The following is a 129,320-nucleotide window of genomic DNA, read 5'->3' as shown; positions in this document are numbered from 1 at the left end:
CGCCCTGGGACTCTGTCCGAGGGCGATCCGCGACTGGTGCGCGCGCACAGACGGAAGGGCCCGCAACCACCGTAATGGTCCTGCCGCAGCCTGGAAGGCTCACCCGGCCTTAGGCGAAGCCCTACCAGGGTGTCTCCGCGGCAGTTTCCCGCTGCTTGCTGATGTCGCGAAGGCCTCGCCCACGGCGCAGGGGACGTGCGTCCCCATGTGCCCTGGGGCGCTCTCCACCACCTCCCCAAACTGAATTGTTAAGGGGCACAGAGGCCGCATTCCCTGGGCTGAGCAGAGGCGGACCCTTCCCCCGACCAAAATGCCCACGTCTTCTCCGCAGACTCCCTTGAGCTTCTTTCCACCTCTAGAGCCGGACGGATAGGACGAAGGCCAGGGTCACTATCGGGCCTTGGGCAGTCCTACCTATCCATCTTCCCCGGGGTGGTCTCGGTTTTTGCCCCCTCCTCCCAGTGCCCCTCATCTGGCCCCAAGCAAGTCAAGTCCAGGCTGGGCCAGTCCTCCAGGTTGGGCTAAAATCAGGACCTCTGCAACGAGAGTACTCATCTTTATACTTTATTGAATCATTTTTAATCTTTCTTGATTCTTTCCGTGCCTCAGAGATGTCTCTCTGCATTGCTTTCATTTCTGTGTTTCTGCAAATCATGACTATATCATACTTTTAAATATCTGGGAGTATCCTTAATACTGTGGGTTTGTTTTTTTTTTTCCCCCAGTAATTTCCCGATTATTTCTTGCCATGTTTATATTTTCCTGAGAACTTTTTTCTTTTTTTTTTTTTTTTTAGGTTTTATTTATTTGACAGAGAGAGACACAGCCAGAGAGCAAACACAAGCAGGGGGAGTGGGAGAGGGAGAAGCAGGCTCCCCACTGAGCAGGGAGCTGGATGCAGGGCTGGATCCCAGGACCCTGGGGTTATGACTGAACTACCCAGACGCCCCTCCTGAGAACTTTAGAATAAGCACGTGTATTCTAGTAACCTCCCCCCAGATCTTTGGTGTTTTCATTGATACTGCATGTGTAATTTCATGCAGTACGTGATACTGCATACATGAGACTGCATGTAACGTCATGAACATTTGACAGGAAACAGAAAGATAACAGAAACAGGCCCCAGGTTTCATGGCCCTCAGTTCCTGGGTCCTATCTTAGATATCAGAGGGCTCACAGTGCTGTCACTTCCGTTTCCACAAAGTGGATTGGCATAGTGTCCGTGATGGGAATAAAACAGGCAAAGGCAGCTGAGATCCTGGCAGAGTAAAGAGCGGCATGGAACTAACGTATATAAAATAACGTGATTTATGGCTCCCACTTACTGGTGAACCAGTCACTTTTTGATCCATTCTCTTGGCCCATATTCACAATCTCGATGAGGCAGGCCCTATATTTTTACTATACCATCTGAGCAATAAAACTAAACGTCCTGAAGATAAACTTGCACTCAGTTAACCGCCAGTGGAATGGGAATTTGAACCCAGGCACCCCAGGTCTTGATTGTGCATTCTCAACCTTGACGCTGAGCTGAGCCGCTCAGGCAAGGTGGAGGGCTTCTGGGAGGCTGGGCAGAAAAAATAAAGACAAGAATGCGTGCTGAATCAAATCCTACAGACCCAGGACACAGCTGTTGCTCCTGGTCAAGACCACAGCATCTGCATTTATCTTTCCAGGCCCAATGTGTCTGCTGTGTGAGCCACAGAAGGCCTGGTACAGAGATTTACCACCTCAGGGTCTCCCACGTCTTTTTCAGGGCTGACCTTGACCGGAAAGACTGACCTCTTTTCAGATGAAGGGAAGAGCCTTGTTGCTGTCACAGTACTTAATTCTGAGGTTAAGGAGTTAAGGCGGTAGTTCCCGTGAGTTTCTGGTAACATCCGTTCCAAAAATCCCACCTATGATTTTCAGGGAAGATCCTGGCAGGGTGAGCTCAAGGTTTTGCTGGGCTCAGTGCAACAGAGAGCTCCCCCACTCACTTGGCCTCTGATGAGCCACCAGCTTATTGCTGTACTGCACAGCACTGGAATTAGGGTCTGCTCAGATCCCCAAGAATCCCCTAAAGTTTGAGTGCGTCCTTCTCCCCAGGCTGTGGTCTCCAGGTTAGGAGCTCCAGGTCCTGCTGGGAAGGGCTCAGGATACCAGCTGCACTCAAGCTTTCCAATCCCATTCTGCAAGAGCTCTGGGTTGCTAAACTGATTAAAATGTATCAATTCCGGGGCACCTGGGTGACTCAAAGGTGACTCTACCTTTGGCTCAGGTCATGATCCCAGGGTGCTGGGATCCAGCCCTACCTCCTTCTCTCTGCTCACTGGGGAGCCTGCTCCTGCCCCCTGCCTGCCTCTCTGCCTGAGATTTCTGTCTGTCAAATAAATAAATAAAAATCTTTAAAAAAATGTTTCAATTCCCTGAGTGGTTGAGATTCTAGAGTACTTGTTCTCAATACAGCAGTGGGGAGGACTTTGCCCCCATTTCAAAAAGGCTAGAGACATAGATGGTTGTCAACCAGAAGCTGGGAACAGGGGTCTTCTGGAATCTGGTGGGTAGAGGTCTGGGGTACTGCTAAACATCCTCAACTCAGGGTAGTAGCCCTTGCCCCAACAAACAGTTATCCAGCCCGAACTATGGAGAGGGCCGAGGTCAGGAAACCCTGTCCTAGAGGGTTTCAGCTAGCACAAGAACCCTTGGGAGGCTTGTTTAAAACGCAAAATCCCGTCTCCTCTGTGACATTCTAATCCAGCAGGCTTTGGGATGGGACCCAGGAATCTGCATTTTCCAGCATATCAGATAATGCTCTTATGTGGATCGTCTTCCAACCTGATTCAAAAACTCTGGCCCCCAGACCTCTGTAGGCCTGCCTAAGAAGCACCCGGAGTGCATATGTCAAGTCTGGGACCCTCACTGCATCCCCAGAGACTCTGCAGTACGCTGCCTGGCTGGATCCTAGCATTCGATGGTAGGTTCATGAATAGAACGTGGTCGGAGTTAGGCTGGACTTTGGCCATCTGCCCTCACTTTTCTGCTATTACATGTGAAGCAAAACTCTGGTGGCTGCCAGATGACTTTGTTCTGGGAAACCCCAAGGTTTATAAACAAAGGTCATTTCCCAGCACACAGATATGGAACTTATAAGCCCTCCCACTGGCTTTCACTTCTGCTCCTCACACTCCCATTGCTACCAACTATCCTGATTCCATTCCAAGCAACTAAAACTCACCAAGGGGATCATGTGAGGGTCTTCATCAAGGAGGTGTGACTCTGTGGCCTGTGGTAAAGGTACACTTCCGTCTGTACCTCCTCTTCCCTGTTCTGAATCTGGGCTGAGAGGCATCCCTTCTACAGCCTGGAATATGCCTGATCTCTCAGGGATGCTGAGCTGGGAGATGGCTTGGCAGGCTGGCATCAGAGCAGCATCAAGCTGACAAGTGTCCTTAGCGCCTTGCCCTTTGGTTTTCCCAAGCAGTGCCTGGCACGAAGCAACTGCTCAGTAAACATGGGCTGTGGTCACGCTCACATACTCTTGAAGGACATTTCACCCAGGCTGTGATCTCCTCTGGGGAATTGTCCCTGCCCATCCACTAACAGCCCCGTTCTAAGGCCACAACCTCTGGAGGCACTGCCCGTGGTGGTACGAACGTCTCTGGAAGTGTCGATCCCTCGCTGGAGCACTGCCCCCTGGCGGCCACCCTCTGTGCGTGCAGCTTCGCTTACCCTGGCCACCTTGGGTCTTCTCTCCTGGCTTGTCCCGTCCCAGCGCTGAAGCTGCTTCCCAACCCACTCTGCCACGAAGTATGGTGCCGGGTTATCCTACTCTCTGCCCCCACCCATCCGTAGGGTTCTTATGCTTCGACTGAGTTCTCCAAGCGTCTCTGTCTGAGGCTGACACTAATCGACGTGCCGTTTAGGTGGCAGGTGGTGGGTGCTTGAAACTGACCGTGAAAGACGGGATCTCGGCACACATGCTTCAGTCCAGACCCCATGCCCAGACTCAGCCAGCCTGGCATGGCTCTAGGCAGCCCAAGGCTGGATTCCCTGGCACAGCCGAGCCTCTCTGGGCTCTTGTTTGAAAAAGCTCTGGGCTGTCAGAAGAATTTACTGTCCGTTCTAGCCAGTACCCGACCTCAGATATCTGACCTACTGCCCTTTCTTAGAGCATTTACTTAAAAAAACACTTTCAATTCTGAATCCTTCCTCTGTCCCCATGAGGCATGGCTGTATGGATCTCCTGCAATCCAGGGATGTCCTTTCCTCCAAAATGAAATCAGGAAGGATCGGGCCTCAGTCCAGTGGCTATGGGAGACACAGCTGACCTTGTGGCCCTTCCACTGACCAACCCTTTGTGATTTCCCACTTTCCGGACTCTACCTGAGCCCCCGCTTTACCCCCCCCCTCCCCCGTTCTCCCTTTAACTGCCCCTCACCTCAGCACAGATGGAACTGAGCTCGGATCTCCCTGCTGTCAGCAGTTACAGAATAAAACCTGCCTTCACGGCTTTAACTGATGTCTGGCTGTGTTTATGTTGGACAATTCCTGCTCACCTTGCAGTTTCTGCCGTGGGTGTGGGGCTGGAGGCATTGAAAGGCATGCAGTCCTCACCAAGCAGTGGGGGGAGCCCCAGATCCCAGGAGGGAGTCACACACCCACGGTCTGGGCTGCTCTCCTCTGCCCCCGAACAGCTGTGCAGGCAGAAAGGAAGGAATCAGTGGGAAAGTCACTGAGTTGGGGAAGGAGCTGCCAGACTCGAGCTGCTCAGAGGTGGCCTAGAGAGCAGGGGATGCTCCCCAGGACTCCACCTGAACAGGGGGACAGATGCACCTCCCAGGAGGGTCTGGGAGGAGCTGCAGCATTCCATCCCAGCAACACTGGGAAGCCAGGGAAGGGCAAGCGAGTGGGGAAAGCAACCACATGTCGCCACCCCCAACCCCCAACCCGGGGCCTTGGGGCCAGTGATCTTCAGCATCCCAGACCTGAGGCCCTAAAGGGGGAGTTGCAGGGACAGCAGGGGTCCCAGGGGTCCCTAGCTTCAGTTACAGCAGCAGGGGGGAGATGCCACGCAGCCTCACAAGTTGTCCCCAGGGCCAGGGCCTGACCCGCAGGGACCCAGGAAAGGCGACCCAAGAAGGTCCCCTCCTTGTATCATTCCCTTTATGTCCCTATGTCTTTCCAAGGGTCCCACTGTCTGTTGTCTTTCTCCCCACTCCCTTGACTTCTTGGGAGGGGCCCTTCTGATGCCTGGGACGTTCCCTCCTCTTGAATCACTTCTGGGAACTCTGTGACAATTACAGGCACCCAGGTCCGCTCCTGCCTCCCCGAGGACCTCTTGTATCTTTACCTGCCTGTCCCCTATCACTGGTGTCCCTGAAGGCTCCTTCCCGGCCTTGTCTCACACTTCACTCCACCCTGTGGCCTCAGGGACCACATTATTTTATGCTGAAGACCGGCACCTCCTCCCACGCGACTGGACCTCACTGGACATCTCCGTGTGGATGCCCGGGGCGCACCTGACTTGCCCGGAGACAAAGGGAACCATAGGCCACCATTTCCCCTCGGAAACCTGCTCCTCTGTGGCCCCTCACGGAGCCTGGCCAGCTACCAGGACCAGAGACCCCCTGCTCCATCGCTCCCCACAGGGCCCCCAGCCCGGAGCCATCCACAGCCCACGGGCCGGTTACCTTCAGCTCTAACCAGACCTTCCACCAGCCCTTTGCCTCCGTCCTCCCACAGGCACCCTATTAAGAGGCTCCTGTCCATGGAACACCCTACAGAGATCATCCTAGAAATCAAATAGGGTCATGTCACTCCCCTGCCTTAAAACCCTTTCGTGGTTTTGCACTGCCTTTTGGATCAATGCAAGCTCCTCAGAGAGTGTCCAGGCCCTTGATGGTCTAGTCCCTCATTTGTCCCCAAGCCTCCCCACCCCCAAACCTCTTACACTGCCCCCCACCCCCTGCCTGTGAACTGCACTCCCCAGCCCTGGAGGGCCAGTCCTTCCTGCTCATTGGGTTCCAGCCCCCTGCAGGTGGCTGGTCACTGCCCGGGAGCAGGCAGGTGGGTGCATTCAGGTATTCAGGAATGAGGCAGGCCACACTCTGGAGATCTGGAGACCTGCTTTATTGCCCAGGCTCAGTGGCTGCGTGCTCTGTATCTGGGGTACAGATGAGTCGGGGTCAGAGATCTGCTGGAACATTGCTGTGTCTTCCTTCTGCCAGGACAGATTCTGGGCAGAAGCCGGGATGGCCGTACCTTCTCCTCCAGGTCGCAGGAGAATGTCATTTTCAGTGTCCACGATCCAGACCTGCAGCTCCAAGCCTCCATCCCCATGTCCCCCGATCTACCCACTGAGCACGTGGGAACTGGGCGGACAGGGGCACGGCAGCCAGCAAACTCGGCCTCAGCCAGGACCTGGCCACCTTCACGAGCCACTGGACGCAATCAGATTCAACATCCCCCACTCCAGGAGGCCCGCAGAGGTCAGGACAGGAAGGGAGTCTGAAAGGGGGCGTGGCGGGATCTCAAAGGGAGGCCCGAGCCAGAGTTCTGAGCAACAGGCCAAGCCCAGAACCAAGAAATTTATGTGAGACGCATCGCAACTGACCACTGTTCCAAAGATAATGCCCACTAAACGGAACGCGCATCACATAAATACAGTCAATAAATATTCAAGATTGGCGTCTTCCTCCGGGGGGCAATGCGGCAGGGCTGGGGGGTGCGGGGTGCCTGAGTTCTCAGCTGCAAATTTCCTGGGAGGAGGGCACAGGTGGGGGTCCTGGGTTCCCTCTGGTCTGGTGCCTGCACGTTCTGCCTTCCAGACCTCGTCCGCTGGCGCTCCGCCACCCTCCCCTTCCCAGCGCAGAGCCCAGGCCACTCTGGGGCAGACAGGTCTGGTGCAGGCCTCGGGGCCAGGACGGGCCCAGAGGGCCACAGGGGCACCCAAAGCTCACCCACGCCTGTTTCTCTTCAGCCTCTCTGACTCCAGGCGACCTAGTTGCTGCCACTGGCGGGAGGGGGCTCTGAGACCCACTCCCCTGCCATCCAGTGAGGGACTCCAGGCCTGGGGCCGGGCTCAGACAGCTCCAGACAGCACGGAGCTTCCCCGCAGAGGAGGGACGGAGACAGGGGGGAGAGGATATTCTAAGGAGATAGAACTTTTGTAGCAAGCCCATTTTAGTGACTTTAGGACGATAAAGAATCCTAAACATACTGGTTTCAATTCTGATCCAAATCACTATGCTGCTTTTTGCGTGTGAGTGTTTTTTCCGTTACTTCAACTTTTTAAGAAATTTCACATCTATCTGTGTCTGAAAATTAAAGAATTCCAGGAAAGGACTTTGTGACACCCCGATCGGGTCTCTCCGTGTCACAGACAAGGAGGCCCCCGGAGGCAGAGATGCTACCCGGGGTCGCACAACAGGACCATGGCAGAGCTGATGGGAACCAGCAGACTCCCCGTCCGGGGCTTTCTCCCTGGTCCAGCCCGACCTGGGCTTGGCGCATCCCGGGCTGGACACCGCTTCTCCACAGGACAGGCTGTCTCGCTGGTAAAAGGCAAGTCCCACCCCCATCAGCTCCTGCCCAAGGTCTCCTCGGGAGGAGCAGGGGGAGTCTGAGGGCTGGTATCTTCTGTTCCAGCCTGACTCAGCTCCGGGCTTCCCGAGGCCCAGACCGGATGGAGAAGGCAGGAACTGCTAGAACCAGGCAGGTCCTGGGGGAGGAAGCCAGGGAGGGACCCAGATACAGCTGTGAGGGTGGGGACAAAGGGGTCGTCGGGGACAGGACAGCCAAAGTCATCCAGGGAGCTGGGGCACCTGAAAAGCACATCACATGAAGAGGTCACCTCCTGGCTGCGGAGACCCCCCCCCCCAACATCCTCCCTGGAGAACTTCCTTGTTCCTGCCTCCGCCTCGGCCACTCGGCCCACTTCAACTGTCCCTCTCTCCGGTCAGCGTCTCATGGCCCTGTGCCCCAACGCTCCCTCACCCAGAAGAGATGCTGCACCCCGCCCCCCCGTCTGCAGCGCCCGAAACCACCACCATGGCTCAGCCTCAACTGTTGCCCGAGGACCCTGGTCTTCCCTCGGTCCCTGACGCCCTGTATGGCACCCCGCGGGGACAGTACCAGGTGCTCTGCGTCTTTGTCTTTTCTCGCCCAGTAAATGAGTGCCTGAGTCTAAGTACGAACTCTTAGGGCACCTGGGGGCTCAGGTCATGATTCCAGAGTCCTGGGGTCGAGTCCCGCATCAGGCTCCCTGCTACTCCTCCCTCGGCCTCCCCCACCCCCTGGTCTGTGATCTCGCTCTCAAATAAAAAAACAGAATAAAAGAACGTGAACAGAAACTCTAATGACTGCCCTGCCAGCTCTTCTCCCACACCTCAGTCCCCTTTCCCACCCGCACGGCCTGGGCCCCCGGTACCTGCGGCCGAAGCGGCAGTGGTCACTCCCACAGGAAGCGGACGTACCAGATGGTCTCATTCTTCAGCTGCGGCCCGAAAAGGGGGTTCAGCTGGGCCAGGATAGTGATGAGCCAGCTGCCAGGGACAGCACAGCGAGGGTGAGCCAGGACGCGGCGGGACCCTGGCTCTGCCTCTGGTCACATGCCAACCCGGCCACGGGTTTTGTCATCAGCATCATCCCCGAGCTGACATGTTGCCAACATAATTTCTAGGCCCAGCATTCTCTTAAGCTGCCCCCTCCTCCACCTCTATGTCCCGCTCAGAAGCCAGCCTCCTTTCCCTAGATGTCCATTCGGTGTTTGTGATCGCGCACAGCCAGAGCACGGCCCGGTTCCCAGCCACCGCCCGCTCCGTCCCGGTCTCCGAGCCAGCGAACGGCAGCCCCTCCGAGGCCTTCCTTGGGACGGATGAGGACGTTCTGCCAATCCCCGAAGGACCGAGGAACAGCACAACAGGTCTAGAGATGCTCTGTCTGGGGAGAACTGTGAAAACCGTACACTCCTGTGTATGTAAGGGCACATCTAACAGTCATCGTTATTTTTAACAAGTTTAATTTTTTTGTTGTTAATAGGAGGTCGAAAATCGTTAACATTAGATAAAGTGAAAGGAGAGAACCAGCTAATAGCAATAAATAGTTCGTGATCCAATTAGATAAAATAGGTTTGGTTTGGGGTTTTTTTTTTTAAGATTTTATTTATTTATTTGACAGAGAGAGATCACAAGTAGGCGGAGAGGTAGGCAGAGAGAGGAGGAAGCAGGCTCCCTGCTGAGCAGAGAGCTTGATGTGGGGCTCGATCCCAGGACCCTGGGATCATGACCTGAGCTGAAGGCAGAGGCTTTAACCCACTGAGCCACCCAGGTGCCCCTATAAAACAGGTTTTAACTAAAAAACATAACCCAAATCTGAAAGCAGTCATGTACTTTTTTTTAAGGGTGGGCCTTATACTATGCATTTTGATGAATTTGGTAGTCTTGAGAAATTTTCTAGGCACTTTCGTTTATCGGTTTGTTATTCCATTTAATTTAAAACAGTCTGTCACCTTTCGAAGAATCAGTAGCCCATTGCTCTTATCTGTCCTATTTTGACTGTTCGGAATTCAGAACAGTCCAGCTATGTCAAGCCTGACCCACAAAAAGAGTGGCTGAGACCCAGGATGATGGGAAGCCACACAGGCTTCATGTGGCTTGAGTGCTCACGGGAGGGGCTTCCCTCAAAACCAGAACTTGGCCTTATTCCCTGGGTTGGCAGGTAGGATGATTTAAACATGCAGCAAGGTGACGTGAGAGGCCTGGGTGGAAGGAGAGGTGTCCTTTCTTCTAAAGGGGGAGGGGCTATGGTGAATGGCAGTTTTAGGAAGAGAACATCTGGACATTCAGGACCTGAACGCTGACTCCCTCACTCTGTCCAGGTCCTTGGATCCCCTGGAACTCTTCTTCGACATCCCCAGGGCCCCCCTGTCCCAAGTTAGAAGACTACCGCCCCATCTGGTGGTTCAAAACCGGCTGTGTCACAGACACCCAGGAGCAAGTATTAAAAATACGGACTCCAAAGTGCAGACCTTTGCAAACTGTGATTGAGTGGGTCTAGGGCGTGGGCCTAAAAGCTGCATTTTACACTCTCTCCAGGAGATTCTGATGCCTGGACCCAGCTGGCCCACTGCAGCCTACGGACCAGACAAAGCCTATTCAGGTGACACATTTGGAAGTGGACCCCGGGGCCCACGATTTCCAGCCCATCGCTCTCTCTGCTGTCTCCAACCGCCTTCTCTCCCAGGCTTTATGGACTCAGCCTTTAAGAAGTGGAATCTGGGGACGCCTGGGTGGCTCAGTTGGTTAAGCAGCTGCCTTCAGCTCAGGTCATGATCCCAGCATCCTGGGATCGAGTCCCACACTGGGCTCCTTGTTCAGCAGGGAGCCTGCCTCTCCCTCTGCCTCTGCCTGCCTTTCTGTCTGCCTGTGCTCGCTTTCTCTCCCTCTCTCTCTGATAAATAAATAAAATCTTAAAAAAAAAAAAAAAAAAAGAAGTGGAATCTGTCACCACCAGGACAGAGGGGAGACGGGGACTAGGGGGAGGAGGGACGACTGTGAGCCGGGGAGTAGTACTCACAAGAGGTAACAGCAGACCGCGGTGGCCACCAGCATGGTGATGATCACTCTGCAATGGAAGAGACAGGCAGGTCAGGATGGGTGGAACCAGCACCCTTCAAAGGCCTGGCCGGGGCCAGAGAAAGAGCTCCTGGGGTTGGCCCCTTTCCTGCCCCTTCCCGATGCTGCTGAACACAGGAGGCTGAGTTCTATTCAGGGTGAGAATTGTTAAGACAGAAGATAAAAACTCCAAGGGTCACCTCAGGGGAAACACGTCTTGCCCCCATCCAAGTTGTGTTATGAACTCCCTTCATCTCCTTCTCCACACCCACTCTTTCTCCATCTTCGTGTAACACCCCCAGCCCGTCCCCCCCCCCCCCCAGCTGCATTGGTAGCATCCCACCATGCAGCCAGACTTCATGGGGCACGGGCATGGAAAACAGAAGCTGGCAGGAGGCAAGGAGCTCGCGAGTCATTTCTGAGGCAGCGTTAGTGGTTATAAAGGGAGCAGGGACTAGCTACCTGTGTCCACACAAAGAGGACTGGAGACAGAAGCTTAAGATGCAGCAGGAGAGACTTCGGTTGGACAGAACTCACCAGGGTTTGCAGGAGAGGTGAGAGACTAAAGTGGTTCACAAAGTGATGTGGTGGGACCCTGGGCCCTGCAGATCTTGAAGACCAGAGACCGCGCCCATATGTCCAAGCAGCCTCCAGCCAAAGCTTAACCTAATCCAGACCAGACCCCAGGACCCCTGGTCTAAAGCACCTGAAAGTGCCAGAAAATTACATTTGATCCATTCCTTCCACATTACTAAGCCTCGTGGATCTACAGTGACGAAGGAGACAATTCATCCAGAGGAACTTGTAATCAAGAGGAGACAGCACTTCCTAACCAAGGGTAAAATGATGTAGACGCTGATAAACGGTGCAACCGATACAGAAATCTGCTAGGGGCCCTTCAAAAAACAATAATACCGGCTAAAAATTATTCAATACATAACACGTGCGACGCGCTGGTAAGGGTTTTGCAAGCATTATCTCGGGTAACCCTCACCGCAGCCTTAGAAGGCAGGTATCAGCATCATTTTACCTATGAAGGAAGCGAGGCTTGAAGGGGTAACACTCGCTCAAGGTCACTGCCGGCGAGGGGTGGGCAAACCGTATCAGACGCCAGCCTCGGCCTCTAGCATCACTGGCTGGGAGGGGGCCGCCGCCGCCCGGGGAGGGGTCCGCAGGGAGGCCGGGCCCGCGCGCCATCCTTACCCGCGGTTGGGTCCTTTGGGCACGAACCAGGGCCCGGCGATGCCGATGAGACCCCAGAACGTGGTGAAGATGATGACCGGGAGGGCGAAGGAATGAGCCGTCATGGCCGGGCGCGGGTTGCCCAAGCTGGGGTGCAGCGTCGAACTGCAGACGCTCGGGTGCGCGGGGTCCCAGACGGGCGGTGGGCGCCGAGCATGCGCAGCAGGACCCGGCGGCCCACGGGAGCGCGCGCAGTCGGCCCCGCGCAGGCGCGAGCGCGTCTCTCCGGCGGGGGCGGGCCTTCCGCGCCGCGGGGTTTAGGCAGCTTGGATCAGCTTCTGATCAGCTCTGACCCGCGGGATTTACAGGGCAGAGACGTGTGTCCAAATAAACTCAGCTTTATTCAGGTAGCAAAATGCTGAGAATTAAACATGGATTTTTAAACCTCATTTGCACCTCATTGAAACCAAAAGAGGAGAGGACCTCCCCTTGCCAATCGCCCTGAGCATCCCTTGCTGACGGACACCTGCACCAGGCAATTGGCCCATCTTCACACTGTCTTGCCGAATACTTAGCACCCTAGGAACTCCACATGTGCTTGAGAGAGAAGCAGAGGTCGGGAGTAGATTACACTAAGGTGTCTGGCAAGGACGGGGGGGGGTGGGTGGGGGGTGGGTGGGGGCTGAGGTCCCTCCCTCCCGCCCCGTCTCTATGGCTACTGGAATCAACCATCGGTTATACTGCGGGTTAATTCAGAACGTCAGACGCTGTGGGCAGCAGCTATGGGGTGGGGGTAGGGATGGGGGGAATGCCAGGATCAGAGGGGATGCTATGAAGATTACAGGAGGGGAAGGAGGGTGGGGGCGTAGCTAGGACTCCGGCAGCGCCTCACCCCTTCTATTCCCCATGCCCTTCAGTTTGCTCTCTTGCAAGGCAAAAATTGGATGGCTCTCCAACAAGGGCATCTCCAGGCCCTGGGTTTGAAATGCAGGGAGTGTCTTGAAACAAAACAGAGCTCAGGCTGGTGCTCACCGTGTGTCCGTCCTGGGTCCTGCACAAAAAGGTGGGTAGTCGTCTTCGCCATTAGCTAGCACGCCTGCACCCCACGAGAAATGTGGATAGTGCAAATCTCTATGACAAACAGTGTTTTTAGTCGCCTCCTCCAAGGGGCCCAACCTTCTCAAAAGCTGACAGTGCGGTCTTCCTTAGTACATGGATGTGGAGGCCAGATGCTTCCCTACCTGGCCTCCACCTCCGTGCCTAGAGCGGCATAGGGCATTGTGTGTGTGGAACTCACAACACTGCTGGAGGGACTGGCCTCGTGCTCTGAGGATTCTTAAAGAATGGAAGAGGCTATGGGGAGGAGGCTTGCCAGAAAGTCACCTCAATTTGGAATCTAGGAATAGGGTGTAGGGTGACAACCCCCACTTTGAAGGGTCTTTCTCTCTTCCATCCCACCAACTCAACACCCACAACACCTAGCCTCGGGCAGATCCCTGAACTCCCCATAGAACCTTACGTGGATGGGGGAGGGAGGGCCGGGCTTCTACCTCAATGGGGTGGCCACAGCTGCAGCTGCAGGGGCCCGTGGTATACCTCAGACCACGGGACTGGGAGAGAGACATTTCCACAGGCTAAATCAAAGGCAGAGAGTGAGGGCGAATTCTAGCCCACGGCTGAAAACAGGAAGGCGAGGGCACTAAGGCTAAGTGCTAAGGCTGGGGGGCAGGAAGGGGGAGCCGGAAACATCAGGTGCTGGGGGACACTGGATCCCAGCACCAGCCGAGGACGGGGGGGAGGACAGACTGCTGGCTGAGGGCCAGACACCTTGTACTTGGAGCACAGGACAGGGACGCCAGGTGCGAGGCTGGGACGCAGCACCACTTCTGGCCTGTCTGAAACTCGAAAAGTGGGGGGTGTGTGTGAAGAAGCTTTTCCCTCTAACCAACCCATTTCCCACCCATGGTTGGGAAGGCAGGACCTAGGCCCCACATCTTCCCCACCAGGTGAGCAGCCTCAGATCCTGCCCCTAAAATGAAGCTGCCCTGGAGGGGAAAGTGCTTTACTTCTGGGAGACAGGGGAGATGGGGTGGGGGTCCTCAAGTTTGAGTGGGCCCACAAGGTTCCTGGAGGATCCTGCGGACAATGGACCATCCCTGAGCCTCAGTTCCACGGATCTGATCAGGCAGGTATGGGGGGCCATATTTAACAAGCACCCCTAGTGATTCCTAGGCTGGGACCCAGAGCAACTTTGGGAAGAGTGGCACACTTAGGGAGCTCATCTTCCCACAGTAAGGACGTTGGTACCAAGGGACAAGGTCAAGGGCTGAAGGCAGCTAAGTCAGTTCTGTGCCACCTGATGTCTGTCTTTATGGGAGCTGGAGGCACCGCCTGCAGACCAGGAGCCAGCAGGCACTTGGATTCTCTGCTGCCATGTCACGGAGAGGGAAATCGAGGCACAGAAAAGAGGAAGGGATTAACTATGATTGAACCTCTGCCTGCAGCAGAGCTGGGGCTGGACCGTAAGCCTCCCCGGGGCAAGCGTGGACGTGTCCGCCCCTCTAGAGCCCGGGCTCACGTCCAGCACTGGTGCAGGTCACACAGAAGGGCTGCCACCGCTGAGAGGAAGCAGCTCACCCCCAGAAAGACTTTCCTCCGTGGTCCTGGGGCTACAGGAAGGCGGCCTCTCTTGAGGGCATTGTGTAGAGGGTTTTGCTTGGCTCATCCTAAGGGAGGCCCTGGAGGAGGGGGAGGAATTCTCTGCTGTGTCTCCCGTCTGCAGTGGAGGCTTCCTTGTGTCTGCCATGAAGCCGGGGTGATAGATCCCAGAGCCAGGCCAGTTGTCCCCAGAGCCTGGTCACCCTCCGCCGGTCCCCAGGCACCTCCTCTGTGCCACCACCTCCCTGTAATGCTCCTGCCCCATCCTGGGGGGTTGGGGGGCTCCTTTTAGCCCTTACCCCCAACAGTCTCTCCCATTTCAGAGAAGTCCTCTTGCCCCCAGAACATGGGGTGACGTCTTTCCTGATAGGATCATTTCCTGAAGCACCTTGAAGATGAATCTGAGATGGGAACCTTTCTGCCTGATTCAGTGCTGTGGGGTCACCGCTGCTTCAAGAGGGGCCTTAGTGAACAGGCTTCTGCTCCTGATTACCCTGCGTCTCTGGGAGGTGGGCTTAACTGGCTTGTCACTGCCCACTTCCTGGGACTTACAGGACTTACAGGACTTCCTCGCAAAGGAAGATTCTAGGGCAGCCTAAATTCTGCAGAGAGCCTGTCACCACAATCCCAAGGGGCAGGGCAGCAGGGGGGTCTCCAAGGCAATCCCAAGGAGTCCTATGGGAGCTCTCTGTCAGGACAGCTCAGGAGCCTCTTGGCTGGTGTGGGGGTACAGGAATCTGTCAGGAGGGTCCACAGTGCAGTCCTTCGGGATCTCCGCTGGCTCCCTGTAGGCTGGAATGGGTGGCTTCTGGGTCACAGCCTCCTCCATAAAGAGTGGCCCCGTCCTCTCCTTCCTGAGCCCCGCTCCTTGTGCGAGAGGAAAGAGAACCCATAGTTACACCGAGGGGAGAACAGACTGGATGACGATTCCCTTCCCATGTCAGCTGTACCCCAAGGTATGCTCAGTGAGGACGGCACGCAGAGCAGGCTAGAGAGGGGACGGCGGCTGCCCTCGGCGGGCCGGCTCTAGTCCTGCTCTGGTCTTCTCTCACCCTGGGGCGTCGGTCTCACCCGGGGTGACTCTGCCCTCCCGGGGACACATGGCAATGCCTGGAGACACTTCTGATCACTACAGCTGGGTGAGTGCTCTGGGGACCCAGTGGGTGTATGGGGTGCAGGTCAGGGAAGCTGAAGATCCCACCAGGCACAGGCCAGGTACCACGGCAAGGAGTGATCCGGCCCTCAGTGCCGACAGGGCAGAGGTTGAGAACCCAGCCTAGGAAGGAGGGCCTTATCCTATCCAACTGGGTGGTGTCCTCTATTTGCTTCAGGGGTACCAAGCCCTCTACGCCAGTGAGAACACACCCGAGAAGGTCTTTCTCCTTCACCCCCTCAGGACTGGACGCGGGGAGCAGCTCACGCAGCAAATGCGTGCATGGAGGACGCGCCGCCTGCCTCCCCACCCCGGTCCCCCCGTCTCTTCTCTCCACTTCGAGCCCGGGCCCCTCGCCTTGCCCAGCAATGGGGCCGGGGCACCCTGCTTCCTGAGGAGCCTCTGTCAATCCTGAGACCCGGTCCCCTGCTGACCACAGACCCGGCAGCAGCCCACGAGAGCACAAGCGCTGGAAGGTTTCCAGAAATAAGAAAGTGTCAAGGAAGAAACTTCACTGCTGTCGCTGGGAAATAAAACATGAACAGCCTGGAGAGCCTCTTTGGTTTTCCAGGACTACTTGGACAGAGGAAAACGTCTTGCCTCAGATCCAGTAACTCCCTTGCCACAGAAAGTAGTTTCCCCTCCAGCCAGGTCCGACGCCAGCCCTCCAGCCTAGTGCTCCCGGGGGACTGTGAGGTCCCGCTCGTCCAGGACGCCTCCCCACCCGGCAAGCCCCAGGCCTCTCCGCAACCTGGCCACCGCACTGACTTCTTCCTTCCCGAAAGAGTCTACCCAGCCCCGTGGAGAACGTGCTCTTGCTGCCCTTGCCTGTCCCCTGCTCTGTGCTCCGGTTACTTGGGGCAGTGGGCTGGACCTCCACAGGGTGCCACTGGCATCCCCTGCCAGATGCTATGTCCTCGGCCAGAGAAACACCAAAGCACAAGGTGAGCTGGCCCGAGGTCACCAGCAGTGAGCAGAGCCAGAATCTGAGCCTGGGGCAGACGGGCTAGGAAGATACACACTCCAAGCTGGACACCCTGCCGGTTGGGGTGTGTGTGTGTGTGTGTGTGTGTGTGTGTGTGCGCGCGCGCATGCCCCAACTCCCTCTCTGGATCAGAAGCTGAGGGCACGGGTCACCTCTGGAGCGCCCACTGGGGATGCCCGAGACCAAGCCTCAGGTGATGGCTGCCATTGCCAGACTGTCCCAGACTTCAAGGTCAGCGTGGGATCATGAAGCTCAGACTGGCTTCCCTGCTCTTCTGCGCCAGGAGACCCTGTCACCGGTGCTTACAGGGCGGCACTCGGGTGCACGCGTAGACGTGGCTGAACCGCCGGCCCGAGGAGGTCAGGTACCAGTGCTGGATGGCAGGCTGTGGGTCGTACTCCGTGACAGCCACCCCGTTCACCGCTGTCATCATGAGCATGTTGATCACCTCGTTGGAGAGCTTGGTCCTCTCATCGGTCCTGATCCGGGTCATGGCACTGAAGCCCCGCTCGCAGCAGGCAGTGGACATGGGCACGCAGACCACGATGGCCAAGAGCCTGCTCAGCAGCGGGAAGCAGCAGCCCTGTGCCAGGGCGTTCTTACAGAGGATGGAGAACGGGAGGTTCCTGCCCAGGGCTTTCAGGCCCAGGCACTCCTCCAGGAGCGCCTCCTTGCTGTATCCCGCGGGGAGCGAGAGCTCGAAGGACCTGGCAAGGGCCAGAATATCCTCGGTCCCGAAACTGGCCAGTTCCAGCCCACTTGGCCAGGCCACGGTGTCAAACACCTCCATGTTCTTGAGCTGCGGGGCCTGGGCTGTGTCAAACCTTCGCTGGAGGTACTCGATCCCCGTGACCATCACCTTCTCCTGGTCCGACCCGGAAGTGTTGCCCCGCCCCCTCCTGTCTGTCCAGGCAGATGCCGTGCAGCCGCCCCTCTCGGGAGACGGCGTTGAACTCGTCCTCCTTGGGACCCGCCTGGTGTCGCAGGGCCTCCAGGGCTGCGTAGGCCCGTCCCAGCGCCGAGTTCACCTCTGTGATCGGCACCATCTCCTTCTGGCACACCTCCGACAGGGGCCTGTAGATACTCAGGAAGTCCAAAAGGAAGTGGCAGAACTTGACGAAGTGGAAGCTCTTCATCAGCTTCAGCAGGCCCTTGGCCCTGGGCCCAGTCTGGCCACCGGCTTCCGCCACAGCCTGGAGGTGCCGAGCCAGGGCCGGCCAGCTCATGACGAGCGCGTTAAGCGTGCGCCTCCTGCTGGCCACCCAGCGCACGGCGTTCAGGTCCTTGAGACAGAGGATCTCCTGCTCCAGGGGCCCCGCGCCTTCCTGCAGCTCGCTCAGCCTCTTGCTCAAGGACTGATAGAACTTGAAGATCGTACGAATGTGCTGGTCACACTTCTTCACCAGATCGATGCCCCCACACGCGTCCACCACAGCCAGGTGCAGCTGGTGGGCGACACAGTGGACGGGCAGCAGCTGGGGGATGACCTCTTGGAACTTTTCCACCAGGCCCCCTCTGCTGCTCAGCACGGCGGAGCCGTCAGTTCCCAGGCCCACCACCTAGCCGGGCTTCCGGAAGGGGATGTCCAGCTCATCCAGGGCAGAGACCACGGTCTCGAAGTAGCCGTCCACCGTCTCACTGTAGAGAGGGGCTAAGGCGATGTACGACTCTTTCACCTCCGTCCCCTTAAAGTAGCGGAGATAAATCCCCAGACAGGCCTGGTCCGAGGCGTCCGTGCAGCGGTCCAGCAGCACGCTCATGCACGGCGAGTTTCAGACATCCTCGAGGATCTCCTTCCTTAGGGTCTCGGAGATGTACTTGATGAGCTGCGTGCAGGCTGTGCGATTCCGGTACTTGCCCAAAATCATGGTCCTGGTGCTCTGGAGGAGTTGCGGATCTTCTCAAAGTCGTTCAGGGGCCGCGAGTGGTACGCGATGGAGTAGGCAGCGTTGAAGAGGTAGCCCATGCTCGCCATCAGGTCGCCGGACATCTCCGGGACCAGTGCGGCGGGAGGCGCGTCCTCCGTGATTTCGACAGTGTTGACACAGAGCTTGTGTGCTTTGCTGACCTCGTGGTATTTTAAAGTCTCCACTTTAAAAGGCCCCGTGTAACCTTGGACTAACCGGGACGACTTGTCGTGGAGACTCGGTCTTCCTTTGCAAGCTGAGCAGAAGAGCTTGGTCTCCTTTGGGTAGATTACTAACCATGGGAACTGCCCAAACCATGACCTCTGAATGGAACGGGGTCTGTACGTTCTCTTGATCATTCCAGGGCCATCTGCTCCGACTGCACAAAGGCTGGAATTGCAGTAGGAGCTACATGTCTCCAGAGGAGCTGCTGGAGGCACGGGAGAGTCTATGGGCAAGGCTTGTGTGTCTGCCTCTCTTCCGGCCCCCATCTTCTTCTTCCCTTTGCAACAAATAAAAATGAGTTTGGTTTTGCTGCCCAGAACTCTGCAGCCTCCCCTCAGTGAAGACATCCCAATTTACTGAGTGTCCCTCATGCAGAGTTGAGTGTGATTTATCTACCTTTCTAGAGATCATCTGTGGCTTCTCTTTAAACCCTTCCACACTATCATCTGTGCAAGTCAGCCTGCTCCCGAGGACATGTGTGCTATCCTTGTGGGCTCTCCGTCTCTACCCACGCAGCCCCCCTGTGATCATGTGACATCAGCAGCTCATAAGCTTAATCAGCCACCTTGGCCATAGCTGCTACTGGATAAACAGGTGACTTTAATCCTCTTTTGAGGCAGCAAAGAAATGAGGTTAAATATCTGTAAGTCTCATGAGCCTTAGAAAGGATTCTATGCAGCAGCAGCGAGCCAATAAAACCCAACTAAGAGACGCAGAACAGTGAGCTTGCACAGACCAGTGGTACTACCCCTGGAAACCAGAGGAGGAGGGAAGAAGGGTGGCTTCCAGGCCCAAGGGTCACACAGTTCCTTGCAACCAGGCCTCCCGCATGAGCCCCCATGAGCTCCACCATGGGTCCTGTGAGCACATCTGCTCATCAAAGGGCCCCCTTTGTCCCGCACTGTCCCTGTTCCCCTACTTGACACTCGGAGGACAGAGGTAGTCTCTTGCTTGTCTTTGCCCAGCAGAGCCTGACACAAGGCCCGGTGTGCTGCAGGAGCAGGACAGGGACAACTGAATGGACAGGGGTTACTTGCCGTGGCCACACAGGCCTCAGGATGTGCCCTTCAGAAGTCGGTAGGTCAAGACTCACCTGGAGGACAACCTTTCCCCCACTTCGGCCCGATTGGGTCCTTGATCCAGGGTGCAGCTCGGCGTTCCAGTTTTGAGATCAAGTTCGGTTTGTCAGTGGTGGGCCCTGTCGCGGGGATGGAGAGTCACACTGACGTCACTGCTCTGAACCATCAAGTCAGGTAGCCCGCCCGGAGCTACTCGTGGAAACTGAAATGTTCAGCTCAGCCTCTAAGTCTATCTCGTAATAAAGTCTACTCAGCCAGGGCCACAATGAAAACATTCCCATCTGGTGTGCCAGTCTAGCCCTGAAACCCAGCAGGCGGTCAGATTCAGGTGCAGCCCTCGGCCAGGATAAATCACAGCCTCAGCTCCGTGGGCCAGCCGTGGGGGCCAGGAGTCAGCTGAGCGCGTCTGGAGAGGACACGGGGTGCAACAGCAGGAGAGGGCAGGGATGGGAGAGCCACACGAGACTCGAAAGACCCCTTAAAAATGGCCACACCTGCCACGGAATCTTAAATCTGACTAGAAGAGATTCATGCCTTGGGGTTAAGCACTGCCCTTTACTGAAGATACAAATATTCTCAGGGGTATGAAAAGAAATTGCTTTCTTGATTTAAAATAAAATCCACCAGTATCTACTTACGTGCTTTGGTATGTGCGTGAATGTGTGCATAAACTTTCTACAGAAGGACATGGCAGCGACTGCAAACTGTGGCTTCTGGGGCCAGAGTCATCACTGTCACCCCGCAGGTTTCAGATCACGGGAATGCATGTATATATTTATATCTGTTACATGTGCATGTGTGTATCCGTATATTCACTTATAAAAATGTAATTACATACATTGTTAAAGTGCCGTAGACTGAACACGTATCCTTCTTAAAACATCTCTAAGATGAGGGCCAAGGAGTAGTACTACTACTACTACTACTACTACTACAAAGAAATGGGGGCGCCTGGGTGGCTCAGTGGGTTAAAGCCTCTGCCTTCGGCTCAGGTCATGATCCCAGGGTCCTGGGATCAAGCCCCACATCGGGCTCTCTGCTCCGCAGGGAGCCTGCTTCCTCCCCTCTCTCTCTCTGCTTGCCTCTCTGCCTACTATTTCTCTCTCAATAAAATCTTTTTAAAAAATAAAGTAAAATAAAATAAAATAATACAAAGAAATGTTAATGCATTTTTGGAAGAAGGGAAGGAGAAGAAGGAACAGAGCTGAACACCAAAAGCTGGCAAAGGTGGCAGCATGGAGAAAGAAGCGAGTCTGACTGCAGGGTATCTGAAAGACTCAGGGCCTGGAGGCGCCAGGAGCGGTGGCAGGTGGCAGGTAAGGAACAGGTGGGAAGGGCGGGCGCGCCGTCTGCAGACGCCACTCCAGCCCGGGGCTTCCCACCTACTCCACGGAACCGAGAATGCCACCACCTTTGCCCACCCTCACCCGAGGAGGAGAATGGAGGTTTAGCTCCCGGAAACACTGAACCAGAAAGGCTCTAGACCCGTGAGAGTGGGGGTGGCGGGAGAGGAGGGAAAAGGCTGTAGTGATGGAGACAGTCTGCGTTCTGACGCGTGCACTACTCAGCGCCGAGGTTACACCCAGGCTCGGCGGCCCACCCCAAGCAGGGGACTTGGGCAAGTCATCTTTGGAGAAACAGAAATGCCCCTCCGCACTCCCCGCTGCCCCAGGGGCGCACAGGGCACTGACTCCTGCCGCTCTCCAGTGAGACCTGCAGGGAAATCTGCGTCTTCACGAGCCCCAGCCTCCACGCAGAGCCGCTAGACAGGTTTCTCAAGGCTTCACTCTGAAACCTGGGTGAGCCCCAGGACAGTTATTTAAGACAAGCCTCTAACATGAAATCAGTAGGAAAAGGGATCAGAGGACCTAAGAAACTGCTGGGAACAAAGCGGAACTAAAAAAAAAAAAAAGAATTAAAAAGCAGAATTCATGTTCCCAGATATAAAAGTGTTGAGAGTCAATTGCAAAAGGAGCAACAGGGGCTTTGAGGTTCAAAGTAAGATAGAAGAGGGGTGCCTGGGTAGCTCAGTCAGTTAGGCTGCCGACTCTTGGTTTTGGCTCAGGTTGTGATTGCTGGGTCATGGGATCGAGCCCTGTGTGGGGCTCTGTGCTCAGCGGGAGTCTGCTGGCAGTTCTCTCCCTCCCCTCTGGTCCTCCCCCAGCACACACTCTCTCTCAAATAAATAAATTAAATTAAATTAAAATATGACAGAAGAAATTAAAACATTCAACAGAATTGTTAGAGAATAAACTTGAGAAATCTCCAAGAAAGTAGAACAAAAAAGACAGAAGCAGAAAATAGAAGGAGAAAAAAATAAACTAAAACCGGAGGCTCAATTTAGGAAGTCTGATATCTAACTAACAGGACTTTCTGGAAGAAAGAAAGAGAAAATCGATAAGAAGTCCTACAAGAACATTTCCCCAAATTGGAAAACGCGAGTTTTTGCTTCGAAGGGAAGCACCAGATGCCCAGGACGAGAAGTGAAACGTCGCCGATATTATTAAACCCTTCAGAACACTGGACTAAATCTTAGAGCCTTTCAGAGTAGAAAAAATCAGCTGTGTTCAAAGATTTAGTTATAAAAAGGCATTTAAATTCCTCAACGCCAGTAAAACCTGAAGGTAATGTTTTCGAAATACTGAGGAAAACTCCTTCCAACCTAGAATTCTATGCCCAACCTTCCAACTCTAAGGGCAGAGTAAGGCATGCCTCCCGCGTGCCCTTTCTTGGGAAGTTCCTGGAGGCTGAGCTCCAGTGAAATGAAGATATAAACCTGGAAGAAGCCGGGGGACGGGAGTGGGACAAAGGGAAGTGTGAGGCCACAGCTGTGTAGACCTAAGGAAAAACCAGTGTAGACGGAGTGGGAGGACTGGACTCCATAACGGACGTCCCCAGGGAAAGGGAAGTTGATCCATCGCAGGATGCCTGATCAAGGCACAAAGACTCTTCAGAGGAATTTTATAACTCCCTGGGAGAGCCGGAGAAGAATCGTTGAGAAGAATGGGCTACGGTGTGTGCTGTGAAGTGTGTAAGCCTGATGACTCACAGACCTGTACCCCTGGGGCACATAATACATTATATGTTAATTAAAAATAATACTAAAAAATTTGTGGAGAAGACAGAAAACTAGCAAAATAAAAAATAAGAAAATATTTCAATTCGGGGGGATAACATCCTCCAACAAAGGAAAATCATCCTAATATGTCACTTTGATCAGAAATAAGTAATCATAATCATAACCAGGCAAACAATTTACATTGAACTCATCAAGAAAGTGCGATGTTCTTGTTCTGAGAGGGTAGAGGGACAGAGTGGGGGCCCAGGGTAACAGAAGATGGCTGGATCTTCACCTTCCATGGTAGGAATCAAGAGGGAGTATCTATGTAAAATCAACAAATCAGGAGCAGCGATAAACACATGCAACAGGAAATTGAAGTGTGAGTCAGTCTGTCTGCCTGTTTTGCTCAAGGTCTAAAAAGATAGGAGCCAACTGTCCCCCATCCGAAAGCTAGATCACCGAGGCCTGACTTGGATAAGAGGGTGGCCGAAACACAGGGCTGTGACCCTAGCCCTCGACGGAAAGAAGTAGTCGGAGCACTGGAAGTGAAGAGGTCAGGAAGCTGGATATTAGAGATGTTTCTGGAAAGAGACGTCTGTTGTACCGTGAGCCCCCCTCACCACCATGGGGAGCGGTGGTGTGGGCTGCTTTCCCCTGACTTTAAGCCTAAGGAATGACATCCTGTCCTGTCCCCTGGGCTATGGGGCTCCTCGTGAATCCAGGCTTGCAGAAGACTGAAGGCAGAATCTGACAGATGGGCTCCTTCGTGGTGGCCATGTTGGGAACAGCCTACATTCCCAGGGTCTGTCGAAGGAAAGGATATGTCTTCCGTGGTCCGGATGTGGCCCCAGGGGGAAAGAGAAGCCTGGAGCCACTTCACACTTCAAAGGACTCTGCCCCCCGACTGTCTGTTGGGAGCCCAAGAATGAGCCCCCGTGGGGCTGACTGCCAAAGGAGACGCTCGCTGGTGTAGAGGGGACCACGGCGAGTGATGGCGGGGACGCGGAGAACCCACACTCACCCAGAGAATCAGCTTTCCACAGTCCCAACCTCCTGTGTGCCTCTGCCCCCCACTCACCCACCACTGTTCCCAGCCAGGACACAGCAGAACTCATGGAACCAGCCCAGGGGGGACTAGGAGGACGAGGCGGACCTCCTCCTTCCTGCCAGAACATTCCAGATTCCACACCTGGGCCAGGAGGAGGGAGAGAAGAGAAACTTTAGCTTTAGCTGAAGGCCAGATTTTTAACTACTGCACAAAGACTACACTTTTGTTTCCTAATTTGGGGGGAGGGTGTACATTTCTGTAGCGTTTAAAACCCATTAAAAAAGTTTCAATAGGGGACCCGGGTGGCTCAGTCGGCAAAGCATCTGCCTTCGGCTCAGGTCATGATCCCGGGGTGCTTGGATGGGCTCCACGAGGGGTTCCCTGCCCCACGAGGAGCCTATTGTTCCCTCCTCTACCCTCCTGGGTTTTTTCCCTCCTCTACCCCTCTACCCCTCCCCCTGATCGTGCTTTCTTTCTCTCTGTCAACTAATAAGTAGAAATCTTTTTAAAAAGTTTCAATAATAAAAAAAATTTAGAATTTTAAAAAGCTGCAATAGTAATACGAAGAACTCCAATCATTAACATTTTGTCTCATTTGCCCTATCATGCTCTTGCGTTCTTGTGCCTTCCCCCCCTTTTGCCCCCTCTGTGTATGTGTATGAATAATATATAAATAATATAGAGGCAATATTTTTCTAAACCATTGAGAGGAAATTGTTTCATGCCCACTTTACCCTGAAATGTTTCGGCACGCATCACTCAAGAAAAAGGACATTCTCCCCTGGGGTGGGCAGAATTCTAACACGAGCTCCCAGACCCCAGCCTTTCCTCACCCCCGCTCCTTACGGTCGGACTGGAACGTGTGCCCTGACACCACACCCGTGATTATGTGACGTTACGTGGCCAAAGAGAGGCTATCTGGGTGACTTCCGCCAACCACATCAGCCCTCGAAAAGCAGAGCCAGGTGGATCTTCAGAGCACTAGCAGTGATTGACACACGGCTGCCGGCCCATGTGGAGGGGACGAGAGAGCGGCCTGTAGGAGCTGAGAATGCTGCCTGGGGAAAGCCAGCCAGCAAACGGGGACCTCAGTCCTACAACTGAAAGGAACTGAATTCTGCCAATGACCCGAATGCGGCTGGCAGTGATTCTTCCCAGAGCCTCCTGGCCAGTCTGATGGACACCCTGACTTTGGCCATGTGAGACCCTAAGCAGAGAACCCAGCTGAACCCATCTGGACTTCTGACCTCCAGAATGGTAAGGTTCTAAATGAGTCAGATATCTAGCCACTGGATTTGTGATCATTTACTGTATGGCAACTGAAGTCACCTGCTCAAGAGAAACCAGAATGGAGGCCACAGTTTGAATAGAGCCCCAGACGGAACACTCATCATCAAATCTTAAACCACCCTCATTTCGCCTATACAGGGACACTGGTTTTAAAGGAAACTGAAGCTTTCTTCATGACAGTGTGACTTACTACAACTTCCAAGCCAGTCACTATGCACAAGAAAACTTCCACAGTGCTACTACCCCAGAAAGAATGTAAATTTCTAGTACCCAATTACAATAAAAAAACAAAAACAAAAACAAAACAACTCCCCCGGACATAGTTTAAAACCTGAGCTTTAAAGGCTCACAGCCACGCTCTTAACCACCTTGGGCTTGAAGTCTCCCTGTTCGTGAACAGCTCCTTTCTTGCTCCCTGTGATATTCATATCAAGTAAAGCTCCTGGAATTTTCTTCTGACAACCCAAAGGGTGAGGAAAAAAAAGCCGCACAGAGCTGACCCAGGCAAGTAGTGATCGGGAAGAATAGAGCGGTCTTCTGAGTGCGTTCTCTGAGGTTCACTCTTTTGAAAATAACGTCTGTGTGTATTTCTTAGAAATCATGAGGCATGTTACTGAGGAAGCAGCTAAGAGCCTCTGGGGAGGAGGACCCAGCAACACAGAAAGGTGGGACTTGGGTTAAGTCTTGTTAGAACTATGCAGATTTAAAAAAAAAGTAATTATGAAGAAATACTTGTAAGTAACTGGAAACATACAGGACACTGACTATCCCCGAATCTGTGCACTTCATTTATATTTTCCTTCGGGACTGGTCCCCTCTGCCTGCCCCCCCATCACCGCGCTGGCCCTGGGGAATAGTGGGCCCCAACTGGACTTCTTAGAAGCTGTGGCTAAAATGTTGCCCAAAACCTTTCCTTTCTGCTCCCTTCAGAACGAGTGAGACAGAGGGAAATTTCAAACAATTTTTTTTAAATCTTAGTAGTGGAAAAATGGCAAAGGGGACCTGACTATAGCAAGGGCGCATATACGTACACACACACACACACACACACACACCTATTCCATAAAAGTCCATAAAAATACACGCAGACTTCTAACCCTTCCAGGCTCATGCCATCCCAAGGTTGGCAGGCCACACCCATGAAGCACTGGGAGACAGTTGCCCGGGCACCCTGCCTTGGTTCTCTCCTAGTTCCTGCAGCGCCCCCATGTGGGGGCCATCGCATGGCCCACCACGCAGCAGGGGCCTCCGACACATCATATGAGCCATTTGAACCCCAGCTCATCTCTCACTGAGGGCCTGCTCACTTGGTTTTGGTTTCTCCCTAGAGGTGTGACTTCTGGTCCCTGCTCCGTGAGGTCTAGCTGTAGCTGATGACCTCACCTATAGAAAAGGCCTGGTCCGGCCCACCTGAAGTGTATGACCTGCCACATAGCAGATGATGACACCTTTACTAATAAAAACAAGGGATCCCACAAAGTCCCCATATTGGCATGTCTACTTTGCCAATGTGTTACCGACCAATATTCGTTTCTTTTTTTTTTTTTTTAAAGATTTTATTTATTTATTTGACAGAGATCACAAGTAGGCAGAGAGGCAGGCAGAGAGAGAGGAAGGGAAGCAGGCTCCTTGCTGAGCAGAGAGCCCGAGGTGGGGCTCGATCCCAGGACCTTGAGATCATGACCTGAGCCGAAGGCAGAGGCTTTAACCCACTGAGCCACCCAGGTGCCCCCCCCCAATATTAATTTCTTAACAACGGAATCTCATTGAGTTCTCTTTCTGGAGGAAAGCGAGAGACGTCATCAAATATGACCAAAGTCTGAAACCAGAATTTAAAGTACAGAAATAAAAGAACAATTGGAAACTCTGTAGCATGATAAATTAAATAGCTCCAATAAGCAAGTCTACTTTAGAAAAGGCTGAACTAGGAAAGCATTAAAAACAAAACACACACCTCTTCTTTTCTCCATAAACAAAGTGACTGTCCTCTACATGTTCAGTCCTATTGGAAAGACAGCTGTTGAGGCCGAGGACGGGGTGACAGGTGAGCGGATTCGCCCTGCAAACACTCCATCTGTTGAAAAGCTTCTGTCTACGCAACTTAACTGCCAAACATCTGTCAGAAAGTAATACTAAGTCTGACTATATCAAGTTGAGACTGTCTTTTTAAGAACAGGTAAAATAATTATAAAATCTAAAAGAACGAATCTACTAGTTGTCAACCCTAACCAGAACAATGGACACATTAGCTGGGTTTCCTCAGCAGAGACGAGCAACAGGAAATCAACAGCGCGATGACCGGTGACCGCCACCACCGGAGCCCCACCTGCTAAGCTGTAGCAGCACGAGCTGATCACCTGATCACCAGGCGCAGCCAGTCCCCTTGCTCCAGCCAGTTCTGGCAGAGGGAGGAAGCTGACGGTGAGTCCCGAAGGTGTGAGAGGGCAGAGCAAACGAGCAGCCTCCTGCAGGGGGATCTGGGGATGGGAGCCGAGACTAGAAAACTCTGATACTCTTTGAAGTCTTAATCTCATCTTATACCTGGAGTATTATTATTATTATTATTATTATATTAACAACATGATTTGTGCAAATCTTGAAACAGAAAGAGATGGGAGTCCAGCCGGCAATAAACACCCACGAGCGGGAGCGTAAGGCACATGCAACACACAGACTAGGAAGAAATTCAGTCTCTCCGTTTTCCGGCTACATGGCTGGGATTCCCAGGTCTGTTTTCTCACCTGTAAAGACGACTACCACCCGCCTGGGAGGACTGGTTTAAGGATTAGAGAGGATATAGACAGGAGACACAACACAGGACCCACACGAGGCATGTACTCAGGAACCAGCACAAGGCGCTGTTACGATCTCCAGACATAAGACTAAAAGAAAGACACAGAAGCCTCCCAAACACCCAGTATAAGCAGACCATAGTATTTCAAGACAAAATATAAGAAATGTTAAAAATGGACAGAAGATTTGGTTCAAAGGCCAACAGAACTTTTCTTGGCTCTGAAAATCATGATGGGGCTTCCTTTTTCAAAATTTAAGTTCCCTCCAAGGAGAAGTTCTATTCATAAAATAATAATAATAATAATAATTAAAAGTACCAAATACTATTTGATTCTCAACTCTTGAAGTGGTTGTCACGGGAGGATGAAGCATGGGAGAAAAAACACTCGCCAACGCAAAAGAGCACCTGCACTGTATTTCAACTCTGTTTTGCCTCCCAGTGATCAGCTCAACGCCCTTCAAAAGGTCATTTTTAAACATGAAAATCATTTTTGTTTGTCCCCAGTTATATTCTTGCATTTTCAAAAAGATTTTATTTATTTATTTGACAGAGATCACAAGTGGGCAGAGAGGCAGGCAGAGAGAGAGGAGGAAACTGGCTCCCTGCTGAGCAGAGAGCCCGAGGGGGACTCGATCCCAGGATCCTGGGATCATGACCTGAGCCAAAGGTAGAGGCTTAACCCACTGAGCCACCCAAGTGCCCTGTCCCCAGTTATATTCTGAAGGCTCCTTAAAGTTTTCTACCTCACACATGAAAAGTGTCCAAATCAGACAGCAATTAAAGGATAGTTGCTAGAGACCTAATTAAAGTCACAAAAAGGGGTCGCACACACAGCTCTGTTTCTAGACTTCTGCACCTGTTTCAGTCCCCCAGGTAACTGACTAGGACAGCCCCCTTTCTCTACAAAGCCTTCCTGACTCCTGCTGCAACCCTCACGCAAAGTTCATTGCCCTTCTTCTGATGATACTTATCGTTCATCCAAACAGAACCTAACCCAGACCGAACCATCCCTGATCTCCCCCAGGGAGCAAAGTTTTCCCCATTCCTCACTCATGTCAGTTAAAGAGAAACTGACCAGTGCTTACATGGAGCACGGCCAGCCCAGCGTCCAGAGATGCCCCGTGCTCCACACCAGTCACCCGCCACGTTCCACGGGTCCCGAGGGCAAGGCGCATCACTACTGCACATTCCTTTCAAGGAAAAGCCAACTTACTTTAAGTGAGTGTGCACTTCTCAAAAATGAATTTCCCTTCATTGCCACCGATTTTATTTATTTATTTGTCAGAGAGAGAGAGAGAGAGAGTACACACAAGCAGGCAGAGTGGCAGGCAGAGGCAGCGAGAGAAGCAGGCTCCCCGTCAAGCAAGGAGCCCAATGCAGGACTCGATCCCAGGACCCCGGGATCATGACCCGAGCTGAAGGCAGCAGCCTAACCAACTGAGCCACTCAGGCATCCCCATTCTCACTGCTTTTAAACAGGGATAGTGATGCTTTTTGAAGATGTACTTCGTACGAGTGCCCTGGACTGAGGGCATGATGACAATACCTCTATCATCATAAAAGAAACCAGTTACATCATTTCTGAATGTTTGGGGAGCCATTTAAAAATGATGAACAATGATAAAAACAAGCATACGGGTCAGGAATGTGCAGAACATAATCCATATCTTAGCTGCGCATGAAAGGGCAGTAGAGACCGAGGGCTAGGACATCAATGAAATCACAAATATTCTTAGGTCCTTTCCTGTAGAAGCCACAGTGCGGATGGCTGCTGTATTCCTGGGTCACGTACAGCAGCCTCTTCCGGAAGGTTGCTGTCATCAGACATGCTAGTACGTAAATGAGAGCTTTCTAAGATGAAAAGCTGTCTTTCCCTCCTGATGCCCCCGAGAACCCTGAACCCTGAACCCCGTATACAGGAGGCAAAGAGACCGGAGGCAGATTCGAGAGAGAGCACTCTTCTGAGAAGGTAACCAGCACGATCATGTTCCTCTTTCTGCAGAGCCCCCTCTAGTGACCCCTCGGCTGAGCTCACTGACCCTTGCTGACCCCCAGGCACGAGGCAGCAGGCCTGGTGCAGAAGGAGAGGTGCCTCCACGCCTCTGGTCATGCTGTCCCTTCCTCTGTCATGTCCGGATGGCCTTCCTTCTCCTGTCACCTGTCCTGTCCTTTGACTCCGTTCAAACATGTTGTGCGCTGTAAAGACTTTCCTGACACCTCCCCCCCATGCCCAGCAAAATGGAATCACCCTTCCCAGCAGCCCCAGGGCACTTTTCTGAACTCCCGTTACCGAGCTCGTGTTATTCAGAGTTTCTTACTCAAGTGTCTGTCCCTCCTGAAAACCTGCTAGCCCCCCGCCCCCCCCCCCCGAAAGTGAGCCCTTGCTGTGCTTGTGTTCATCTGGGCGGAGGAGGTAAGTGAACACGGGTTCGGTGGAGCATGGATGATGGCCGGCGAGATGGATGCAGGGGCTGAAAACCGCAGCCCCGCACCCCGCCGTGACCACCGCGGTGACCCTGCGCCTCTAGCCCCGGCCGCGACCCCCCGCTGGGAGAGGGCGGAAGAAGAAGAAATGCCGAAGGACGGAAGGCGCTTATATTCGGTGACCGGCGGACGCACGCCTTGTTCCTCAAGGAGTTCAAATCACAAACGGTCAGACCTACTCAGCAGGTTCTAACACTGAAAAGTAGAAGGAACATGAACGGGAAGAGAAATGAGCTTCTTCACTTTTCTAGATTCCGGAAAAATCCAAGCTTCCTAACCTGAGCTGGGCCCTTATGATGTACGAACAGCTAGGCTTTTCTCACGGGGATACCGGAGAGGCACTCAGAATGGTTTCTAGTAAAATCCCGCTTGCATGAAATAGTTCAGAAACGGTGAAGTTTCGTTACACAAAACTGCAGTTCACAGAGGTTCCTCACAGCCAACTTTGCAAAGAATGAGGTACCCGCGAGGTGAGCGCTAGAGCTTCCGGTCAGCTGTGCGCATGCGCAGGGTGGGGGCGGTGCCGTCTGTGGCCACGCCCAGGCTCAGGCGCCCCTGAGCCCTCGGGCTCTGGCCACATCCGTCCCTTGGATGCTCTGTGACCTCCCGACAAGCCCAGTTCAATCGGACTTGCTCCATGGGCCTCAGAGCAGCATCGGAATCATCACATAAAACAGCTTGTGTGAGGGAACTGCAGTGTTTAACAGCGCTGCGTGATTCTTAAGTTAAAGTCGAAAACATTTTAGAAATTATTTAAGAGCTCTGGGGTTTTGTGCCCGTGTATTATTTACTGAGTTCTGTGACTGTTTGGGATTCTGGATAAAGATTATTATCTTGAACTTAGAGGTTTCCTTTTTATCAGAAGCTGGAATGTTTTGTCCCACTAATTATGTTTTGTTATCTGCAAAAGGAGATGAAAATAATAGGGCTGTGGTCTTAAATAAATGAGATAACATGGAGCACCTGGGTGGCTCGGTTGTTAAGTGCAGGTTTCGGCTCAGGTCCTGATCTCAGACTGGTGAGATCCAGCCCCGCATCGGCCTCCACGCTCAGTGTGGAGTCTGCTTGAGATTCTCTCTCTCCTTCTCCCTCTGCTTCTCCCCCCATGCGTACTCTCTCACTCTCTAAAATAAACAAGAAAACCTTTAAATAAATGAGATAACACTAGTTAAGCACCCAAAACCACACCTAGTGCCTCCTAAGTATGTTAGTGTATGGAATGTTATAATGTTCACAGCAGATATGACTATTAATTTTCCGTCATTGTCTTGTGATACCTGTTGCTGCTAGCATGGAATCTTTCCCCCTTGAGACACAGCAATCGTTACAAACACATTACCTGGCCACAGGGTTCAGCAGTGTCATCGTGCAAAATGTTGACCTTTGAGGAGCTGTGGGCATCATCAGCAATTTCTTTTTGCCTCAACTCGGGAATGCAGTCTAGATACAGTGTAGGAACTGCTCCATTCCCCCCGGGGTCCTCCAGTTCAGCCCCTGTGCTGGCAGGAGCTGGGCCATGTTATCAGAGGCTTCCAGAGCCCCCGGGGAGTACAGTATGGGGTACTTTGCCGTGAAGAGGTGCTCTGGGCTGGCCAGGACATCTCCACATTCCTCTCGGACACTCTGGAAACGGACTGCGCAGATGGGGTCCCGTGCTGCAAAGGCATTGACACAGAACAGGTGAACTTTGCTCTTGGCGTGGTATTTGAGAGTCTCCACCTTGAATGGTCCTGTATAACCTTCTATCAATCTTGACCGTTTGTCCCTGACAGATGGATATTCTCGGCAAGCAGAGCAAAAGAGAGCCGTCTGCTCCTCATTCATGACCAACCATGGGAACTGCGTAAACCAAGACTTCTGGATAGAGTGGGGTTTCAAGGGTTTTTTGCTTCTTTCTGCACAGTCTACCTCAGTGGTGCCATGCTCAGTGATGAAGTGGGAAAGGCAGGCTTTCTTCTGTGGGGGCAGGTCCCGTCTGGCTTCTCCTGCTGGACTTCGTGAGTCCCTTTCTTCCATGCGGCCCATCTTGTTTTTCCCTTTAGAGAAAAGAGACCAATGGAATTTGCTCGGAAATCCTATAGTTAGGGTCACTGTACCTCACAGGCCTCTCGGTGTAGCAATACAAGAGCTGGAAATCACGCAAGAGTGGCCCAGGCTCTACTTGGAATTCTCTTCTCTCAGACCCCCGGCTCCCCAGGCCCACTGGACCTGACACAGAAGACAATCAAATGAGCTTTAAGCATCTCCCCCCGTTTGAAGTTTAAAGGGCAGATAACCTGGCCAGAAAGAGATCCCTGTAGTTTCATCTCAGCAACCTAAGACAGTGGCACCGTCTTCAGGAGTTCCAACTTATTTATGGATAGGAACACTGAATTTAATAAAATGTTGGCTAAAGAAGATAATTAAAGCCAAATCCTGGAATTCTGTCCTCAGCAGGAATGCCCTTCTCTAGGAACCCTACCAGACAGGCATTTGCACTTGGCCTGTGTCTTTTGGGTAAGGGGATGACCTACCTCCTGGGTAGATGCGCTTGGTCCCAAGTTTGCCTTAAGCTGTGATCTACTTTTTTTTTTTTTAAAGATTTTATTTATTTATCAGATAGAGATCACAAGTAGGCAGAGAAGCAGGCAGAGAGAGGTGGGGGGAAGCAGGCTCCCTGCTGAACAGAGAGCCCGATGCGGAGCTCGATCCCAGGACGCTGGGATCATGACCTGAGCTGAAGGCAGAGGCTTTAACCCACTGAGCCACCCAGGCGCCCCTGTGATCCACTTCTGAGTTACTTCCACTCAGGGTCGCTACCTCAGTCCCCTAGAGAGACTCAAGTCCTCTCTCACACCACAGCCCTTCCAAAGAGGAAACAACATTCATGAACTCACTAAGATTTTTCTTTCAAGCTAAACTAGAAGTTTCTTTATTCACTCCTTATATGAAACACAGCTTAGGCAGCTTTAAACCCCTCCACAGCCATTTCTTATGCAGCAACTTCTTATGCATCAAGTGCAGATGCCCAGTGGCCAAGGACTCAAGGCTTTTCAGTCCAGGCCAACAGACCAATCTATACAATTGTAGCCAACCCAGGAGCACAAAGTGGCTAATAAAGAGAAAGCAGAGTCAAAATTAAGAGCCAAGCATTGGGGACACCTGCGTGGCACAGTCAGTTAAGCATCTGCCTTCGGCTCAGGTCATGAACCCTGGATCCTGGGAGGGAGCCCCACATAAGGCTCCCTGCTTGGCAGAAAGCCTACTTCTCCCTCTCCCTCTGCCTGCTATTCCCCCTGCTTGTGCTCTCCTTCTCCACCCTCTTTGTCAAATAAATAAATAAAATGTTTTTTTATAAAGCCATGCCTTGGAAAACAAAGTCAGTTAGTGTCTCTGAAGTCCTGGGCTCCCTGTGATCCCCTGAGACAGATCCCAGGGGAGAGCAGGTGCCTGTGAGCCAGCTCCTCTAAGAGCTTGTTGGCCTCCCTTCTCTCCTGTAGTGGGGGCTGCTGCACCCAACTATCCCATCCAGTGACCAGATGTCATCTGGCCTGTCCATCAAGAGGACAGGCTTCTCAGAGAAAAGCCAAGGTAAATCCCTAAAACTTGGCAGACATCTGTTCATTCATCCAGTGGTTATTTATTGTGTAACTGCTCTGTGACAGGCATTGGTCTCAGCACTGGGACTACAGGGGTCAACACGACAAAGTCATGCCTTCGTGGAACTAGCATAGAGAGTTATAAATCAACATATACTCTCAGGAGGAATAAAATGAAGTGAGATGGAAAATTCGGAGAATGATATTGGGGGTGGTATGCATATTTCCAATAAGGGGGCAGCATTGCTGGGGAAGGACAGCATTCATGTATAAGTTGGCAGAGAACAGGGAGAAGCCAAGTGTGAGCCAAGACAGGGGTCCTGGTGCCCATCTTTCTGCTCCTCCCCAGCTAGCAGCCCTCCTCCCATGCGGATCCACACTCACCTGGGTGCTGGCTCGGGACACTCCTCTGGTCCCTTACACTGCCTGGCCATGGCTCTGGCCTTTGCTCAAACTTATAGAACAGCTCTGGGTTGGCAACAGTTGGTTCTGAGTTGGGAACAGAGAAGCCCCTTATGAAGTCTTGGATCCACGTCATCTCAATATGAAGGAAAGGTCCACCTGGGACATCCTCTCCACACTTGAGATAATTGGTCAGGGACATGGATGGGAATCTCAATGCCTTAGCATAGTGGTTTGGAAACTCAGACAGAAACTCGAATACCCATGAGGGCCCTAAAAGCATGGGGGTCTGAATGCAATGGAGAGCACAAGCAAGGACCTGTGCCCCTTTTGAGGATGAAAAGGTATGAAAACTACTGATTTCATACTGATTTTCACTGAGGCTCATAAACCGAAATGCTGAGAGGGGTCAGATTGATAACATAGCTGATGAAACAGGCCAGATGAGGAGGCTGCGGTGACCTGTGTTAGGGGGCGGCTGCTGCTCCCTCACCAGGGGGAGGCCACCATGGGCAACACAGTGTCAGCACTGCCAGACTGTCCCACTTTTCAAGAAAAACCAGAAATCATAATTCCATGTGAAAGCTCCCACTGGTGAAATATTGACAACTTATTAAATATTATAGAGACCAGGCTCCTGGCTGGCTTAGTTGGTAGAGAGTGTGGCTTTTGATCTAGGGGTTGTGAGTTCAAGTCCCACGTTAGGTGTAGAGATTACTTAAATAGACTTAAAAAAAATTTTTTAAGATTTTATTTATTTATTCATGAGAGACAGAGAAAGAGAAGTAGAGGCACAGGGAAAAGCAGGCTCCCCGCTGAGCAGAGAGCCTGATGCAGGGCTCTGTCCCAGGACCCTGGGATCATGACCTGAGACAAAGGCAGACACTTAACCGACTGAGCCGCCCAGGTGCCCCATCCCCCCCCCAAATTTTTAAATATTGTAAAGAAACCAACAAAGTGATAAAAGCCAAAAAAGGCCCATGAGCTGCTACTCTGCAACTTCTGGTTTAAAAGAATCAGAAGTTTCCAAACTGGTGTTGGCAGGCATGGGAGAAGACCCAAGCCAGTTGCAATCCCTCGACCCACAGAGAGCTGAGACTGTTGCTCCCACTAGCCTTGGACAGGAACGGCAGGTGGCCATCGAGGTGAATTAAGACAGTACATATGTTGTACCCACAGGCTGAACAACGATCGCCTCTGTCCATGGTACCGAAAGTCTATCCACAGAGAAACGACATTCAGAATACAGAAAAGATGAAAAATCTCTATATGGGCACCAAGTTTGAAGTTGTTTTCATCTCAGTGAGCCTCTATGACAGTTCTCTGAAGGAAACCAAGGCTTATAACGTGAGAGGGTTTGGGGAGCCCAGATGGTTCAGTTGGTTAAGCATCTGACTCTGTTTCGGCTCAGCTCATGATCTCGGGGTTGTGGGATCAAGCCTAGCATCAGATTCTGTGTTCAGCACAGAGTCGGCTGGAGGTTCTCTCTCTCCCTCTCCTTCTGGGCTCTCTCTAAATAAATAAATAAAATCTTAAAAAAAAAAAAAGAAAAGAAAAGTGAAAGGGTTTGGTGGAAGGCACACCAGTGTCACGTGGTGGAGGCTGGGACTGAGAGCACATTCCCACAGGCCAGATGATGCTCTTTTGACCACCACTCACGACCTCCAGGGCCCTATGGGTGCCTGACACAAAATCCACCCTGTGGCTGCACGGACCACAGGTGGGGCTTCCCATCTGCACACTGTGATATGCTGAGGTCCAGCCTGGACAGGCATGACTTCCCCCACTTCTCTTGCCCAATCGAAGGGGAGAAGAGAAAGGGTAGGACATGACTCCGCACGCAGTTAAGTTACATATGGGACTGAGCAGATGAATAATGTAAACAGATCTGAAAAAAATGGTAGGAGTCCAGAAAATTCTCAAGTGTATCATAGTTGGATACAGTCTGGAATGCTGATCTAGACTCAGGTGGTAGGGAAGCAAACAGAAGCCCATACCTAGTGGAGCCACCAGCTTTTCCGAACCACAGATATCCTTCTGTTGCTGACTCAGCAGCATCCACTACTCCTGAAGCAAGTATACAGTGATGTCATCAAATGTCACAGGAGCCTGGAGGGGAAAATGACACCAACTAAGCACCAACTTCCTGCTTAAATTTGCCTTTCACACCTGAGTTCATGACCACCTGAGGGCACCTGTACTCTGGAAACCTATCAGATCGGGAGAGGGGCATTGTCCATCTCCATGTAAGAGCTACACCCCACTACTCTCACCTCCTGGGTCCAAATCACAGCAGGAATGAGACTCTCTTCTAGGAAGGGCTACACACTGAAACAGGAGTCATTAAGAGAGCCAACTCCAGAGTTCCATTATCTTTTCCCTACATGCTCTTTGCCCGCCCCAGTACCCAGCAGTTCTCAGCCAGGGCCTCAGCAACAACTTATGGCACATTCTTGTGCAAAATCTTGAACCTGGTAAGGAGGATGTATCTGATTCCTAGAAAGAGCTGAAAGCCATTCAGAGCTGTCTGTCAATAAAATCAGTGATTAAGACAGGGAAAGGGTTGGAGTGGATAACTATATCCCATGGGGCTTGTAAAGTGGTTCCATTCTGCCAAAAAAGAGTATGGGGGTCAGAAAATATTTCGGGAAGTACTAGAGTAAGATGGCAGATCAAATAATTACACTGAATTTTACATCCTCCTTGTGAATTTAACGGACACCCTTCCCACCAAAACAATCCAAAGCAAAACCCCCAATAGGATGGGAAAGAAAATAAGGGGACAAAAGTAATACAATTTTGGAAACTGAAAAAGTAATAACTGAGCAGATCCAAGAAAATCAAATCCTCACCCAGCAGAACACTAATTGAGAAACCCCCCAATTTATACCAGAAAACACAAAAAAGGCTCAGAATCTACAGCACCAAGAACCTCCAGTCTAGGAGTAAAGGCAGTAAGTAAGGCTCAGACAATGAGAAGGGAGTGAGGGGATGCTATTCTTCAACAGATGCCTGTCCAGATTCCCCTGCACAGCTCTGCACTGACAAGCCCCCTTCTGTGCACTCAGAGCTTTGGTTAGAATTTGGGATTCCGACTATTAGTGTTAGCTAACAGCAGGACTACCCGACATGCAAGGAAAGGATCTCACAGGGCTAAAGAGACCAAAAACAGACAGTTGCAGGGGTAGGAGGCTGGTAGGAACTGAGGAAATGAGCATGAGGCTTGGAGAAGAAAACTTTACAAAAATAAAACTATTATCATAGCCTCAGAGAGGTAAGCCACTGCAGCCATGCAACAAACCATTATAAAAGAAAGAACCAGAAAAGGAAATAGTCAGAGCACATTGCTTGTTTATCCTTTTAATTTCATATCATGAACATTTATCACCTAGAGTAATACATAAAATTACTAACAAAAAATAAATTTTGCCAAAGCAAAACAACATCTTGGGAAACAGTATTTTGGGGTAAACAGAAGTCCTTCCAGAGTGACAACTGTGAAAGGGACACATGCATTTCCATCTATGACAAGCTCTAGCATATTTGTTCTAAAACTGTCCTGTAACTTTACAGTGAGATTTCAAGCACATGAAATATCTATTTTAAATTTAACAATAGAAGCTTCTTGAGAAAAACAATACAGATAATTCCTAACGCTCACTGTTGAGTTGCATGCTTACAAAAATAAGGAGTACTTTTCTTATAAGTCAATACAAGTTCACTGCAGAAAACTTAGACAGTGAGCAGAAAAAATGTTTTAAGATCACCCACAATCCCCTTACTAAAAAAAAAAAAGAATTACTATTGACATTTGGTGTATAACCTTCCCATCTTCTGTCTATGAATATGTCTGAATGAATAGTAAAAACAAAAGTGGTTTGGAAACACAATGATCCAAAATTTTGGGGACACAGCAAAATTAGTCTAAGGAGGAAATTTATAGCAATACAGGGCTACCTAAAGAAACAAGAAAAATCTCAAACAATCTAACGTTACACCTAAAGGAATTAGAAAAAGAAGAACAAACAAGGCCCAAAGAAACAAAATTATTAAGACCAGAGTGGAAATAAATGAAAGAGGCAAAAAAAAAAAAAAAAAAAAAAAGGAAGAATCAATGAAACCAAGAGTTGATTCTTTGAAAAAATAAACAAAACTGATAAACCTTCAGCCAAACTCAAAAAAAAAAAAAAAATAGACAGGACTCAAATAAATAAAATCAGAAGTGAAAGAGGAGAAGTAACAATGGATACCACAGAAATAGAAAGGATTATAAGGGAATATTTTCTCTTACTTATTCATTTTATGAAAAAATAAATGTCAACAATTGAACAACCTAGAAGAAATGGATAAATTCCTAGAAATATGCAATCTTCCAAAACTGAATCAGGAAGAACTAGAAAATCTGAACAGACTCAGTACTAGCAATGAAATTTGTTTGGTAATCAAAAAACTCCCCAAAAACAAAAATCTAGGACCAGAATGGCTTCACAGGTGAATTCTACCAATCACCTAAAGAAGAGTTAATATCTATTCTTCTCAAAATTCTAAAAAAAAAATAGAAAAGGGAGGAAAACCTCTCAATTCATTCTGTGAAACCAGCATAATCAAAATCAAACAAAGACACCACAAACAAAGAGAACTACAGGCCAATATCCCTGATCAACACAGGCAAAAATCCCCAGTATTAGCAAACCGAATTCAACAATACATTAAAAGCATCATTCAGCACAATCAAGTGGGATTTACTCCAGAAATACAAGGATGGTTAAATATTCACAAATCAATCAATGTGATACATCACATTAACAAAAGGAAGGATAAAAGTCATATCCCCTGAATAGATGTATTAAAAGCATTTGACAGGATAAACATACATTCATGATAAAAACTCTCAACAAAGTAGGTTTAAGGAAACACACCTCAACATAACAAAGGCCATATATGAAAAAGCCAGTTGACATCACACTCAGTGATGAAAAACTGAAAGCTTTTCCTGTAAGATCAGAAACAAGACAAGGATCTCCACATTCACCACTGTTTTTCACCGTAGCAGTGGAAGTCCTAGCTGCAGCAATCAGACAAGAAAAGAAATAAAAGGCACCCAAATTGGCAAGGAAGAAATAAAGCTGTCAATATTTGCAGATGATGTGACACTACACACAGAAAACCCTAAAGACTCCACCAAAAAGCTATTAGAACTAATAAATGACTTCTGTGAAGTTGCAGGATACAAAATTAATATACAGAAATCTGTTGCATTTCTCTACACTAACAAAGTAGCAGAAAGAGAAATTATAAAAACTCCATTTAAAATCAAAACAAAAAGAATAAAATATATAGGAATAGAAAACTATATGACATTGATGAAAGAAATAAAGAACACACACACACACAAATGGAAAGACATACCATGCTCATGGATTGAAAGAATATCATTAAAATGTCCATATTACCCAAAGCAATCTACAGATTCAGTGTAATCCATATGAAAAAACCAACAGCACTTTTCACAGAACTAAAACAAATAATGCTAAAATTTGTATGGAACCACAAAGACCTGGAATAGCCAAAGCAATCTTGAGAAAAAAGACTAAAGTTAGAGGTAACACAATCCCAGATTTCAAGATATACTACAAAACTACAGTAATCTAAACAGTATGCTACTGGCACAAAAACAGACACATAGATCAATAGAACAGGATAGACAGCCCAGCAATGAATCTTCTCATATATGGTCAATTAACTTACGACAAAGAAGGCAATTATATGCAGGGGGTAAAAGACAGACTTTTGAATAAATGGTGCTGGGAAAACTGGAAAACTACACGCAAAAGATTGATATTGGGCCACTTTCTTTCATCATACACAAAAAACTTCAAAATGGATGAAAGACCTCAATGTGAGAACTGAAATCATATAAAACTCCCAAGACGAAGCATTGGTAATTGGGCATCAACCTTAGCAACATATTTACAGACATCTCCTCAGGAAAGGGAATTAAAAGCAAAAATAACTATTGGGACCATACCAAAATTAAAGTGGTGAAGGAAACCATAAGCAAACAAAAAATTATACATACACACACACACACACACACATACACACACACACACATTTCTCAGGCATGAAAAAGAATGAGACCTTGTCATTTGTGACAACACGGATGGACCCAGAGGGTATTATGCTAAGTGAAAAAAGACAGAGAATATGACTTAGCTTATAGGTGGAATCTAAGAAACAATACAAATTAAAAAACTGAAACAGACTCATAAACACAGAGAACAAACTGATGGTTGCCAGAGGGATGGAGAGATGGTGGTGGGAGAAATAAGTGAGAGTGATTAAGAGTACAAACTTCCAGTAATACAACAAATAAGACATGGGAATGAACAATACAGAATGGCGAATACAGGCAAAAATATTTAATGATGTTATGTGGTGGGAGATGGTGACATTTGCAATGAGCACTGAATAATGTAGAGAATTTTCCAATCACTACATTGTACACCTGCCACAAATACAATATTGTGTGGCAACTACATCCCAATAATAACATTTTTTAAGAATAGAACGGTCCTGGGGCGCCTGGCTGGCTCAGTGGTTTAGAGCTCTGTCTTCGGCTCAGGTCATGGTCCCACGGTCCTGGGTGCTCAGCAGGGAGACTGCTTCCTCCTCTCTCTGCCTGTCTCTCTGCTTACTTGTGATCTCTGTCAAATAAATAAATTAAAATCTTAAAAAAAAAAAAAAGAATAGAACTGTCCTGCCAAATGTATATGGTTTTTTAAAAAAAGATTTTATTTATTTATTTGACAGAGAGAGATCACAAGTAGGCAGAGAGGCAGGCAGAGAGAGAGGGGGGCGGGAAGCAGGCTCCCCGCAGAGCAGAGAGCCCGATGGAGGGCTCAATCCCAGACCCTGAGATCATGACCTGAGCTGAAGGCAGAGGCTTAACCCACTGAGCCACCCAGGTGCCCCAGATGTATGTGTTTTAAATAACTATTTGCTCTCAGAGAGTCTTCCAAGGCAAAATATGATTATATTTCCAAAATTCTGCTGGAAGATGGGCTCCACTAAACAAGGCAGTCGGACAGGAAAGGGGTAGACATACGAAATGCGCTAAGGAGAGCCAGCATGGGGAAGGTGGGGAGAGAACATTTGAAATTATGCTGAAGGCAGATCCTGGGATGATTACTGTACCCCAGGACTAGCAAGCAAGCTGTTCCGACTGGGACAGGTTAAACTTGTGACCAAGGACAAGCAGGCTCCCTATTCCTGCTCACCTCCCCCTCTCTTCCTGAGGTAACAGGTGGGCTTATCATGAAAGCCAAGGGACCCATCACTTTAGCGGTAGCTTCCACAAGGACAAAGAGTACGGCTAGGACTGAATGCTTAGACAATAAAGAAGTGTCTTCCCAACAAGAGTGACTGCCCTAACTCCGGGATTTCTCTTTTAACCAATATTGTGGCAAGAGCCTTCTGATTCCAAGTGACCTCAATGTAAAGGAAACACAAATCTTGAATAAGAGCAATTTCTTATCTTACATATAAAGCAAAGAGTGTCCCTGACTGTTCTATTTTAGTGGTTCCCACTGTCTATAGGGCAGAATTCCGGCTCAGCCCAGCACCAGGTTCCCTCCATCTGAGCCTAACTCACCTTCCTAACTTCAGCCAGACCTGGAATCTCCACTGCAGACAGATTAGTGTAACTGCAATCACTGAACATATCTTGCACCTTTCTTCCCTCTACAAACCCAACCTTTAGATTCCCCGACTCTGCCTATTTCTTCCTACCTACTTAGTCTACCCGCCCATCAGGTTCCTATTCACATTCTGTCTCTTTCGGGAGGAATTTCCTAACCACCTACTCTTAGCATTTCTCCTTCCCCTGAGCAAGGAAGACTTTGCATCCCTCATGGAGCTAGAGGTACTCAGGAAGCCTATGCTGATTGGCTTATTTTATAAAATTCCTTCACCATCACCCACTCCCCCAACACACACACACACACACACACACACACACACACACACACACATTATGCAGTAAGTTTTTCACAGGCACTTAATTACTTCATTCAATATACATTTATTGTTTGTTTTGTATGTGCTTGGTGCACAGTGATCCTAAGACATAGAAAACAAAACCACTATTTTAAAGGAGATTAAAATCTAGCAGGAGGTGACAGGCATCAGTGACACAGTGCAATGATAGAACTGGGTCCAGAGAAAAATGAGATCCGAATGAGCACTTCGATGGAAAAGACAGAGGGAGTAGGAACCAGAAATGCTGAGGTAGTAAATATATACACAATAAATACTCCCATTTGGCAGCCCCAAAATCAAATGTCTCCCAGAGGGTACAGGAGGTGTCAGATTGTGGTGTTCTTCAGAGCATCACACCCTGTAAGCAGAAGGGCTCCCGGAATGATGCTACTTTATGAGTCATTCATTCCAAAAATACCGAGAACTTATGAAATGCCAGATGCAGCTCCACTGTCCTAGCTGGGCATACAGCAAACAGTAAAGTCAGCATAATGTGAATACATAAATGTGAGAATTTTATATAGTACTAAGGGTTGGCAAGAAAATAAAGCAGGATGATGGGATAGAGTAATTGGAGCAAATCTTTGGACTTCTAACCACTATTCTGCCAATGGCAAGCAATATACTCCACACCCAGTCCTAGGTCAAGACTGCTTTTAGTTAATAAATACCACAAAACAGCAACAAAGGAAGATACTAATAATAGACCAAGCTACTACCTCCAGTGGAGCCCCAGTCTTCCAGGCTGGAGCCAAACATGGACATACATCCTCACAAGGGGACTTAGAATAAGTCTTATTATTCTTAGAATAAGAATGTCTTAGAATAAGACATTCCATCCAGCCTAGTTGTTGCCACTCATTTGCAAGATATCTAACCTGCCACTTTGTTTTTCAATCACTTTATTTCATCTTTGGATAACCTTCTAGTTTCCCAGGTTAGAAAACTGATGCACTTGGGAAGGGTGAGCATTTTTTGAGACACCTTGCAAACAAGATTAGAATCAAGAGTGAAAAGTTCCAGTCCCCAGTGTTTTCAATTAGCAGTTGGGGCTAAACAGACATCAAATCTCTTCCCTACCTTCCAAATGTTTGCATTTCTCTCTTCTCCCATTAAAAGCCAAGAAAGCCTAGGGGAGCCTGGGTAGCTCAGTCAATTAAGCGACCGACTCTTGATTTCAGCTCAGGTCATGATCTCAGGGTCCTGAGGTTGAGCCCTGCATCAGGCTCTGCCCATGAAGCCTGTTTAAGATTCTCTCTCTCCCTCTGCCTTTGCCCCTTTCCCGCTTGCTCTCTCTCAAAAACAAAAAATAAAATAAAATGTGGTAACAAAAGCTAAGAAAGCCTACAACTAAATGGAACAGCTTGACATCAACCTCAAGTTACTAATTCCAATCTTCAATGCCAATTGAAATTACATTTTGCTCCCCAAACTAGGATTAACTGGAACTCATCAGGGGATATTACCTGAGAGTAAGAGCCATTTCCTTTAGTTCTTTGATATCCCCTATAGTGCTTAACACGAGGCTGGCACAGAGTTCACCTTCGATCTTTCTTTACTTAGTTTCCATTGAGCTTTATTTGTCTTAGACTGTTTACTTTGTTTCAACTGTTAAATGCATCACTGCCGCTTGTAAGGGGAGGGAGTCTGGAAGAGAGGCTTAAGCAAAGAGCAACTTCTTTTGTTAACTCAGTCCTTCCCAGCCTTTTCAGGAGAAGCTACAGCGTGAAAATAACCTTATTATCCTTTCTCTCTTTTGTCTATGGGACGATCCTTCCAGGCTTGTCCTAGTTCCTGAAGTCAAATCTGGGGGAGAACTCCTTGGGAAATGTGGTCACTTCATGTTCATCCTGTATCCTGCCACCTTCCTCACGGTAAACCACTGATAACGTATTTATCAACCTTTTTTTTTTTTTTCTTTTTAAAAGAGAGACTCAATACACACTTGAAAATAATGTGGAAGGAATTCCCTCCCTGCCAAAGAAGCAATCCTCAAGAACTGGCAAGAGGCAGCAAAGGACATCCAGAAAGATCTTAGTCCCAAAAGGCTGCCACTGTCTCCCAGTCAAATGCCTACAACCAAGGGGTCTTTTGACACTGCCTCTGAGCTCTAGCAGTCCTGTCAAACCCCCTTAACTCTACCGTCAAGCACTTTCTCCCACCTTTTGTTCCAACTCACAGCCTCCTGCCCCAAGCCTGAAGGACGTTTATGGAAGATGCTTCCGGGCGATGCTACAAGGAGGAGGTAGGCTAGCAACTTTAAGTGGGCCGGAAATATGCCAGATGCCTTCTCTTTTTCTTCTTGGGCATTTCCTGGTTAGGGGGATCCATGTAGTCAGGGCTAATCCCTGCGCCTTGGCTTCCGCTACGTCTTAACCAGCCTTAAAACACGCAGGGCCTCTTCCAAAGTCCCGACGGAGGAGTGGGAAAACAGGAAGCACCTTTACACTGCGCGGGTCACCCACCCCCGCATCAGCCGAGCGGGCCCTGGGCAGAGGGCAGCTCGGCCAGCGGGAGGGGGAGGGGGCCAAGGAGGCCGCTCGGGGCTCGGAGCCAGCGCGGTCGGTCCTCCGTGCGGCACCCGTGGGGAAAAGGCCGTCCGGGTGCGGAGGAAGAGGCGGCGGGCGAGCGGGCGAGTGCTTCCCTGCAGGGCTGGCTCATCTGCGGGGGACTCCGCCCGCACCGCCCGTCTCGCGGGAGCCCAGGTCAGGCATCTACCGGAGGGGAGAGGGCGGCCCCAGGGCCCTTCCAGGCCTCCCTTCCCCGACTCCCTGGGCTCCAGGGCCCCGCTTGCGCTGGCCGGTGCTGACCCCGCCACTGCCTCCAGTCCGCCCCCTCCCCCCGCGTCCAGGCCTGTGAATGCCGCCGTCGCGACCACCTTGGGGACCGGGGCCCCCGGACGGAGAGCGCGCACGGCCGGGCAAGGGATCTTCCACGTCGGGGGAGCGGTAAAGCTCCCGGGGCCCAGAGAGGCGAGCGGCGGGGACTAGCGCCGTACGGAGCGAACCGCTTTACGGCAGCCGCCGGGCGCAGGCGGCGGGGCATCACGGGAAGCGTAGTCCGGCCTGGTTAAGCGGCTCTCAAACCGCTATTGGCTCCCGAAACGCGAGGCCCTGATTGGACGCCGAGCAGCTCGCTCGCTGCTCTTCCCACCTGGCTGGAGCGCAGTTCTCAGGTAGCTCCCGCGCCACGCTCTCCCAGACCCGGCCCGGAGGGCCCACCGTCCTCCCTGGGCAATGACAGTGCCTGTCCTTGCGTCTGTTTTCCTCGCACTTTTAGGGCCAGTGTCAGCCTTGAAGGTTTCAGATTTTATTTAACATAGGAGTGAGATGCTTTATTTTTTTTTTCCTTAAATATTCATTCAAAAAACATCATTGCTTGCCTACCACATGCCAGGCACTGTGCAAGGTTTGGGAATGCAAAGGGGAATGAAACAAAACTTTGCCTTCGAGGAGCTTATAGTCTATTGGGGAAACAGACCAGAAACACATAACTAAAATAAAGACACAAGCGCTGTGGTGGTGGGAGTATACGGGATAGTTAGTCAAGCATCTCCTGAGGAAGTGGCTCCTGAAATGAATTAAGGGGTAGGCGTTAGAGAGGTGAAGCGCTATGGATGGAATTGTGGACCCCCAAATTTGTATGTAGCCCCTATGTGAAGGTATTTAGATGGGGGGGGCCTTTGGGAGGTAATTAGGTTTAGATGAGATCATGAGGATGGAGATGGGATTAGTGTCCTTGTGAGAAGAGAAAACCAGAGAGCTTGCTGTCGCTCTGCCGTGGGAGGAAATAGTGAGACGACAGCTGTCCGTATGGCAGGAAGAGAGTCCTGACCAGAACTCAGCCATGCTGGCATCTTGGTCTTGAACTCCCATTGTCCAGAACAGTGAGAAAATAAATGTTATTTAAATCACCTGGTCTGTGGTATTTTGTTATGGAAGCCGAGCTAACTAAGACAGAATGGGGAGAAAGATGTTGCAAAGAGGTCCACTGGCCATAAGAAATAGCATAAGCAAAGCCAGACAGCCACGCAAATGGCATGTGCAGGGATCGTGTAAGACAGGAAATTATGCAGACGTCACTGGAGACATACTTGGGGGCTGGATGTGGAAGGCAGTGTATGCTCCCTCAATCTGAAATGAGCTTTAAGCCGTGAATAATGTGGGCAAATTTGCACTTTAGTTGGATCAGTCCTACTGCAGAGCAGAGGGTGAATTTAAGGAGGGAAGAAAGAAGACCAAACTACAAAAATACACTTGCTTTCCTTTCTTCTCTCATCTTCTTTTAAAGACATGAAAGAAGACTTCACCTGTCACCATTTTGACTTCAGTCTATCCTTTCTAACCGATTCAGTTCTTTCCAGCCCATGTCTTAACTCAGGCAAAGAATTCTGTGATGGGAACCACAATTATTCCCTCGACCAGTAATGACTACCCTGAGCCAGCAAGACCCCACATGACTGACCTCAACACGCCGATCGACCAGACCTTTCCCATCCCACTTGCTTGTACCCACCAACGTTTGTCCCACTTTCGCTTTCTATAAACTTAGAAGTGTTTCCAGCATTTTGGAGACAGTCTTTGAGCCATTAGTTTGCTGTCTTCCCGGTGTTGGCCTCACTGAAATAAATTGCTTTCTCTTTTCACTTCTGCTCATCTCTTTGTTTTTGGATTTTGTCTGCGGTGAGTGGCTAACCTGGCCTGCTGGGGACCCCCAGAGCGAGATGCCTCTTGCACCCCTGTGCCCTGGTTACAGACATACAATTACATGACATGATTATAACAACATATTGTTTAGTTTCTAAACAATATGGGTGTAATATATATAATAATCATAGTACAAATAATAAAGTGCAGAAACCTTAACTGTTTAACTGGATGTGTTTTTACATGGGTAACAGGTAGTCACCACTGAGATCAGATACAGAAAATTCCTAGCACTCCAGAAAACCCCCTCTTGGCCCTCCCTTTATATATACGCAGAGAGAAAGTAACAGAAAGTAAGGAAGTGATTATGATAACAGTGTTGGTTAAATTAAATATAAAAATGTTTTGTGTAATTTTTACATGTGTGTGTTTTAAGTCACAGCTCAGTTTTAAATAAAAAATCAAGCAAATATAGTTTATATTTTAATTTTTTATTAATACTTTATTGCCTCACTGATTGTTGCATATTTGGATTGCCAACCCTGAGCAGGTCTGAGTAACCATTTTCCATTACACTATGGAATTCTGCTTTTCCAGCCAGGGTTGAATAGTGCTAAACTCGGCAGGGGTGAAGGAGAATACCTTTTCTAGAAAGGTGAGATCTCTAGCTCCCAGAGCAGCCATAGCTATCCATCTGTGTACATACCTTGGAGAGCTGTGCTTCTGCCCTGAGTTATCCCGGTCTCCTTATAATAAATTCTTGCTTTGGGATTTAAACATTGGAGGTGAGGTGGTTGAGACAGCTCGGGCTGGAAAATGAGTTTCTGCATGAAAGGTACAGAAAGATGGGGCAGTCTGGAGGGAAATGGGTCGAAAGAGGAGACTAAGATGTGAGACATGAGAGCCTCTTTCTGCTGTTGATGGGAAGGGAACTGATGGTTAAGCCCGGTGGTTGGCGGGGTGGGGTTGGCAATGCAAGGACCCAAGACCAAGAGGATCCAGGACCACAGTACCAAGGGCCTTTCCAGGAGTAGGGATACTTCTAGATGACATCACAAGGGAAGAAAGAGAAGACAGAGTGGTTGTCAGTTTGGTTCGTAGATTTGCTATAGATTTTCCCACCTGATGACATCTCTGTGGGACAAGGTCATCTCATGAAAACGGAGGGGAGGTGGGAAAGAGAAGGCATGCATTGTCATTGCAGAGAACAGGAAACAGAGTTTATGGGGCAACAGAAGAGGTAGGATGGCCAAGTTGAATTAAAGGCCTGTTTGAGGTTTGTGATCACAAATACAAGGTAAGAACAGTCTATCTGCAAAATTCTGTCTAGAAGCAGAAACTTGGGCAGATATCTGGGTTGGAATGTTGCCAGGGGAGTATGAATGGGGTTAGAAAACAGGGATTTAATGGGACTTTCCCTGGAGTGATTCGTAATGATAGAAAAGTGGTTCTCACATGTCCCAGTTAGGGGCATGTGGAATTACCCACGAGGTTTCCAAAGAATCTGATTTAATGGGTTCAGGATGGGGTCTGGGCCTTGGCAGGGTTTCAAAAGCCACTCTGGTGGTTCCAATGAGCAGTGGATGCTGAGAATCACCACGCAGACCATGACTCCTAAGGGGAGACAGGAGGGAGCTACTCAAAAGTGAGGCCCTGGTGGGCTCAGTGAATTTGGAATAAAGGACAGTGTGGGGTGCCCGAGCAAACAGGCTGGAAGGACAGGAAGTCCCAATCCGTAAGTAAATATGTGGAAGCATTTGAAAAGGGCAGAGTTGTGGAGTGAAGGGGAAGGTCACTGGACGTAAGGGGGTGAGAACTGAATGCATCATCCACACGGACACAGTGTCTGCAACAAAAACTATGGCGCCACGAGCTGAACTCCTCTCTGGATGAGGGGAATGGCAGTTGGACACAGGAGAGAGTGGGGCAGAACTGGTCCCATGAAGCCATGCACCAGAGAACTTCAGACTTTGTGTGCAACCTGCTGATGTGCGAACAGAGGATATGCATGGGAAGTGACTCACCCAAGTTCACCAGCAGGCAGACTAACAAGCCTCCTGGAGACAGTCCTCAGGCTGGTGGAGAACAGGGCTCAGACGCACCCTGCCCCCCTACCCCCTACTCCGCCCCTCCTACCCCCCCCCCCCCGTCCCCAGAAGCAGACTCTACACACAGACTTGCTGCCAATGTCACTTTATTTGGAAAATGCTGGTACCAGGGCAAGGAGTGGGAGGGTCGGTACAAGAGGAGGAGGGGTTCAGTGCCTCTGAGCCCTGTGATGGCATGAAGGGTGGAGGCGGCCTTGAACAGCGGAATCCTCAGTGCTTTGAGAAATCCCCTCCTGGAGGACAGATGAGGGGGACAGGCACTAGCAAGGAGACAGTGGTTAGGAGGCCCTGAAGGGATGCGGCAAGAGGGAGGGCAGGGCGCAAACTGGCAAGAGAGGAAGACCCGCAGGGACGAAGGCCGGAGAAAGGCCAGCTCTTGCTCTGCCCTCCCCCGCGGCCGTATCACTGGCCCTGCACCTGTTTCTCGCACCGGGCCCTGTGCGGCCTCGGGCACCTAACAAGAACCAGGCACCTCTCACACCTGCGCTCTCACCAAACCCTCCCAACAAGCCTGCGCACGATGTCAGCCAGGCGGTGAGACCGAGGTCACCGACGCTCGGCATGGAAGGAAGAGACGGGCTGCTAAGAGGCCGCCCCGACGGACTCCAAACCCCCAAGCGTGCGTACGATTGCAGAAGAACCCAGCGAGAGAGCCGAGAAGGGGAAGGAAGCGCGTCAGAAGGGTCAAGAAGGAGGAATCCCGCCGGGGCCTGCAAGCTGGGAAACGGGCCGCCCTTCGGAAGCCCCGCCCCGGCCCCGCCCCCAGGAGCACCCCCGGCCCCGCCTCAGCCGGGCCCCGCCCAGACCCACCGAGGCAGGCGCTGCACTGGCAGCTGCGGATGGCGGGCAGCACCACGGGCTCCGTGCGGCCGCCGGGACAGCGCAGGGTCAGGACCCGCACGGGGCTCTCCGGGTCCAGGCTGTAGCTGCAGCATCCGCACTGGCTCAGCAGGTACGGCTCCTGCGGGGGCGCGGGGGGGGCTGAGCTAGGTGGGGGCCAAACTCGTTTGTCCAAAACACCTGCCTTCCCTCTTGCGGCCTTTCCCAGCGGGCGGGCGAGATCCCAGCACTCCGCGCCCAGCAGGGCAGCCAAGTCGGGGAGGTGCAGGGGTGGGCCTTTTGGGTCCGAGGAGAGCAAGTGCAGGGCAAAGCTCTGTCTTCTGGGACGTGCTCATAACGCCTTGCCAGGAATGTCTGGGACGAGGCTGTGTGTCCCGGGTCTGGCTGGGCTGTGATTTCAGAGCCTAACTTAGCTCCTAATGTATGCCTTTCCTGTTCGTGTCCTGGTGGGCCCACAGCAGGAGAAGAGGCCCCTGGCAGGGATGGAGCCCTGCAGTGGGGGAGGGGGGGAGCCCAACCCTAGGGGAGGGTCACAGGGCCAAGCAGCAGGTGGAGGCCACCATGGTGGTGAACTCAGCCCTGGCTCTGACCGCATCCTCTTGAGATTGACCGGGTCCCTGCTGTCCCCCGGATTTGCCCAGGCCAAGGCCCACTTTGGGAGGCCCTCAGGGGCGCACCTCAGGCATGACGTTGGTGCTGGACGGGCAGTGCCCACTGCAGTAGCTCACTTCTACCTGGTCCAGGTGGCAGGGGCCCTTGGTGAGGTTGCGCAGCTCGGTGAGATGCCTGCAGGAGGCTGACTGCTCCTCTGTGGGGGCAGGGAGGGAGTGCAGGAGGTGGGGGCAGGGCACAGAGTGAAGGCCAACAGAGGGGACTGTATGTGAAGGGGACAGAGCATGTGGCCTGAGGGCCATCTGTGGCTGTTGGGGCAGGGGTGGCCAGGGACCATGAGGCAGCCCTGGGGGTCTCTGCTCCGCAGATCCCCATGGCAGGCAGCACTGAGGAAGGCAGGCCTCCTAGGGTGGGCATGGGGGAAGTTTGGGAGAAGGGCCCAGAGCAGGGAGAGGCACTGCGGGAAGTACCCCAGGTCCCCCGCATACCCAGAGTCTCTTGGCGGCAAGTGGGACAGCAGCTCCCTGGTTCCTGCACGGTCACCTCACCCTGCAGAGGGAGTGGTCCCCAGCCCCCTCAGGAGGATGGCCCCAGGACCCCCTAAGACCCGCCTCTGGGGAGCGACCCAGGAAGGAACCCAAGGAGCCGCTCTGCGAAGGCAGCGGGCTGCTGGTGGGTACCTGGGCACAGGTGAGGGGGGGGCAGTGCTGGGTGCAGACACTCCTCCCGTGGAGGCAGCGGCAGCTCTCACAGGTTTCCTGCCATTCGGATCCAGGCTGCGGAGACGGAGGAGAGCCTCCTCTCCATCTTCAGCTCCATCTCTCTGCTGGTGAGACTTTTCTACACTACTCCCCCCTCCCTGAAGCCAGCTGCCAGAGACGGGAGTCAGCAACAGGAGTTTCAGGACGGAGGTGGGCCGATGGAGCCCAGAGACTGCCCCAGCGGGATGGTCCGTGGCCAATGGCCCAGCAGCCGGCTGCTGCAGGGTCTGATGTAGGGGGCGGAGCCCTCGGACAGGAGGGAGGCCTGGGTGGGGGAGGGCTGGATGGCACAAGGGGGCTGTGGTGTCTCACCGGGTGGGGATGCCCATGGCGCCAGCACTCGCAGTGGTCCGGGGGCACGCAGTGGCCCGCGTGGCTACGCAAGTGCCCATGCCGGCACACGCACCCCGGGGCCTGCCCCATGCGGCAGGTGCCCCAAGTCTCTGTGGCGTTGGGCTCCTGGCACGTCCGTTCACATGGCCCCAGCTCCCCAGGAGGCACCTGCTGCCACATTTCTCCAGAAGGGCACTCTGCCAGGGAAGACCCCACCCACCCCACCACTCAGGTCAGCCCTGGGTCCAGGCTTGATTCTCCCCCCCACACACCAGGCACCCCTAGAGTCCCTCCTCCTTCCTCTAGTGCTGCCCACTCGGTTCCAGCAGCCTCTGCACTTCCAGGCCTCCACACACTGCCCTTATCTGCCTTTTCAAATACCAGCAGGGCCTAACCCGCATCCTGCCTTCTCCAGGAAGCCATCCCTGACTAGTCCTGCCCACCTTGACCTCTCTTCTTTGGGCACCGAGTCCCCATCCTGTGGGTGCAGCCTGCTTGTCAGTGGGCCAGAAACAGTCTCCTGTCTCTGTTCTGGTGGGTGAGTCTGCCCTCAGCAGCCAGGCTTGAGTGCTCAAGGCTCACCTTTCCTGTGTGTCTCTGAAACCACACAGAGCGCACTGGCACAAGGCTGGGCTCAGATGAGCCCTTAGCAAAGCCTGTTGATTGTGACCAGATGGGGGCAAAGCAGCACAGGGCAGACCCCAAGGGGACTGGCGCAATGGGGACTGCCAGGCAAGAGTCCTATTTTAGCTCACCGTCTCAACCTTTGCTACCTCTGCAGGAAAGGAAGCCTCCGCCTCCTGCATTGCTCATAGCCCTGCTCTGGGCTCGCACAGGAATGCCGCCCACATTGTGTGGACAGAACAGGGAAGGGGCTTCTTGAAAGAGCCAGCATTGCCTCTGCCCTCAGCAGGGCAACCACCCACCCCTGGCTTTGGAAGGACGGCAGGGGCCTGGACAGCCACATCTCACCGCGACAGTCAGCTGGAGAGCAGTTGAAGGCTCCATCTCGGCAGATACTGGGAAGACGGAAGCTTGGGTTTGGATACCTCCCAGGTCCTGCTTCCCACCCCCGTTCTCAGCAGCCCTGCCCTCCACCCCTCCCCACCCTCGTCCCCCCTTGCCCTCACCAGCGGGTGCAGTTCCAGGCCAGCACAGTCCCTGGGGGAAGCTCCCGGGCCTGCTCCTCAAGGGGCAAGGTCTGGCCCCACGGCAGAGACATCTGGGCGCAGGGGCACGTGGCGGGCGGCACACATGTGCCGTTGTGCAACAGCTGGGACAGCGCGGGCTGCAGTTAGACTCAGACCCACTTCTCCTCCTCCCCCACCTGCTGGCTCCGCACGACAGGACTGGGGACATGGCACCCAGACGTACCTGCTGTCCAGGGCAGCCGCAGCCCAGGTGGCAGGGTTCCTGCACGCAGGGGGCACCAGGTTGCAGATGCGAGCAGAGGCGCGGGCACGTGGTGGCACAGGCTCTGAGCACCTGGCCAGGTGGGCAGTCTGGGGGGGGAGCACAGACAGTGGGATGGAGTCCTGGGGAAGGGACTGCCTCACCACTGGCCCCCTGCCCTGGCTAGCGCCAGACGGGACCAGGGGGCCTAGCTCAGCCACCCCAGAGGGAAGGGCAGGTACCCACCATCCAGGCGCTCACCAGGGCAGGGCTGCAGGTTACATCCCCGCCTTTGCTCTGTGTCCTGGGCCTCGCATGGCCCCCCCGCAGGTCCCTCCTCGCAGCTCCTATGCCGCTCCATGGTGCCCCCACCGCAGGGAGCAGAGCAGCTGCTCCAGGATGACCATGGCCCAAGGACTGGGCACTCGCGATGTGGGCACATCAGGGACCCATTGAGACAGGTGCTGTGGACAGGAGTCAAGGGCATGAGTCAAGGCAAACAGAGTCTTTGTTTCCCAGGAATGCCCATAACCCTGACCTGCCCCAAGCCTCCCACCCGCAGCTCCCTAGCACGCCCCCCCAGCCACCAGCAGGCAACCATACCAGTTATTGCAACCCAGCTGTGCCACCTCGCCGGGGGCCACCACCCATGAGGCATTGGGGCTGGGAAGGCCACAGCGGCAGGAGGAGATGGGCACGCAGAGCCCATCCTGGATCAGCTGGCCAGGAGGGCAGCGGCAGCCTGGGGTGGGGGTGGGGAAGACAAGCACAACCCGGCTCCAGCAGGCACACGAAGGATCCCTGGTTCCCTCCGGCAGCCAGTTGGGAGTCCAAAGCGTCAGACTGATGCTGGAGCACCCTCTCCCACGCCCCAGTCCCCACTTGACCTGTTCTCCACACTGTTTCCACTGCGGGAGCACAGGAAGGGGTTGCTCTAGCCCGCCCTGTGTGGGCACTACCCCAGGAAGCCCTGAGGCTGTCTGAGAGTGTCCTCACGGACACAGCCCGGCTTGGCTGAGGCTCGCTCCATGCGAGAGCCTGACTCACTTGCTGAAAGCAACCCAAGGATCCACTCTCCTGCCCTATAACCCACGATCCGGTATATGAGCACACCCGCCCACAGGTCTCCTGCTCTCTGGCCGCAGGAAGGCAGTGAAGCGGGCTGCCCTGGTCAGGGGCCCTAGGGGCCCCAGGCTGGGTTGCTAGCACGGCCTGGCTACCTGGGCGGCACGGTCCCTGCAGACACTGCACGCGGTCCCAGAGGTCAGCACAGCTTCTGGGACACTGGTTGGCACAGTCAAGGGTGGGCACGGTGTCCCGGGCTTCACAGCTCTCCCCTGAGGGCCAGAAGGTAAATGTCTGTGTTGGGGGCCAATGCTCAGGCCCCAGGACAGCCCCTTGCCCTCCCCCGCATGCCTCCAGGAGCAGAGGCAGCACTGCCCCGGCCCTCGAGAAGCTATCTTATACTGCACAGCCCCCAGCCCCTCCCCCAGATGCCGTCACGGGGGTTACCGGGGCAGGGCCCCACGTTGCAGCTCTCAGTCTGAGCCCATGGCCCCCGGCAGCCCCCTCCAGGGGGGCCCCCTGCCTCTCTCCAGCGCAGTCGGAATCCCCCACTGCAGGGCACCTGGCAGGCGCTCCAGGGCCCCCAAGGACTCCACTGGCATAAGTCTGGGGAGATAAAATGGAAGTCAGAACCCAGTGCCCACCTGCCCTCTGCCTCTTGCTTCCAGCCCAATAAACAGCATGGCCCAGCCCTACTCTCATTTCAGGCTCCCTCCTGCCCTGTTGGTCTTTGCCGCTCCTCATTACCATGGCAGGCCCTAGGGTCCGGGCAGAGGCGTTGCTGGCTGAGTGGTGCGGTGCAGAGCTCTGGGTCCCCAGCCCATGGCCTCCCTGTCTCAGGGTCCAGACACAGGCGATGGCGGTGCTGCTCCGAAGCCAGCCAGGGGGCCAAGGTCGGGGAGGGGCCAGCTGGGTGCTGAGACCAGCGCTCCTCTAGGGCAGTCCTGGAGGCAGGGGCCAGCAGGCCAGCAGGCAGGCAGGGCCCACAGGGTGACCACTCGGACCACCCACTCAGAGGCAGAAGGCCTAGGAAGGGCAGCGAGTGGGCACGGTTCCCAGGGACCCGACCCCAGACCACAGACCCCAGACCCCAGTGGATGGGAATGGAGGAGCCCGAGTTATGAACAGGGAGGGCTGGAAATGGGAAAGGCTGTAGCAGGTTGCAGAGCTAGGGTGGGGGGCCCACAGTCCTGGTTTGCCTGGGACTGTCCGGGTCCTAGTACTTAGATTTCCAGACTCGGGAACCCCCTGCCAGTCCCAGCAACTGGGGACAGCTGGTCTCCCAAGTGCAGCGAGCGTTACCGTGACAGCCCTGGCTGGTGCACTGCAGCTCCCCGCGCTGGCACTCACTGTGGGAGGGGAGCTCAGGGTAAGACTGGCGATGCAAGACCCAGCCCAGAGCAGGGGGTGGGGGCTGGTGGGAGGTGACCCGAGCCCGATGAGATTAGGGTTGGACCTGGGCCCTGGGGGATTTCCCTGTGGGGCCTCCTGCTCGCCTCCATTCCCTGGCCCCAGCCCTCTGAAGCCGCCTCCCTGCCCGCCTCGCTCACCACTCCTTGCAGCCCAGGCGCAGGCGGTCCCCAGGGGCCAGGGTCAGCCTGGCTCCTTCCCCTGTGAGGTGCAGGCAGCTACACTGCTCTGGGGGAATGCAGCCCCCGTCCTGCTCCAGCAGCCCCTGACAGCAGAAGGGGACACTGCGATGGGGCTGCGTGGCAGCCATCTCTACCTCCCCTAGCGCCATACCGTGTCTGCTCACGGCTGGTGCACGCGATGATTTGCCGGCAAATGGGTGGGCACGTGGCCACGAGGCAGAAGGGAAGGACTCCTCAGAGGCATCGTGCAGAGGGGATGGAGTGCGGCAGGCTCCCCCTTCTCCTGGGGTGCCCCCCAGCTCCACCCCTCACCTCAGGGCAGTAGCAGCCAGGCTGGCAGGGCGGTAGGTCCTGGCAGAGCCGATGGCTCAGATGTGTGGTGCAGAGCCCGGTGCAGGGGGAGCCACAGGCCTGGAACTCAAAGGGAGGGGTGCAGCTGTCTCCTGTCGGGGAACAGAGCTGATGGGGGGCCGTCTGGAGACACCATCCACCGCCCAAGCCCGGAGCACAGAGTACACGATCCCCTCGGGGCCCCCTGGGGGTCTACCTGTAGGAGTGCAAGCCTGCCCCCGTACTGCCCTAAGGACTGTCTGGTGTCACCCCATCAAGCGCCCACTCGGCCCCCAGGGTGGCCTCTAGGGAGGGTCATGATGGTTGGGGCTCTGAGAGCCAGGTGGCTGCGTGGAGGATGGGGCCTTCGGGGAGCAAGGGGCCGGCCAGACGCTCCCGGGGTGGGCGGATGGGAGGCAGGAGGGTGGCTACCACAGGACGTGGGCAGGTCTGTGCCCCGGGGTGCAGGTCCAAGGGGACAAAGCCTGCAGCTCCCAAGTGGGGGAAATCACAGCAGAGCCAGGCGGGGAGAGGAGCAGGGGGACGCGAGAGGAGCGGAGTGTGAGGCGGACGAGTAACTGGGCTGCGGAGGGCAGGGGTCTGGGGGAGCAAGGACACCTGCTCTGAGGGCCTGGGGGCATGGAGAGGAGCCAGGAGGCCCTGCCAGGGCTCAGCTGTCTGGCTTCTCACTCCCGGGGAGCCTCACCTGAGCAGTTGGCAGTGGGGCAGGGCCGAAAGTGGCCGTCCAGTCGTGTGCAGGCAGAGCCCGCCCCGGCCTGGCCCGCTCCAGGTGCCGGGCCCTGGTGCCGGTAGCGCTGCTGGACCAGCACCTGGCAAGAGCACCGCGTCCAGCTGCTCCAGCTGCTCCAGACGCATTCCTCTAGGGACCAAGGTGGGGGGGTGCTGGCCAGGCTCCTCCAGCCTCTCCCCTCCCTCCCCTCCCCTCCACTCCACTCTCATCCCCAGCCAACACCCTGCACAGGAAAAGGGCAAAAGGGAGCCAGGAATTCAGACAAGTCCTAGTCCGCTGTGTGCCCTGTCACCCAGGGGCACATCCCAGTGAGCTCAGAGGGAGAGATGGTGAGAAGAGGAAAGAGCTAGACAAAGCACTGGGGAGATAGCTCCGTGTTTGCGGGGGGAAATCTGGGCTTTGGGGAGCCACGTTACTCCCTGAATTTTCTCGAGGCAGGAAATCAGGGCAGGGGGCTTTTGCTGCCCAGTGCACACTCACCCAGGCAGGGCCCTGGGTAGCAGGCCTGGGTGTCCAGGTGCAGGAATGTGCCGTTGCAAGTGTGATCAGCTTCGGCCAGTGGGCAGGGGCAGGACCCAGAGCGGGAGGCCAGGCCTGAGCCGCAGCTGCGGGAACAGGGTCCCCACGGGCCCCAGGAGCAAGCCTCCAGCAGCCCCAGGCAAGGCTGCCAACCACAGCGCTGCGTCTGGGTGTCAGGGCCCACACAGGGGGTCCCCCTGTGGCTGGGGGCCAAGCCCGTGCAGACCCGGGTACGAACCTGGTTTCCACCTCCACAGGAGACAGGACATTCAGACCAGGGGGACCAGAGCGTCCAGGCCCCAGGTACTGTGGGAGGGCACAGGTGAGGTTAGAGAAGCCAGAAGGAGCAGAGGTCCCCAGGGACGGTTGGGCCCTTCATGGCAGAGGGAGTGGCAGCACCTCCCTTCCTTCCCTCCTGGGAGGGACATGTGATAGGGAGCAAGCAAATGGCTGCCTGAGGCTGGGGGAGGGGGGGACTGGGATGAAACCCCAAACCTGCACACTCCACGTCTTCACATATGATGCCCTCTGGGGTGCAGGAGCTGAGGGGAGGGAGCTGGACTCAGGTCTGCTGTCCCCCAGCAGGACCTGACAGACCCCCCCCCCCCCGGGCTCCCGCCCCAGGCTTACCACTGTCGGCATTCGCCCTGCAGCCAGCTGTCCCCCAGGGTGTGGAGGCGGGCACCGTGCTGGCACAGGGGCGGGCACGGGGGCTGAGGGCAGGGCTGGCTCTGGGACTGCTCCTCCCGACACTCCGGGGCCCATGAGCCCGATGTGGAGGACCTGGGTGGGGCCCAGGGCAGAGAAGCTGAGAGGTGGCCCCGGGGCCTTCACCACTCCTCCATCTCCTGGTGACACATGTGACACACAAACCTGGGGTGGCTAAAGAAAGCAAGGATAACCAGGGACAAAAGCTGGGGCCAGGGCACAGAGGATGTGCCACCGGGGAGGGGGGGGGGCGGGATCCAGGAGCTCTGTATCAGAGAGGGAGACTGAGTCCAGGCCGTGGGAGACTGGGGCTGGGGGAGGTGACGCTAGCCTAGCCCAGCCCCATACCGGAAGCGGCTCTGCTGTCCCTCAGGCCCGCACGAGCGGCTGCAGGGACTCCAGGATGACCAGCGGCTCCAGGAGCAGTGCGCAGGTGGCGGGCAGGGCTGAGCCGTGCAGGAGAGCCACCCCGCATGGCAGGTGCAGGTGCCGCAGGCCTCCTGGTGCCGGCTGCCCGGGGCCCAGCTCTGGCCCTGGGCATCTGTGCACTCACAGTGCCCAATCGGCACACAGCCACCGTCCTGCTCCAGGAAGCCTGTGGGGGAGGCAGCCCTCCAGAGCTGTGCCGGCACCCGGGTCCCACCTGCCTTCCTACCGCACCGTGGGGCCGCCCCCACCCTACCGTCAGAGCAGCGGCAGCCCGGCTGGCAGGCCTGGCCGTCCTGACACGCGAGCCCCTCCTGGAGATCTGAGCAGCGGCGGGGGCAGCGGTTGGCACAGCTGACCATCTTCATGCCTGCTGGGCAGCCCTCCTCTAAGCAGAGGGGAAGGACCAGAGTCAAAAGGGCTCATTTGCGCCGGGGCTCAGAAGCCCTCCACCTGCCTGCCGGGGAACCACTCTTAACCTCCACGAAGCTATACTCTCATCCTTCTCCCCATGTTGGTGACCATGGAAACATGGGGCCTTGGGGAGACCCCTGGGATTGGGATGTTCTGTAAGACAGGGAGCCCTTCTTACCTACCTGGGGGTCCTAGCACCCAGCCTAGAACCCAGTAAGTGTCTGAGCTGGACTGAATTTGTGCATCTAAGAACATGTTCACCTACACGTGTCCGGCTGGAGGGGACAGGAGAGCAGAAGGTCTTAGAGTAACCAAGGTCCATGGGGTCAGGGAGCTCAGAAAGACCAATAAGGGGGCACCTGGGTGGCTCAGTGGGTTAAAGCCTCTGCCTTCAGCTCAGGTCATGATCTCAGGGTTCCTGGGATGGAGCCCGGAATCAGAATCTGGCTCTCTGCTCAGCGGGGAGCCTGCTTCCTTCCCTCTCTCTCTGCCTGCCTCCCTGCCTACTTGTGATCTCTCTCTGTCAAATAAATAAATAAAATCTTAAAAAAAAAAAAAAAAAAAGATCTCTCTTAAAAAAAAAAAAGAAGCAAAGAAAGAAAGACCAATAAGGAGCCAAAGCTGGGCGGGCCGTGTCTGGCTCCGCCCACATGCCAGGAGCAGGCGCGTCATTCCTCACTATAACCCTCAAATCCTTTGGAAATCTCCACCGGCTGGGGCTGGGTGTGGGGCTGGGCGATCCTTCAGGAGCTGGAGGGTGGGCAAAACTGGGAGAACGAGTTCTAGTGCAGGGCGGAGGCAGGCAGGGGCATGGATCCTAGCAGCTCTGCCTCCGCCACAGCGAGCTCCCGCCTAGCGCTGCCTCCTGCCATCTACCCCTGCAGGGCCCTGGTTTTCCCAGCTGGTCACTGAGTGTCTCCATCACGAGGTGTTGTGGGAGTTGAATTAGGGTTGGGAGGGAAGAGCTGTGTAGAGCGCAAAGGCCACCAGGGATGCCATGTCCCCACTGCCGTACCACAGGGCAAGGGATTGCAGAGCCGAGCGTGGTGCCTCTCCCCAACACAGGGGGCACCCCCATTCTTGGGTGGGGGGCTGGAGCAGCTGCGGCTCCTCAGGGATCGGCCCCCTCCACAGCTCCGGTCACACCAGGACCAGGGACTCCAGCGTGACCAGCCTCCAGGCACTGCATGGCAGAGAGAAAGGCCACATGAGGGGTCTGGCTCAGGCACAGGTGCCCCCACCACCACCATGTACCAGGAGACCAGGACAGGGTCCTGCGCTAACACAGAAGCACCACAGGGAGGGGCCCGGGAAGGGCACACACTGGTCCCCAGCAGCCCTCCTCACCCGGGCAAGCCCGCAGGTTGCAGAAGCGGCGTTCCTGGTAAGCGGTGAGAATGTCGGGGCACCAGTGCCCGCCGGGCCCCGGGGGACGGTAGGCCCGCAGGCGGCGCTGCTGGCCCACCCCGCAGCTTCGGGAGCAAGGTTCCCATGGGGCCCAGGCGGTCCAGGAACAGTTTCCAGCCACACAGCCAGGGCTGGAGCATGGCGGCAGCTCTGCGGGCGGGGACAGGACAGGACGGAAGGGAGAGCTGGAGCCAGCCTTGACTCCCCCGCCTTAGCCCGAGTGCAGACCCCCGCATCACCTAGGCCACCGGGCCCTCCTCCAGACCTTCAGGGTCTTGTTTCGGATCTGATACTGGCTGCTGTGGGTGTTTGGCAACTAGGATTCAGGGGGCCTTGGTCCCAGACTCACCAGGATGCTGAGGGGCGGGGGAGGACTGGCCTGTGTGGGCAGGGCTCCCCATCAGCTGCATGGGCTGGTTCAGAGCACCCCGGGTCCAGAGTCACACATGGACTCCTGACTCGACCTCAGGCTGAGAAATCGGTATTTGCTCCAAGGGTATGAGATGTTGGGGTTGGAAGGTTGGACATGGCTTGGGGGTCAGAATGAGCTGCTGGAGGGAGGATGCTGGGCTTAGAGGGGACGGCTGGGGATCCGACATGGGTCAGGGTCAGAGCTCAAGGCTGGAAGGCACACCTGTGCAGGAGGGCAGGTTGCAAGGGCGCTCCTGGGAAGGGTCCCCGCTGGTGCAGTTTGCCAGGCAGAGGCGAGTGCGGCTGCGCCAAGCAGGGTGGGTGGGGTCTGTGCAGGTGTGAGAGCAAGGGGACCATGGGGACCACGGGCCCCAGCCGCCTACAGGGAGAGGAGGGAGAGGCATCTCCTGTTGAGTCAGCCCTGGGCTCCTGGCCTCCCAGAAAGCAGGGCTGGGGAGGGAGGGGGCTCTGGGCTTGTTTTCCCAAAAGGTGGCCGTGTGTGAGTGGTAAGGGAAGCCTGGTGGGGGGGGAACCCATGGAGTCTGGGCTACCTGGAAGACTTGTCACTGGCTCCACTGTGGACCCTCCAGCCCCTGTGCCAAAGAAAAGCCGAGTTCTAAACCCACCACTACCTGATTCAGTCCTTCCCTCCGCTGGGTCTCCCATGAACTGTCCAGGCCCCGAGCACAGCCAGACTAGCCCTTCCTGCTTCCCTCACCTGGGCAGTCCGGGCTGGGGCAGTACTTGAGGTCCTGGAGGGGTCCTCCGCAGCCCTGGCTGCCTGGAGCGGGGGAGGGCTGCGCACACTGGCGGCTGCGGGTTTGGGTGCCCAGCCCACCACAAGAGCGGGAGCATGGGCCCCATGGCCCCCAAGGACCGAAGTGATCACTAGCCTTGGAGCAGTCCGCCATGGAGCAAGACAGCCTCCCATGCACACAGGAGCTGCGGAAAGACATGGGGGTGAGGGGCCGGGCAGGATAGACCCTGGGAGAGAGGGGTGGGCAAGGGTCTCCACCCCGAAGAGTGAAGAGACAGCCATGGTCGGTCTGGCTGGGCAGGGGCAGGGCAGCCAGTGCCTCCCCCTCCCTGGGCTCCAAATGTCCCCCACTCTCACCACCCCCTTACCAGTTCCTGCAGCCCATACGAAGGCTCTGGCCTGAGCCCAGCTCATCCCCAGGCCCAAGGGTCTGACCGCCCTCTCCCAGAATGGGGGGCCGAGCCGCAGGGTCAGCGCCAGCCGTTCCCAGCTCCTGTAGCAGCGCCGCGGTGAGCACGCAGGGGCACTCCTGGCAGGGTGGGAGCAGAGGGGAAGTGGCCATTGCACAGGCCCAGGGTGGCTCCCTGCACCTGGGCACTGCTGCGAAGGGGGGCGGGGAGGAGGTGCATGGGAGGCTGGGGGGTTCCCAGAAGAGCAAGTGGGGCTCTGTGAGTTGGGGGCATGAACGTGAGAGACTAGTGGCCGTAAGCTTGACCCGAGACAGCCAGCGGCTTTCCTGCATACAGCACTTAGCTAGGACCCAGGCAGGGTCAGCAGAGGCCCTTACGGGGTGGGACTTGGAGGGGTCAGGGAAGTGGAAAGAGCCTCAGCCAGGAATCGGACACCTCGTTCCTAGCTTTACGGTAACTGGGTCCCTTTCCTTCCCTGTGGCTCTCGCGGCAGCATCAGCTCTATGTCAAGCAGGTGGCTGCTCAGACCCTTCCGGGCATGGCATTCTGGAACTCTGGGTGGGGGCAGCCACTGGACACTGGCTTCAGGATTAGGATTAAAGACCGGGAACGATGGGCGCCTGGGTGGCTCAGTGGGTTAAAGCCTCTGCCTTTGGCTCAGGTTGTGATCCCAGGGTCCTGGGATCGAGCCCCACGTCGGGCTCTCTGCTCCGCGGGGAGCCTGCTTCCTCTCCTCTCTCTCTCTGCCTGCCTCTCTGCCTACTTGTGATCTCTCTCTGTCAAATAAATAAAATCTTTAAAAAAAAAAAAAAAAAAAAAGGACTGGGAACGAAATCCCCACGCCCCTGGAGAGCTCAGCAGAGCGCAGCGGGCACCTGCCTGCTGTCTGGACCCCATGGCAGGAGACCAGGAATCTGGGGCCAGGCAGAGTCCAGCTGAGGGTATGCTTCCCCAGTGGGGTGGCGCAGGGGGCAGTCAGGACCCACAATTCCCGGCTGCGGCCTCGATGGCGCAGGACACATGGGGCGTGGCAGGAAATTGGCCTGGGGAGCAGGGGGAGCACCTGGCCACACGCCAGTCACGGGTGGCTCCTCGCTGGATGCCATGCGGGAGCCGGGCGCCAGGGAGAGCCACTGCGGAAGAGCAGGAGCCCAGACCAGGCCCCGTTCCGGAAGCCAGCGACATCCTGCGGCAGTGTCACCCCAGCTGTCCACTGCCTGACCCACCAGGCAGCTGAGGCTACAGAGAGCCTCGCAGGCCAAACACTCGCCTGGGGTCACGTGAGGGAGAGGGGTGCTGTCCAGAGGACAGGTTCTGCAGGGGTGAGCGGCTGCAGGTGAGAGGGAGGAAAGGCAGTGGAGGGGAGGGGAGGGAGGGGGGCCTTGGGCTCCGCGCTGCACGGGTTCTGACCTGGACACAGGACAAGCGGTGCTGGAAGGTGCCCATGGGGCAGTGGCAGCCCTCCTCGCAGCCAGCAGAGAAGCAGCCAACCTGCTGAGTGACGTGGGCACAGGAGAAGGGGCACCCCTCGCCGGGCGGGCACTCCCGGTACAGACGTCCGGCCGGGCAGCCTGCCTCTGGGGCAACACTTGGGTCAGGGCCCAGCTCTGGCCTGTGCTGCCCAGAGCGGTTACTTCTATACCCACCCCATGCCCCCATGACCTGCTTCCTCACCCCAGCACCCACCCTCCCATGGCTCCCCAGTTGTGCCCACGACAGCCTCCCTGGGGTGTGCCCCTCAGGACCAGTGTCACACCCTCCTACAGGTTCCCCTCCCTGAATCTGGCTACTTCCTCCTGCACTTGCCCCAGGGAGAGGGCAGCCCACAGGGATGGGGTGAAGAGGTCAAAGACACCCCTGAATCCATGTCAAAGACCGACATGGGAATCCGAGTTAAGTCAGAGCGTGAAGAGCAGAACCGGGTTGGGGCTCACCTCGGCAGACCTGGGTGTGGCAGGTGCGGCTCTGGCGAGCAGGCCCAGGGCAGGGGGGCCGGGCACATCTCCGGGAGCGGAGTTGCTCCCCCCCTCCGCAGGAGACACTGCAGTCTTCCCAGGGCCCCCAGGAACCCCACATCCCAGGACCAGGGCAGCCAGGCACCTCCCGGCACTGCAGGGTGCCCTCCATACAGGTGCTGGGGACAGGGAGGGGGACCTCAGAAGACAGGACCCCGGCCACCTCCCCCCTAGGGCCCTACTGCCCAGCTTGGCAGCCTACTCCCCACCCTGCTTCCCTGGGCTCACCAGTTGTCACAGGGCCCAGTCACCACCTCTCCGGGTTCCAGCCTCTCCCAGGAGCTGAGCCCAGGCCCTGCGGACCGGCTCTGGTTCTCAGGGATCCCTGAAGGCATGAGTGGGGGGTAGGACTCCAGATAGCTCAGGGTGCCCCCCACCCTGAGTCCCTCCACCTAGCCCACTGCCTTCTACCTCCCTCCCTATCATTCTTCAGCCCCTGGTGCTCCTGGGCCTGGGAGATGGAAGCCCGAACCCGGGGCAGGCCCGGGACGCCGTGGGAGGTCCGGGAGATGAACGCCCGGAGCATCGCAGGGGACAGGCGGCCCGTCCCCATCCTGCCGCTCCAGGCTGGGCCCCATGGGCAGAGGCCAGGCAGGCAGGCACTGCAGTGCCTCGGGGGGGGAGGGTCCCTGGGAGAGGACAAGGGGAAGCACTGACCCATGGCTCCAGGCTGGTAGTGGCAGCGGCAGCGGGCGGGAGGCACACAAAGGCCATCCTGCGACAGCTGGCCGGGGGGGCACCCACAGCTGGGCCGGCAGCCCGCCGGACCTGGCTGACATATGCTCCCAGGAGACAGGTCCTGGCAGGCGCGGGGACAGGCCCACCCGCATGGGAGAAGACTCTGGCCACCCTCACAGTCTGTGGCAGGAAGGAAGCAAAGACAGTGAATGCTGAGCGGGGCCCAGCCGGAAGGATCCCCGCACGCAGGTGGCCAGCCCTCTGGCCACACCTCCCTACCTGCTCTGGCCTTCCACCTGGCCCCAGGATTACAGGGTGAGTGATCTAAGGGCAACCCCAAGAAGGAAAGGACGTGCAGGTATATACTGGGGCCAACGGTCAGAGGCAGTGTCTCCCTAGCCTTCTAAGGGACCCTCCCAGACCTCCGCAGAAGCCCTCACCTGGGCATTGTGTGGAATTATCCTGGCAGGGGCGACTCTGCCTGTAGCCCCCAGGGCAGGGCCTGCCTCCCTCAGGGGTGGGGGGCCAGATACACTCCCGACTTCGCTGGGACTGCCCCACGCACGGGTCACAGGGAGACCACGGTCCCCATGGGCTCCAGACTCCATCCGCTGTGCCAGGAAGACAGAACCAGCTGTGCCAGGAGGACTAGGAGGCGCCCAGCCCACTGAGGTTTGAGCAGACTAGTGGGGGCATCTCACCTGGGCAGTCAGGGGAGGTGGGGCAGCTCTCCTTCTGATGCTGGGCCCCTGCCCCCCCTGCTTCACCAGGGCATGGGGTGCCCCCGTGCTGAGGAGCGGGGCAGGCGCAAGCCCTGGAGCGAGTCCTCGTCTGACCCCTGCAGGGCTGGGAGCACGCTGTCCACTCCGACCACGAACACCAGCCACCCGGCACTGCAGGGGACATGGAAGGGCACTGGGGCACAGGCATGCCTTCCCCAATTCCAGCCCTCTCAGTGGCCCTGGCCACTTTTCCTCGCCTCCCTCCGAGCTGGGACATACCTACCTGGGCAAGGCAGGTCTGTGCAGTTCAGCCTCCCCTCTGAGCAGGTGCTGGGCAGGGCACACAGGCACGGGAAGGAGAGCAGCAGCTCAGCCCCGCCCCTGCCTCCACGCGCACCCCTCCTAAGCTGCCTCTTCTCTTCCCCTTCCCCCCATGCTCCCCTTTCCCTTCAGGGTCTCAGATGCCCCCGCCAGCCACTCTCCAGAGCATCTAGACCCTACTGTCTGTCCTATTCAGGGACCCCTCAGCTGTCCCGTGGGCTCCCTGCTGGTCACTGGCCGGTGTGTCCTACTGAGGAATGACCAGAGGCCATCTGCTGCTGATAGGGGCCAGACAGTGAGGAGGAACACCGTGCCTGCCGCCCTTCCGTCCCCTCTGAGCACACACGCAGCTTGCCATGTCTCCCAGAGGGCAGACACAGCAATCTGGCTGCCTCGGTTTCCCCACCCATCGGTGCCTGCCTGCATCTCCTCGGGGATCATGGGAGTCTAACCTGCAGCAGCTGAGACCCAGGAGAGCTCAGGTGCAGCCTGCCCTCCTCCCAGGCCCCCGCAGCTGCCCACGAGTCCGCCTCACCAGTAGTTGCAGCTGTCGGGCCCGGGAAGCCGAGCCCCCGGCCGGTGCCGCTCCCCGCTCAGCAGGTCCAGGCAGCCGCAGTGGCTGGGCGGCACGCAGAGGGCCCCGTCGGCACTCAGCACCTGGCCCGGTGGGCAGTAGCAGCCGGGCTGGCAGTGCCACACACAGTGCTGGGGAGGCCACAAGGGAAGGCCTGGGTGAGCAGGAGACAGGGCCGAGGGGGCCAGGAGGGGTGCTCTGCGGAGTGGGCGCGGAGCCACAGGGAAAGATGAAGGGAAGGAGGCACGAGATGAAGGAGGCAGAGTGGGGCAGGCGGGGAAGCTGTCGAGCTCTGGCTCACAGGCACTACCTTCAAACACAGTTTCTCCCTCCTCCCCACCCCAGCGCAGAAGTGGGGAGGGGGGACGAGAGCCTTCAGGAAGGCCCTGGTGGCTGGGGGGAGGGTGTCCTCCAAATGTGAACCCTGTGGAGGATTCCATGGGGGACCTGGCCAGTACCTGAGAACCAAGGCATCTCCCAGACCTCCCCAGAACGTAGGACAGCACCACAGAAAGCTGGCTGAGGGCACGGGGTCACCTGGGAAGGAGCTGGGGTCCCCTGGGGAAGCCAGGAGTCAGGCCCAGGCCCTCTTCCCCTCCCTGCTCAGCCCCTGTAGCGCCTCCCTGACCGCTCTTAGACGCCTGCGCAGGGCCTCATGGCACCATCCCTCGGACATCCCTGATTTGGGTCTGTTCCTCTCCACACTGCAGGCTCCCTGGTGCCGTCGGACCCTGTGCGCCTGCGTGCCTCTGTCCCTCTCCATGGTGCTGGCCAGGCGTTGAGGGACGTCGCCCCAACCAGCACACTAATGCATACACGCGTGCACATGTACTCTCACACTCAGGGTCCACACACTGAAATGCTCGTGGTGTTTAGGATGATCTAGTGGGATGATTCCTTCATAGGTGTTTATGTTCTTTTTGTAATAAAATTCAGGAAGGCCTGACATAGTGAATGCAAGGTTGCTAGATGAGACTCAGACAGCCTCTGGAACAAACAGGAGCCAGCCCGGTGGGCACAGATCCCACTCCTCTCCACCAGTGTGAGGCGGCCCCAGGTCCAAAGGGGTCATGACCCAAAGCTGTAACCTCCCCTCCTGCAAAAGGAACCCTTGGGGCCGGAGGTCAGGTGGAGGTTCGTTCCGAGGGAGCTGGACTCACCAAGAGGTCGTCACAGGAGCGAGGACAGGCAGGGCCACAAGGGCTGTACTCCGCCCCCTGAATGGCGGTGCAGTTGGTCACTGGGGAAGGGACAGGAGGGGCTGAGAGCTGTGTGGGTGGTCCACTCCAGCCCATCTCTCCAGAATGCTCCTTGCCCCTTGTCCCCCCATCCTGGCCGGTACCTGGGCACGGCAGAGCCTGGCAGACCTCTCCTTGGGCCCGAGGCCCCTCGCAGTAATCCCCCAGGCCCTGGGGTGGAGGCTGATCACAGGCTCGCAGCCGGCTCCGCAGGCCTCCCCCACAGCTCCGGCTACAGCTGGACCAGGGCCCCCAGGGCCCCCAGCCCCCAGCTCCTGGGAAGACAACAAAGGAAGCCGTTCTTGGGGTGGGGGTGGGGGCTGGCGGGGGGCCAGCCGGTACAAGACAGCGGGTATCCCCAGAGCACGGAGGGCACCATCCTGGGCACCAGGGGACTCACGGTCACACCCTGGCAGGAGGCAAGGTTCTTCCTCAGCATCAGGGCCTGGGCAAAGTGGGGTAGGCCAGGTTGGTGGGGATGGCAGGGCCAGGGCGGACGGGTCCATGGTGGGAGGCCCAGAGCAGAAGCGGTGCCGGTGGCGTCGGGCAGGGCCACAGGAGGCTGAGCACTCGCTCCATGGGGTCCAGGGTGACCACGTGGGCTGACCTGGGGTGCACAGGAGGGAAAGGCAGAGCGGGGACGGAGTGAGCGTGGGCTGGAGGCACTGGCCTAGGCAGAGCGTCCCCCCCCCCCCCCACACTCCAACCAAGCTTTCCTCCCCTGATAGGGAGCTGGCAGGGGGGCACCGTAGGGCGTGGGGGCCCCCTTCTCACCCTCCTCACAGGGCCAGGAGGTGCAGTGGGTGATAAGCCCAGAAACACAGGAGCTGGAAGAAAACAGCAAAACGTCACAGGGCTGTCACAGGCGGATGCGTGTTCCCGCAAATTCCTTCATTGACGCCCGAACACCCAGGATTCAGAATGTGACCTTATTTGGTGAAAAGGTCTTCACAGAGGTGCTCAAGTTACAGGGAGAGCACTAGGGTGGCCCTGGTCGAACATGACTTGTGTCCTACAAAGGGGACATCTGGACTCAGCGCAGATGTGCATAGAGGGACTGAGGTGAGGAGGGGGCCACGAGGAGGAGGTGGCCCCGGGAAGGCGGCATGCAGGGGTGTGGCCCAGGCCAAGCAAGAGCCAAGGATCACCAGCAGCCACAGAACAGCAGGGCCTGGAGCAGATTCTGCCCCACAGCCCACAGCAGGACCCACGCTGCTGACTCCTTGATCTGGGATTTCTGGTCCCCTGGAGTGTGAGGGGTCCCACCCCGGGTCTGCGGCGCACAGTGGACCAAGACAGGTGGGAGGAGAAAGGATGGGCTAGAAGGGCATGGGCAAGGGTCTCCGGGAAGGGGACAGCTCTGCCTGGGGGGCAGGGACAGCTCCACTGGAGCATCCCCGGGCGCTGAGGGGGGAAGCAAGGTGCTCACGGGTCACGGCCACGGGTGGGGGGTCCTCACCAGTTCTCGCAGAGACGAAGCACCACACTGCCCGGGGGATAAAGGCGCCCCCCATGGGCGCAGGGGCAGTCCTGGGAGGGCACGCACACGTTGTTCTGGAACCAAAAACCTTCCATCATCTTCCGGATTCCAGGTGGGTCTGGTCCGGCCTGTTCCCCACAGTCAGAACCCAGCACCCCTTCCCAGGCTCCCACCCTCCAACACTACCCACACTCCTTCCACAATCAGCCCTCCTGCTCCCACCGCCACCAGCGGTTATGGGAACCATGGCAAGGGGCGTGGACCCCCAGTCTCTGGAGCGAAAGGCCATCTCCGACTGCAGGACGGGGACTGAACTGTCAAACGCCCCTGGAACCAGCTAACAGAACACGCACCTTGCGATGTGTAGGACAACAGTGTTTAAAAAACAATTGCACATTTCATCAAGAAAAGAGAAACTGATGAAGTTACACATACATGGAATTTGGACAAAAGTTGCTACTGTCTTAAAGTTTAAGAAACTGCCACCCAATAGCACATGATTCAAAGTCAAACGTACTGAGGTGGGTGCCAGGTCCTGGGAGGTACCACAGCCTTTTACGTACCCCAATGGTGAGGCCCGTTATCACCTCAATTTGACAGATGAAGAGACAGAGGCACAAGACTACACAGCCCGAGGTCACAGAGCTCCTAGTAGAACAGTCTGATCTGAACTCAGACCCCACTGGAGTCCGGCCCCTTGCCCACAGCCCCGGCTTCAGCGGCACCTCTCTAAGCCCTCCCCACTGCCGCACAAGCTTCTGTCCAGATTCCATGGCCCCCGCCTCACTTCCAGCCTGGTTCCCACTGCCTTCCAACAGTAGTGCCACCTCTAGCTCTCCACACCCTGCAATCTCCAATAGTCCAGTCAGGAACACCTCCTCCAGGAAGCCCGCTGCCACTGACCCAGCCCCTGCCAGGCTGCCTCCCGAGCTCCACACTATGCAAAGCTCAGTTCCTGTGTGGGGATGGTCCCATCTTCATTCTAGGTGCTCTGGTCTGGTTTCCCCAGACTAGAGGCTCCTGGAGGGCAGAGTCTACTTCCTCCCCACGGTGTAGCCCCCCTATGACTAAGCAGGCCAGGCGCTCGATAAAAAGCCAATAACGTAAGAGAACAGAGCGCTCAGGTAGGCATGAACTGTAAAGATCTTCTCGACCATCATCATTTCACAAATAGGAAAAGAGAGGCTCATGGAAGCATGAATGTGACTCATGCAGGGTCACCTGCTGGCTGCTGGCAGAGTGGAGCCGTGACCCCTGAATTCAGTGCTTTTCCCTTGACTCTGAAGCCCCATGACCTTGGTTCTGCCCCTGCCCAGGTCCTGTGGTCAGGTCAGGGAAGACACTCACCAGCAGGAGAGTCCCAGATGGGCAATAACAGCCAGGAAGGCAGGTCTGGTTTGTCCCTTGAGGGGCGCTGAGCTCCGCACAGGAGGCAGGGCCCTGGGCACAGTCCAGCCACCGCTTGCCCCTCGGACACATGCCAGGCACGGGCCCTGGGGACACAGGAATTGACAGCCCAGCTCAGGCACAGTCAACTCTGCCCCAGGCTCCCCACCAAGGAGAGGCATTGGTTCTAAGTGTGGCCGGAGTGGCGGGGGAGGGGGTCGCAGGAACCCATAGGAGCTCTGAGAGAGGGGTCTCTGGGGTGACAGGGAGGGGTTGACAGGACCCTGGGTTGGGCGGGATGATTATGGAGGTTCGGGGAACAGTGTGGCAGGTGGGCACGGTCCTCACCAGCGCAGGGTTGCAGCCCACAGGCAGAGAAGTCCACACGGCCATTCAGGCCACCGCCCCGGGTGCGGTTCCGGTAGCCGCCACCACAGGGCACAGAGCAGGGGGACCAGGGGCCCCACTCCCCACTGGGACCTGGGGTGGCAGTCAGGTCACTGCGAGCCCTACCTCCCATGCCCACCACACCCCCGCCTCCACCCAGACACCCTAGGGCCCCCTCTTCTCACACCCGCGGCATCATGGCCCACCGCGCGAGGCCTCACTCCCTCTCAGCCCAGAGCGGGGAATGACTCTTGGCGCTCTCTGGGGACCTTCCTGGCGTCTTTAAGGGTAAATCCTTGCACCTCTCTTGGGGTGACTGGGGGTGTTACTGGCTCCTGTCCAGAGGATTCTGGGGGCCTTGGTCCCAGCTCTCACCCCGACACGGCCGCAGGCTGCAGAATTCGGCCTCCATGTTAGGGCCCTGGCACGCAGCACCCCCGAAGGCAGCGGGGGGCGCAGTGCCTGCCCGGAAGCGCCGCCGAAGGCCCACATCACAGCTGCGGCTGCAAACACTCCACGGGGTCCAGGGGCTCCAGCCACAGGCGACTGCCGGGGTGGGGAGGGGCACAGGGGCTGTGAAGCCAGGCCAAGCTGTGCCCGGGCCCCAGCTTCCCCAGAGCACCATCCTTTACAGCCAGCATCCTCTACACCCCTGAGGACCCACTGTAGATTCCTGGGCATCGGGGGTACCTGGGCAGGGCTCTGAGGTGCACGCCATCTCACCAGAGACACAGGTGCTGCAGAAAGAGAACCCGTCGGGGGCCACAGTCAGGCCCTGCCCTGTGGGGCTCTGTGCATCTGTCCCCAAGGGGACACGGCCAGCACCACCATGCCCCCCGCACAGAAGAGAAACCTGAGGGACGATCTAGAAAGTAAAGCAAGTTGGTCCGTGTCCCCCTCGAACTTCAGGAGGTGACCGAGGCTTTTCCTCCGGTCCCTCCCACCCAGTCCCGCCCTCCATGGGCTCCCCGCTGCCGGGCACTGTGCTGTGCTTCCTCACTCACTCTGATCAAAGACTCACCTTTACGTATTTCATTCTGTTGCTAGTTACTACAGTTTGGAAAGGACTTTGAACAGCTCCTTAGGGCCAGGTAGGAGCGATTTAGAAAGAGAAGACCCTAGCCTGAGCCTCTTGGGAAGAACTGTGCACTTTCCTTCCCTTTTACTTCTCTCCAGTGGTTTGAAGCCCACCGCTCAAATACATGGAAATTCCAGAAAAAGAATCTAAGAAAGAAAAAGAAGAAGAGAAAAGGGGCAGAGGACAGGAAGCGTGTAGGGGAGAGTGGGGGGGGGGCACGGGATTGGGAAGAGGAACATGAAGAATGGAGAAAATGAATTGGAAGTGTTTAAAAAAAAAAAAGAAAAAGAAAAAAAGAAACAAAAGTGTGGGGAGAAAGGGGGGAGGGCGCCCCCTGCTGGAAGAGCCCAGTGTCAGCTTCAAGGTTTTTGAGCAGAAATCAAGGGGATCCCAGGTAGAGAAGAACATCCAGGAAAGGGAAGCCCAGGTGACTGGAAGGGGAGGCTAGAAGACCCTCTCCAGCCCCTGCTTCCTTCACAAATCTCCGCACTGATCTGAGCCTCAGTCTCCCAACAGATGCCCAGCCTGGAGAGCAGGCTTTGGTATTCCTGGGGCCCAGGCCTGGCACCATGGAGGTGAACCGACCCCCAGGGTGGGTGTCCATGCCTGTCCATCCCTGGGCCACCAAGTCCCGTCCCCCATGCCCGCCGGATGCTGGTAGCCTACCAGTTGTTGCAGGAATCCAGCCGAGCCTGTGCTCCCGGGGCGTAGAGCTGCCCACGCAGCTGGCAGGGGCACTGACTGCGGGGCAAGCAGCTGGCGTTGTGCAGGAAAAGGCCAGGCGGGCAGGTGCAGCCAGGGGTGCAGAAGCTGGTGCACTCAACCTCAGGGTCCTGAGCCAGGCACAGCTGAGGGCAGGGGCCCCCGTCCCGCTGGCACTGCTCTGCGGAGCGGAACACCATGTCCCCCGGGCACTGAGCTAGACGGGAAGACAGAGTGGGTCTCAGCATGGGCAGGAGGAAAGGGTTAGGAGAGGGAGGGGCAAGAGGAAGCTGCAGGCAGGGGACCAAGAAGCCAGAGGAAGCCCCCCCCCCACCTCCCTCCTGTGCAGGCTCACTCCTGCACCAGGAAAGATTCACAGCTTTGCCTAACTCTGACACAAACATCCTTTTATTTTTTTTATTTGTTAGATTTATTTTTATTTGCAGGGGGTGGGGAACAGAGAGGGAGGAAGAGAGAGTCTTAAGTAGACTCCGTGCTAAGCTAAGAGCCTGACACAGGGCTCGATTCCAGGGCCCGAAACCAAGAGTGGGACGCTCAACTCACGACGCCACCCAGGCTCCCCCAACACAAATGTCTTTGAAAGCAGAGCAGTCCCTGGGCCAGGATGGGGCTCAATGGAGAAAGGTGAGGGAGACGGGGCCAGGGGCTTCTAAAGACAGGCAGGCTCTGCTTCTCGCAATTCCTGCAGTGAGTGGTTCTGTGTTTCTGAGCCGCAGGCCTTCGAAGGAGACCTTAGGCGGGGAGGGGCAAAGAGCCTGAGCCCTGGGCCACAGCCCATGCCTGGTGCCCAGGGTACAGGAGCCAGAGGAGAAAGACGAGGAAATTCGGCAGCCCGTTAGCTCAGGGTATGGCCTATCCTTGGAGCTGGAGGGCAGGGTTGTGGGAAGGTCGGGTAAAGAGAGGTCTGCATCCCCCAGGGCTTGACTGGGCATGGCTGATAGAGAAGGGGGAGGTGTGGGTAGAGGCTGGCACCTGCGCAGGGCTGTGTGTTGCAATCCCTGGTCTGGCTGTGAGGTCCCTGGCACTCGGGGTCGCCGGGAGTGGAACCAGAGCAGCTGCGCCCACGTATCTGGACGCCTCCGTCACAGGGGGCCGAGCAGGCGGACCACGGAGCCCACGGACCCCAGGCGCTTAGCACTGTCAGAAAGAGACGGTGGGCGCCGGCGAAGGTGTGGGCAGGGGGTGGGGCGCAGGCGGCTGGGCTGTGCCCTGTGCAGGATCTTAACTGCAGCTTCCGCTGCGTCCCCACCCTGGGCTGGCCCAAACACCCCTTCAGGCGACACCCACCCTGTCGGTCACAGGCCGGGGGCAGAGGAGACGCTTCGGGACAACAGGTCTGCTCTAGTCCCTGTGCCCCCCACGCCCCAGGTGTTTAGAACCTGTGCAAGGGTCATTCTTCCCTTTTGCTCCTCATCCTATCCTGGTGCCCCAGCCACTCCCGGGACAGCGGGGGACATACCTGGGCACACAGGGGGGCTGCAGGCCTCCTCCTGGGTGGCCTCTCCTGGGCAGGACGTGTTCCCGGAACTGGGGCAGAACCGGGAACGACTGCGCCAACCAGGGCCTCCTCCCACGGCGAGGCAGCTCTGGGAGCAGGAGGACCAGGGTGCCCAGGAGGTCCAGCCCAGCCGCTCTGGAGGGGGAAAGGGCAGGCCTTCCACACAGGGGTCCTGGCAAGGCTAGGAGGCTCGGGAGGCTGGGTCGGGGCTGAGAAGCTGTGGGGGCCAGGGAAGGACTCGTGGAGACGGGGAGTGACTCTCTGGGCTCAGGCGCGGTCTCGGCCCCTCTGGGACCCCAGCCCGGGGCCAGGTCTCACTCGCAAAGCACAACCTCCTGCTGAGTCAAGCTCCAGCCCAGGCCACCTCCGTCTGTGGGCACAGCTGCACCTCATGTCCCCTACCCACCCACACATCTTCCCCCAGATCAAGACTTCCAGAGTCTTCTGAACACCGGTCCTTCACTCAGCTTCAACGCTGGGAGCCCAAGACCCCGCAGACACCTGTCAGTCGGACAACGTGCTCCGCTGCCCCCTTCTTCCCACCCCTGCTGCAAGAGCCTGGCCCAGACCCACGGACCCCTGACCGCGCCCCGACTCCTCTTCTCACCCTCCCCGGGCCCCGCCTGCTCGGCAGTGTCTGCCTCACCTGCTCTGCTGGAGGGGACCCCGGGAAACAGTCTGGGCTCCTTCGTCTGGTGTCTGTGTTCTGATTGCCACCCTGCCCTGCCCCAGCCTCATAGGCTTGGCCAGAGGAGCAGCTTCACCCGCTTTCAGACACCCTGCTCCCCCAAGACCTGCCTGCTGATGGCACCCGGGCTGTCTGAGTAGGAGGAGGATGCTGCCTGGGCCCCACCCTCTGTCTGGTCCCCGACAAGGCCCCTGGCACCAAGGCTCCTTCCAGGGCTGCCTCTGAGACCAGAAGGCCACACTGACCACCACGCAGGTGACCAGTGGCCCCGGAGATCGTGCTGTGTTCCTAGGGCAGCAATTGAGAGGAGGGAGGCAAGCCCGGGGGGGGGGGGCGGCGGGGGGGGCAGAGCCCGTGGTCCTTTGGAGGGGAGGGGGAAGCAGGCTCCTGCATCCTGGCTCCTGTCCCAGCTCCTGGCCGTACCTGTCCTGCACTCCACGTGGCAGGCCTGCAGCTCCTGTCTGTCGCCGTCACACGGGGCACCCCCGGAAGCAGCCGGAGGGTTGGAAGGGGATCTGGGGGGAGAGGCATCCCCTGAACAGCCCCGCTCCTCTCCTGCCCGCACCCCTGTCCTCCAATGACCGGGCTCCCTGTGCTGCCTCCTTCCCTTCCTCCTCCCCCACTCCCCCACCCCTCCCCACAATAGCTCCACCCTGCGCACCTGAACCTGACCCTCACTCCAGAGCCACAGGAGCGGTCACAGGGACCCCAGGAGGACCAGGCCGACCAGCCGCAGGGCACGGGGCAGCCCCTGGGTTCACACAGCAGGGCCCCGTTCTCACACACGCTGCAGGGGAGGAGGAGGCAGAGGAGGTCGGACCGGCTGGTGGCCTGACCCAGGTCCTCCCCACCACGGCAGACACCCTCACCAGCGGCTGCAGTTGTCCAGGACGAAGGGCGCCCCCGGCTTCTTCAGCTCTTCACCCACGAGGCAAGGGCACTCGGAGAGCGGCAGGCAGCGAGCATCATGGAGGAGCAGCCCAGGGGGGCAGCGGCATCCTGGGGTGTAGCCAGGAGGGCACTCAGCCCCAAGAAGGGAGGAATGGGGAGGGGGGGCTGGAGACGGAGGGCCTCCGAGCACCCCACGCTCCCCCTGAGGGCTCTGCCCGCCCCATTCCTGCTTGCTGGGTGTGCCTCACCCTCCACACAGGGCCCACTGCAACTTCTGTTGGCCTCCGGGTCCCAGCAGGAGGGCGGACACGGTGGCACCAGCCCCTTCCGGCACAGCTCAGCACTAACATGCACTCGGCCCGGCCCACAGCCTGGCGGGAGATGGACGCTAGGTGGGGTGCGTATCACAGGAGGCCCAGTGACCTTCCCAACAGCCCCACCCCCATGGGACCCCACTCTCGGGTGCCCCTGCCCGGCCCAGCTCCCTTACCTGCATCCCCTGGGCAGGGCTGCAGGGCGCAGGGTGCCCTCTCGTGCGAGGCCCCAGGGCAGGGGGCACCACCATTCTTGGGCGGGGGGTCCACACAACTCCTCTGGCGACTCCGATGGCCACCCCCACAGGAGACACTGCAGGGCCCCCAGGCCCCCCAGTCAGCCCATGCCCCAGCCACTGTGCGGGAAGAAAGAACGGACGTGGACCAGGTCAGCCCAGGGAGACACAGAGGGTGCCGGAGAGAGCAAGCGGCAGAGACGAGCCTGGACAACGGCCACAGCTGGGTGGCCTGGGCAACGCCACAGCTTTCTCTCCTGTCCTGGGAAACCTCCCCTAGGTGGGCGGACCGAAGCAAAGAGCTCTCGCTGCCTCCCAGGATAAAGGATCTGGTCGCAGGGAAAGAGCTGGGACAGTAGGACTTCTGGAGCAGGGCCCCTCTCGGTGGTAGCAGACAGAAACCAGCTTAGGAGTCCAGGAGTGGCGGCTCACAAGCCGCCCCTCCCACCCCCCATGCAGGAAGCCCCTCTCTGCAATGCAGATGCAAGGTGGGTGCTACTGCCTCAGGTCAACAGAACAGAAGGGCTCCAGGTCCTGGGCACAGTCTCTTAACACCCTCACTCTGAAGCGGGACAGGGTCTGCGGCTCTAGTTCCCACACTCAAGGTTAAGGACCAGAACCATTCAAGCAGGAAAAGGGCAAAAGGCAGGGCCAGGGGCAGGCTTCCAGACTGGCCTTCTGGAGGCACGAGGCTGGGACATCAGAAGGGGCTGTCCTCCTAGAGCCCCGGAGAGGAGCCTGGACCTGGTGTCCCCAGGAGGGCAAGGGCATCCCCCTCGTGTGGGTCTTGGAGTGGAGACCAAGGCAGGTGTCCCATGCCCCCCAGGGGTTCCTGAGGAGGCCCGGGTGCTGGTTACCTGGGCAGGCCTGCACGAAGCAGGGCTGGCTGCGGAGCCTGTCGGACGGGCAGCTGCCCCCAGGCAGGGGAGGCCGCAGCAGTTCCCGGCGCTGGAAGGCGAGGCCCGGCCCACAGGTGCGGCTGCAGCCGCTCCAGCCAGACCAGGGCGCCAGCCCACAGTCCACTGTAGGGGGAAATGGGGGGACTCAGAGGAGGCTCACACAGGGGCAGGGCCCTCAGTGGTGTCCCCCAGCCAGGCACGTACCACAGCCGACCTCGTCCGAGCTGTCCTGGCAGTCTGGCCGCAGGTCACAGCGCCGCTCAGCCGGCAGGCACTCCCCACTACCGCAGCTCAGCTGGCTTGGGGAGCAGGGGGCTCTCGAGGCCAGCAGCCCGGCCAGGGCCATGGTGGGCACCGTGAAGGGCACAGGGCTCGTGGCCTGCGAGGCTGAGGGAAGGGGGCCACGTGAGTGATTCCTGACCCGGTGATAAACTGAGCCCCTTCAACCTCAGGCCAAGAACACTGCAGCTTGTTGGCTGAGGTCGTGCCTCCTGAAGCTTCCCGTGCCCCATGCAGGCTTCTCTCTGCTCTGTGTGGGTGAGAATGGCGGCGGCGGGGTGGGGGGTACTGTGCTTGCTAGAAGCCCTCACACAGCCACTGCTTGCTAAGGGCTCTGAGTGTCCAGAGAGAGGGTGTCTAGAAGAACAGCTCCTTCCCTCAGAGACCCTCTTCTTCAACGGGCGCTCCTACGGGTGCTCCTTCCCTGATTGCGAGACTAGGTTTTGAGCAGAGCGATCCTCTTTGGATGGATGGATGGACGGATGGACGGACGGACAGATGGATGATGAATGAAGGGGAATGAGCGACATGTTGGAAGGCTGGAGGACGGGGGTGGGTATTTGGATGGTGGATGGGTAGATGGACGGATAGTTAGAGGAATCCCCTCAAAGATCAGACACGGTTTATGAAACAGGCTAGGACTGGAAACTGTCCCATTTCCCCGTTGCACCGTCCCCCCAAACACACACATTCCTGGCTGTTTCTTTTCACTCTCTGCTGCCCACCGCCTTCTCACATTTCATTCCCAGATGAGCTCCGAATAGGAGGCAGCGAATTCCCCAAGCCCAAAGCCCTCTGGCCACTATCACCCCCATGACTTCAAACCCTCCAGGGTGCCCTGAGGGGCCCCTGCTTACCACAGTGCCTCTCGTCAGAGCCGTCCAGACAGTCTTCCCTGCCATCACACCACTGTCCCTGCTCCACGCAGCCCAGCACCTCACAGGGCACCTGGCCTGGGCTGCACCGCGCAGGTGGGAAGGGCTCTGGGGCGACGCTCTGGCCTGTGGGCACCGCCGCAGCTGGCTGACGGGACACCTGCCCACCGCATCCTCCCTCCTCCCGACGTCTGGTGTGCCCCCACTTCCTCCCTCTCTCGGGACCATGGAAAAGTCGTGAGCTGTTTCAGGAGGTATGGTCCAAGTCCTTCCACAACCCTGACCTCAAGCTGTGCCACCTTGAGCCAAGTGGCTAACCCCTCAGAGCCTCTGTTTCTCCAACAGGAATGTTGTGGGATGCACGGGCTGAGCAAGCAGAAGACCACAGAATCTTACCAGCAGGGGCCACCGGGGTCATCTGGGATGTGGGGGTGGGGGTCACCATCTGCACAGGCTCCCCAGGACTCAAGTAAGGAGGCTCGGAGGCTGGGGCCCAAGTCACTGGCCCCTTCCCTGCGGGTGCAGGAGAGGGAGGGTTGAGGCCCGCCAGCTCCCCTCCCGTGACACGAAGCAGACCCAGGCTCTCAGAAGGGCATCCAGGCTCTGGGTGCTGCAGGGTGAGGACACACCAGACCCCCCCCCTTCGGAGGGGCTTCGGACCACCAATGAAGTAGGACTCTGTAGTCCAAGGAGCATGAGAGGGTTTACACAAAAGTAAAAAAGCACTTAGGTTGGAGCTGAGATGTGTCCCCGCCTCTCAAGGAGACACACGGGGCTGCTTCCAAGTCAAGGGGACAGTACGTTGTTGAAGGCCCTGCACCTGACGACTTCCTGGCAGCGACACGGAAAGGGGTTTGAGACTTCTTTGCTGACAAAAGATGAATGTTAAACGACAGCTGCTTTTCTAGAAGCAGATTTAGAACCATACTAGAAACGACAGCCGCTTTTCTAGAAGCAGATTTAGAACCATACTAGAATTCATGCCCCGGTCTGCGTGTTAGGGACGCAAGGGATGGTACAAGTTGCTTCATCTGCGTTTCACAGAGGAACGGCCCACCCTTCCCCGCCTCGCTCTGCGACACCTGTCCTAGGGCTAAGGAGCAGGTGACAGACCGGGCAGCCACCGGAAGGCCTGTACGTGACCAGCCGGGAGCTCCTTCCTCGCCCAGTTTAGGACCACGCTGACTTGGTGAGCCCCTCCTCCCTGTCATTTGCCGCCAGCAAGCCCTTCCGAAAGGGGTGCCTGGCCGCATTCGTGGGCGAGCGGAGGGCGCGCAGGCAGCATTCCACTGCCCCAGGGAGAGCTGTCCCAGCCAGGGGCCTGCGGAAAGCAGCCATGCTGAAGGGCCCAGGCTTGGCCCAGGGAGCCAGCCCGGAATGTCCAACGCTGGAATCCAGGAGAGTGGGCAGGGCAGGATTTGGCCCAGGTGTCTGTGGTGACCAGGTCTTCCTCCTGGAGGCAACCCTGCTCCACTGAGCGGTGTCAGGGGTCAGCAGGAGACTGACTGCTGAGATGTAACAGAGGTTTGGGGGGGCACAGGAGCCCCCCTGGGGCCTGGGGACAGGGGGCCGGGAACTTGTGCACCTACCTGTGGGGGGTGTGGGTGACGCTCGCAAGGGACGCCAGCGCTCAGCCTCTGCCAGAGCCTGTAAAGGGAGAGAGCTCAGTCACCCATGCAGCCTGGGCCCCAAGGGCAGTTCTGCCTGATGACTAGGTGACTAGGCACCCACTTATTCCCACTGGAGTGCTCCTTGGTCCCCCAGACGCTCCCCTGTCCCCAAAGTGCAGGGCAGAGTTAGGGAGAGGAGCCCCACTGCCCTGCACACCTCTGGGCTGGACACCCCAGGTACTGGGAGTTCAGGGGCTCTTCTCACTGCCTAGGATTCTGCTTCGGCTCCTGTGCCCCCCCAAACCTCTGTCTTCCCTAGCACCCATGCATGGGGGTCTCAGCACCGCGATCACTCTCCCCTCTGGGTTCCTGACGGGGCTCTTCTTCAGGGGGCTCCACATTACAGAACTCCCTCATCTTTCAAGCCTTTCCCAGGAATCCTCGGGGGTCCCCGGGACAATCAGGGCTCTTCCCAGCTCTGAGCGCCTGAGGGCCTGGAGCCAGGCCGGCGGGTGTAACTTCACTAGCCAGCGGTGAAGACCCCTCCGATCACCCCAATTCTCCAGCACAGGCCTTTGCCCTGTGTTTCTCGGCCGCTCCGGCCTCTAGCTCCCCATCCAGTACTGGGCTGGCCCCCAGAAGGCTCCCGGGCTGAGGCCGACTCCAGCCGACCAGGGATGCACAGGGAAGCACAGGGCAGAGAGGGAGGACTGCGGGGCAAGCGAACGTGGCTGCTGAGGCTCCAGGGCCGGGGCTCCCCATGTCCCGCACTGCTGGGCCTGCTGCTCCCCACTCACCTCCGTGGGCTGCGGGGGCAGCGGTCTGGGCTGGGTGGAAGCGGTCGGGGCTGGGGTCGTGGCTGGGGTCGTGGCTGCGGACCAGACTCTGAGAAGACAAATCACTGAGGGACTCCAGGGGCTCTTCCAACTCAGAGCCCCCCACCCCGCCACCAGGCAGGGCGCTCAGTGTCCTCTCTGGGCAGGCCCAGAGCAGGGCAGGGCTGGGGCACTCCAGCAGGGCACTGCCCGCTAAGATGAGACAAAGGGGAAGCATCCCACTGGTCTTCAGCGTATTCACGCCCCTGGAAGGCTCGCAAAGCAGATTTCTGTTACAGGCTTGAGGGTCTGTTTCAGTAGGCCTGAGCTGGGGCCTGAGAACCTTCGTGGCTCATGACTTCTGGGGGATGCTGCTGCTGCTGCTACTGCTGGGCCGGGGCCACATTTTGAGAACCACTAACCTCCAGACTCTAGGGAAAGGGCCTAGCATTCGAGAATCCCGTGGTGAAGCCATAGGCACCTCAGGGCTGAAGGCAGCGCAGGGCATCTCCCACAGGCCGGCCCCTCCACCGATAAGCTGGGCAGCAGGGCACCCCCATACCTGCCAGTGGCGGTGGGCGGGGGCGTGCAGCCCTCCTCATTGGGGCCGTCCTCACAGTCCTTCACCCCGTTGCACGGCTCCCCCCGCGGGGCACACTCAGCACCCGCGCAGCGGCGCCCACCTCCTGGGCACGGGGGCGCCTCCAGTGGGGACACTGGTGGGAGGGCATGGCTGAGGGCTCCCGTCTGCCCCGCCCCCTGCACCTGCCCACCCCCAGCCCACCGGTACCTGGCGCACAGCCCAGCAGCTCCACCCGTGGGGAGATGCTGTGGTTGGCGTCACGATGGCTGATGTGGGGCCACACCCGGACATGCTGTGCCTGCACCATCCGGCCGAAAGTCCGCACTGTGGGGGCCCCGTCGTCCGAGTTCGTAGCAGAAAGCTGTAGGGACAGGTGTGCACCAGGTCTGAGCTGGCCTTCTCTCTGGGCCACTGCCCTGACCCCACTGAGCGGCCACACCCAGTTCAAGCCCCCCAAACTTCCGGGCACAAAGAGCTCATGCTCTCCTGGCATCATCAGGCTCCTTCAAGACTGCGAGTTCTGGCCCAGGTGCCCTGAGGGTGGCGACCAGGCTGTGTCCATTCATGTGTCCCCAGGGACACAGAGAATTCAGAGTAAATATGTGGTTATAGACTCATTCCTCCTGCTCTGTGAGGCTTGTCTCCCCAGGGAAGATACAAACCTCCTAAGGTCAGGGCTGTGTCCCAGCAGTTCCTGACATGGTCCTTGAGATCTTCAGTGAACTTGATGTCACCCCACTCCCCTCCCCCCACAGAGCTCTGCACAGCTGCCCTGCAGCTCAGCCACGGCAATGGCTGTGACACCACCCTGACAGTCCCTTCTACTGACAGGTGTTCAACAGGCCTCTAAGGTAGGAATGCCCCTCGGGGAGACTGGAAGGCCCTCGGGAACAAGGACAGTGGGACCCACAAAGAGGCATGGTGGGTCCCTGGCCCAGGAGGCTCGAGTAGCCCTACCTTGGCTGGGGACACGAGGTCAGTATAGTTGTGCCAGTGTAGACCGTCACTGCTAAATTGGAGGGAGGCGGAGGCCCCAGCCCCCTGCACCATGATGCCTGTGGGATGGGGCAGCACAGAGCTGAAAGAGTCAGCCCCGCCCCCAGCCCACCAGCACCACCCATTCCCCCAGCCCCGCCCCACCACACTGACCAGTGAGGTTCCTAGGCCGAAGCAGGTTGAGCTGCAGGAAGGGGGGACGGGTGTGCCTCCGAGTGCCCTGACCCTGAGAGCCAGGCCTCTTGGTGGGAGCCCCCAGGAGGACAGCCTGGGTGGGGGGCTCCAGCTTCAGGCTTCCCTCTGGAAGTTGGGCCAGGCCCAGCAAAGAATAGCAGGGGTCTGGGTGCAGAGGAGAGAGGGGCTGGATGGACTTGGAGAAGGGCAGAGGGTGGCCGGACCCTGCCAGGGGTACAGTCAGGAAGTCCCAAGAGGAGCTGAGGGAGGCCAAGGGCCCCGTGTTGACCTTGACCCGGGATGGAAGGGAGGTCCAGAAAGGGCAGAGTCAACTTGAGCTAGGATGACTTCCAGATCCTTAGGAGAACCGTCCTCCCACGGCAGGTGGGGATAAATCCCAGTGAGCCTGCCTCCCTCCCGGCTGGGCTACCCCTGGGTCATATCCACTTTCTGCTCCACGACAGCAAGTGGCCCTCACCTCCAGGCGGAGGCAGAGCGTAGGTGACCAGAGGGGGTCCGATCTGGGCACTGAGTGCTGGAGAGGGGGCAGGAGTGGCCAGGAGGTGGACTGTCTGGTTCTCACCTATGTAGGGAAACTCAAGGTTCAGGAGGGAGAGACCTGCAAATAGGCTCACAACGGCCCCTGACCTGGCACCCAGTCCCTCCCCAGTTCTTGAAGCGCTTTCTCTTGCTAGACTTCCCAAGAGCTCCCAGAACAACCTCCCAGCTGGGAAAGGCCTGTCCTTCTTCCCTTGGAGTGAGCCGGGGGTTTCTACTTCCACCGAATATTTAGAGAACGTAGAATAAGGCCGCCAGTCTAAAACCATTTCAGGACCAGGACCAAGCAGCGGCAGTTCCCAATCCAATGCTAATAGGGGACCTTTCTGGGCACTATAAATGGGTATCTTTGGATGGAAGCAGGAGTTGGAGTCTAGCTCCCACTTGCCAACTAACTTGTGCAGTGAACAACCTGTACAACTGTGTATACTGACTCTCCTCTAGCCTCAGCTGCCTGTAGGTACACTTTACATACATGGAATCTGGACCCATAAATGCATTAGTTTTCAAGCCTTTGTGTTTTCCTGTTCCATTTGCGTGTTTGTTTCTTTATTTTAAGATTTTATTTATTTCTTTGAGAGAGATAGAGGTAACGACAGAGAACAGGAGCTGAGAGGAGAGGGAGAAGCAGGATCCCCACTGGGCAGGGAGCCCGACGTGGGGCCAGGACCCTGGGATCATAACCTGAGCCGGAGGCAGATGTTCAGCCAACTGAGCCACCCAGGCGCCCCTTCCAGTTTCATTTGTAAATCAGTTTCCAAGAAAAGATACTCTTGAAAAAAAGTTCAACTTCGTCTTACTCGCTCTTAGGGGAAAGAGAAGGAACCAGACCTGGCCCAGCAGAACCAGAGAAGAGAAAGACCCCTCGAGGCAGGAGGCACAAAGCCCCCCGAGGACAGAGGAGGCAGAGATGGAGACCTGACCTTAGGAGGGCAGAGACAAGCCCTTCCCACCCAGACCGCCCCTTGCTTCCCCAGCATCCAGGACCCAGGCTCCCACCACCCAGGCCACGGGGGTAGCCATGGACCCCTGACTCTGGGGCTGCTGCTGAGCACCTGCCATCGTCCTACCCTCAGAGCACAGCAGGTCTGCCATGCCACGGACCCACTCACCAGGCGGGGCGCAGTGGCAACAGGAGCCTCCTACTCCCTCCACGAGGACCCAGTCCTGCAGACACAAGAGTCGGGCTGGACGGGTCAAGCTGGCCACCCGCCAACCTCTGACCCAATCTATCAGCTGCCCGCAGCCCTGGCCTCTGCACGCTGCCCTTTTCCGCCCCCTCGGTCCCCTCACCTGGGGGCAGCTGCCCAGCGGGCAGTAGGGGGAGCAGCGCACCGTGCCGTTGTGCAGACACTGGCACACTCTGCAGGGGCCCTCTCTCCAGCGCTCCCCCACTGTGTGGGCCTGGCCCTGCTGCTCACAGCCCGTGCAGGGCTCCGTCCGGCACCTGGAAGAAGGGCCGCTGCTTGCCCGCCCAGTGGGCTCCCCCAGGCCACCAGCCTGTCCTGATTTACCTGGAGTGGGTGGCTTCCCAGGACTCGGGACTTCCAGTGACAGACCCGGGAAAGCCCTGGGTCCACTGGGATGCGTAGTCTCCCTGTCACCCAGATGTTCCCCTGCCCATGAGAAACTGCAGCTGGCCCCGGAGAGAGGTGTGGGAGCAAACTGTGCCAAAACCCTGGCCTGTGGAGCCCATTTCAGAGGGGGCTGGGCAGGCGGATACGGCTACACCCCTGCAACCCCTCCCACTGAGCTGACCAGAGGACCCATACCTGCCCCTAGATTTCTGGGCTCCCCGCATCCCCCTTTCAGATTTGGAGGGCATAAACTGATGCAGGAGAAGGTCAGGGGTTCCCCAAAACTGCACTTGGAGTCCTGGTGTTGAGATTAATAGGGCTCAGAGTTGGGGGGCTCCTCATCAGGCTCCATGTTGCATATGGAAGCATCTCAAGTAAGAGAGAGCTCCCCAGCAGCTCCCAAACTGGGAGTCGGAAGTGAGGGGTAAGGGTCCCTGCAGGTGCCCGGGGTGGGTTCCCGTACCTGCGGGCCTTGCGGTGGATACCCCGGCACTGGCGACCTTGGCCGGAGAGGCGGGGGTTGTTGGGGCTCCGGAAGGACCACTGAATGTTCTGGGTCCCACAAGGGCCCAAGCACTCCCCCCAGGGGGACCAGGAGGACCAGCCACAGTTCACTGAGGGAGGACCAAGAGTCAGGTGCCAGAGGAGGGCTGGGGGCCCAGCTGGGTGGCCTGGGAGGGGACGAGGGCCCCCCAGGGAAGAGCCAAGGGTGGGGCCTCACCGGAGCAGGCTGGGTCAGGCCGACAGCGCTGGGGCCGTCCGTCTTGGCAGGTGCAGAGCTGGCAGTTGGCCCTGATGCGCTGCCCCGGCCGGTACCAGGTGTCGTCCTGCAGGCAGGGGCACTGCTGGGGCCCCACACACCGGCCCTCACTGTCCAGCACCTGGCCGGCAGGGCACCAGCAGCCTAGGGGAGGCGCGGAGTGAGGCTTCCCTGCAGACAGCTCCACCTCCACAGACACCCCTGCTGCCCCCTGGGCCCCGAGTCCCCCTTACCAGGGCTTCTGCAAGGCCGGGTAGCCGCGCACTCAACCTGACCAGAGATTTCATCACAAGTCAGAGGGCAGGGGGCACAGGGCCAGAACACCAGCTGCCCAGAGCAGGAGGCATTGGGACAGCCGGCCTGAGGGCAGGGCCCTGAGAGAAAATCAGAACCAGAGTCTGAGCAAGGTGAGTCCCCTGCAGACGCAAGCCCCCACCGGGCAAGCCCGCCACGCCCTCTCCTTGCACTCACTGCTCTGGCGGGTGGTGGGAGGGTCCCCAGGCAGCATGGCACAGGTCCGGCCCCCATTCTGGGGGGGGTGGCACTGTCGCTGACGGGTCGCAGTTCCCATGCACGGCTCAGTGCACAGGGACCAGGGAGACCAGGGGGTCCATTCGCCATCCACTGCGAGCAGGAGGGGCAGGACAGATTGGGGTTTGGGGGGGCAGGAGGCAGGGCTGGGTCTTCCTCTCCCTCGCTCTTGCTGGCCCTCCCAGGCACCCCAGGCCCCTCACCTGGGCAGGCAGCCGTGAAGCAGGCCTGAGTCTGGTGCTCCGGGCCTGGGCAGTGCTGCAGCACCGGGAGACCAGGGGGGGAGCAGCGGCGGCTCCGGCCCTGCACCCCCGGCCCACATGTCCGGCTGCACGGCCCCCATGAGCTCCAGGGACCCCAGGCCCCACAGCCCTGCTCTTCTGGGGAAGGCCCTAGCTCCCCCACCGATTCACAGTCAGGCTGCCCGTCACACACCTGGGGAAGAGACGGGAGCAAGGTTCCTTTTGAGCGGGCTGTCACGATGGCTCTGCCTCCTATGCCACCCACTCCCCTCCCCCACTCACCAGCTGGAAACTGATGCAGAGGCCATCAGGGCAGGAGAATTCCGGGCAGGGAGCCCTGGTCCCGTTGGGGCCTCCTAGGGCTGTCATCCCCTCTGTGGGAAAGGGAAGAGAAAAGAAATCAGGCCAGGAGTCAGACGGCCCACCCCTCCCCCCAACCAGCCATGGCCTCCATCAGGGGCCCGGTGTGCCTACCACAGCCCAGCTCATGCTCGCCCCGGGGAACAGTCAGAGACCCCATCGCAGAGCTGCTAGGGGTTCAGGCACAGCCAAACCGCAGTGGGGGGTGTGGAGAGTGTCCCGCTGAGCCTCTACACCTGCCACCCTCTGTCTGCACAAGGGCTGGCAGAGGGGATAAAATGCCCCCAGAAGGGGAGGGCAAGCAGAAGGCAGAGCCAACACTGCACCTGAAACTAGCTCAAAAACACCTTTGGGGGGGTGGGGGGAGGGTGTCCAGGAGGAGCCTGTGGACAGCAGTCCCCTCCTCCTGGGGACAGAAAGGGCTGATCTGCAGGGGCACAGAGGGAACTCCTGGGTCGCTGGGGTGGGGCTGGAGGGGTCACCCTCCAAACAGGCCCCCTTCCCGGCTGCGGAGCCAGGACCCATTCTCATCCCTTCTTGCCCAAATGTGGGCAAAGAAAAAAGCCCCTTCTCTCCGCTGGGCCTGGGTGGGCTTTGACAGTGTTCAAAGAGAATTTCATGAAAAAGATCAAAGGCTCTGAAGCCACAGACCTAAGTAGCTGTCCCCCGGGCCGGGGCCGCAGGGGTGCGGCTGGGGGTGGGGGTGGGGAGAGACGGGCCCCGCCCGCTGCGCGCCAGCCGGGCTCTCACCGCAGGCGTCGGGGCCCTCGTCCGAGCCGTCGGGGCAGTGCGGCACGCCGTCGCACAGCTGCGCGGGGGACACGCAGTGCGGGCCGCGAGCGCAGGGCGCCTGGTGCAGGGCGCAGGGCCAGCCGCAGCCCCGCTCGTCGCTGCCGTCCGCGCAGTCCGCCTCGCCGTCACAGCGCCAGCCCCGGGGCGCACACTCGCCGCTGCCGCACCGGAATTCGAGGGGGCCGCAGAGTGGCGCTGCGGGGACACCCGCGCTAGACCTGGCGGGGTGAGGGACTCCGGCCCACCAGGTCCTTTTCTTGTGCCCAGACTTCCCGCACTTCCAGCCTCTCCCCAAGTCCAGGCGCTCCCGCATTTCACACCCCACCCCACTGGTTTCCCAAAAGGTCTCCCCTCACCCAGGAATTCCATGGGCCACCCCACCCCCCTCACGTCAGCGGGAGCACCTCCGATGTCAGGAAGTAAGGTCGGGACTCTTCCAGGCCCTCTCAAACCCCTTTCAGGAGGCTGGTCTGTGCCAACTCCTCACCCTACCACCTGCCCCAATACCTCCCTCTGTGATGCTCCCCCCAACCCTCTTCCCCAGGACTCCAGCTCTCCCCCTTTCCCTCCAGGACACTCACCAGGGCTGGCGCTGGCCGGGGGAGTTGGGGCCATCCCCCCAACGCCAGTGGAAGGGCCAGGCAGAGTGCCAGCTGGGGGCGCGGGCAGCGAAGGCAAGGAGCAGTGCCCAGGGCCCTCGTCCGCTCCGTCTGGGCAGTCCCAGATTCCGTCACACAGCAGGACGGCCCCCACGCACGAGCCATCAACGCAGGACAGTTCCCCGGGAGTGCAGTTCAGCTGCCCTGCAGCCGGAGAAAAGAGGAAGTTGGTCCCAGGGCCCTGCCCCTTATGTTTGCTGTTTGGGGTGCCCCATTCCCACATCTCCAGGTGCCAGCTTCTTAGCAGGAACCTGAATTTCAGGGGAAGGAGGGGCGGCAGGAAGCTTGGGGCTCACAAGTCAGGCCTTGTGGGAGGGGGTGCCTGGTGGACTGGAGTGTTGAACAAGACCACCCACCCAGGCAGGCCTCCTCATCAGCAGCATCTGGACAGTCGGGATGCCCGTCGCAGAGCAGGGCCAGGGGCAGGCAGCGCCCATCCGTGCAAGCCAGTGAGCCACGGGGGCAAGGGCAGCTCTGCTCATCCGTCCCGTCTCCACAGTCGTCCCGCCCATCACAGCGCAGGGCCAGGGGCAGGCAGTGGCCGGAGCGGCAAGACATCTGGCCCTCCCCACAGCCTGGCGTGGCACAGCCTGGCATGGGGCAAGCAGGCAGGGTCAGGATGACAAAGGTCCTAGAGGAGCCACACTCCTCCGCCGACCCCGGAAAGACCAGACCAGCCCTGCCCACCACCTGCTCACACGGGCAGCAGCTAAGGACACGTTTTAGTGACACATGCGAGGACTGGCCTGTCCATCAGCCACTGCCCCACATGGGCAAGGACACTCACCCTCCTCATCTGAGCCATCGCCACAGTCATCCTGGTTGTCACAAAGCCACCTGTGGGGCACACAGTGCCCACTCTCGCGGCATGGGGCCTCTCCCTCCACACAGCCGGGCTCTGGCTCCTCACAGACGGAACTGTTGCTCCCACAAAGCCACTGGCTTTCCTTGCATGTGCTGAGCACACAGCAAGCTGGGATCAGTCACAGTGCTGGGCTTTGCCAGCCTGGAGTCAGGGGACTCTCCAGAACCCCCACCCCCTCCACTCACCAGTTCCCACAGTCTTTCTGCAGCACAGTCCCCGGCGGGAAGAAGCTGCCCCCAGACTCACAGGGGCAGGAAGCTGGCTCTAAGCAGACTCCTCCTGGGATTACAGAGGGCAGGACTGGAGCAAAAGGGGCACAGCAGGGGCGCCTGGGTGGCTCAGTGGGTTAAGCCTCTGCCTTCAGCTCAAGTCATGGTCTCAGGGTCCTGGGATCGAGTCCCGCATCGGGCTCTCTGCTCAGCAGGGAGCCTGCTTACCCCCTCTCTTTCTGCCTGCCTCGCTGCCTACTTGTGATCTCTTTCTTTGTCAAATAAATAAGTCTTAAAAAAATAAAATATGTTAAAAAGAGGGGACACAGCAGCCCCTAGTGCCAGCCCTGTCACCACAGCCATGTGGCTCTCCTCCCCGTCCCAGCGCTGCCTCCCTCCTGCAGATTCTGATGCTACCCACCATGCAGCAGGGTACCCTCGGGGCAGAAGCAGCCCTCCACACAGGCGAAGGCCTGGCAGTGCCAGCCGGGCTCGGGACCATGGTCATGGCAGGTGGGCGGACACATGGGGCCACAGGCCTCGTAGACCTGGCCTCGCTCACACTGCAGAGCTGGGGAGAGAGGAGAGCGGCTTGGTCACGGTGGCTCGAGGGCACCAGGATCCAACAGCAGCAGGCGAGTGAGCCCAAGTTGATACACACGGGGCGGGGTGGGGCGCATGGGGTAGACTCTCGCCGAGCCCCTCCCAAGGCTGTTTGCAACATGAAGGTTCTACAGGAAAGCAAGCTCAGCATGCTTGGTTCATCTAGAAGAGTGTGTGCACCACACATATTTGCCCTTGAAAGCATACAGGGCTTGCCTGCAGGCCAGGAGGAACATCAAGGAGGAGCGGAGGGCACGGTGGGGTTGGGCACTGGGGACCAAGGGTAGGGCATACTCACGGCAGAGCTCCTGGCTGCGCCAGCGCACGGGGAGCCCATGCCGGGCACACTCGTCTGCGTAGGTGGCAATGGCCGAGCAGAGACACTCACAGTCGCCCCCCGAATCGCAGCTGTGAAAGGCATTGTTCAGCTGCCGGACCCCCTCCCCGCCCCCTCCCTGCCCTTGTCCCCTCACCCCCCGGCTCGCCCCTCTCACCCGCAGGCGTCATACACACACCACTCGTAGTGCTGCTGCGGGGGCACCTCTGCATGGCAGCGGGCAAAGAGGGGCTGCAGCATCACCGCGCAGCGGGCACGGGCCCAGCTGGCCCGGTGGGCGTTCACCTGCGGGCACAGTGCCGTGGACCAGCCAGACCCCACCCCACCCACAGCACCCAGTCCGGCCCCGCAGGTTGCCTGCAGCTCCCCCCACCCACCCATACCCTTCCCGCTGCCTGCCCGTGCTCACGGTGCAGGGGTGTGGCAGGTCTCCTGGCTCAGGGCAGAGTGGACTCAGGTGCCAGGAGTGGGCGGCCAGCTCAGCAGTGGGTTCCAGGACGCCCTGGCGGCTCCGCAGGTCGTTACTGGCATCTCCATCAAAATCTCCACATAGCCCAGACACGCGGCCGTGGAGCTGCGGGGACAGCCGCACCAGGACCCGGGTGCCTGGGGGGCAGCATGGTGGAGCAATGACCCCATGGGCCTTCCTCAGGGGCGGGAGGAGACCGAGGGCATACATGTGGGGGGCCAGGGCAGAAGGGGGAGCCTACTCTCCTAACCAGACCCAGCAGGCTGGGCTCCAGGTGGGAACCGGGCTCCAAGACAGACTGGGACACCCCCCAGCCCCAGAGGCCTTGGTGGCTGGAGGTTCAAGGGCAGCCCTGCTGTGCTGACCAGGCAACCGCCTCCCGTGCCAGGGGTTGCCTCAACTTTCCTCCATTTCTCAGTAACTGTTTTTCTAAAATGCCAACTGCCTGGGTTTGGGTGGTGGGAGGTTAGATTTATTTTCATTTCTTCTTTCCCAAGCAGGGTATTTTCTAAATGTTTCCTTGGCGAGGAGGTATTGCTTTTACATTGAAGAGAAACATAATTTTTAAAACATAATTTGGGAACTCCCACCACTCTTGCGGAAGGGGAAGAGTGTGGGGGGAGTCGGCCTCATGGTGCTAAGGCGGGCCCGGGTCAGAGGGTGAAGCGCGGGGGTCTGACCTCCATCCCACAGCAGGCTGAGGCCCAGGCGGGTCGTGAGCAGCAGGAAGAGACCAGCACGACGCAAGCTCAGCCCAGGGCCCGTGTAGACTTTGGGGGGCGTTATGCTCACCCCATTCACTGTCACTGTCCGGCCTATGGAAGGAGAGAAGTGTCAGGGCTCTGCCTTGGAGTCAAAGGGCCCCCAGATCCCTAGGAGCCCCTCCCCAGCCTGCCTCCAGCCTTCCTTTCGCATCTTCAGCTATGTGACCTTGGGTAAGTCATTAGACCTCCCTGGGCCTTAACTTCTTGGAAACTTCCAGAATTCAGATTCCTACCCAAGAAGAGAGAGAGGAGAGACACCAGCCCCGTTGTACTGATGGTGAGCAGTGGGGGACCCCAGGCCTTGCCCCAGCCCCCCGCCCCGTGCAGAAATGTAATGCCAGCCAGCATGCCCCCCTCCCCGCAGTGCCGCCCTTCCATGCCGCACCACCTCTGAGCATGTGCACGACGGTGCTCTGCAGCTGCACGGTCAGCGCCTTGGTGCAGGTGAGGCCGCTGGCCCCACAGGGCAGGTTCTGGGCGGAGATGGTGAAGCGGCCGCTGGCTTCTCGCACCAGCAGATATTCACAGGCTCCAGGGAAGGTGAAAGCTAGCCCATCAAAGGTCACGTAGTGGGGGGCGCCCGATGCCTGGCACCACCCACCACACCGGTGGCCTGTGCAGTGCCACTGCCGAGCCTGACACACACTGTGGGTGGGGGTGGGGTGGGGAGACAGAGGCATGAGGATGAATCCTGGGGAAGCAGCTGTCCAGGTTCTGAGCAGCCGACCCTCAGCATGGGGGGAATCCTGGAGAGCTTCCCTTGCCCAGACCAGTCTGGATACCCCAGTTCATCCCAGTTCAAGGGGCTAGGCATACCAAACGTTGCAGTCCTCCTGGATGGTAGCGTTGGGCGGATACCACTGCCCGCCATGACGGCAGGGGCAGAGCTCAGGAGGCACGCAGCGCTCGTGCTGGGCAGAGGTCGGGGACAAAGGGCACCTTGGAGGGCTGCCTGACCTGCCACCCAGTGTTTCAGACAGCCAGCGGGGTTGGGGCAGTGCCCTGGGGTACAGCAGGCCCTGCGGTGCCCCATGCAGCCCCCTCCCGGACTTACCAGCAGCACAGTGCCCGGGGGACAGACACAGCTTCCCATGCTGTCTGGGGGACAGGAGTGGTTGGTACCAGGGCTGTCACAGGTGAGAAGGCAGGCACCAGGGACATAGACAAGGTCACCGGGGCAGAATGTCCGCTGGGGGCCACAACGCTGAGCAGAGCAATTCCAGAGGCCCCTCTCTTGGCAGACACTGCGGAGGACAGGAGCCAGGTAAGAAGCAGGCCCAAGGCAGGGTTCAGGCACCTCTGGTCTGACCTGGGAGAGTCTCAGGAACCCAGGGGGTCCGAGCCCCTGATGCTGACTCGGGAGATCTGAGCATCTCACCCCCCACAGCCCAATTATCAGCACAGGAAGTAGGGCTGCTCCCAGCACCAGCCATACCTGGGATGGTCATGGTGACCCCAGCTCCAGTGGGGCCATTCTCTGGGCTCTGAGGTTCTCGAAGAACCCCACCCCCCGCCGGGTGGGAGAGGGATTCCCTGAAGTCTCGTCCTCACCCACAAAGCCCCGGCCACTGGCTCTGTGTCCACAGGTCCAGAGCTGGCCTCTACTTCTCCCTAACCCTTGGAGGAGCCTCTGGACCACACTACACCAGAATCTAGAGATCTGGGTTCTAGCCCTTCATCGTTATGTGATTCTGCAAGCCATGTAGCCTTTGTGAGCCTCAGTTTCCTCATCTGCAAAATGGGAATGATTCTTCCCCTCCCTACTTTATCAGGTCATTGTAAGAATTCAGCAGAATTAAATAAGAGAACATACTGGAGTGCTTTCTGGGCCTGAAGTGCTCCACAACCAGGGCGAAGCTAGGAGTGCTCCGTCGCCCCCCGTATGCATGCCAGGCCCTAACCCGCAGTGCTACAAGCCTGGCCCTCTTCTCTAAGCTCCATCTCCTTACCCCCCAGCCCTCTGCCTCCCCCAAGGCCACCGCCCTCACCAGTGGTTACAGTCCTTTGTGGTGACACTGCCAGGTGCATAGCGCTGAGTTCCAAGCTGGCAGGAGCACAAGCTGGGGGGCACACACTCGCCCTCGGGGTCCCGGAGCAGTCCTGGGGGGCAGTTACAACCAGACACACAGCTCCCCAGCTCCTCACAGTCTTCTGGCTCCCCACAGTTTTGACCACACACTGGGGCACACTCCTGGTACTCCTGGCCAGTGGGACACGGGACAGCTGGATGCAGAGACACAGAGACACAGGCAGGTCAGGGGCATGACTGCCACTGCTCTGCCCACCCTTCTGGAATTCACACCCCGCAGGCCTCTGAGAGACGGCAAAGCCAGCAATGTGCTCAGGTCAGAGGGCTTCCTTGGGATCTCTCTGGGCTATTCCTGGAAGGGGCTGGCTGGCTGAGCAGACTCACGGCACAGTGTCTGGGACCTCCAGAGAGACAGCGCACCCTCCCGGGCACAGCGACGAGCAAAGGCAGCAAGCACAGGGCACAGGCAGTCCTTGCCAGGAGCACAGCCACACACGGCCGCCAAGCAGCGCAGGTGGAACAGCTCCCTGTCGACCAGCCCTTGGCATTCCTGAGGGGGGAGCGGAGGGAAAAACTGGGTTGGCTCCTCCTCCACAGATTCCCCTGTCCCCTCCGGCACCCTTGGCCAACTTTCTGTGCTTGGTACCCCTTGCCACGGCAGGGAGTTGGGCCCTCCCCAGAGCCCAAGAGGAGGGCAGAGCAGGTGCTGACCCCATCTTACATGCGGGAACAGTCCCCTCCCCCGAGTCTGGCTACCTGGAAGGTTGGGCCATGCAAGACGGCACACGCTGCTTCTGCAAAAACGCGGCGCTGAGCGTGGGTGCTGCAGGGGAAAAGTAGGGCGCTGTCTTCTGAGGGGCACCTTCCCTCCCCTGCCACCTGGAACTTGCTAGCAAAGGCTGCGGTGCTGGTCTCCACATCGCCGGCAGGTGTCAGGAAGTCATCCTGCTGGTTCCAGGTGAAGGTGCCGCACAGACCCTGCACCTGGGCCAGAGGAGTGGGCATGGAACAGTCACATCCGGGCCCACTGTGGCCTGGTCCAGCCACTCGCCGGCCCCGCAGCATACCTGGCGGGCATGGCGGGGGTCCAGAGTGATGTAGGCTGCAGGGTCAGACACTCCCCACAGGACCTGGGCCCCAGGCCAGCGCAGCAGTAGGAAGGTGGAGGAGGCGCGGGAAACACTGAGGCCCTTGGGCCCACTCCACGGCAAGCCCACGTCCTGCCCATCGACGAGTACAGCTCCTGGAACAGGGGTCTGTGAGGGGCTGCTCCTGCAGGGCGGGGCTGAGGAGGACTGGGGGTGAGCACATCCCAGGAGAGAGCTACCTGAGTCTCTGAGCTGGATGTGCGTGTCTCCCAGGGACACAGAGATGGCGTGGAGGCAGCTCCCAGCGTCACAAGCCCCGTGCTCCAGCACAATCAGCGGCTGCCCCTTCAGGTCCTGGGGCAGATGGGGAGGAATGTGGTAGGGTGGGGGTGGTTGAGACCCAGAGAACAGTGTCTGTTCTGCACCTTCTCCTGCTCTACCCAACGACGGCAGGTGTAGGGCTTAACCCTGGCAAGCGCTGGCACTTTTGAGTATCTCTACATGCATGTGCATACAGGTGTGTGCAAGTATGTGCAGGTGTGTGTGTGTTGGTGCAAGATGCCTTCCCCTCCCCTCTCCCGGAGGATATGGATTCTCTGCTCTCTGTCTCTGTGTGTGCACGCGCTAGATCTGCAGTAAAGTACACATCTGTTTGTATCCATGAACCTGAACTTGGTAAGTCACCTAACTTGGCTGGAAGAAGGCTGGGGAGGAAGGAGAACCAATATTTCTCCTCGGGTTGTTTTGCAGGAAATAGCCTGTGATAAGCCCAGCCTGTGCCATCTGTGAGAAAGGACTGTGAGGATGGGTTTTGCCTTGTGCCCATGGGCTAGGGTAGGAGCCGTCGTGGAACCTAAGTGGAGGTTTACGGGTCTGCGGCAAGCCATCCCGCCTCCCGGGTCGGTTCTCTCTCAGCTTTTCCCGGAATGGCTGTGTGTTTCTCATCGATTTATTTAGAGGTTTCCCGACAGTCACCTCTCCCCTACAGCACCCCAGCGAGGGCTCCTCCCGGCGTTAACCCCCTACCCACCTGCACCAGGCTGGAGCGGCAACCCGGGCTGCTGCGGAAGGAGAAGCTCCGCCCATCGAAGGTGAGGTAATGCCCGTCCCCGCCCACCGCGCACTCGGCTGGGCACGGCGCCTGCGCGCAGAGCCAGCGGCCGTCCTGGCACACGCTGCGGGCACACGGGGCAGGGAGCGCGCTCAGATGCAGCGCCCACGACCCCCGGCTAGCAACCAACCCCGTGGCCCTCCCTCCCCCAGCCACGCCTCTCCAACCCTGCAAGGCCTGGAGGTCAGCCGGCGGAGATCACTGGCTAGGTCTTTAAGCACGGCCATCAATTATGCCAGGAGAGGTCACAGGTCCCATGTGAGAGGCCCCCCCGGAAGGGGAGGCGGTTGAGGAGATAGCTCCGAGGGGACCACGCGGCCTACAACCCCAGCCCAAGACCCAGCGAGGCCCAGGGACCCACCACGGGTTGCACAGCTGGTGCACGGTGTCCCCGGGGGCGTAGCGCCGGCGCCGGTGGTAGCAGGGGCAGCGGGCAGCAGGCACACAGAGGGCGCCGTCCCAGAAGAGGCCGGGCGGGCACTCGCAGCCGCTCACGCACGCTTCCCGGCAGGACCCCTGCCCTCTGTCCTCCACTGCTGAGCAGCTGGGTGGGCAGGCTGAGACGCAGTCTGAGTAGAGCTGGCCCCCCGGGCACAGACGCTCTGTGGGCACACGAGTGGGCAGTGAGGTCCGAGGTTCCCCCTCCTCCCGCCAGACCCCCGCCAGACCTCCACCCCTTGCCCGCAGCCCGCAGAGAGGGTGCTTGGGAGGAGGTCCAGCACTCAGGAAGCAGGGGCCACAGGGCTGCTATCGGTTGGTTCCGATTCTGCAGAGTGGGGTGGTCAGGGGTTCTGCAAGGAGTGCCAGGGACCAGCCCTACCGCAGAAGCCTGGCTTCCTCCAGCCCACGTGGATGTGCTGCTTGGCACACTCCTGGGCATAGTTGGCCAAGGTGCTGCACACGGCTTCCCGACGGGCCTCTCGCCCACTGCCTGCTGGGGCCCCAGAACAGTAGGCAAAGAGGCAGGCCTGGTGGTACTCAGCAGGGGGGACCTTCAGAGAAAGGACAGCCCCTGAGTCACCAGCACTCCCTGCTCTTGCTTCAGTCATGCCCTGACTTATAATCAAACACAGTGAGCACTAGAAGGGACCTCTGAGATCATACATACAAAGTAGTGACAGGACCCGATTCCCTGTTCGGCACCCCTCCAGAACCCACTCTTTCCCGCCCCTCCGGCGGTTGATACCCCCACCCGTACCTGGGCATGGCATTCCCTAAAGGGACTGTCCAGCAGCTGGTAGCACACATCTTGGGCATCAGCCTGCATGCTTGCCTCCGAGCTGCTCAGGGGGCCCTCACAGCCCTGGGCCACCTCTGCTGAATCCAGACACCCAGGCTGGAGACACGGGAATTCAGGCCAATGGGGGATAAGAGACATTAACCAGGACACCAGGAAAGCAGCCACGACCCGACCCTCGTAGGTTCCTAAAGTCCCCATTGTCATGGCTGCCAGCCCAGACATCCTGGGATTTGGGGGACGGGGCAACTAGATTGTCAGCTCTGGTAGGGGTTGGGGGAACTGGGGGGGGGGGGTCACATCAACCCACAGGCAGGAGGTTTCATAACTAGCCAGTTAACCCAAAACTGGTCAGTGACCAGTTTGCTGGGTGTGTCCTCTGGTTCGTGGGTTCACCACTTAAATCCCATGGGACTCTGAGCCTGCCCCTCACCAAGGATCTGGAGCAGGCCAGGCCCTGTCCCAGGGAAAAGGCCAGTGATAAAAACAAAGAGCAGAGGCATGAAGGTATCAGAGAAGCCAGGAATGGGCAGGGGGACAACCAGAAGCCAGGCAGTGAGCCTGGGCTCCCTGAGGCTCCCTGACTCACCTCTGAATCAGGGAGCCTCCAGGAATTCCCGAAGGTGGCAGCTAACACAGCCAGTCTCCCTCCAGGCTCCAGGAAGTCATCTGGGGGAGGGCAAGCCAGAGAGGTGCCCGGTCTGGGCTCTCCACTCTTTCCCTCCCTCCTACACCAGCAACCGAGTCACGCCCACTTACCCTCAGGCTGGCCATTGTAGACTCCACAGAGACCTTGAGTTTGTCCCTGGAGCTCGGAGTCCACAGAAACAGAGACGGAACTGGACCCGTCCAGGCGTACGGTGACCCCCAGGCCCCCAGACAACACCAGCCAGTCCCCCTGCCACTGCAGGCTCAGCCCTGGGCAGGGGAAGGCGGGAGTCACACTCTGTGCCCCTCCTACCATCACACCCAGGCGCAGACTGCCCAGGTAAGGGAGAGGAGAGAGAATCTGCCAATTCTACAGAATTCTGCACTTCATACTCTGTAAAGGAGAAACAACTGGTTTTCCCATCAGAGCCCTCTTTGAGAAGTTCATGAACACTACAGATGCTCTCTTGAGCAAGTGACTGCAAGCGATAAGTAAACTTCAAAGCTCCCTTGAGGACACACACAGCCCCAGCTCCGCCTCAACTGGTAGAGCCAAGACCAGGAGAAAAGGTCCCACCTAACAGCACAAATGACCTTCCTCACAGCACACTGGGAGGCAGGCTGGGATAGAGGTTTGTTTTTAAGATTTTATCAAAGGATTTATTTATTTGAGAGAGATTATGCATGCAAGCAGGGGGCGGGGCAGAGGAGGAGGGAGGGAATCCCAAGCAGACCCCCGGCTGAGCTTAGAGCCTGCTACGGGGGCTCCATTTCAAGACCCTGAGATCATGACCTGAGCTGAAATCAAGAGTCAGAGGCTTAACCAACTGAGCCACCCAGGCGCCCCTTAAAGATGTTCTTTTTTTTTTTTTTTTTTTACAGAGAGATCACAAGTAAGCAGAGAAGCTGGCAGAGAGAGGGGGCGGGAAACAGGCTCCCTGCTGAGCAGAGAGCTCGATGTGGGCTTAATCCCAAGACCCTGAGATCTTGACCTGAGCCGAAGGCAGAGGCTTTACCCACTGAGCCACCCAGGTGCCCCAATGATGTTCTATTTAAATAATCTCCACACCCAACGTGGGGCTCAAAATCCCAACCTTGGGATCGAGAATCCCAGGCTTTATAGATGGAGATGCCAGGCATCCAGACACTCAAAGAGGTTAAGCCGTGGGCCTTGCCCCAAGCCATGCTGTGAGGGGCTAAGGGGTGTGTGTGGCTTGCAGGAATCACCTTGGAGACTAGGTCCATGACCTGCCTCCTCAGCAGACTCCCTCCCTCCCTCCTGTCCCAAAACCTCCCAGTCACGGTGGGGGCGGGCCCACTGTCTCCCACTCAGCTGCCCCTTTTGCTGTCCCCTGCCCCGGGAGATAGGCAGGCTGTCCCCGAGGAACACAGGGGGCCCTGGGAAGCCTGCTGTTCCCTACAGTACCGTGGAGCAGCTGAGACTCCCCGTCAGGTACCAGCTTCCCGTTCACAGAGACGTTTCTGCCCTGGATCAGCACCTCCTCAGGTCCCATCATTACTCGGGCCTTGGGAGGAGACACAGAGTGGAAGAGGCGTTCGGTGGCTCACCTCCTCCCTGTGGCCAGCTCCCTTCCTGCGTCCTCCCCTCCCTCACCAGCTGACAGTGCCCAGGCTGGGGGCAATGCCCCCTGGGTGTGAGGTGGACCGCCCAGGTGGCATCGGCAGCGCCCGCCAGCAGGTAAGTGCAGCGGCCCAGGAAGTGGTAGTGGCGTCCGTCAAAGGTGCGGTAGTGGAAGCCTGACCAGGTGGCGCAGGTGGCCGAGGGCGGCTGGCGCTGGCTCCAGAATTGGGCCACGGCCCCCGCCAGGGGCAGCAGGACGGCTGGAGAGGGAGCGCTGCCTGGAGGAGTTACACAAGCTGTGGTGAGCAGCTGACTGTGACGGCAGGAGGATGGAGAACAGGGGACTTGGGGCTTTCCCAGAGCAGGAGGGAGGTGGAGAGGGAATGGTCACTCTGGAGGCGGGAGGGGTGGGAGGTGACTCATCCGAGAGCGCAAGGGAATGGGTCTGGGCCCTGCAAAAAGGCCCAGAGCTCAAGAATTCTATGGGGCAGTGCCTAGTCAGGGGGAGAAAGTGAGGGCCGCCGTTGCAGACCGACCTGGGAGGTGTCGGCTCGAGCAGCTGAGGCAGGCCTGGGAGCTGCCATCCCGCCAGCTGTGTCCCCAAGGCCAAGCACAGCACTCCTCCAGGCTGCCCGCAGAAGCGTTAGCCGAGCCAGCCTGCAGCTGGCATTGCCGCGTGCCAAAGCAGTGGCCCCCAGGGGTGGCTTCCGCAAGGGCTGTGGTGGGGGAGGGAGAGAATGGAGTGACCCAGACAGTCAGCCTGGACCCAGCCTCCCTCCCCCACAGCCTCCCCGAAGCCACAGATCTGGGCTAATAGCAGGTGCTTACCCAGGGTGCAGCGGGTGCCCCCCCAGCCTGGGCAGCAAGTCCTCACTGTCCGGTTCCTTGCAGCGAGCCGGCTTTCTGGGGGTCTGGGTCCACCGAACCGGGGGCAGGGAGAAGATGTTAGTATCCAGCCCAGCCCCATGCCTGTCCCTGAGGATGGCCTGGGACGGTCAATCTGGTCATTTCTTCTCTGAGTGACTTTCTTGTGTAATTTCCCTTCCAAGCCTTTTTTTCTTTTTTTTTTTTTTTAATATATTTTGTAAAGATTTTATTTCAGAGAGATTGAGCGAGAGAGAGTGAGTACAAGTGGGGGGAGGGGGAGGGCAGCGAGGGGGAAAGGGAGATGGAGAAGCAGACTTCCAGCTGAGCAGGGAGTCCGATGCCAAACAGGGCTCGATCCCAAGGCAGATGCTTCCTTGACTGAGCCACCCAAGCGCCCCATCCCTTCTAGGTCTTAATTACCCCTTGTGCAAAGTGAGAATGATGTTTGGAAGGCAGACTGGAGGGGGGGCACAGGGAACAGGCATCCTACCTCTCCCTGCGCTGCCTGTCCTCAATCCCACACTCCTGACTCTTCTTGAGCCCAGCCACACCTATTGCCCAAATGCCTGCTTCTCCAGGACACCACCCGGGTCCCCTTCCGCCCAGAATGTTGGCCCCATTGCTCTCTCCTGCTCAGCAGCTAACCCAGGCTCCAACCCTCACTCACTTGTAGATGGGACAGAGCCCGGCATGTCCACTCCAGGACAGGTCCAGCTGCCAGCCCAGGCGCTGGTAATGGTAGAGGCTGGTGCAAGGTACCCGGTCCTCCTGGCGGGGGGTCACTTCCTCCTCCACCAGGAAGGTTTCTGTATGTTCACACCACCGGCTGCCCGCAGATGGGGAAGGACAGCTGCTGCCACCAGCCCCTCTATTGCCAAGAAGCCCTGTCCTGGGAGCCCACTCCCAATGAAGCCCCTCCCGGGGAAAGGTTAGTGAACTGAAGAGGAAGCTGGTGGGAGCCAGAAGCACCGGCTGCCGCAGAGGGTCCTGTTCATGAGGCCGGAGCAGAGGATCTTAGTGAACGGGACCCCAGGCTGGGCTGCTTACCCGTTAGCCAGTGCCCAGGCCGTCCCAAAGAGGAGGGCAGGGAGAAGCATGGCGCTCCCCGCCCAGGTCCTCTGCGGGGCTGAGAGCCTTGGGGCCAGGGGAAGACAGTGGCAGGTGAGCAGAAAGGCCAGTGCTGGCCTTCCCCGCCCCACACGGCGGTCTCCAGTCAACGTGTCCAAGGCCGCCCAGACAACTAGAACGAGGCCCCTGAGCCTGGGGAGGCTTTATCTCAGCCCCACGCCCTGGGGCACCAGCTGCTCGGAACCAGATTGGACCTGCCCTCACATTGTGCAATCCCCGCAAAGGACCGCTCTCCCTGGCAGCAGTCCCCTTCCTGCCCTTTTGTGTATGTATGTGTGTGTGTGTGTGTGTGTGTGTAAGCGTGTGTATGCGTGTGCGCGCACGGGTCTGAATGCTCACTGGGGGAGTGCATGTGCCCCAGGACCCAGCTCAGACGATATCTGAGCCTCTGATATTCCACCCCACTTAGGCTGTACCACAAATTCAGGTGGACTCTGGACAAGCCACCTTTTCTTTCTGAGCCTCAATTTCCTTGTCAGTAAAAAATTGAGGGGCTTCCCAGGGATGCTTGTGTGTTGGGGGGGTGGCTTGGCGGCCCCCCTTTGAAGTTGTGTGTGTGCTGGTGTCCCTGGCCGACTCAGCTGGTTAAGTGTCAGACTCTTGGTTTGGGCTCAGGCCATGATCTCGGGGTCATGGGATCAGGCCCTAGATTAGGGCCCTGCACTCAGCACTCATCGTGGAGTCTGCTTGAGATTCTCTCTCCCTCTGCCCCTCCTCCCACCTTGCACCTGCGCACACAAGCTCTCTCACAAATAAATAAATCTTAAAAAGAAAGAAAGAAATTGTGTGTGTACCCATCTTCCCGAGGATAGTTCTATAACTGTTATTAAGTTCTCAAAAGGAACTATGACCCCACAAAACGGCTGTTATTGTGCCAAATGACTGATATGATCTTCTAGCCCCCAAATTCTGGCTATGATTCTCTCTCCCTGCTCCCTTTGCCGCCCCTTCTCCCTGTAGGCACTTGAGAAGCCAGGACCAGTGAGCAGAAGGAGTTGAGTTTCTAGGCTGGCTGAACTGTGTGGAGACAGTGGGGGAGCCTGTGCCCTTTCCTCTGTGGTCTGACCTCTCACTGGGGCTGATTATGTGTGGATGGCTGGGTCCATCCTGGTTTCCTTTTGAGAGAGTCTCCTAGGGTCCAGAACCAGGAAGCCTGGGCAGGGGAACAGAGCAAGCCTCAGGGAGGAGAGGCAAGAGTGGAAAGTGTGAGTGTGCATGGGAGGGTAGGAGACAGAGGGGCCTGGAAAGGCAGCCCCCCCAACCCTGGGGGCAAAGCAGTCCGATGGGATGATCCGAGTATCCGGTAGGGGCAGCAGGTGGCCCAGGTAAATCCTGGTTACCAACTCCCAGGACACCCGGGCTGGAACGTGGCCTGACCCTCAGATTCCACAAACCTCCATCCCCTAAATCTGCTGTCCCACTGACCATCGCACATAGTTACCCCACCTCGGGCAAGGAAGCTGCTGGGAACCAGAGCCACACTAGGCATTTCTCCTGGCCCCCACCCTTGGCCCTGTGGCCCAGAGAGGGTGCGGTGAGTCCCTCAGGGAGCTCTCAGGACGGGTCATCAGAAAAGGCCAGGGCTGGGCCATGGGCACGTTGCTGTTCCTAATCTCTCACACGCAGACCCTACACACTCTCCCCCTGTTGCTTCACATGCTCACACCCCCAAGTGCTCATGGAAAGCACAGAGACACATTCTACTCCCACCACCATGAGACGACTGGGCGCTGACTAGCTGAAGGAGCCCATCCAGGAGGTTGAAGAGCCTTTCCCAGCTGATTCTGAGGTCCCCCGTGCTTTTCCAGGCACCACCTGCTCCCCACCCTTCTCCAAAACAGTAGGAAAGTTGATGGTGCCCTGCTGTGCGCGGTGCTTCTCCAGGGAGGGCCCAGTCTCAGCTCCAGATTCTAACCAGAGGTGATAAGGTAACAACACTTGCATTGGGGAGAAACCCAAGTCACCATGTCCCTTTCCCCTCAAGGGGGCAGGAAGGAGGAAGCTGGAGGCCAGAGATGGGAGGGGGGCCTGGAATAGACAGCCCACATTTCAGCGGGACAAGGACAGGACACAGGGAACTTTCTGAAGGAGCCAGGTGCCCGGCTGGCAAGACCCAAGAAAACCATCATAACCCGGGTGGGGACACCAAGTCCCCCAGAAACCGGATCTGAGGGCTGAGGGCAACCCTCCTCACCTGACAGCTACAGGTTCCCAGGCCAGTAGGAGGACCAGGCCCACCCCCGCCCAGCACCCCCTCTCCGCAGCCCCCTCCTCAGGACCCCGCCCTCAGAGTCTCGGCCCAGCGGGTCTCCAGCCTCACCCCCTCCCCACGGGCCTCCTCTCCAGTGCTGCCTTCTCCCTGGGGACCCGGCTCAAACAACCCCCACCCCAACTTCTGCTTCAAAGGGCCCGTTCTCGGCCCGCATTGAAGCCCAGCTCTGTCTCCTTCGGCCGGCCACCCCTCGCTGCCCCAAGGGACCCGACTCCCGCCGCGGGTGTCGCATCGGGTCCTCCGGCATCGGGGTCGGGGGTTGTGGGTCTGAGCGAATCCGGGTGGAATCCGAGTGGAGAGCAGGGGCGGGGTCGGAGTTCCCCAGACCAGCCCCACGGACCGACAGTCGGGAGACTCGATCCCACCGCGAAGCGCGGCACAGATACACTGGTGGGGGGGTCGCGATTCAAAGACAGCGACGCAGACACTGACTGGCTCTCCTCCCCCGAGCACGCCCCCTCCTCTTCCCCTCCCCACTCCTCATCACCCGCTCCCCTCGCGCTCCACCTTTCCTCTGGCTCCTCCCTCGGCGCCTGCGAGCACCCTCCCGCGCAGCCCGCGTGCCCTTCCTCCCTGCCTCCTCTCCCTCCTCCACCCCTCCCCCCACACTCCTCCCTTCCCCCTCTTCCCCCCACCCCGTTCCTAGGCTCCCACTTTCCATCACCTACTCGGGGCCTCCGTCCCTCCACACCATCACCTGCACGCCTGTCCCCGCCGTGCGCCTTCCTGCCACCGCACTCCAGCACCCCCCTGCCCCTACCTCCCCCACGGGGTGCCCGGCTGCTCCCCTCCCGCTTCCGCGCTCCCCTCCCCCCTGCCGGGCGCCGCTTCCCCGCTCCCGCTCCCTCCGCGTCTTTTCCTCTCCCCTCCCCGCGAAGTTTCGGGGCTGTCAGTCTGTCAGTCTTTTGGGCAGTCGGCACCCGAGCTACAGGCAGCGGGCGCCATTGCGAGCAGAACCCGCCGGGGCAGAAGGCCGGGGCGCCTGGGTCCCGCCAGCAGCGGGGAGACCCGACCGGCCAGCCCGCCAGGTACGGGCGGTGGAGGCGCCCAGCTGCAGGCGGCTCCGCCCGCTTCCCCGTCTACACCGACACTCAGTCACTGCCCGCTCCGCGCAGGTGACAGTCCCGGGGGTGGGGGCGCCGGGAGCGCTGGAGGGGGTGGGGTGGGGTTGGTAGGGGGGGGGGGGAGAAAGGGCAGGGGCGGGGTGGAAAGGGCCTGGCTTGGGGGTGGTCCCGGCAGTCGAGGAGAGGAGGACCGGGGATCTGGAGGGAGGGGCGGCGGCTGGGGAGGGGGGCCCGGGTGGGAGTCCGGTGGGAGAGGGTTGGGAGGCTCCCGAGGGGAGGGAGCGAGGAGTCTCCGGAAAGGGGCGAGGGGGTGTGGAAGGGGGCCGCAGGGGAAGGGGGCAACGAGGCCAGGGGATCAGGCCTATGGGGAGGGGCGGGAGAGGAGGGCGCTGACAGGTGAGCCCGGGAGCCGGGGAGGGGCCGGGCTGTGCAGTCGGGTCCGCGAGGAGAGGCTCCGGGGGACGGGCGGGAGGCGGGGAGGTGGGAGGGGAGGGGTCTGGTCGGGAGGAAAACTTGGGGGGCGGTAGAAGTCCGTGGGGAGCAGAAACGGGGAAGGTAGCCACTGAGAGAGAGGGAAGGGAAGCGGAGGTGTGTTGGGAGGCAGGGGTGGGGAGGAGCTGGTTCCGTGAGCAGGTCCAGAGCCAGCCGTAAGCCGCAGACTCCCAGGCTTGGGGGAGCCTGGGGACAAGGGAGAGAGCTCGGGAGCGGACTGGAAGGGGGAGGGGAAGAGCGGTGCTGGGGACTGGGGACCGGGAGGGTCGGGTAGCGAGAGCCTGCTGGGGAGGCACAGGGGGAAGGGAGACGGGGGCCGCGGAGGGGGAGGCGGGCTGCAGGAGGGAGGCGGGGAGGGAGGGAGGAGGACTGGGGAGGGGGGAGGAGGGAGGGAACTGAGGTGAAGAGAGGAAAGGAGAAGGGAGGGAAACCGGAGTGGGGGAGGAGAGGGGAGGGGAATGCGGGGTGAGGGAGGAAAGCGGGAGGAGGAGGGCAGCGTTAGGGAGGAAGGAAAAGAGGAGGGGGAAGGAAGGGAGAGGGTGTGCAGCGGGGCGGAGGATGGGGGAGAACCAGGAGGGAAGGGGAAGGCGGCCCGGAGCCGGGGGAGGAGGAGGGGAACCCTGTCGCCGGGTGTGCCCAGAGGAGAGGGTCACGGGGGCGGTGGCCGGGGAGGGCCAACCCGAGGGGGCGGGGCGGGGCTGGCCCGGCGGAGAGCTGGGGGCGGAGCCGGAGGGGCGGGGCAGGGGGCGGAGCTGGGGAACCGGCCAGATTCGGTAGGGAGAGAGGGCGGAAGGCAGAGGGAGCCGGAGAAGGGAGGGGCAGAGGGAAGGCTGCCAGAGAGATGGGGGGGGGGGGGGGAGGGGAGTCTGATGGGGGAGGGGCAGGGAACCCGCTGGAAGAGGAGCTGGGAAGGGGGCTCGAGGGCCGGGTGTCCCTGCCTGGGGAGGCCCTGAGGGGGGAGGGGCGATGGTTTTGAGGTAGGGTTTTGGGGAGAGGAAGCTAGAGTCATTTCCTGCTTCAGCAAAGACCCTCCTTGGAGGGCCTCCCCCACCAGTTGCCCAGTAGTGCACTCACCTCCGCCCCCCCGGCTGGCTCCTATTTCGCCAGCTCCCGCAGTGACAGCTGGAGGGCCTAGGAGATGAAGTTCCCGGCTCCCACGGGGGTCTTCCACTCTCCACCCTCTCCCCGCCCCCAGAAGGAGAATCGATTGATTCCTGACGTCCCCAGGCAAGGGCACTGGGGGGTGGGGAGCACTGGTGGGCTGGGCCCGGTTCAGAGGCCCGCCAGGTGAGGGAAGGGTTGCAGCTGATTTCTGGAACTGACCAGAGCCTGCAGAAGTGGCTTCAACGCCTTGGCCTTGCCCTGCAAAGATCCCTTTGCTTTCTGAAACCCATCTTCCCTCATGCCCTTACCTGTCCCTGGGGACGTCATCTTTGGAGCTCCTGGGGATCGCTGATGGGGAGAAGTTGGGCAGAGCCAAGGCCCAGGTGGCAGCTGTCCGGAGAAGAATGTGAACAAGGATGTGTTTTCTCCTCAGGGTGTGTGGCCTGATTCCCAGGAGGAGCTACCCTGGGTTGCCATGAGAGAGACTTTTGAGGCCCTCAGCTCCCTGGGTGAGCCCGCAACACTCAGGGAACGTGGGTGGGTGGGAGGCCGGATCCAGGGGCCCCCTAGGCCTGCTGCTTCCCTACCATTCGGACAGCCCGGCTGTTCTCAAGAGATGGCCACCCTAAGACCCCATAGACCCCGGGGAGCCTGTAGGGCAGCCTCAGTTCCATGGGGTCTATTTTCAAGTCCGGCCGGGCCGTTGCGCACAGCGCGCATGCAGATTGTAGGTGCCCCTGCGCACCTGCGGACTCCCGGACTCCTGTCTGGAATACCCGGATATTTCAATCTACTTTCTCTTCCTTCACCTGCTCTTGACTCAGTGCAAAGGGGCACTGAGGACACAGAGGACACCTGGCCAGGCTGCTGGGAAGCCTGGCTCTCCCCTCTCATGCTGTTTAGAGACCCTTCCTTCCTGAGCAAGTTGGAAAAAGCGCCTTAGCTGTTTCGGTGAAGAGGAAGAGCCCCTTCCTTTGATCACTGTTCTATACTCTGATGCTTTATTTGGCCCCATCCTTCTGCCTATAACAGGATTCTCTGTGGGACAGACGGAGATGGCCCCCCAAAGTGAGCCTGGGGAAGGGTCCCATAATAACCAGGAGCGGATGTCCCCTTCCAGGGAAGACAGCGTGCTGGGCACATGCTCTGGTAAGGAGGTGGGGACCAGGAGCAGTGGCTCGGGGCGGCATCTACCTTTCCTTCTTCAAGTATTTGTTGAGCACCTACTAAGTGCCACGGTAGGCTTCTCCATATTTGGAATACTTCAGTGGCTAAAAACGAAGATCCGTGCTTTCCAGGAGCTTAATCTTAGGGAGGGCAGAAAGTCAGCAAACAAATATAAAAATGTACTTATAGACTGTCTCAGGGGATATGTGCTATGGGGAAGGGCCTGAGGTGGGGGTGGGGCGGGCTGCAGGATTAAATAGTAGGAGGGTGAGAGTGGGTCCCATTGGGAAGGTAAGATTTGAGCAAGATTCGGAAGAGGTGAGGAAGGTGGCTGAGTAGCTCCCAGAGGGAGAAGACAAGGAAAGCAGGCCCGTGTCTGGCTTCTTGACATTCTGGTCTTACCCACTGATTTGCCTGGAACTTGGGTCCATCTGGCATCTGGGAGGTCTGCAGCCCCCTTGTAGAAGTCTCCTGCAAGCCTCAGGGCAGGGACCTTTCCTTGCTTCCACCATCTCCTACACATATTCCAGAAGCTCCTCACAGCTGTGGCTCTTGCAGCCTTCACAGCCTTTGCTTGCAGCTGCCCGGGTTTGAAGGCACCTGAGGCTGCCCCCCCCCCGGGGGGGGCAGCAAGGAATTCAGTCTCTGCAGCTATGATGTGGGACACAGTCCTGCCAGGGGGACTGGGACTGGGGTTTCAAAAGCCCCTGCTTGATGGCCCCAGTGGGGACCTCTGTCCTTCTGTGATGTCTTTGGAGTCCTTGAGGTAGCCTGTTCTCTTCCAGGGCACGAGGCCCCCAGACCAGAGGAAGGCGCCCACACTGAAGAAGCTCAAGGCCCCAGCAGAGGAGGCCAGGCATGCGCGCCGCAGAAGGCCGAGCCCATGGGCTCCTGCCCAGGTGAGTCTTTCCATCTCCCCAGGCCACCGGGGGCCCAGGCGGAGGGGACCGGGGCCTTGTCAACTCCCAGCTGCTATTAGAATGAGGCAGCCACTCCAGGCCCTTCCAACCTAGGACGAATCTGCCCCCTGGCACCTTTCTGCCCTAAAGCCTCGGCCCCCAGAGGGAACTCCACAGCACAGATGACAGGACTCAGAGAGGCGGGTCACCCAGAGAAACTGACCCTCACCTCAACATCCTCTCAAAGTCTTAACTTCTGCCTCCCCTTGTCTTCGTGTGTACTTGCTGATGACTTGAATTGCCATTCCCATGAAGACCTACCTTTTCATTGCCTTCCCCCTAGACAAGCTCCCTTCCCCCTAAATCTCCACTGGGCTCGGTGGTCCCCCGATGCCCCAAATCTGTGGTGCTGGACCCATGTCCCCCACACCCAGGGGGACGGAACGGTTGACTTCTCTCTTCACCGTGCTTCACCCTCCAGCTCCCACCACACTTGGCACCTTCTACCTGACTGATGTCCTTTATTCCAGGGGTTTATTTAGAACCTGCTCGGTCCAGGCTGTGTTAGGTAGAAGGGAATGAGATTGCCCCTGGCGGACACAGACCCTGTTTGACTCCTGCCTCCCCATGTCCCAGCCAAGTGACCTAAGATAGGCCCTCACGTGCCGGAGCTTGTCTGCCCACCTGTAAGCAGGGAGAAGATGCACTTCATGGTTGCTGTGAAGCTTTGTGACAGCGGATAGACCGTGTGTCATCGGCAGTTGGCACTCAATAAGTGGTGGCAGTCCTCATTTTTATGAGACACATACAGAAATGGAGCACAAGACGTCTGCCTTTCAGAAGCTAAAATCTAGCTGAGATGACAATATGAACCAGAATAAAGAATTAAAAGAACAAATAGCAATCAGGCCCACATTGCAAGGAAGTATAACCGTGTTCCCAGTGAGTGTTGTAGGTAGATAAGAGATGCTCATGCATTGGATTTTTCAAAGATTTTGGCGACCCTTGCTGCATTTTGAGGGAGGTGTAGACATGAGCGCTGATGGTGGGGCAGAGGATGGGAAAACATTCTAGGCTGAGAAGAGACTTTAATACAGAAAATTTGCCGTGTGGCCGGGGTTTGAGCAGACCAGCTTGGCTACAGAGGAGCATTTATGCCTAGGACAGGAACTCAGATCCTCTGGTTCAGTGGTTCTTAAACAAGAATGACTTTGGGAGCTTTAGAGAAAGGGAACAGATCAGGTATCCTGCTCCCAGAGATGCATTTGGGTAAAAGTCGCCAGGAGATTAGGAACCATGAACTAACACAACCCTTATACCTAAGCCAACAAATGCAGTGAGCTTGGAGTGCTCACAGAGGTAAGTTAACAGGTCACACTACTGGCTAGTGGCAGAGGAGAACCCAAGTGGACACTCCCAGTCTGGGCCCTGAGCTATTTCGTCTTGGCTGGACCATTGCAGGGCTCAGGAGGGACAAAGCTCCAGTGGGACCGACCTCAAACCTGCTCCCCCAGAGGGTGCACCCTGCGTCTCGAACATTGGCATTGTTTACTGGTTCCCCAGTTCCTGCAAACTCCATCCTCTTCTTCCTAAACTGGGATTTCCTGCCTGGTTCCAGAGGCCAGAATGAAGGGAGGGAGTTAGGAGTAGGGGGAACCTTGGAGAGGCAACTAGAAGGGAGTTCCAGCTGCTCAGCTGATGGGAGACTGCAGTTCCAGAAAGGGCTGGAAGATCTGGGGCAGCCACTCTGAGCAGGTGAACCTGGAGGGAAGCAAGCCTGAGGCCTGAACTTGGAGCAACCTTTATATTCAGGGTCCACAAAAGTACAGGCAGGGAAAACACTCCCCAGCCCTGCAGAAGCCTAGGAGACAGCCCCCAGGAGGAGCTGAGGGCGCTCACCAGCTTCCTGGGCTGCAAGGAGCCGAGGAGGAGGGGGAGGATGGGCGGGGACACTCTCTGGAAACATCCAGTAGAACCAGGCTCCTATGGGCAGGAATAAAAATTGGGCTTCATTGGCTCGTCTGGTTTTGACTTTCCAGGGGATGAGTGGATGATACGGAAGGTGAAGGTGGAGGAGGAGGATCAGGAGGCGGAAGAGGAGGTCGAGTGGCCGCAGCATCTAGCGTTACTCCCCGGCCCCTTTCCCGCGCCGGACCTGGGGCCTCTGGCCGCTGCGTACAAGCTGGAGCCTGGGCCCCCAGGGGCCCTGGAAGGACTCGCGCTGGCCGGGTGGACCCCGACCTCGGAGAAGCCCTACGGCTGCGGGGAGTGCGAGCGGCGGTTCCGGGACCAGCTGACTCTGCGGCTGCACCAGAGGCTGCACCGCGGCGAGGGCCCGTGCGCCTGCCCGGACTGCGGCCGCAGCTTCGCGCAGCGCGCACACATGCTGCTGCACCTGCGCAGCCACCTGGGCGAGCGGCCCTTCCCCTGCTCCGAGTGCGACAAGCGCTTCAGCAAGAAGGCGCACCTGACCCGCCACCTGCGCACGCACACGGGCGAGCGGCCCTACCCGTGCGCCGAGTGTGGCAAGCGCTTCAGCCAGAAGATCCACCTGGGCTCGCACCAGAAGACGCACACGGGCGAGCGGCCCTTCCCCTGCACCGAGTGCGAGAAGCGCTTTCGCAAAAAGACACACCTGATCCGCCACCAGCGCATCCATACGGGCGAGAGGCCCTACCAGTGCGTCCGGTGCTCCCGCAGCTTCACGCACAAGCAGCACTTGGTGCGGCACCAAAGGGTGCACGAGGCGGCCGGCCGCGCCCCCTCCTCTCCCGACGCGCCCGCCTCGCCGGGTTCCCCGGCCCCGTCCCCGACCCCGTCCCCTCCCGGACCCAAGCCTTTCTCCTGCTCCGACTGCGGCCTCAGCTTTGGCTGGAAGAAGAACCTCGCCACGCACCAGCGCCTGCACCGCGGCGAGGGGCGCCCCTTTGGGTGCGACGAGTGCGCGCTGGGCGCTACCGTGGACGCCGCAGCCGCCGAGCCCTTGGCCTGCGCGCCCGGTGACACGCCGGCGACCCAGGGCGCTCCCGCCAGCGAGCGGTCCTCCTGCGCGGACTGCGGGCGCGGCTTGGCCCACGGGCAGCAGCCCGCGCGGCAGCGGCGGGTGCACCCGGGCGAGCGGCCCTTCGCCTGCGCGCAGTGCGGCCGCCGCTTCGGCTCGAGGCCCAATCTGGTCGCGCACTCCAGAGCCCACAGCGGCGCCAGGCCTTTCGCCTGCGCACAGTGCGGCCGCCGCTTCAGCCGCAAGTCGCACCTGGGCCGCCACCAGGCGGTGCACACAGGCAGCCGGCCCCACGCCTGCGCCGTCTGCGCCCGCAGCTTCAGCTCCAAAACCAACCTGGTGCGCCACCAGGCCATCCACACTGGCTCCCGCCCCTTCTCCTGCCCGCAGTGCGGCAAGAGCTTCAGCCGCAAAACCCACCTGGTGCGGCACCAGCGCATCCACGGCGAGGCCGCCCACGCGGCCGCCGACGCCGACCTCTCGGCCCCTGCCTGGCCCACTGCCGCAGAGGCAGCGGCGCCCCCTCTCTTCTTCTGAGCCGTGTTCTCTCCAGGAGCTCCTGGTTGGAGAGACCCATGCCCGACATCTTCTGGGCGGTAAGCCCGACGGCCTGGGCCCCGATGGCTGTTCTCTGCCCTCTTTATCTTGCTGGAGAGGAAGAAGTCCGGGCAGGATGACCAGCTTTGGCATTCTGTGACAAAGACAATGTTAAGAGTGAGCCCTTGCTGGGGACAATTCAGGCGTGAGTCCTGGAAAGAATCCCACCAAGAGACCCCATCAGAAAGCAGACGTTTGTTTTCTTAGACCCCAGCCTGCCGAGGACCGGCTGGGTCAGGAGCCTCTCCGGGGGGAGTGAAAAGAATGAGAATGTGTGTACTTCCAGTGTCATTAAAACCAAAATCTGGAGGTTCTGGGGCTGTTAAATGAGCACCGCGGGAGGCGGGGAATCCCTGACTCTTCTCATCCACTGCCCCTCTCAGTCCTCCCCCAGAGGACCCCCCCCCTTCCTACCCCTGGGGTGGGCTAAATTTAGCCAGGCGCTGCTAATGGGCTCTGGGAAATGAAAATAAAATAGAGCTCACCGAGAAGCCACTATCCTGCTCCCTGCTTTTAGCTTAGATGCTTGATGGAAGAAACATGAACATGCGTGTCTCATGGCAGGTGCTGAGGCTACCACGGCAGGGAACGCAGAGAGGGGCAGGGTGCCCTGTGGCCATTGCCATGGAGATGGCGTGGGCTCTGAAACTGTCCCCAGGGCATCTCAGAACAGCAGCCCCACCCGCCACCCTGCCTGGCAGCGTGAAGGACATGAGCAGCAGATGAATGTTGAATGTTACTTTCCCAGCACCATCTCCCCTAAGTTCGGTCTTTAAGGGAGATGCTTTATCAAGACGTCTCCGTAGCTGCATGTGCCCAGCCGGCTGGCTAGAGATGGAGAGGAGGATGATGGAGAACATGCTGGACTCGGAGAAGGCCCCGGTCTGACCACTCCTGGGCCTCTCACGGGACATGGAACAGAGAATCTATTTTCTTGCAACTCTGCTTTCTAATGACCATAGATTGTTGGTTGATAAGGGCCGAGGCCATTTCCAACTCTAGCATTACCATCACCAAAAATAACTCTCGCCAACAGATATTGGGGTGCCTCCTGCCTGCCAGGCACTACACTGGGGCACTGGGAAAGAATAGTAAGCGAGATAGACATACTTGCAGGAAATATCAGAAATCCTCGGGCAAGCCCAGAAGGCTTTGGGGGGCGGGGATGTGATGAGGGCATCCCAAATCTAGGGAAAGTCAAGGGAGGTTTGCAGCATGAAGACATCTTTTTTTTCTTCCTAAAGATTTTATTTATTTATTTGATAGAAAGAGACACATCGAGAGAGGGAACACAAGCAGGGGGAGTGGGAAAGGGAGAAGCAGGCTTCCTGCTGGGATCATGACCTGAGTCGAAGGCAAACGCTTCACGACTGAGCCACCCAGGCGCCCCCAGCATGAAGACATCTCTACTGTGAAGCCTGGAGAATGAACACAAGGGGCCAGGTGAAGGGGTCGGGGGTGGGAAAGATGGTACACGCAGGGGTCAAAGTCCAGCACAGAGAGGCTCGGGGAGGGAGTCCTGAATGGGAGGGCCAGGAGCCTGAAGACTAGGAGGGGCCGACTAGAAAAGCCTTCAGCACAGATCAGGAAGCTCAGACTTTATCCAGGGGCAGCAGGAAGCCGTGGAAGGGTTTGGGCAGGGCAGCACTAGGCTGATGTAGACACGGATGCATTTTAAGAAAGATGACTGGCTAAGAGACGCCAGACTCCGGATGAGTGGCCCAATGCGGAGACGGAGAGGGAGGCTGGCGATGTCAGCCTGCTTTCTGCTTGACGACTGACTACCCGACAGCAGCATTCTGCTGACCTCGGGAACAGAGGAGGGGGAGCTGTCTTGCCCTGGGGGCACAGATTTGCATCTGCCGAGGGGTTGGAACCAGCAGGAAGCAGGCCAAGTGGGTGCACAGCTCTGGAGGGGGTCTGCGCTGGAGAGAGGTCCGAGGCCCATCAACATGTTTGTCAAGCAGTGGGTCAGTGGATAATTGGCGAGAAGCACGTGTAGAGTGAGCCAAGAGGGCCCTGGATAGAACCCTCGGGACGGTCCCGTTCAGGGGACGGCGTGCAGAGAAGCCCAGAAAGATGGGGCGTGTGGTGCCAGAGAGTGGAAAGGGAAGCCGAAGCCCCAAGGCGCCCAGCGGGGCCGAGGAAAGGCTGTGTTTCCGGACAGAGGAGGAAGTCCGCAGCTGAAGGGTGCCCAGAGACCACACAAGAAGAACTTCCCAATCCTCTGGATTCTGCAACAAGGAGATCCTTGGCAGCCTTGCCGTGACCTGCTTCCGGGGCCGTGGGGACAGATTTCAGGTTGCAACGATGAATCTCAAAGGCACAGTCCCCCAGAAGGGAGAAGAAAATTAGACCAAGGTGCCGGTGGACGACTGAGGTGTCTTAGGAGGTCTCTTTGACCTTGACGCAGAGGAAGGAGGACGTGTGGGTCTGAATGCAGGGAGTTTGGCTTCTGTGGCCAAGAATGAGTGGGGGATTCCAGGGGACTGTGGCTGTGAGGCTGTAAGTAGGAGCCACTGAGTTTGGCCCCAGCAGCATTTGAAATACTTGGAAATTTCACTTGAAACTCTGGATTTCCAGCTTCTCCTAGGAGAAGCTGGAAAAAGCTAGCGGCTGGCGCTGAGCGAAATTTGGCCTCTTCAGACGTAGGAGAGGAGGCACAGTGTGCTGGGTCCCCTGCCCGCCCATCGGCCGTGCTCTCTTGAGTTGCCTCCCAGGCCTCCCCGGCACTGAACCTGTGATTCCCGAGAAACAAAAGTCATCTCACAGACTTTGAAAATCAAACACATGCAAGCGACGTTTAGGATGGTCATACCAATGTTTATATTTCTCTAAACATTCTAGAATTCTTGTGTAAGAACAAGTTTTAGGGGCGCCTGGGCGGCTCAGTCGGTTCAAGTATCTGACTCTTGATACCAGCTCAGGTCATGATCTCAGGTCCTGAGATCAAGGTCCCCCCCACCCCCCCACCCCCGCCCCAGTTGGGCTTCATGCTGGGCATGGAGGCTGCTTAAGATTCCTTCGCTCCCGGGGGGCCTGGATGCCTCTGACTCTTCCTTTTGGTTCTGGTCATGATCTCTGGTCAGACCCCTCCTCTGCACTCAGCAGGGGGTCTGCTTGCGATTCTCCCTCTCCCTCTCCTTCTGCCCCTCCCCCTGCTCATGCAAGCCCGCATGTTCTCTCTCTTTCTCAAGTAAATAAATAAATCCTTTTTTAAAAAAAACCACAAGATTCTTCACTCCCACTCCCTCTGCCCCTCCCTCTCCCCCTCTGCTCGTGCTCTCTGTCTCTCTCTCTCTGCTTAAAAAAAAGAAAAAAAAAAAGAAAAGCTTTAGACCCTGCAACATATCTGGGGAGACCTTCCACGTCCCAGACATTTATAGGACTTCCCATGCTCTTGAATCTCCTTGGCAAGGTGTATCTTTGAATCCTTTGAGTTTGGTGGCAAACAGTCAAGGCATTTAGTGTCAAGTCTGGTGGTCATCAAAACAGGAGACGAGGCTGAGAACATAAATGAGTCTGTAGGGAGAGACCGAGCTCCTGAGGGCGGCTCCCAGGGAGGAGTGCAGAGTGGAACAGTGACAGTCTCAGTGACAATATACACCCCCTACGCCATCCCCGGAGGGAGCCAGCCCAGGTATGACCATCCTGGGAAAGCAGCAAACTTTTTACCTCAGATACACATCGCAGCACGTGACAGGGCTCCGCGAAGTAAAGCAGAAGTGTACTATTTCTCTGTAGAAGATGAAATGTTTTATTAACTCATTAAAATTTATTTATTTTTCCCTGATCGTGTTCCAAACCAAGATTGGCAGCAGCCACCAGGTAGAGAACCCAGTCTTTGCGCCCACCCCTGGCCTGTACCAGCCACGGAACAACATGGAGGCGTTTAACCGCACCACGTGGCCCTCAGGAGTTTACGCTGGACATGAGTTCAATGTCAAGGAAATGCCACATAAGGGCTGAATGGCTCTATGGCTCTAAGGTGGGGCCTGAACACAGAGCTGAGCAGAGAAGGGCCCGGCTCCCAGGCAAGGAGGGAGGAAGAAGACGGCTCCAGCCCTGCCTTCTCCCCACACGTCTCCCTCCCACGATCCTCGAAGCCCCCAACCCCCGTGGGGTCTCCTTATCCTGCTCCCTCGCCCCAGCGACCCTCCCCCTTCTCTCCTCACAGCCATGGAAACTGCGATTCCCAAACTTTTCTTTTAATGTGGGAAAATCTACATTATGTGAAATCGACCACGGAAGCTATTTTAAAGTCCTCACTTTGGTGGCATTAAGTTAATTCACAACGTTATGTAAACATCACTGCTACGTTTCCAGAACCTTTTCATCCCAAACAGAAACTCTGTCGCATTGTGTTTTATGTGATGGCACAGGTCAATAAGGTTACTCTTGGAATAGGGGAGAGGCCAGTGCAGGCCTGCGGTGTTAGCAGGGGTTGGGGGGGGGGGCTACCCTAGAGCCTGCCCACTGTCCTGGTAGCTGGGGGAATGAGCTCCACGTCCCTGTAGCTACCAACACGTTAGAAAACTCTCTTCCATCCTGCAGACCCGAGTTCTTGCATGTGAAGGAGTTGCGATCCAAATTCACTTCCCACCGAATTCATGGATATCCAGCAAGTTTCCATGAATTGGGATAGTTCACAGAGACGACGAACACCGTGGAGGCCTGGTCCCCACGAGGCGTCTCCCTCGCCTTTCCTCGTGGCCTAGACTTTATCAGAGTCCTCAGGCCTCTCTGTACCCCCGCCGCACTCATCTCAGATTGGGCTGGGGACACTACCATCACTATCATCTCCCAGGCTTTCTCATGGCCGTCCCCACTCAGGTGACCCGTACGCGTAAGAGCAAGGGACTCTGACTGAGTCCTGACTGACAAACCCTTCCTCCTCTAGTCTTTTCCTGGGCTCCCACCTCGCTCCCAGCCCAATCTCCTAACCTCCAAATGATCTAACTGGGAGATCTTAGGCAGAAGGCAACCCCAGAGCCATTCTGCTGGGGCAGGCAGAGAAAGACAGAGAACGGCGCTGGCCTCTGGCATCAGAGTCCAGTGGTGAACAGAAGATGGTGCTTCTTACCGGCCTGGGACGTCTGGACCACCCCGATGGCGCCACCGCTTCTTCTAGGATGAACACCAGTGAGTGGGGGCGCCCAGCCCCGCACACCCCCCCATTCCATTCCTGTGCTGTTGCTGCTTCTGGCATTGAGCAGGAGGGGAGAGGGTCGGTGAGGGACCAGCCCGGTGCCCGGCAGATTCAGACGCTCAGACTCTTCCTATTGTCTTTCTAGGTGACTCTGTGCTTGGGAAATTAAGTTAGTGACAAAGAGGGCGTCTGGCAGCAACGAAATGGACAAACGAAGTGGGTAAACGTGAGAGTCTTCATCCAGGCTTCAGTGGGGTCTGCCTAGCCCATGTTAGTAAGACAGAGAAACTTCCACGCAGCCTGAGGCCTGACCTCCCGTTTCTTCCCCCTCTCCATCGGTAGGGCTGGTCATCCCTACAGATGTCAAGGACTCCGGGTGTCCCGAGCCTGGTCAACTCCACAGGCTGGGACACTCTGGCATTTTCATTATCCACCCATTAAGACTGGTTAAGCTGTAATGTCTGCCCAGCCTCGTGCAAACATGGGAGGGAATTCGAGAAAAGATCTCGCCCTCGTGGCATTTGGAGTCCAGAGGAAAGACAAGCCATAGGTAGCTCCGGGGCCCAGCATTCTGGCTGTTCCTGGAGACACCGAAGCAATAGAAGCCAACTCACAAACCTGAGCCTTAGGAGGGAAGGCTTTAGCTTCATGAAGCACCCAAACCCTCCCGCGGGGTGCTATGGCCACGGGCACGGGAAGGGTCCAGACAAGGGAGGGCAGGGGCCAGAGTAGTCAGGGTCGACTTGCACGGAGGAGGCTCCTGAGTGAGTCTGGAAGGACACTAGGACCAGAGCAGACAGAGAGGAGCTGGGAGACTCCAGAACCATCCAAGATGGCGCATAACTAAGTGCTGAGCTGCACAGACAGGTGTGCTGCCCCCGGAGGGCAGGTATTTTGGGGTTGTCTCACTCGGCGCCAGTGCCCAGCAAACCTGCCTCTCTGGTCCCTCTTCTGGTGGGGCATCGAATAATCGGGAGTCCTTCCTTCTACCGCACTTCACAGTGCAGGCGGCCACACCGCATGGCCCTGTGTCCACTACTCCAAAGGGAGTACCCCAGAACTACTGAGGGATGGGGCAGGTAGTGTGAGAAGGGTTTACCATTACCTCCACCAGCAATAACCATAGCTAATATTCACCCAATACTTGCTATGTGCCAGGCCCTGACCTGAGTTGTGTGTGTGTGTGTGTAAATGCAGCCAATCTTCACAGTAACTACCATTATTATCCCCACTCTATAGATGAGGAAACTGAGGCATAGAGCAAATAAGTCATTTGAATGAGGTCATTCATTCACTCAACAAACATGAATGGAGTACCTGTTATGTGCCAGGCACTATGAGATGCTGGGAATAACAATCATAAACTAAAATATTGTGAACACTTAGTTTCTGCTAAGTACTCCCCAGATTAAGGGTTTTGTAGGGGCAGCTCCCTTTTCCTCACTACCACCCTATGAGTGGGCACCATTGTCCTTGGCTTTGTTTTTCTGAGGAGGTAAAAGGGCTTCAGAGAGGCTCAGTCACTTGCCCACAATCGCATAGCAGTATGTGATAAAAGCAACCCAGTGCTTTGGTTCTAGAGAATGTCCTTTAAAAAAAAAAAGAAGATTTTTTTGAGTTGTGGTGAAACACACATAGCCTGAACACGCACCACCTTTTTTTTTTTTTTTAAAGATTTTATTTATTTATTTGACAGAGAGAGCACAAGCAGAGGGAATGGAAAGGGAAGAGAGAGAGAGAGACACAGACTCCCCTTTGATCAGGGAGCCTGATGTGGGGCTTGATCCCAGGACTCCGGGATCATGACCTGAGCTAAAGGCAGATGCATAACTGGCTGGACCACTCAGGCGCTCCTGAACATGCACATCTTAACCCTTTTCAGGGGCGCGGTTCGGTGGCATTCAGCGTGCTCACACCACTGAGCGACTGTCGTGACCATCTACCTCCTGAACTCCTCTCGTCTTGTGTGACGGTTCATTTTATGTACCACCTTGGCCGGGCCATGGTGCCCATATAGTAGGCCACATATTGTTCTGGATATTTCTTGGAGGGGGCTTTGGGAAGAGATTAACCTTGAAATAGGTGGACTTTGAGTAGAGCTGCTTGCCCTTTTGAATGTGGGCGGACTTCACGCAACCAGCGGAAGACATGCGTAGAGGCAAGACTGACCTTCTCTGGGGAACAGGCCTCCAGCCACGATCTGCAGTACAGGCTCTTCCTTGGGGCTTCCTTGGGGCTCCAGCCTCCTGGCCTCCCCTACAGGGTCGGACTGGCCAGCCTCCATAATCCCGTAAGCAAACTCCTTGTAACAGATCTTTCTCTCTCTATGCACATCCTGTGAGTTTGGTTTCTCTGGAGAACTCTGCCTGACACATGGTGCAAAGCTGAAATTCTGAAAACAACAGCTCCCCAGTCACTCCCCACCCCCTACTCCCGACAACCACCACGCCACTGTCTGTCTCTACAATTTGACCAAAGTCCCTCAGAGCGGTAGAATCTCACAATATTAGTTTTTTATGACTGGCTTAGCTCACTCAGCATAATGTTCTTGAGGTTCTTTCGTGTTGTCTCATATGGCAGCGTTTCCTTCCTTCTGTGGAGCTGAATAATATTCCAGTGTAGGTATACATCACATTCTGTTTATCAAGTCGTCCATCAAAGGATGCTTGGGTTGCTTCTCCCTCTTGGCTATTGTGACTAATACCGCTAGGAACACGGAAGTGCAAATATCTCTTTGTGTCCTTGTTTGCATTTCTTTTGGGTATACACACCCCAGAGTGGAATTGCTAAACCACAGGGCAGTTCTATTTTTAATTTTTTTTAAGATTTTATTTATTTATCTGACAGAGAGATCACAAGTAGGCAGAGAGGCAGGCAGAGAGAGAGAGGGTTCGGAAGCAGACTCCCCACCGAGCAGAGAGCCCGATGCGGGACTTGATCCCAGGACCCTGAGATCACGACCTGAGCCGAAGGCAGAGGCTTAACCCACTGAGCCACCCAGGCGCCCCTATTTTTAACTTTTTGAGGAACAACCCCATTGCTTCCCACAACAGCTGCGCCATTTTGCGTTCCCATCAACAGCGCAAAAGGGTTCCCGTTTCTTCACATCTTCGCCAACACTTGCTGTTTTCCAGTCTTTTACTTTTTATTTTTATTCTATTATTTTATTTTTTTATAAACATATAATGTATTATTAGCTCCAGGGGTTATTTTCCAGTCTTTAATGGTAACCATTCTAATGAGTGTAAATTGACCTCTCATTGTGGGTGGTTTTGGTTTGCATTTTCCTAGAGCCTGTACTTCTGTACACCAGATTCTGCTATTTCCTTGCAGAGAGGGTGCTCACATTCCTGGTCTTCAAGGAGCTCAAGTGGGTGGACCCAGTGGGTCCAGGTATAAGGGAAGTCATGTGAACGGTCCTGGAATGAACGAAACAATGACTTAGACCTAGAGGGTCAGGAGGGCCTCTCTGAGGAGGTGAGGTAACTCGCTGTGACCATGTCCCTTGGACTAGGCTCTCAGCCTTGTGGCCACATTGCCCCACTGCATTAGTGCCTGTCTGTCTCCTGGGAGAGAGAAAAAGGCTCCTGCCCCAGGGGCCCAAGGCTGGAAGCCTCATTTCCCGGTGGCCCAGACCTGAGAAAAAGCTGCTGAAAGCGGGCTTGAGCATCTGTTGCAAACTGTTCTCCTTCCGGGCGCGACTGTGAGCGGGAGTCACACTGAGTGGTGAGAAGGACGTCTGTGTGGAAGGGCGGCCGTCCCCTGTGATCTTTAGCAGCGAGGAACTGTCACAGGATGAAGCTTAGTCCCCACAGTAAACACATATTGTAACATCCTGAGCAGAGGCAGTGGGAAGAGGGGCTGGCGTCCAGCAAGTGACTCTCGGAGGGGACGGGAGAGGGTGGAGAGAGGCTGTGAGGAGCACAAGGAAGGAAGGGCGCGTTCGCGGGGCAGGTGGGTAGACACCTAGGACAAGAGCCTGTGCGTCACCAACTTGGTGAAGCTGCCCAGGTCGGGCCCAGCTCCAGGCCCAGGATTGAGAACTGTGTGCAAGTTGCCTGCCTAGCTCGCGGGATCCGCCTGCTTCCCGTGCACAGACAGACAGACACACACACACCAGAGTCTGCTACAGGGCTCCTTCTGGACCACAGGTGCTAGATTACTTCCCAGGGCTGCTGTCCCAAAGTCCCACAAACTGGGAAACTGAGAAACGTGTTCTCTCCCAGTCCCGGAGGACAGCAGTCCGCAGTCAGCGAGCTGCCCCTTCGAAGATTCTCTGGCAGGAGGCGTCCCGGGCCTCTCTCCCAGCTTCTGGGGATACCGGCAGTCTTCACCGCCTGTTCCTTGCCTTTGTGAAAATGCATGAAGGCAACCGTATTCAAAATGGAGTCCGAAAGCCCTGAAGGGAGGCCTCTCAGGGCTCTCATGCACCACCGCCCGCCTTAGCTCACATAGCACAGCAGGAAGAAGGAAGATTTCCTCTCTGCCTAGCAACCGCAAGCTGCCCTCACCTTCAGCCAATGAGAGGCCAAGGCTTCAATCGCCTGCAGCCAATGAAAGGCTGCCAAGCACTCTGCGCTCCTATTTTCCTCCAATGAACTCTTGTTCACAGCACGCCCGCCCAAATTCCCCTTTCCTCTCTAAAAGTCAGTGTCCACCTTTGCTCTCTAGACTTGCCTGTGGTTCCCCATCCTTCGTGTGTTCCAAGTCTCAATTCCTGTGTTATTCCCAAATAAATTCATTTCCTGCTGGAGATACTCTTTGTTGTAAACGCCTCACTCTCATCTCTGACGTGGTCTCCTCTGTGTGTGTGTCTGTCTCTATGTCTCTTCTTAGAAAGATCCACTCACCCTGGATTAGCCTAAGGGCCTCATTTTAACTTGATGACATCTGCAAAGACCCTGTTTGCAAATGAGGTCGCCTTCACAGGGATGGAGGATTAGGCTGTCTCTTTAGGGGACAGCGTTCAACCCAGAATACAGAGCTTCACCAGAGTCCCAAGCCACAACTAGAGGAGGAGAGACGGAAATTTGGGGTCCTGGCATTGGGCAGGGACGTGACCGGGTTGGGGACGGGGCCAGCTCAGTCTGGCAGAGTAGGGCGGCCGGCAGCACAGTTCTGATCCAATGTGGGCCGTGGCAGACCTGGGCCCTCCGCAGCTCACACTCCCCCAAGCTCTTGCACTTGCACATCAATGGGCTGGAGGTTTTTGGAGATGCATCACGGCATTCAAAAAAGCCAAAATATAAAAATTTTGCTTTGTGTTCTTTTATTTTACAAGTGGCTTTTAAATTTATATATATTTTTACTTCTCTAACAGTGAAATACCGTTGACATCCATAAACAAAAAGGCACAACTGACTTTTAGGTGACTATAGGAGAACAGTCTTCCATCAAACATGACTGGCTTTTTTTTTTTTTTTTAAGATTTTTATTTATTTATTTGACAGAGATCACAAGTAGGCAGAGAACCCAATGCGGGGCTTGATCCTAGGACTCTGAGATCATGACCTGAGCTGAAGGTAGAGGCTTAACCCACTGAGCCACCCAGTCTCCCCAAGGACATGATTTTTAAAAAGCTACTCATGCTTTTTACATTCTCTTCCATTCATTCACCGTTTGATTTTGCACACATGCACTGTGCAGAATATATGCTGCAGGGCCCTGGGAATAAAGTGGTCAACAGAAACCAGCATTGTGGGGCTCGATCCAAGGACCCTGGGATCATGACCTGAGCCGAAGGCAGAGGTTTTAACCCACTGAGCCACCCAGGCGCCCCCAAACATGACTGTCTTGTCTAGTGTTTCTGTAAACCACTCGTGTGTGTGTGTGTGTGTGTGTGTGTGTGTGTGTGTGTGTGCACGCACACATGCGAGAACCTGCCCACGCTAGGGCTTATTTGTGAAGAGATAAAGCATGGAGGAGTCACACAGGGGTGAGGCTTCCCTCGAGGGGTGAGCGAGTTTGAAGAGGGGCTGCGGGGATGGGTTTGGACAGATGGTGGAACTGGGGTGGGGGCGCTCCCAGCCAGCATCCTGGGGGACAGTACGGGCAGACTGAAGCCGGGCAGGACAGGGTGCGGCAGTGAGGTCAGAGGACAGGCTGGGTTCCAACAGTGGAAATTCTTTCTGCCCCTCATTACTCCAGAACCCTCATTGTGTGTGTGTGGGGGGGGGCGCCTTGGTGGCTCAGTTGTTGAAGCATCTGCCTTCGGCTCAGGTCATGAACCCAGAGTCCTGGGTTCGAGCCCTGCACCAGGCTCCAGGCTCAGCAGGGAGTCTGCTTTCCCCTCTCTCTCTGCCTGCTGTCCCCCCTACTTGTGCTCACCCTTTTCTGTCAAATAAATAAAATCTTTAATAGCAATAAGAAGAAGAAGAAGAAGAAGACCCTTCCTTGGTGTTGAGGCAGAACCTGGCCTGTGGTCACAGTGCGGCACATGCTGTCCGGGAGGAAAGAAATTCCGAGGGCCCGGAAGGGAGACAACCCCCTGCCTGGGGTGAGAGAAACGACTCTCCACTCCCTACTGATCCTTGGAATTTCTTTAACCAGAGACGAGTCTTATACTTCACAAAGGGGACCCTCTGTCATGAACAGGTGACGTCTTACCTTCTCCAGAGAGCTTTGGTCTGGGGAAAGGCTGGTGCGCGCAGTGGCTTTGGAGTCGAGAAGCAGCAACTGGGGAGCAGAGCGCACCTGGGCTCTTCCAGAAGAGGCGCTGCTGTCAGGGAAAGCTTTCAGGAAACCAATTTTCCCAACTCCCCGACAGAGGCCAGAGCGGAAGGCCGGGCTTAGGTCAGCCTCAGGGACATTCTTGGTCGACACCAGGACACGGATTTATGGCATGGGCTTACGTAACCTCATTATGTAACATCATTAAGAGCAGGCAAATTGGATTCTACTTCGGGCTCTCCAGAAGCCAGACCCTGGGCTTGCCTCCAGCCCAGCGAGGCAGTTCCTGCCTAGCTCAGAGCCCCCTTTCTCTCACTGGGATTGCTCCGCCCAAGGTTTCCACAGAGAGTACTCAGGGGGCCCTCGGAGACCACCACGGTGCCGTGGCTTCCTCCCAGGAATGGTGTGGTTGTGGAGAGTGAGGCTGACTCTCTCCGAGTAGGCTGGGCTGTGGGGATCCTTTCTTCCAGAACAATGGGCCTCGCCGCCATAGCATCTTTGTACCGCTGGATGCACGGTCCCCCTGTGGCACCAGGTCCTCACTGGCCATCCACACAGGTCCAGGCTTGTGGTCCACCTGGACTTTCGATATCTTCTCCTCTCTGGTCTGGTCTTCAGCTGTTCCTGCCTTGCAATTTGTCCAAGTGGCAGGTTGGTCTTCCTTTAACCGGTTACTTACATAACCTGCGATATGCACTTTCATTCATTTCCTTCCATGCGAGGCTTCCCCAGGTCTCAAGTTTTCTCCACCTCGACCTTCCCTCCTTCTCACTCTCCAAGCCTCAGTTGGCTCTGCAGGGGGCTGGCTGTGTAGAAGGGAGGAGGAAAGTTCTCTTTAGGCTGGGGGTGGTGTCATGGCACAGTGTCCTCTGAGGGGCAGGAGGCTGCTGCAATTCTGGCTTTTCCTCTCACAGGTGCTCACTGAGCTCCTCCAAGTCACTGGCTCCCCGCAGAGATACCATTGGTCCGAGCTGTTCCCCAGCGAGGGCAGTGCCCCCTCAGGACAGCTGCTTTCTGCTGGGGTGACACACCGGACACGTGGCTCTCTCGTCCCTGTCTCTCTGCATCTGTTCATTTCCTCTTCTCCACAGACCAGCTTTCCTGCCTCTTTACTCCCGTGGCATGGGGAACGTGGCCTCCCACGGCTTCCACGTTCACCTGTTACCAGGGTGGTCAGTCAAATGACCACCTCAGTTCCAAATTCCTAGAACTGGAAGGTCACGTTTACCCCCACTCCCCCACTCCGATCAGCTGTCATGGGGGACGCGATCACACAGTCTTAATCGGGGTCCTCGGTGCCTGCCACATGGTCAGCACTGACGAAGCGTGAGATATTGTGGGCTATTTGTATGTCTTCTTCATACTCTTGCCTTTCCCAGATCTTTTGTAATGACAGTTTTTAAATTGTTGGAATGAAGGTTTGTGAATGGAAAGAAGGTGGTGTGGGCCTGTGTATATTTCTGATCTGTTACTGCACGACCGATACCCGCGTGGTCAGTGGCTGGAGAAAACACACATTATCTGACGGTGTCTGTGGGTCAGAAACCAGGCACAGCCCAGCCGGGTCCTCTGCTCAGGGTCCCCAGGGTCCGATCAGGGTGTCAGCCCAGCTGCTTTCTCAGCTGAGGCTCAGCTGGGAGGGATCTGGTCCGGACTCCCACAGCCTGGCAGATGCGTTTCTTGCAGCTGCTGGACTGGGGGCTGTGGCTTGTGCTGAGTGTCGGTCGGAAGCCCCCCCAGACCCTAGGTCGCCTGCAGTTCTTCTGAAGGTGGCTATGTTCTTGTGGGCTTCTCAACACGGTGCTTACGTCATCACACCAGCCAAGATAGTGTCCACTGATAAGACAGAGTCTTGTAAAACCTCACGTGACCATGGCAGTGACATCCGTCACCTGCATCATATTCCAATGGTCAAAGGCCAAGTTACAGGTTCCTGCCCACATTCAGGGGAGGGGATCATACCAAGGACTAAACACCAAGAGGTGGGATCACGGGGGCACCTGCGTGTCTGTCCTCCATGGTCGGTTTAGTGGTTCTGAGATAAATGCTGAAGTTCTAAACTCATAATTTCTTAATCTAAAATGGAGACCCTCTGGAGCTAGGGGTCTGGGTTTTATACAGGTTGGGGTCTGGGAAAAGAAGATGCAGTATGACCACGGCACCTGGGAAAGAGAGAGAGAGAGAGAGAGAGTTGGTAAGTGCAGTGAGGGGATGGGTCCTCACTGGCTGGTTTGCTTGGTATTCTGGACATGGGCTTTTTGTCATCTGTCTAACCGCTAACTCACAGGGGGAAAAGCCTCCTACATGAGTGTTCCAGAATATTCTCTTCCCCTTCCTGGGATGGCTCTATAAACAGGGGTCACCGCAGAGGTGGAGAGGCCCAAAGTGAAGGGCCGTGGTAATGAGAGAAGCAGGACATAGCACGAAAGAGGAGTGGGCGGATTTGAGGAGAAAAGTGGTCCATGAACGATAGGCGCAGGTGGGATGTGGATCACGCAGGCGCCACGTGAAGGCAGGTGGCACAGCCCGAAGTTCAAGTTCACGTGAAGTGGAAGTACTTCGGCACCATGGACGTTTCTCTCTGATGAGGCTGCATCTCTCTCACACATAGTAGCGATGACATAAAGTCTAATTCCCACAGCAAACCTACTTTTTTTTTTTTTTTTTAAAGCAGGTTCCATGCCCGACACAGGTCTTGAACTCACAACCCTGAGATCAAGACCTGAGCCAAGATCAGCTGTCAGACACTTAACCACCCGGGAGCCTCAGACCTTTTTTAAACTGTGTATGTCATAGGCAATAGCATTTGGAGGGCTGTGAGGCGGCTAGCTCAGAGACCGGCCTCCCCTCCCCGGGAGCCCCAGAAAGCTGAGGACTCAGCTCCCAGCAAGAGGACCTGCGGGTGAGGAGGGTAGGGAGAAGGCACCCACTCCTGAGGCCTGTCCCAGAACTGCTGACGTCCATCAAGAGGGCGGGTGCACCAGGGACGCACTGCACCAGAGCTGCCTCCCTTATCCCCAGGCGCAGTAGGGCTTGAGAACCGCAGACAAATGCTCTCTGAGATGCTGTGCAACACGGAGTTCCATCTTCCACCGCAGAGTCCTGGTAATTTGTCTAAAAGAGGGCGCCTGGGTGACTCAGTTGGGTGAGCCTCTGCCTTCAGCTCGGGTCATGATCTCAGGGTCCTGGGATTGAGTCCCGCTCAGCCGGGGGTCTGCTTCTCCCTCTCTCTCTCTCAAAAATAAATAAAATATATTTTTTTAATTGTCTAAAACATCCCTTTTGCAGTTGCACAGTGGGCATGAGAGTCGGGGGCCGGGGTCCGCCCGGGCTGCCAGACAGAGCGCCGCCGACTGGGTGCTCAGACAGGCATCTACTTCTCACAGTCTGGGAGTCCAAGATCAAGGCTTAGGCTGGCCGGGTTCCTGTGAGGTCTCACTCCCTCTCACAGAGGGAGCAAGTTCTCTGGGGCCTCTTTTTTTTAATAAGGGCACGAATCCCGTCGGACCAGGCCCATGATCATGACCTCCTGTGACCCTCATTACTTATTCCACATCCAGTCACACTGAGCTCTAGGGCTTCCTTCAACATGTGAATTGGTGGGGGGGGGGCACGGTGTGGGGGGACATGGTTCAGACCAAACAGACCTTTTTAGGCTTTATTTTTTATTTATTTCTTGGGGGAGGGGCAGAGAGAGAGAACCCCCAGCAGACTCCCCTCTGAACCCATTGCAGGGCCACATCTCATGACCCTGAGATCACGACCCAAGATGCCACCAAGAGTCAGATGCTCGACCGACTGAGACCCCCAGGCGCCCCCAAATTCTCTCTTTAAACCTGGCTCCTCACCTGCCCTACGGTGTCCTCCCTCGCAGACTACTCTGAATAAACACTAGATTCCCCGACTTTAATAGAAAGTGCTCAGAGGGGGCACCTGGGTGGCTCAATGGGTTAAGGCTCTGCCTTCAGCTCAGGTCATGATCCCAGGGTCCTGGGATCGAGTCCTGGGATCAAGCCCCGCATCAGGCTCTCTGCTCAGCAGGGAGGCTGCTTCCCCCTCTCTCTCTGCCCGCCTCTCTGCCTACTTGTGATCTCTGTCAAATAAATAAATAAAATCTTAAAAAAAAAAAAAAAAAGAAAAAGAAAAGGGGAGAAGCGCTCAATCTCACCTCTGTCATAGACTCACTCAAAATGTTGAACCTGAATCCAATAATGAGGAAACAGGCAAATCTGGGTAATGGGACGTTGTGCAAGGCTAATTCTCTGACCTATTAAGAAATGTCAGCGTTGGGGTGCCCAGGTGGTTCAGTCAGTTGAGCATCTGCCTTCAGCTTGGGTCAGGATCCTGGGGTCCTGGGATCAAGCGCCACATCGGGCTCCCCATGCCTGCTTCTCCCTCTCCCTCTGCCGCTCCCCCCTTGCTTAAGGTCTCTCTATCAAATAAGTAAATAAAATCTTTTTAAAAATGTTAATGTCATGGAAGAAAAAAGAGTAAGGAACAATTCTGGATTCAAAGAGACAAAAGAGACATGGCAATCAAATGCAATGCATGATTCTTAGTTGAATTATGGACCAAAAAAAGCCCTGTAAAATCATTCTGGGGACAATCGAAGAATTGATGCTGAAGAATTTCAATTTCAATTAAGAGATCTAAATATAGACTATGCATTGTGCAGTGATCTTTTTTTAAAAGATTTAACTATTTTAGAGAGAGACTGTACATGGAGGAAGCAGAGGGGGAAGGAGAGAGAACATCTGAGCACGGAGCCTGACGTGGGGCTTAATCTCATCACCCTAAGATCAGGGCCTGAGCCGAAATCGGGCTGGATGCTTAACCGAGGTGCCCCGGGCAGCGATGATATTATATCGATACTCAGTTTCTTGTGGGGTGTCAGCAGTAGTATGACTATGTACGACACTGTCCCTCTAAAGATATTTATGATGGAATATTTTGTAGTGGAATACCCCGATGTCTGAAATATACCTACGAATGATTCAGCAAAAAAGAAAAAAATATCTACATATATACAGAAAGAGAAAGGGAGAGCTAGAGGCTGAGAGAGACAGAAAATGCAGCTGTGGCTAAATACTACCATCTAGTAAATTCCGGGTGAAGGGTATACAGACGTCCACTGGACTAGTCTTTCACATTTTCTGCAGGGTTGAAATTAAAGGGAGAAATATCAGTTCCACTCCGTGATACACATTTGTAAAACTGATACAGCTAGCTACTGTTAATGCCAAAGAAATGACATGTTTAGAAACAGCAGACTTTCCCTGTCCAGATTCCTAAGATGCACATTCAGGGGTCCTGTTTTCTGGAGATTTGAAAACAGGGGGGAAAAGGCACAAGCACAAAGTTGTTCACCGCAAGGCAAACATCAAACAGTAGAAAGGCGTCTACATAAGTGATGAGGCCTCAGTTGCCTGGAACATGGTTTGGTGAGAGAATCCTACCGAATGGGAGCCCACGGGGTCCCGGGGAAACACCGAGAATACATCAAAGCCAGGGGGCAGCAGAGAGCAGCAGTCGATGACAGGCCCCGTCCGTGGGCTACCTGGTATTTGTGATTTAGGACAAACTATTGAACTCCGTACCCCCAAAGCTCAGTGCTTGAACCCATAAGATGGGGATAACAAGCTTTACTTTTTAAGACTGCTCTGAGGATTTAGGGGCGCCTGGGTGGCTCAGTGGATTAAGCTTCTGCCTTCGGCTCAGGTCATGATCCCAGGGTCCTGGAATCGAGCCCCGCATCGGGTTCTCTGCTTGGCAGGGAGACTACCCCCTGCCCCCGCCTGCCTCTCTGCCTACTTGTGATCTCTCTCTCTGTCAAATAAATAAATAAAATATTTAAAAAAAAAAAAAAAAAGATTGCTCTGAGGATTTCATACCTTGCAAGCCCTTGGCACCATTCCTGGACGCAGGGAGTGCTTACTGAGTGCCAGCCATTCCTGTTGTGACTTATCCCTTCAGAGGGCAGGCGTCTCAGTGGAGGCACCCACTTTGGACTTTGCTAGTAAAGTGAACTTAGTCAAAGCAAGACCATCGAGGAAGGGTACTCTGACAG

At 56.8% G+C, this 129,320-nt stretch overlaps 5 protein-coding genes across 10 annotated transcripts; 1 reads left to right on the top strand and 4 right to left on the bottom strand.

Annotated features, from left to right (window-relative positions):
• Positions 1-6,555: 6,555 nt before the first annotated feature.
• Positions 6,556-12,045, bottom strand: ATP6V0E2 (ATPase H+ transporting V0 subunit e2). The gene is made up of 4 exons (XM_059172205.1): positions 11,799-12,045; positions 10,558-10,605; positions 8,411-8,525; positions 6,556-7,805 (listed from the first exon to the last, which is right to left on the bottom strand). Exons 1-3 carry the CDS (start codon positions 11,900-11,902, stop codon positions 8,432-8,434), a joined length of 246 nt encoding a protein of 81 aa, XP_059028188.1. The 5' UTR covers positions 11,903-12,045; the 3' UTR covers positions 6,556-7,805; positions 8,411-8,431.
• Positions 12,046-18,120: 6,075 nt separating this feature from the next.
• On the bottom strand, positions 18,121-19,900 carry LOC131829922 (zinc finger protein 862-like). Its single transcript, XM_059172204.1, has 2 exons — positions 19,799-19,900; positions 18,121-18,982 (listed from the first exon to the last, which is right to left on the bottom strand). The coding sequence occupies exon 2, from the start codon at positions 18,969-18,971 to the stop codon at positions 18,438-18,440; it is 534 nt and encodes a 177-aa protein (XP_059028187.1). The 5' UTR covers positions 18,972-18,982; positions 19,799-19,900; the 3' UTR covers positions 18,121-18,437.
• Positions 19,901-31,206: 11,306 nt separating this feature from the next.
• On the bottom strand, positions 31,207-45,471 carry LOC131829921 (zinc finger protein 862-like). The gene is made up of 4 exons (XM_059172203.1): positions 44,644-45,471; positions 36,439-36,550; positions 34,424-34,528; positions 31,207-32,497 (listed from the first exon to the last, which is right to left on the bottom strand). The coding sequence occupies exons 2-4, from the start codon at positions 36,497-36,499 to the stop codon at positions 31,902-31,904; spliced, it is 762 nt and encodes a 253-aa protein (XP_059028186.1). The 5' UTR covers positions 36,500-36,550; positions 44,644-45,471; the 3' UTR covers positions 31,207-31,901.
• A 3,833-nt stretch (positions 45,472-49,304) lies between these two features.
• On the bottom strand, positions 49,305-102,652 carry LOC131829919 (SCO-spondin-like). Its single transcript, XM_059172195.1, has 103 exons — positions 100,759-102,652; positions 100,379-100,537; positions 99,673-99,755; positions 99,381-99,560; positions 98,878-99,122; positions 98,689-98,788; positions 97,374-97,532; positions 97,204-97,283; positions 96,576-96,713; positions 96,198-96,369; positions 95,739-95,979; positions 95,297-95,441; positions 94,506-94,620; positions 94,246-94,421; positions 93,935-94,162; positions 93,563-93,728; positions 93,138-93,372; positions 92,204-92,393; positions 91,966-92,060; positions 91,538-91,794; positions 91,066-91,200; positions 90,326-90,522; positions 90,074-90,201; positions 89,878-89,987; positions 89,398-89,547; positions 88,953-89,046; positions 88,690-88,859; positions 88,259-88,492; positions 87,825-88,046; positions 87,202-87,438; positions 86,374-86,465; positions 86,053-86,284; positions 85,790-85,942; positions 85,552-85,692; positions 85,280-85,462; positions 85,022-85,172; positions 84,275-84,428; positions 84,094-84,148; positions 82,902-83,006; positions 82,403-82,588; positions 82,211-82,308; positions 81,461-81,614; positions 81,233-81,386; positions 80,653-80,740; positions 79,835-79,892; positions 78,642-78,758; positions 78,228-78,371; positions 77,296-77,478; positions 77,050-77,214; positions 76,133-76,312; positions 75,891-76,013; positions 75,621-75,750; positions 75,413-75,538; positions 75,175-75,266; positions 74,025-74,198; positions 73,538-73,702; positions 72,509-72,761; positions 71,455-71,501; positions 71,140-71,310; positions 70,726-70,857; positions 70,339-70,484; positions 68,971-69,065; positions 68,286-68,338; positions 67,912-68,118; positions 67,616-67,786; positions 67,434-67,513; positions 66,235-66,404; positions 65,662-65,708; positions 65,358-65,549; positions 65,097-65,267; positions 64,636-64,836; positions 64,207-64,303; positions 63,898-64,097; positions 63,374-63,540; positions 61,922-62,082; positions 61,515-61,738; positions 61,348-61,389; positions 61,020-61,175; positions 60,326-60,535; positions 59,994-60,161; positions 58,821-58,952; positions 58,487-58,733; positions 58,061-58,213; positions 57,926-57,972; positions 57,392-57,736; positions 56,867-57,040; positions 56,143-56,273; positions 55,789-55,913; positions 55,541-55,587; positions 54,986-55,264; positions 54,686-54,844; positions 54,394-54,510; positions 53,777-53,915; positions 53,435-53,637; positions 53,156-53,283; positions 52,912-53,054; positions 52,754-52,800; positions 51,761-51,978; positions 51,368-51,463; positions 51,176-51,236; positions 50,753-50,883; positions 50,046-50,196; positions 49,305-49,468 (listed from the first exon to the last, which is right to left on the bottom strand). The coding sequence occupies exons 1-103, from the start codon at positions 100,806-100,808 to the stop codon at positions 49,446-49,448; spliced, it is 15,351 nt and encodes a 5,116-aa protein (XP_059028178.1). The 5' UTR covers positions 100,809-102,652; the 3' UTR covers positions 49,305-49,445.
• A 1,068-nt stretch (positions 102,653-103,720) lies between these two features.
• ZNF467 (zinc finger protein 467) lies at positions 103,721-111,742 on the top strand. Of its 6 annotated transcripts, none has more exons than XM_059172198.1 (5): positions 103,722-104,139; positions 106,205-106,280; positions 106,804-106,920; positions 107,724-107,837; positions 109,877-111,742. In XM_059172198.1, exons 2-5 carry the CDS (start codon positions 106,247-106,249, stop codon positions 111,373-111,375), a joined length of 1,764 nt encoding a protein of 587 aa, XP_059028181.1. In that variant the 5' UTR covers positions 103,722-104,139; positions 106,205-106,246; the 3' UTR covers positions 111,376-111,742. The 6 variants fall into 6 exon arrangements, with proteins under 6 accessions (XP_059028185.1, XP_059028181.1, XP_059028180.1 ...); XM_059172197.1 differs by having other exon boundaries at positions 103,722-104,226; XM_059172201.1 differs by lacking the exon at positions 103,722-104,139 and adding an exon at positions 104,708-104,730.
• The last annotated feature ends 17,578 nt before the right edge of the window (positions 111,743-129,320 follow it).

The sequence above is a fragment of the Mustela lutreola genome, chromosome 4 (assembly GCF_030435805.1).
Source record: "Mustela lutreola isolate mMusLut2 chromosome 4, mMusLut2.pri, whole genome shotgun sequence".
NCBI lineage: Eukaryota > Metazoa > Chordata > Mammalia > Carnivora > Mustelidae > Mustela > Mustela lutreola.
The sequence above is the reverse complement of the archived record's forward strand: the minus strand, read 5'-3'. Positions and strand labels throughout refer to the sequence as shown.

Bases quoted from the DNA above. Each gene is read 5' to 3' on its own strand.
- LOC131829919 (XM_059172195.1), bottom strand. From the start codon at position 100,808: ATGCTTCTCCCTGCCCTCCTCTTTGGGACGGCCTGGGCACTGGCTAAC. The intron at 92,061-92,203 runs GTAAGTCCGGGA...ACCTCTGCCCAG, and splicing joins CCCCGGGCACTGTGCTGCTG to CACGAGCGCTGCGTGCCTCC. The intron at 58,214-58,486 runs GTATGGGGCTGG...GGCCCCACCCAG, and splicing joins GGACAGCAGAGCCGCTTCCG to GTCCTCCACATCGGGCTCAT.
- LOC131829921 (XM_059172203.1), bottom strand. From the start codon at position 36,499: ATGCTGCTGAGTCAGCAACAGAAGGATATCTGTGGTTCGGAAAAGCTG. The intron at 34,529-36,438 runs GTATGGGCTTCT...TTCCCAACTCAG, and splicing joins AAAGCTGGTGGCTCCACTAG to AACCAACTGTTGCCAACCCA. The intron at 32,498-34,423 runs GTGAGTGTGGAT...TTTTCTCTAAAG, and splicing joins TGTCCCGAGCCAGCACCCAG to GGAAAAACAAGATGGGCCGC.
- ZNF467 (XM_059172198.1), top strand. From the start codon at position 106,247: ATGAGAGAGACTTTTGAGGCCCTCAGCTCCCTGG. The intron at 106,921-107,723 runs GTAAGGAGGTGG...GTTCTCTTCCAG, and splicing joins CGTGCTGGGCACATGCTCTG to GGCACGAGGCCCCCAGACCA. The intron at 107,838-109,876 runs GTGAGTCTTTCC...TTGACTTTCCAG, and splicing joins GCCCATGGGCTCCTGCCCAG to GGGATGAGTGGATGATACGG.
- ATP6V0E2 (XM_059172205.1), bottom strand. From the start codon at position 11,902: ATGACGGCTCATTCCTTCGCCCTCCCGGTCATCATCTTCACCACGTTC. The intron at 10,606-11,798 runs GTAAGGATGGCG...CTTCCATTGCAG, and splicing joins CCCAAAGGACCCAACCGCGG to AGTGATCATCACCATGCTGG. The intron at 8,526-10,557 runs GTGAGTACTACT...TGTCCCTGGCAG, and splicing joins GCGGTCTGCTGTTACCTCTT to CTGGCTCATCACTATCCTGG.
- LOC131829922 (XM_059172204.1), bottom strand. From the start codon at position 18,971: ATGGGGGCCGGAAGAGAGGCAGACACACAAGCCTTGCCCATAGACTCT.